Source organism: Puma concolor, chromosome E2, assembly GCF_028749965.1.
Source record: "Puma concolor isolate L17-30 chromosome E2, mPumCon1.1.hap2, whole genome shotgun sequence".
In the NCBI taxonomy this organism is placed as follows: Eukaryota; Metazoa; Chordata; class Mammalia; order Carnivora; family Felidae; genus Puma; species Puma concolor.
Window position 1 is genome coordinate 59433165 of NC_141681.1, and position 109540 is coordinate 59542704.

A 109540-nucleotide genomic window follows, 5' to 3' on the forward strand; every position below is an offset into this window, starting at 1 on the left:
CAACATCGCAAGTTTAACTTTTCTCTTTTCCACTGTAATTATACAGTGAGTATTGTATAATAGTCACCAGCCTTGAAAACCCATCAGGTGTTGACACATTTTGCTTAATCTATCTGTTGGCTTAAGAGAATACTTTCTTCTGTATTTAACCAGTTGACTTTATTCTTCTGCCTGGTCCTCATTTTTTCTGTGTAATCACTGGCAACTTTAGAGTGGCATCTACTTGAATCAACTAGCAGAGGAATTGAGATCACAGGTTCTGGGATAAGACTGCTTTGAGTAGAATATTGGTTTCAACACTTCACAGCTGGGTGAGAACTGGCCATCACTCAACCTCTGTAAATTTCCATTCTCCACGTTTTAAAGGATCATTTTACACAATGACCTCGTCCAACTCTTTCAAAGGGACTAAATTATGTGTTGAACACCTGACCTGACTAGCATATAAATGGCACTTTGGTGGGGCACATTGCCACCATCTCTTTAAAAAAAAAAAAAGACACATGAAATCTGCTGGTAAATATAACCTGAAGTCAAATTTGAGGAGATCGTAGGGCCAAGAAGGACTCTACAAACTAAGGTGGGAGGAGGGGGGAGGGAATCAAGGTGTTGAGGATCTTGAGTGAGCAGTGGCTCTCTGCCTTCAGAGGGAGGAAGGTAGATGGGGAGGCAGGATCACAGCTGCCTATTAATATGAGAAGAAACACTAGAAAAAAATGTCCTTTTTCTTAAGCTGGCATAAAACTTTAGGCACTCATAAATACCTTAAAATGTTATGTAGCTTTTCCCTTCCATTTAGGTCTTTGGTCTGTTCTGAGTTAGTTTTTGTACATAATGTGTGACTATTTGTGGGAATCTTCCAAACAGGCAAATCCTTGGGGACAGGGAGCAGACTGGTGGTCACCAGAGGGCTGCAGGGAGGGGCGTTTGGGGAGTGGGGTTTCCTTTTAGGGAGATGAAGATGTCTGGAACTAATCCGAGCTGGTGGTTGCACACTTGAATGTATCAGATGCCACTGAACTGTTCCCTGAAAATGGTTCATGGCTAATTTTATGTTACATTAATTTTACCTTAAGAAAAATGAAATATATATATATATATATATGCATGCTTACATGAGGAAAAAAAATGTTGGTCGACAGGATTTGTTTGAAACCCAATACAAACAGAACTACTAGGCATATGTTGGAGCAGGTTTGGTGCATGTGGAAGCTGGGACGCGTCTCCTGGCTTTGCGGTTTGGGGATGCTTCAGATGACCTTATCCCTCACACCACAGTCTGGAGCAAATACAGCTGCCACAGGCTAACTCCCAGAGGGCCCAGCTTCCCTCTTTCAGGTCGACTGCGGCTTCCTGACCACATGTACCTTCTCCACATGCCTGGCAGGGTCGGGGGACAAAGGTCAAAGGATACTCAGCTGTTTCTGCCACCTTTATATCAAGAGAAAAATAACATTCTCAGAAGCCCAACCAAAAATGCTTAAGCTGACTTCGTGGGCCAGCAATGTCCCATGACCACCCTTGGCTGAAACGTGGTTTTATGAATGGAGTTGGTGACAAATTAAGAAGCAGGTAGAGTGGGCGTGCACCTCAGGAACACAGTGGAGGGGCTGTTCTTGACCCTAACCCTAGACCCAGCCCCTTCCTCACTGGGAAGGGAATGTGGAAATCCAAGCAGCTGGAAGTGGAAGGAACCCTGTTTAGATGGGTGGCCCTATCCTGGGTATTTGTTGGGTCCTCATTTTCTCTTCATTTCCCTCCCTTACTGCCCAGAAACCACTGATTTCTCTCAAAAGATGTAATTCAGTTCTCCACAACTACACCCAAGTCAAACAACCATCCCATCAGGGTGATTGACACCTGGGCTTCAGAGCTATTTATAGTATCTAGTTCAGAGTCCATGTGGTCATGTGACCTTGAATGGTCTATCTTACCTCTCTGGTGCCTCAGTATCAATACGTGAAATAGGGAGAATATAACACTTGGTGATATCGTAAGGATTAAATGAGCTAAGTCTAAAGGGCAGATTGCAGTGCCAGCCACCTTGCAGGGACTACCAACGTGGGACCTGACCCCTCCACCCTCAGGATGAATTCAGAATCCTAAGCCAGGCACTGACAAAGATGGTCTTCTTGACTGAACTGGAGTCAGCATCCTAGGTGCTCTTTTCCATTGGACCTTGTCCTAGGGCTCTCTCCTTTGTCCACTTAGTCCAACTTGAGCCAGAATCCTGCTGGGTCAGCTTAGCAAAAATTCCCCCACCCTTGCTATCTGATCAAATTCCTCCTCAACCAGGTGACATCTGCTCACCCTGGTCTGCCCTCAGCAGGAATCTTGGTGAATGGATCTAACAAGAATGCCCGTAGCCTTGATGTTTCCTCTCCGTGACTGTCCATCCACCGACCCCCACCTCCTTGGATCCACCCACTTGTCCTTGCTGTGTTTGGAGCTGAGCTCCATCTCTGTCCTCTGCCTCCAAACCCCGGCTGTAGCTGCCTCTCTCCAGTAAACCCTTTCTTACCATCTTCAAGCATCATGAATACATTTCCCTTACCAGCTCTTTGGTACGGCTCTCTATCCTACCCATGCAACAAGACAAAGTGCTTCTGAGTATAGGACAGATGGTGTGGCATCCCTGCTGGACTGTACCTGGAATCAAATTATAAAAATCCCAATTTACCATGCCACTGCCTTCATGATCAGAGATCTGACCCTAGGGTATGAGTTTCATCCTGTGCTCATCTGCTGTAGCAATTGTGTACCTGTATTGTTTGCCTCCAACCTGCTGAGCTCCACTCAGCCTTGAGCTTTCATACACCTTGTTCACTCTGCTTAGAATTTATCCCCCACAAAATTCCCACATCTGGCAGCTCCTTGTCTGCATCTTAGCAGTTGACCTATTCCTCTGAGAAAATGTCCATGCTCACGTCTTGCAAAATTCCCTTCATTCTATTTCTCTATATCACCCTATCTTCATATTTTGATGTCACTTGTTTCTGTTTATGTGTGAAATGTCTGCTTCTCCCATACCATGTATGTGTACCCAAAACTGAACATAAACCCCAAGTGGGCAGGTTTCTTACCCACCTTTATAGTGGTCCCTTCAGTTCTAAAATTGTTCCCAGCACCCAGCGGTAGCTTCTACTTGAATAAACAAAGGCCCAAAGCCAGTTAATATGGTGGGTGACGGCATAGTTGTTTTACAACTGGAAATTCGGGCGTCAGGGACTTTGACTACAGAATGGTCTCGACTTTGAAAGCATCTTAACAGAGGCTCACCAGGCAGTTGAGTGGTACCCCTTCTCAATATACTGTTGCTTAAAAAGAGTGATCTCCTGACTTCAAGAGACATGTATTTGAAATTCTATTCATTGAACAGTTTGCGTGTTTGAGCCAAGGGTCCTAGAGAGCTAAAGTCGGTAGTGCTCATTAGCTCATTTGTCCACCAAATTTAATGAAAGTAACAGGTGATCTGCTAAGTCCAGAAGACCCATCAGCATGGACTTCCTACCTACCCTCAGGGATTTGCACACTCTCAAAAGGGTCTCAGGTTCTAAAAACGTGAACCACTGTATCCAGCCAAAAACTAAGGGAGTTTCGTGTGAATTTGGCCTTTTGGGGAGTTTGTTCTTTTTTTTGTTTTTTTAAAATTTTTTTTAACATTTACTTATTTTTGAGACAGAGAGAGACAGAGCATGAATGGGGGAGGGTCAGAGAGAGAGGGAGACACAGAATCTGAAACAGCCCCCGGGCTCTGAGCTGTCAGCACAGAGCCCGACGCGGGGCTCGAACTCACAGACTGTGAGATCATGACCCGAGCTGAAGTCGGACGCTCAACCGACTGAGCCACCCAGGCGCCCCCGGGGAGTTTGTTCTTAAAGCAGCAGTTGGGCAGTGAGAATTGCCCAGTCCCAACACAGAGGCAACTGGCGTTTGAGAGAGGAGTGCCAATTTGCTCTCTTTCATTTCCACCCTTGATTCTTCTTTAATGCCCAAAGCTCAAATCTCTCACGTAGGAAAAGATGGTACCTGCTGCGCAGCCGGGTTTCAACCTGCAGCCCCTTCTGGAACAGCTCAGCCAGGATGAGCTGAACGAGTTCAAGTCTCTGTTGAGGCCCCTTTCCCTGCAAGATGAGTTACAGCACATCCCTCCGACAGAGGTAGAGGAAGCCGATGGGAAGCAGCTGGCAGAAATTCTCACCAACCGCTGCCCCAGCCATTGGGTAGAGATGGTGACCATCCAAGTCTTTGACAAGATGAACCAAACAGATCTGTCTGAGAAAGCAAAGGATGAGCTCAGGGGTAAGTAGAAATGAGTCCACACTGTGTCATAGGAGGAAAGAATAGTAGCCTCTAAGGTTTCAGATGCACAAGAGTAACACTGAGCTTTGGAGAGGCTACCTGCCCTGAACCCAAATGCTAGACCTTCATTAAGTCTGGCGGTATCTTTCAGCTCTTTTCCAAGTCTTTTCCAGCTCTTTCCACTCTGCCCAAGTATTGTATACCTCCCCTGGCCTCCTCCCTCCGCATCCGCTCTGTCCAAAGCTGTTCCTTAGAGAATATATTCATGATCCCATTCTTCCATACCTCCTCCAAGATGTTAAATTATTGTACACACTCTGTTTCACTTTCAGGTCCCACTTATGGTGTTTGCTTCCATACACTCTGATCCACACTCAATATGCAAACCCCTACCTTCCCCTTGACTAGCAGCACTAACAACGTGTGGGGCTGGGAACCTCCTCTGAGGTATTTGGCAACACCCCTGGGGCCCCAGTGCTGGCATCCCAACACCTCTACCCGTTAGATGCCAGCAGCATACTCCCCTCATGTGTGACAACCAAAAAGGTCTCTAGACACTGGCAAATGTCCCCTGAGTGGAGAACTGTGTTTTAGGTTAGTGGCTGTCAACTTTCACTGTTAGGGGCAATGTCCTCAGGAGCTTTAAATACGCTAATGTCCAGAACCTACCACCGGAGATCATTATTTAGCTAAGTGATCTGTGTCTCCCCCCAGGTGTCAGGTTCTTAACCGCTTCCCAGGTGACACCTGTGTGCACCCAAGGTTTTATAATATCATCCAGGGCTCTGACACCTAACAGAGCGGCCACATGTGGTTAGTACACACTTCAGGTGTGGCTGGTTCAATTCAGGTGTGCTGCAAGGATAAAATACACACGGGCTTTTAACTGCACAGTTTTACGTACTATCTCATGAACAACTCTTATACCGACTACACATCTAAGTGTTAGTATTTTACATAGAGCTACATTAAAAAAGCATGAAAATCAGCTGTACCTCTTCACAGCTTTCATCATGTGGTTCCTAGAAAGATACGAAATCACATACTTTTGTGACAGGTGTTACATTTGTCTTGGAGACCACTGTGCTCTAGAGGACATTTTCTCTCTTGCTCTTCAGCAAGGGTATTCAAAATCGTTTTCCTATCCTACGATTTTATTTTTCTTACAAAAAAAAAGGCCAATTTTATTCCATCCAGGGATCCATTTTTAGCTTTAATGTTCCCTATCTTCAAATAGATAGGCGAGGGTTTTCATCCCTAGCTGGCCTCTGAAGGTGACGAATTTAGAAATAACTGGAAGAAACTACTCAGAGTTGGATACCTATAAGGGTTTGGCTCTGAAAAGTGCAGTTTCTCCCTCCTTTCCTAGAAGTAGCTTTGAAGTCTTTTCTGGGAAATAAGCCTCCATCATTAAGTAAGTTACCTCATTTACAGTCTTGTGTGTGTGTGTGTGTGAGAGAGAGAGAGAGAGAGATTTTGGAATTCAGGAGCTTGTCTTAAATAGACAAAATGTGGTGCTGAGCACTAAGGATGCAAAGAAAGCCAAGCCCTCATTTCTGCTGCCATCCAGGTGGGTGAAGAGTTAAGACGTAGGGAAAGGAGCTCAAAAAAGCAGGATTTACAGTAGAAATGAGTAAATACAGATGCTGGAAAGAGTGAGCTTTCCCTTGGAATCTGGACTGTCCAGATTTTAGACGGACCTACAGCAAGGGTTGGCCAACCTTGGCTCACAAACCAAATCTGGCCCACCATGTGCTTTTGTGCATCTTATATGCTAGGAACAAATTGTATGGGGGGGGGGGGGAGGGCTCAAAGACTATTTTCCAGCCTATGAAAACCGTGTGAAATTCAAACATCAGTATTCATAAACCAAGTGTGCTTTGCACACGGCGTACTCATTTGCTCATACGTTATCTGTGATGGCTTTTGCCTCACAAGGGGAAAGGTAGAGAGAGGTGGCCTGAAAAGCAGGAAATATTTACTGTCTGGTCCTTTGCAGTAGCAAAAAAAAAAAACAAACAAAAAAAAAAAAAACTGCTAACCCTGGCCAAAAGGATTTTTGAGTTTGTGATTTTCAACATTCTCTTCTCTTGACATCATCAATCACCAGTACCTTTAACAGCATGACCTGGGCTCAAGCCAACAGTAAACCAGAGGCTGGTTTGAAAAGCAAAGGTACAACTATGGATACTCCAGCCAGTTGCCTCCTGGGTATTTCTGCAAGACCCTCCTAGACTCCCCTCTTCATTTATCCAGTGTTGAGTTGGAAGTATTTCCTCTCCCTTCGTGACTCCCCCCTGTTCCTATAGCCCCTCCCAGGACAGCGAAGCTTTAACCACCTTATTAGAAACCCGGGAATTAACGCATGGAAGGTTTCTGATGCCCTCAGGAGGAAGTAATGGTGTATACGTGCCCATTTCTCTCACTGTGTGAACTTGACTGGTGACACCTAGGACAAATCCACCATGATGACTGCTCTGTGACCTGCAGTCTTCTTGAGCCCAGCCGCCCTCCCACCCCCATGTCCACTGTCTTTCCTTTTGTTTAACCACACCCTTAAGTACACCCTCAGTGCATAATGTCCTTGATCTGCTCTGGAGATAGGACTGTGGAACACATCTATTCTCCTTCTCGACACATGTACTCCCAGCCTCTAGAGCTATAAAAGCAGGGTTCCAAAGATCTTCTTGTCTTGTGGATGCTCTCGACATGCTTCTTAATAAGCCATTTCTTGTCAACTGGACTTGTCAGCCTTTTTCTTCAGTCTTAGGGCTCCTTCTGCCTTTGGAGATTATTCTGCATTCACCTCCCTGACACGGAACACACATTGTGTGTTCTGAACCACGGAGGAACCCACTTGCCACAGAGGCATGTAAGCCTGACATCATGGCTTGGCACACTTTGATTTTATCTCCAGTATCACGTTAACATCCTGTTCACGTAATCCGGGCTTAACTATCGACACCCAGTTGTCAAACATGACCCTTCTTAAAGTCCCAGTCTCTTCCTTGGGCAGAAGTTGCAATGCTACGTAGTGACAAGCCTACAAATGCCCCCCCTTTTTGCTCAGGGATCACCAGGACTCCGGAACCAAAATGTGCAAACCTGGAAGAGACACAACGGTGTTCAGGAGAAGAGGAGCCAGGTTGGTCATAGAACGCTCAGTGTTGGAGCAAGCTGAGTGACCTCTCCTCTCCCTCCCCCCACCCACCCTTACTGGACTCTCCATCTCTCTCCAACCTCATTTCCCTCCACTATTTATAATCCCGAAATGTCTCTCAGAAAATACCTTCTTCCCTTCCTTAAGAACAAAGCGGGGAAATGAACATTGGAAAGAATTGGAATTTCTTTAGTTCACAGAAAAGGAGTGTATTGTATAGAGTTTCTCCATCATTTTTTTCAGTTTCAGATGCTCAGACTTTAGTAATATCGAACTCCCAGATGAGAAAATTAAGACCTGCCAGAGGTAGGTGTCTTGCCTCAACCAGTGCTGTGGTCAGTTTAACATCAGTCAATTTCTTAAGTTGGCCTGATGGTATTTTTTTAAATGGCCTTAGTGAAGTACAATTTAGGTATCATAAATGTTATGTATCCTAAATTTTAATGTACTACTGATGATTTTGTGTAAATGTAGACTTTCGCAACCATGGCCGCTCTCCAATTTTACAACATTTACATCACCCCATAAAGTCCCCTCATGTCCACATGTAGTCACTCTCTGGTCTCTGTCGCCCAGTTCCAAGCAACTGTTACTTTCTGTGTCTCTAGCATTGCCTCTTCTGGACATATGTGGTCTTTGTGTCTCTTTGTCACTTAGCATAATCTTTTTGAGGTTCGTCCATATTGTTGGATATATCGTGAACTCATCCATATTTATTACAGAATAATATTCCATTGTATGGATGAGTCACACTCACATTGCCCATTCATGGATGGATGGATGCTTGAATTTTTTCCACTTTTTTAAAATATATTTTAAAAAACTTTTAATGTTTATTTATTTCTGAGAGAGACAGAGTGTGAACAGAGGAGGGGCAGAGAGAGAGGGAGACAGAATCCAAAGCAGACTCCAGGCTCTGAGCTGTCAGCACTCATGTCCGAACTCATGGGCCCCGAGATCATGACTTGAACTGAAGTCAATCGATCAACCGACTGAGCCACCCAGGCGCCCTGAATTTTTTCTACTTGACCGCCTTGCATGATGCTGCCAAGAACCTTCATGTGCTGGTCTTGATGTACACGGATTTTACTCTTAGCTCGGGCAGATACTTAGGAATTCTCTGGCATTCCACACAGGCATAACGCTACTGGTTTACCCAGATACTTGAGCAGCTATAATGGGTTGGGCTGTATGGTGAAGGTCTCTCCCCTGATATCCTGGTGCGTGTTCTAGTCCGGTGGGGAGAGATAAGGAGTTTCCATAGATCACACTGAGTTTTGAATGAGCAAATAGAACAAACATTTCTTGTTCTGGGTGTCTCATCCGGGAGTTTGATGTTACTAAAGAGGGCTGTCACTTGGTTTAATTTTTTTTTAATACAAGTTATTGTCAAATTGGTTTCCATACAACACCCAGTGTTCATGCCAACAAGTACCCTCCTCAGTGCCCGGCACCCACCTTCCCCTCTCCCCCACCCCCCATCAACCCTCAGTCCGCTCTCCGTATCCAAGAGTCTCTTATGGTTTAGAATGTCATTTGCTCTAGTCATCTCTTTAAGCCCAGCTGTCATGCCTCCCAGCACATATGAACAAAGAACTTAGAATCTGAACTCCTTGCAACCTCGTATCTCTGGGGAAAAAAAAAAAAAAAAAAAAAAAAGCAGTTCACCTGTATTTACATCAAGCTCCATTTACTTTGTATTTTGCAGTGCTTGCACAAATGCAGGGAGAAGATGTCACAGACCCAGAAGAAGCGAAGGAAGATTCGAAAGGAGAGGAGCCAGGTCTGTATCCTGTCTTCCTGGATGAGCCTGGTGCTATTCGTAAACTTCTCTAGTTTTCCTTTCCTACTTAACACACAGTATTTTTTCCCCCTAATGAATAACCAGCTATGTCCTTCCTATCCCCTACCTCCTATCACCGAAGGTAAACAGGATGAATATAGAAGTATATTGGAAGAGGAGGTCTGGCAAAGCAGGAAGAAGAACTTTTGGCCAGAGGCCAGTGAAAACATCCACATGGTCACTCAGAGATATGAGACACTGGTCCCATCCTGTAATGCTAAAATGCTTGCAGGGCCATTCGCACAGACGGTGGTGCTGCACGGTGCTGCGGGCGTCGGGAAGACCACGCTGGCCAAGAAGTGCATGCTGGACTGGACGCAGGCCGGCCAGGCCCGCGCCCGCCCCGCCGCCCTCTACCTCAGCTGCAAGGCGCTCAGCCGCAGGGGGCCGTGCACCCTGGCGGAGCTGCTGGCCGACAGCGCCCCGGGCCCGCGCCGGGCCCTTCCGCGGCTGCTCGCGCGGGCGCGGACGCTCCTGCTGGTCGTCGACGCTTTCGAGGAGCTGCGCGTGCCCGCCGCGGCGCTGGCGCGCGACCTGGGCGGCGACTGGACCGCGCGGCGGCCGGCGCCCGTGCTCCTGGGGGGCCTGCTCAAGAGGAAGCTGCTCCCCGCGGCCACGCTCCTGGTGACCACGCGGCCCGAGGCCCTGGGGGAGCTGCGGCTGGTGGTGGAGCAGCCGCTCCTGGTGGAGGTCGAGGGGCTGTCGGAGCCGGAGCGCAGGGCGTATCTGCGGCGACAGCTGGGAGGCGAGGCTCAGGCGCGGCGCGCTTGGCAGCTGATGAGAAGCAACGCGGCGCTGCTCCGCCTGGGCTCGGCGCCCGCCGTGTGCTGGATGCTGGGCGCCTGCCTGCGGCTGCCCGCGGACGAGGGCGACCACCCGGGCCGCACGTGCCGCACCGCCACGTCGCTGCTGCTGCGCTTCCTGTGCAGCCGGTTCGCGCCCGCGCCGGGCAGCTGCCCGCGCCCGCGCCCCCGGGCCCCGCTGCGCGCCCTGTGCCTCCTGGCGGCCGAGGGCGTGTGGACGCAGACCTCGCTGTTTGAGCCCCGGGACCTGCGCGGACTGGGCGTGCGCGAGGCCGACCTGCGCCCCTTCGTGGACCGGAGCCTCCTGCAGCAGAGCGGCGAGTGCGCGGGCTGCTACCGCTTCCTGCACCTGAGCCTGCAGCACCTCCTGGCGGCCGCGCTCTACGTCCTGGGCGGCGGCGAGGGCGGCCCCGGCTGGGGCGCTCGCGGGGTGCGGAGGCTGCTCTCCCAGGAGGAAGGGCGCCGGAACCCCCACCTGGCCCACGTGGGGCGCTTCTTGTTCGGCCTCGCCAACGAAGACCGGGTCAGGGAGCTGGGGGCCACCTTCGGCTGCCCGGTGTCCACGGAGCTCAAGCACGAGCTGCTGGCGTGCACCGTGAGGTCCCCCGAGAACGGCCCCTTCTCCTCGGTGACGGACACGAGGGAGACTTTGTGCCGTCTCTACGAATCGCAGGACGAACCGCTGGTGAAGGAAGCCGTGGCCTCGGTCACGGAAGTGTCCCTGCACTTGAAAGACCCCACGGACCTCGCGCACGCGTCCTTCTGCCTCAAGCATTGCGAACGGCTGCAGAAACTGCGTCTGCAGGTGGAAAAGGGCGTGTTCCTGGACGACGACACCGCGTCGGGGTCCGAGGCCCAGGCTGCCGGGTAAGGAGCCTCACGGTTCACTTTGTGAATTGCCCCCGCCCTCAGCCTCCCACCCTGCGGCACCCGGAACGGGGCCGACTTCCGCTCCGTGTGGCTGAGGGTCAGAACGGGCTTCTGGCCACAATTTTTCCTGCCGGCTTGCCACTCAAGGTGGGAAGTGCTATATTCATACTAGGAATGGGGTCATGGGAACCAGATAGTGTTTTGAGACCTGTCTGTTTCCCTTAGTTGAGCAGTTTTTGCAAACGGCCCAGCCTGTCTCAGTTCACATGTTGGCTGTATAGGTTTCCCATTTCTGGGCAATTGTCCCATTTGGCATGATGGGTAGAAAAGCATTAAAGATGTGAAGTCAGAGGTTGAATCAACTAGGGGTGGGAAGGCTCCATGCCACCATGATGGAAGGGGAGTCCTTCCACAGGCGCCTTGCCCAACAGGACAGAGACCGTGAGGGTGGCCCCAGACGGTTGGCGTTGTTATTCTTGATGTAGGCTCCAGTAACATCCACGGAGCTCCTACAGAGTTTGCAAATGCTGCTGCTCACCCGGTGCCCATGGGTGCCGTGTAATCTTCCGGGTCGAGATGAAGATACTGGTTTTCAGAAAAGGGTGCTTGAGTGGGATTAGACTCAAGTCCGTTGGCTCGTGAAGTCCTACAGTCACAATCCATGATCACTGCTCATGGTCCTGTGTAGGGCCCCCCAACATACTAATGTTTATCTTATCCACTCACCTCTTCCTAACCCCTAAGTTGTCCTCCAAAATCAGTATCTGAAACCCTCATGCACATTCATGGGGCCAGAATAAAATGCCCTCATTGATTTCCTGGGGGAGGTGTCTATTTTCCACATGAAACTTGAGTCACTGCCAAGGGAGCGTTAGGCGCACAACAGGTTGGCGTGAACATCTCCCCACCTCCCAGATCACCAGCAGTCCACAGACCGTATCCCTTCATCCGTATTCTGATTTTGTTTCTTCTCTCATCCAAGTGTTTAGACAGGCCCGCATGCTGGTTTATCTAAGTCCTTCCTCTGCAGGAGAGTCCTCCAAGAAATGCTTTGGATGAAAACAAAATTGCATGAATAACCTCCTGTCTCTATCCCATCCAAGATCCCAAGTCAAAATGGTCTCTATTTTCCTGTTTGCTTGTTTGTTTGTTTGTTTGTTTTAGAGTATCAGAGCTTTTATTTTATTTTATTTTAATACAATTTATTGTCAAGTTAGCTAACAATGTATACAATGTGCTCTTGGCCTTGGGAGTACATTCCCATGATTCCTCACTATATACAACACCCAGTGCTCATCCCAACAAGTACCCTCCTCAATGTCGGTCGCCCACTTTCCCCTCTCCCCCTCCCCCCATCAACCCTCAGTTTGTTCTCTGTATTTAAGAGTCTCTTATGGTTTGCCTCCCTCTCTGTTTGAAACTATTTTTTTCCCTTCCCTCTCCCTATGGTCTTCTGTTAAATTTCTCGAGACCCATATGTGAGTGAAAACATACGATATCTGTCTTTCTCTGACAGACTTATTTCACTCAGCATAATACCCTCCAGCTCCATGCATGTTGCTGCAAATGGCATGATTTCATTCTTTCTCTTTGCCAAGTAGTATTCCATTGTATATATAAGCCGCATCTTCTTTATCCATTCATCCGTTGATGGACATTTAGGCTCTTTCCATAATTTGGCTGTTGTTGAAAGTGCTGCTATAAACATTGGGTTGCAAGTGCCCCTACGCATCAGCACTCCTGTATCCTTTGGATAAATTCCTAGTAGTGCTACTCCTGGGTCGTAAGGTAGTTCTACTTTTAATTTTTTTGAGGAACCTCCACCTTTTTGTTTCTTTTTAACCTTGGTTTGGCTAAAACCAGCAATGGCACCAGTGTTAAGTGGCATTTCATTAACCACAGTCCGGCTGCTTGGTTCTCAGAGCTCCCATCGGGGAAAAGGCAGCACGGATGTCTTTAGGTTTAATTATGACCGTTCTGGTCTGTAATGCAAACGCCTACTTTTCATGAAAGTTCCTTTCACATGCTGTTTGCTACTTTCCCTTCTGTGCTCCCCCATCACAGCAACCCCATAGCATTGCATTGCTGGTTTGCAACTCTCAGAATGGTTAAGTCACAAGACGCCTTCTAATCAAATCACTTTCTCTACTTAGTGGCTTATCTTTTTCCCCCCCAAATCTTTGCTTTATTCTTTTTTTTGTTTTATTTTTTAAAATTTACATCCAAATTAATTAGCATATAGTGCAACAATGATTTTAAGAGTAGATTCCTTAATGCCCCTTACCCATTTAGCCCATCCCCCCTCCCACAACCCCTCCAGCAACCCTCAGTTTGTTCTCCATATTTATGAGTCTCTTCTGTTTTGTCCCCCTCCCTGTTTTTATATTATTTTTGTTTCCCTTCCCTTATGTTCATCTGTTTTGTCTCTTTGATGAGTGAATGCATAAAGAAAATGTGGTATATATATACAATGGAGTATTACTCGGCAATCAAAAAGAATGAAATCTTGCCATTTGCAACTACATGGATGGAACTGGAGGGTATTATACTAAGTGAAATTAGTCAGAGGAAGACAAAAATCATATGACTTCACTCATAGTGGCTTGATTATCTTATCTTGATAAGACAGTTGCTGACATTAACCCTACACAGCCCCAGATTCCCCCTCACTCCCCAGAGCACATAGACCATGCTCTTTGAAAAGTCACAGATTCAGGGCACCCAAGTGGCTCAGTCAGTTGAGCGTCCAAGTTCGGCTCAAGTCATGATCTCACAGCTTGTGAGTTCAAGCCCCAAATCAGGCTCTGTGCTGACAGCTCAGAGCCTGGAGCCTGCTTCAGATTCTGTGTCTCCCTCTCTCTCTGTCCCGCACCGGCTCACATGGTCTCTCCCTTTCTGTGTCTCTCTCTGTCTGTCTGTCTCTCTCAAAAATAAGTAAACATTAAAAATATTTTTAAAGAAAAGTCACGAATCTAGGTTGATAATGGCTCATCTTCATGGTGCCTCAAGTTTTACGATAGGTTATTTATTTATTTATTTATTTATTTATTTATTTTAATGTTTAGAGAGAGAACAAGCGAGCACGAGCAGGGGAGGGGCAGAGAGAGAGGGGGACAGAGGCTCCAAAGCAGGCTCCACACTGACAGCACAGAGCCCGATGTGGGGCTCGAACCCACAAACCATGAGATCATGACCTGAGCCAAAGTTGGACGCTTAACCAACTGACCCACTCAGGCACCCCTAGGTCATTTATTTTAAATGTGTCTGTATTCAGGGCAAGTACCACTAAAAAAACCAAAGGTATAACCTTGTCTTAAAACAGCCAGGGCCCTAGAGCTGACCGAATCTAACTTCTGTCTGGTTTCTTTTCCCTTCCCCTATTTCAAACCACAAACTGTCTCCTGTGTGTAGGGCTTGCTCTTCAGTCAAGTCTACTAACAAAGCTTCCGTCTTTGGAAACTATTTCTTCTCTGGGCTCTTTTGAACCTTAGGAAGATATTGACATTGACCCAAATAAAATTAGGACTCCATTAGTGCCTCTGGGAGAGCATCCCCAAAACACAGTCTTGTATAACCTTGTCCTTCTGCAGGAGGAAGGAAAATTGTCCTTCAGAAGAGAGGATGACTGGGGCACCTGGGTGGCTCAAGTGGTTAAGTGTCTGGCTTCAGCTCAGGTCATGATCTCGAGGTTTGTGAGTTCGAGCCCCGTGTCGGGTTTTGTGCTGACAGCTCAGAGCCTGGAGCCTGTTTCCGATTCCTGTCTCTCTCTCTCTCTCTCTCTCTCTCTCTCTCTCTCTCTCTCTCTCTCTGTCCCTTTCCTGTTCATAATCTGTCTCTCTCTCAAAAATAAATGAACATTAAAAATTTTTTAAAAAAGAGAGGGTGACTGAGTGACCACCCTCAAAAGGCTTAGGGACGGGGTGGAAATAATAAGTTAATTATTCAGATACATTTTAATGCTCTGAAAACCAACTGCCTTGATCGGAAATCAGTGGAACTCAGTTGCGAGCTGATAGGTAGAAGATGGTAAGAGGTGAGCACAGGTGCTGGGATCTTATTCTTTGACTTTGAGTCCTGTCTCTGTTAGTGTGTGATGATGTGGGGCAAGTTAGACACTTTCTGTGCCTCCGTGCTATTATTTCCAAGTAGCCACAGTACCCACTGGAGAGTAGTAGGTTTTAAATGTCTACTTCTTTTTTTTTAATTTTTTTTACATCTATTTATTTTTGATAGAGACAGAGCACAAGTGGGGGAGGGGCAGAGAGAGAAGGAGACACAGAATGGGAAGCAGGCTCTGAGCTGTCAGCACAGAGCCTGATGCGGGGCTCGAACTCACCAACCGTGAGATCATGACCTCAGCCGACGTCGGACGCTTAACCGACTGAGCCACCCAGGTGCCCCTTAAATGCCTACTTCTTTTTTTTTTTTTTAGTTTTTTTTTAAATGCCTACTTCTAAGGGCACTGGGGTGGCTCAGTTGGTTGAGCATCCCACTCTTGATTTAGGCTCAGGTCATGAACTCTCGGTTCATGAGTTCAAGCCCCACGTCAGGCTCTGTGCCGACAGCGTGGAGCCCGCTTGGGATTTGCTTTCTCTCCCTCTCTCTCTACCCCTCCTCTGCTCTCTCTCTCTCTCTCTCTCTGACTAAATAAACTTTAAAAAAAAAAAAAAGCCCAATTCTGAAATTGTTGAAAGTACCAGCTGCTTCTTTCAGTGACATGTTACCTTTATTCCTTGGGCACTTACACCTTTGTTTTTCTCCAGGAAAACCTTCAGATATTAGACTATCCCTTAGGTCCCATAGGATTTCTCCATCGGTAACTAAAATGTTTTCATTTTCTGACACGTCTTGGTTTAGAGTGTTTGCACCATTTTCCTGAGAATCAGTCCCCCCCCCCCCACCGACTGCGAACGTCCCACACATGAATAGAAAATTAAAGCAGGGGTGCCTGGGTGGCTCAGTCGGTTAAGCGTCTGACTTCGGCTCAGGTCATGATCTCATGGTTCATGAGTTCGAGCCCCACGTCAGGCTCTGTGTTGGCAGCTCAGAGCCTGGAGCCTGCTTCAGATTCTGTCTCTTTCTCTCTCTCTGCCCCTCCCCTGCTCATGCTTTCTCTGTCTCAAAAACAAAATAAACATTAAAATTTTTTTTTAAAAAATAAAATTAAAGCAATGTTGAAAAAGATAGAGAAATCGGGTCACGTACACAAACCCTACCCCCAGAACAAAATGAACATTCTCTGATACGTCTGTGTATATGGATATGTAATTACTTAAAGATTGTATTTTCTCTAAACTCAAAATGGATAAAGGACCTGAATGTGAGACAGGAAACCATCAAAACCCTAGAGGAAAAAGCAGGAAAAGACCTCTCTGACCTCAGCCATAGCAATCTCTTACTCAACACATCCCCAAAGGCAAGGGAATTAAAAATAAAAATGAACTACTGGGACCTTATGAAAATAAAAAGCTTCTGCACAGCAAAGGAAACAACCAACAAAACTAAAAGGCAACCAACGGAATGGGAAAAGATATTTGCAAATGACATATCGGACAAAGGGCTAGTATCCAAAATCTATAAAGAGCTCACCAAACTCCACACCCGAAAAACAAATAACCCAGTGAAGAAATGGGCAGAAAACATGAATAGACACTTCTCTAAAAAAGACATCCGGATGGCCAACAGGCACATGAAAAGATGCTCAACGTCACTCCTTATCAGGGAAATACAAATCAAAACTACACTCAGATATCACCTCATGCCAGTCAGAGTGGCCAAAATGAACAAATCAGGAGACTATAGATGCTGGAGAGGATGTGGAGAAACGGGAACCCTCTTGCACTGTTGGTGGGAATGCAAACTGGTGCAGCCACTCTGGAAAACAGTGTGGAGGTTCCTCAGAAAATTAAAAATAGACCTACCCTATGACCCAGCAATAGCACTGCTAGGAATTTACCCAAGGGATACAGGAGTACTGATGCATAGGGGCACTTGTACCCCAATGTTTGTTTATAGCAGCACTCTCAACAATAGCCAAATTATGGAAAGAGCCTAAATGTCCATCAACTGATGAATGGATAAAGAAATTGTGGTTTATATACACAATGGAGTACTACATGGCAATGGGAAAGAACGAAATAGGGCCCTTTGTAGCAACGTGGATGGAACTGGAGAGTGTTATGCTAAGTGAAATAAGCCATACAGAGAAAGACAGATACCATATGGTTTCACTCTTATGTGGATCCTGAGAAACTTAACAGGAACCCATGGGGGAGGGGAAGGAAAAAAAAAAAAAAGAGGTTAGAGTGGGAGAGAGCCAAAGCATAAGAGACTGTTAAAAACTGAGAACAAACAGGGTTGATGGGGGGTGGGAGAGAGGGGAGGGTGGGTGATGGGTATTGAGGAGGGCACCTTTGGGGATGAGCACTGGGTGTTGTATGGAAACCAATTTGACAAATTTCATATATTGAAAAAATTGCATTTTCTCAAGTTTTTATGGACTTTTTTTTTTTTTTTTGAGAGCGAGAGAGCACGTGTGCATAGGTGACAGCACACGTGGGCAGGGGCAGAGGGAGAGAGAATCCCAAGCAGGTTCCACGCCCAGCACAGAGCCCAACACAGGATTCAGTCTCAGGACCTTGAGATCATGACCTGAGCTGAAATCAAGAGTCGGACACTTAACCAACTGATCCACCCAGGCACCCTGGATACCCTTTTAGGTCACAAATAGAGTTGTAAATCAGACTGAGAATATCATGTGTATGGATCCACCATCAGACATTCAAATATCCTCTATTTACATGTATATCACTCTCTATTTTTTTTTAATTTTTATTTTAATGTTTATTTACTTTTGAGAGAGACAGAGCATGAGCAGGGGAGGAACAGAGAGAGAGGGAGACAGAATCCGAAGTAGGCTCCAGGCTCTGAGCTGTCAGCACAGAGCCCAATGTGGGGCTAGAACTCACCGACAGATCCTGACCCGAGCTGAAGTTGGATGCTTAATCGACTGAGCCACCCAGGAGCCCCTCACTCTCAATCTTTATCAATGATCCGCTTAGAATTTTGGATTATTCCAACCTTATTAGACTGTTGTGATCTATCTTTCTCTGTTGACACGATTGGTTGTTGGATAGTGATGCTAACTGATGGAATCATCTCACTTTTAGAATTACACTTATTTATTAGCGGTGTAGGCCCAGAGCAACCCTAAATGTCTTCACAATGATGGCGAACTGTTAGTTTTCTCTCCAGCAACATTCGGTAAATTCACTCTTTGCCTCTTCCCAATAGGTCCCAGAATGATGAACATGTACTTCCTTTCTGGATGGACCTTTGTTCCGTATTCGACTCCAACAAGGATCTGGTATTTCTAGACATCAGTCAGACCTTCCTGAGTACCTCATCAGTGAAGATTCTTTGTGAAAAACTCTCCTCTGCTACCCATAATCTTCAGAAAGTGGCGTAAGTGGAAGCTAACCCCTGGATTAAGACCCCCATGGCACAGCCAAGCTTCTTACATTTTTAATATTGGAGTAATATTTGAATTTCTTTTTTTAATCTTTTTAAAAAAAATTTTTAATGTTTTTTTTATTTATTCTTGAGAGAGGGAGACAGAGCATGAGTGTGGGAGGGGCAGAGCAAGAGGGAGACACAGAATCCGAAGCAGGCTCCAGGCTCTGAGCCATCAGTACAGAGCCCGATGCAGGGCTCGAACCCTCGAACCATGAGATCATGACCTGAGCCGAAGTCAGACACTTAACTGACTGAGCCACCCAGGTGCCCCTGAATTTCTTTCCCAGAGTCCCAAGTAGGTACTCAACACGAGGAATTCTACTGAATCATATGAAGTAATTTTTTCCAGTTTTTTTATTGTGATATAACATAAAACTCACCATTATTTTTAAGTGTAAAGTTATGCATTTTTAAGTGTATTTGGCAACCACCACCACCACCATCACCACCATCCATCTCCAGAACTCCCTTCACATTGTAAAACTGAAACTTTGACCCCATTAAACAATAATTCCCCGGGATCCCTTCTCCCCAGTTCCTGGCAACCACTGTTCTGCTTTTTTTTTTAATCAAGTAGTTTTAATACAAAGTGAAATATGGTTTGAATGTCCACAAAACCCCACAAGGAACATCCAGATCCTGGGGGAGGTTTTAATCCCATTAAGACGACCACAGGGCTACACATAGAGCAGGATTTCTCAACCTCTACTGACACTTTGGGCTGGAGGGGGGCTGTCCTGTGCATCGTAGGATTTTTAGCAGCAGCCCCGGCCTCTGCCTCCCAGATGCCAGTGGCACCCACACACCCCCCGTTGTGACAACCTAAAACTTGTCCACACATTTCTAGGTGTTCCCATAGAGTGTACAGAATCACCCCTGACGGGGAACCCTGTTAGAGATGATGCTGAGACTGGTCTGCGAGCTGGGCTGCGTAAAGTTAAAATTCGCTTGGGCTGGGTGTATGTCGATCTGGATACGATCCAAAAATCTGTGTAGTTGAACGAAGTTGGAAAGAAAGGGTGGGGCTCATCACAGAACTTAAACACTTGTACTTGGAACAGAGTGTGCGCCTATCCACCTGAGGCAGCACTTCCGAGTCTCCCTGGACATGAGGCTCGTCTCGACCTGTGCAGCTTGTGTGCAGGGAGCGTCCTGCAAGCTCCCACGTGGGCGGGCTGCATGGGGTGGTTAGGGAAGGAGAGCAAACCTGACTGAGTCGGCAAAGGGGCTTTGGTACCAGTGAGACCTTCTCCAGCTACGGGTGTCTTCGTTCATAGGTTTCTTTCTCCACCTAGAGAAAAGTTCTTGCTCACTTCCATGGGATCCTGATTCTGAATGCACCATATTTAGCAGGACGTAGTGCTCCTGAAATGTGCCCGTTGGTAACACTTCAGGGAAAGGGACTGCTCCCCTTCCTTATCTTTTTCAACAAGCCGTAGAAGAAGAGCTGTTGTCTGAAATGTCTGTTGGTGACCAGCTTCCCTTCTGTAAAAGTTTGAGAGGAGTGAAATAGTGGAGGCTTCTGATAGCTTCTCAAATTAGATGTTAGGCAAGCGGCACAAAGCTCCAGTTTCTGCAAAATGAGTGAGTGAGTTCTGGAGACCTAACCTTACACTATTGTGACAGCAGTTACTAGTGCATCGGATACACGAAATGTGCTTGATCTCAAGAGTTCTCACCACAAAAAAATAAAATAAAATAAAATAAAATAAAAATGGAAATGGTGGTTATGTGAGGTGATAGGTACGTTAAGTAGCTTGATTGAGCTTGATGGTGGTGGTGATTTCACAAGGCACGTGTCTACCAAAACATGAACTCGTACACCCTCGTGTATACAGTTTGACAATAAATACCTCAACGAAGGCAAAAAACGGGAACAGTAATTTCTAGTGTTTAAACCTGTTGCCACCCTTTGTTTCTGTGTATGCAGAAACTCAAGATTTCACCTCTGTTCTCATTGCCCTAGCCTCAAAAATGTTTCCCCAGCGGATGCTTACCGGGATTTCTGCATTGTCTTTGCTGGTCACGAGACACTAACCCATCTGACCCTTCAAGGAAATGACCAGGATGATATGCTTCCCTTATTGTGTGAGATCTTGAGACACCCCAAATGTAATCTGCAATGCCTCAGGTATATCTCACCGTCACTGAAAAGCCCAGCATGTAACAGAGCTGTCTCAAGCTTCTATATCAGTTCTGTATAAATTAGGGGTGGGGGGCAATCCCTTATTTCTGCTTAGAAATAGTACTACACAGGGCACATGTCCCAGGACAGAAAATGGGGTGGGAGTTTAGTTTCCACTTGTATTGATCATTGAACAGCCTGGGTAACTGTCCATAAGATCCCCAAGTCCAAAGAAACACTCAGAAACTTGATATCCTCCTCTATCAAAGAGAATTTGTTTATGGTTTATGTTTCTCTTCTGTCGTGATTCAGAATGCCAGATTTTGTCCAGATTCCTCTGTCCAGGCAAGGATGCTTTGGGAACATCAGATTTCCCCTTTCTTGGGTTGAGAGATCTCCCGTTTGGGGATGTTCTCCACGTGATTGCCCTGGCGATGATTTTCGTCACTCATCGTTGGTTTCCATTGATCCCCACTTGACCACGTTTGAGCAGCAATAGCAAGACGTTTAAGGTGATCTGTTGGTCTCAAATTATGGTTTTGCCTCTACCGGTGTGACCTTGGGCTGTTGAAGTGGGTCTTATCCCCATCGGTAGGATGGAGTACTGCACATCTCACGAGGATTTGAGGAATGAACGAAACCACGTCCAAGCGCACAAGTATTCATCGTTGCGTTATTGGTAGTAGCCATTGTCGCTGTTCACCATCCCTACGACCTTCCTTTCTTTTTCCTGTGAGGATTCACCAGGAAAAGGAATTGTGCCACTTGAAGATTTTGGTCATTAACTTGTTTCTCAAGGAATAAACGAATACCACAATGGAAGAAGGAGACTCCTATCAATTTAGCTTCTTTTATTGGAAGCCATTAAACGTTCTCTTTTGTGTTCCAATGCCCTGGTTAACTTTGATTCCTCTGTTATGGAGGAATCTTTATAGACATTCTCTATAGAGAGTCTATGAGAATACACACTCTAAGAGAAAAAGTGTTTTTGTTGGATTTTAGTAAGTTTTAGCTATATGATATACAGTCCACTTAGCACTTCCTGTGAATTATCAACCTTAATCAACACTCAGCATGAGGGTAGGACTTATTTTCAACTTAAAGATGGAAATGAGGTTTGATGAAGTTCAGTAACTTGGCCACCGTTTCATATACTGTAAATGGCAGAACTGGGATTTTTTGTTTTGTAAGAAACCCCACTCCAAAGGCCACAATACACATAATGCCCCAGTGAAGTTCCATTCGTCCATGGTAAGAATCTCTCTCTTCAGGAATAGGGTATGGGCGATTTGTTGCCTAATGTGTTTGATTGATTGGATTTCCAAATAAATAGTTTTCAACTTGTGGTCTCCAGACCAGCAGCAGCTTCATCGCCTAGGAACTTGTTAAAATCCAGATTCTTGGATCTCACCCAGATCTTCTGAAGCAACTTCTGGATATGTGGCCCAGGAATCTTCCAGGTGGTTCAGGACCCCCTAAAACAGAGATCAGTGGATTCCACATCCAGAGCGTCTGAGGACTTGCATTTCTAACTGCTTACCAGGTGGTGATGATGCGGCTGGCCCGGGGACCACACTTAGAGGCTGCTTCACACAATGAAGTCCAGGACGTGACATGATGGAGTGGATTGAGGGGCACAACTGGAGACCGTTATCCAGGGTTTGGTTCTCAAGAACGACTTGTTCCCCTTTCTCCTGCAGGTTGGTATCTTGTTCTGCCTCTGCTCAGCAATGGGCCCATCTGTCCTCCTCCCTCGAGATCAACCAGTCCCTCACATGCCTGAACCTGACAGCAAATGAGCTTACAGATGAGAGCGCCAGGTTGCTGTGCAAGACTCTGAGACACCCCAAGTGCTTCCTGCAGAGGCTGTCGTAAGTGCCGCCTCCGTTCCCGTGGAGCATCTCCACACTGGGTCTGGGGCCACAATGGGGAACAGCATTGGTAACACCTGGATTTGCTGGGCGACCCATATGGGACTTCCCCCTGATGTGGATACCTGGTTTCCGCTTCTGGTCCCAGGCGGGTGGCTCGTGCATTTTCTTCTCTCACTCCTGGTCCTTCATGGCTATGAGGATTATCCGCAGGATGAGAGAGGAAGTGGATTCCCAACAAGAGCTGTATACAGCTGGGACCTCGAGCCTTTGGGGATGGCCAAGAAAATCGGGCTTCGGAAATGTCTTCGCCGTCTTACTGCTTGTATGGTGCTTCGGCAGGTTGGAAAACTGTCACCTCACGGAAGCCTGTTGCAAGGAGCTGTCCTCTGCTTTGATCGTCAACCAGAGTCTGACACACCTGTGCTTGGCAAAGAACGCTCTCGGAAATGGAGGGGTGAAACTTCTGTGCGAGGGCTTGAGTTACCCGGACTGTCAACTACAGATGCTGGTGTAAGTCTATACTGCGTGTATGTGCATTCGTGTATCCTGGATTCAAGTAACACAGATGCGAGCATTCACTAATTCCTCTGATAACCCCAAGTATGGTGCTGACGGTTAGATCTGATGAGACCCAGTGGTAAAAAAAAAATACAAGAGGGGCGCCTGGGTGGCTCAGTCGGTTAAGCGTCCGACTTCGGCTCAGGTCATGACCTCACGGTTCATGAATTTGAGCCCCGCATCGGGCTCTGTGCTGACATCTCAGAGCCTGGAGCCTGTTTCCGATTCTGTGTCTCCCTCTCTCTCTGCCCCTCCCCCGTTCATGCTCTGTCTCTCTCTGTCTCAAAAATAAATAAACGTTAAAAAATAAATAAATAAATAAACATTTTTTTATAAAAAGAAAAAAATACAAGATATAGTGTCAATAATCTGTAGGGATTTGGGGGATGTCACTGGTTTCGAGGTTTGTTTGAGGTTTTCTTTAAACTTTAAAAAAAATTTTTAATGTTTATTCATTTTTTTTTTCAATGTTTATTAATTTTTGGGACAGAGAGACAGAGCATGAACGGGGGAGGGGCAGAGAGAGAGGGAGACACAGAATCGGAAACAGGCTCCAGGCTCTGAGCCATCAGCCCAGAGCCCGATGCGGGGCTCGAACTCACAGACCGCGAGATCATGACCTGGCTGAAGTCGGACGCTTAACCGACTGCGCCACCCAGGCGCCCCAATGTTTATTCATTTTTGAGAGACAGAGCACACATGGGGGAGAGGCAAAGAGAAAGAGGGAGACACAGAATTCGAAGCAGGCTCCATAATCTGAGCTGTCAGCACAGAGCCTGACGCAGGGCTCGAACCCATAAACCGTGAGGTCATGACCTGAATCAAAGTTGGATGCTGGGGCACCTGGGTGGCTCAGTCGGTTTAGCATCTGACTCTGGCTCAGGTCATGATCTCGCGGTCTGTGAGTTCGAGCCCCGCGTCAGGCTCTGTGCTGACAGCTCAGAGCCTGGAGCCTGTTTCAAATTCTGTGTGTCTCCCTCTCTCTCTGACCCTCCCCCATTCATGCTGTCTCTCCCTGTCTCAAAAATAAATAAACGTTAAAAAAAAAATTAAAAAAAAAAAAAAAGTTGGGTGCTTAACCAAATGAGCCACCCAAGTGCCTGTGTTTGGGTTTTTTAAATGAATGTTTTTGATAACATGTGTAACATAAGTTCTATCTGCAACTGGGTGTAGGTGGAGTTATTTGACTCTTAGAAAATATAGGTCAAATCTTCTTTCTGGACCTCACCTGTTTCTGTTTTGTGAGCCATGCCCCCACTTTACTAAGTTGTCAGAGCTTCATTTCATGTGTCTGTCTTGCTGGGGTCTTCCTCTGTTACTCCATAGTCCTGGGAGTTTCCATCAGTTCACAAATCTCCAAGCCTAAGAGGTGTATGTTGGTTCCTCTCAAAGGCTGTCTATGACTGCACATCCCTGGATGTATCACATGACTGTTTCCTAATTGTTTCTGTCATGAATTGTCACAAACGAAGAGGCTTAAAAGAACACAAACTCGTTGTCTTAAAGTTCTAGAGGCCAGAGGTCCAAAATGAGTTTCACTGAGCTAAAATCAAGGTGTCTGCAAGGTGGTGTCCCTTCTGAGGTCTCCAGGGAAGGATCCATTTCCTGGCCTCTTCCAGCTTCTAAAGGCACCTGCATGTTCCTAAAGGCCGCTTCCTTCATGTTCAAAGCCAGCAGCATAGCGTCTTCAAATGTCCTTTTGTCCCTCTTACCCCATCTCCCCCTCCTGGCTGTCACTCTCATGCTCCTTCTTTTATAAGGATCCTTGTGATTACATTGGCCCACCTGGGTAATCTCCCCATCTCCACATCCTTAGCTCAACGGCACCCGCAGAGTCTCCTTTACATGTTATGTGACGTATTCACAGGGACCAGGGATTAGGATGTAGACACCTTTGCATGTGTTGGAGTGGGGGGAGGGTGGGGGGGGCAGCCTATGTAATCACTTTTGTAGTAATTGTGACTCCCTCCGTGATGTCATTTCCACGTCTCGTTGTCTGCTAGCTTGTGTACAAGCTATGGCTTGAGGTCGGCAGTCCTGGCTTTGGTGCATCTCGCCAGGGAGGACTCACAGAGTTCATTTTCCCCGTGTGATTGATTTCTAGGCTTTGGTACTGCAGCATAGGCAGCAATGGCTGTCATCATCTGTCAACACTTCTCCAGCAAAATTCAAGCCTTACGCACTTGGATCTGGGGCTGAATCACATAGGAATTACTGGACTGAAGTTTCTGTGTGAGGCTTTGAAGAAGCCAATGTGTAACCTCAAATGTCTATGGTAAGTTATGTTTTTTTGAATTTTAATCTGTATCTGAAATAAAATAGTGTACTAATCCCCCCCCCCACCAGCTCTAGTGTAAGAGATTGGAACAAATCTAATTATTAAAAAAAAAAAAAAGTAAGATAGCAGTTTTCACAACTTTTGTTTTTATTTATTTATTTATTTTTAAAAAATTTTTTTAACGTTTATTTATTTTTGAGACAGAGAGAGACAGAGCATGAACAGGGGAGGAGCAGAGAGAGAGGGAGACACAGAATATGAAACAGGCCCCAGGCTCTGAGCTGTCAGCACAGAGCCCGACGCAGGGCTTGAACTCACAGACCGTGAGATCATGACCTGAGCCGAAGTCGGACGCTTAACCGACCGAGCCACCCAGGCGCCCCACAACTTTTGTTTTTAAATCCCCAAATTTGTAGGCATCCACAAAAGACTCCAAATAGCCAAATCAGTTCTCACAAAGAACAACAAAGCTGGAGACATCACATTTCCTGGTTTCAAACTATATTACAAAACTGTGGTATCAAAACAGTATGGTATTGGCATAAAAACAGATACATAGACCAAAAGGACAGAATAGACGACCCAGAAATACCCCTCCCATATATACAGTCAACTGATCTTTGCCAAGGGCACGGGTACTCAATGGGGAAGGCATGATTTCATCAGTAAAGAGGGTTGAAAAAAAACCCCTGGATATCCACATGCAAAAGAATGAAATTGAACCCATACACGATACACAAAAATTAAATCAAAATGGGGCGCCTGGGAGGCTCAGTCAGTTAAGCATCATGATCTCACCATTCGTGGGTTCAAGCCCCTCATCGGGCTGACAGTTGGGAGCCTGGAGCCCACTTCAGATTCTGTGTCACCCTCTCTCTGCCCTTCCCCCAGTCGCACTCTGACTCTCTCTCAAAAATAAATAAATAAATTTTTTAATGTTTGTTTATTTTTGAGAGAGAGAGAGGAACCGAGAGAGGGGCAGAGAGAGAGGGAGACACAGAATCCAAAACAGGATGCAGCTGTCAGCCCAGAGCCCAACATGGAGCTCGAGCTTACTAACCATGAGATCATGACCTGAACCAAAGTCAGACGCTTAACTGACTAAGCCACCGAGGTGCCCCCCAAAATTTTTAAATTAAAAAAATATAAACTCAAAATGGATTAAAGACTTAGGACACAAAACTGTAAAATTCCTAGGAGAAAACATAGGGCAAAAGCTCTTTGACATTGGTCTTGGCAATGATTTTGTATATATGATGCCAAAAAGTACCAGCAGCAAAAGCAAAAATAAACAAGTGGGGCTTCATCAAACTAAAAATCTTGTGTCTACCAAAGGAAACAGTCAACAAAATGAACGACAACCTACAGAAAAATATTTACAAACCACATATCTGATAAGGGATTAATATCCAAGAGAGATAAGGAACTTCTACAACTCAACTTTTTTTAATGGGACCTAAATAGACTTTTTCCAAATCAGACAGACAAATGGCCAACAGGTAGGTGAGAGACTGTTCAACAGCACTAATCATCAGGGAAATGGAAATCAAATCCACATGAGATATCACTTCATACCTTTCAGGATGGTTGTCATCGAAAAGAACACAGGTAACAAATATTGGCGAGGATGTGGAGAAAAGGGAATGTTTTTGCACCGTTGGTAGGAATGTACCGCCGTATGGAAAACAGTAAGAAGAGTCCTCAAAAAGCTAAAAATTGATGTATCATGTGGAATCCCACTTCGGGATATATATCCAAAGGAAATGGAAACGAGGTCTTGAAAAGGTATCTGCACCTCCATGTTTGTGGAAGCATTATTCACAATAGTCAAGATGGGAAACAACGTAAGTGTCCATCAACAGAGGATTGGATAAAGAAGAAGTGAGATATGTATACACAATGGAATATTAGCCATGATAAAGGAGGAAATCCTGCCATTTGAGATAACACGGATGAAGCTCGAGGCTAGTAGGCTAAGTAAAATAAGACAAAGACATCACTTATATGTGGAATCTAAAAGAGCTGAGCTCATAGAAGCAAAAAGTAGAGTGATAGTTACCAGGGGCTGAGGGGTGGGGGAAATGGGGAGGTGCTGAGGGAAGCATACAGACTTCCAGCCAGAAGATGAAGAAGTTCCGGGGCACCTGGTGGCACAGTCAGTTAAGCATCTGACTGGATCTCTGTTCAGGTCATGATCTCACGGTTGGGAAGTTCAAGCCCCTCATCAGGCTCTACACTGATGGTGCAGAGCCTGCTTGGGATTCTCTCTCCCTCTCTCTCTCTGCCCCTCCCCCTGCTTTTGTTCATTCTCTCTCTCCCTCTCTCAAAATAAATAAATTTAGAAAAACGAGTAAGTTCCAGACATCTAACGTATAGCATCGAGATTATAGCTAATAATACTGTGTAATATACTTGAAATTTGCTAACATAGATTTTTTTCTAATTCCAGTATAGTTAATATATAGTGTAATATTAGTTTCAGGTGCAATATAGTGATGCCATAATTCCATATAACATCTGGTGTTCATCACACAAGCGCCCTCCATTCCATCCCTTATTTATTCTGTACCCCCACCCACCTCCTCTCTGGTGACCATCAGTGTGTTCTCTATAGTTAACAGGCATTTAAAAGAACAGATCTTAGGGAGCACCTGGGTGGCTCATTTCGTTGAGTGTCCAACTCTTGATTTCAGCTCAGGTCATGATCCCAGGATCGTAGGATTGAGCCAATCAGCCTAACACTGAGCATGGAGCCTACGTAAGATATTCTCTCTCCCCCCGCCTTTCTATCTTTTCTCTTTCTCTCTCTCTCTCTCTCTCTTTCTCTCTCTCCCCCACTCTTTCCCTCTTTCTCTCTCTCTCCCCCTGCCCCTCCCCTGCTTGTGTGCTCTCTCTCTCTCTCTCCAAAATAAAAATAAAATTTTTAAAAAGAATAGATCTTAAATGTTCTCCCCCAAAAAAGAAATGAAGATAGTGTGTCAGGATGGGGGTATCAGCTAACACTACAGTGCTAATCATGTTGTAATATATTAACGTGCCAAATCAGCACATTGCACACCTTAAACTTACACGATGTTTTGTGTCAATTATATGTCAACAAGGATTAAAGAAAATCTCCAGAAACTTCTACATTTCAACAATAAGAAATAAGATCTACTCTCAGCAAATCTAGTGTTCTAAAAAAAAAAAAAGCAACTATGTGAGAGCTGACAGATGTAGTAATTAACTCGACTGTTGATCATTTCACAGTGTATATTAAATCATCACATCGTATACCTTAAATACATACAACTTTTATTCGTCAATTATTCGTCAGTAAATCTGGGGAAGAAAAGTCACTAGTGTGGTTAAAGGAATACTCTCTAGTCTAAGCCATCCAAAGGACACCAGTGAAGCATTTTGAGGATGCAATGCCTAAGGCATGGAGAGGCAGTCACCGGTGCCCCAGCTCCCAGCCTCCAGAGAGGTAGGGATTTGACATGTTGCCTCCACCGGCAGATAAATGACCTCAATTCAGTTCTGTCTCACAATTCCACATGAGTTAGGTACCTTCACTCAGATGCACTGGGGTCTGGAACCCTACCTGTGAAGGACCCCCAAATGGTAACCAGTTTTCTGACCTCTACAGCACAAGACGATAAGTCATGGTGTTCAGCCTCTACTGAGTAGTAGAAATGCTTGCAGGTTAGAGAATGCCAACACCCACCCAGGCTGTGCCTCAGCCCACTCCAGTCGGGATCTCCTCAAGTAAAACCCAGACAACGGTATTGTTAAAGCTCTCAGCATGACTGCAGTTTGCACTGGTAAGGATACCAACTGAACAAATCCTAGAGATCGCAGGTGGAAAACCACTGGTTGTTATGATTCATGGCACGTGCCTGTTTGCAGGAAGGTGACGATGTTAACGGTGATGGGGAGGGGGCTCTTCTAACCATGTGCTCTGGCATAGGGAAGTATCTAGTCAGCCATAACTTCCTGATGGTATAATCTCGGTTGTACATTTTAGGAAATGGAGTAAGTCATGTCCATCAGGAAAGTTGGTTATGATAATGAAATACATATGCATTTACTGTGCCAGGAAGTATGCTAAATGTTTGATATTACTCATAGCCTCTCCCAAATCCTGGGGTAAATTTAAATATGTGACCTTAACTCATACGTGTGTGTTCATGTATGCACAAACACATTGAATCTTTGTATAATATTATTTGCTTGGAATGAGATCCTTCATACATCATCCTTTATTCCTTTTTTTCTTTCAAATATCAAATCCAAGCCTTTTTTATTATTTAAGTTCAAGTTAGTTAACACACAGTGTTAGTGTTAGTCTTGGCTTCAGGAGTAGAACCCAATGATTCATCACTTACATATAACACCCGGTGCCCTTCCCAAAAAGTGCCCTCCTTAATGCCCATCGCCTGTTTACCCCATCCCCCACCTACCTCCCCACCAGCAACCCTCAGTTTATTCCTAAGTGTCTCTTAGGGTTTGCCTCTCTCTGTTTTTGTCTTACTTTCCCTTCCCTTCTCCTATGTTCATCTGTTGTGTTTCTCAAATTCCACATATGAGTGAAAACATATGATATCTGTCTTCCTCTGACTTACCTCACTTAGCATAATACCCTCCAGTTCCATCCACATTGTTGCAAATGGCAAGATTTTATTCTTTTTGATTGCCAAGTAATACTCCATTTATGTATATACCACATTGTCTTTATCCATTCATCCATCGATGGACATTTGGGCTCTTTCCATACTTTGACTATTGTTGATAATGCTGCTATAAACATTGGGGTGCATGTGTCCTTTCAAATCAGCATTTTTGTATCATTTGGAAAAATTCCTAATAGTGCAATTGGGTCACAGGGTAGTTCTATTTTTAATTTTTGGAGGAACCTCCATACTGTTTTCCAGAGTGACGGCACCAGTTTGCATTCCCACAAACAGTTCAAGAGGGTTCCCCTTTCTCCACATCCTCACCAACATCTATTGTTTCCTGAGTTGTTAATTTTAACCACTCTGACAGGTGTGAGGTGGTATCTCATTGTGGTTTCGATTTGTATTTCCCTGGTGATGAATAATGTTGAGCATCTTCTCATGTGTCTGTTGGCCATCTGGATGTCTTCTTTGGAAAAGTGTCCCATGTCTTCTGCCTATTTCTTCACTGGATTATTTGTTTTTTGGGTGTTGAGTTTGGTAAGTTCCTTACAGATTTTGGATACTAACCCTTTATCAGATAGGTCATTTGAGAATTTCTTCTCCCATTCTGTCGGTTGCCCTTTAGTTTTGTTGATTGTTTCCTTTGCTGTGCAGAAGCTTTTTATCTTGATGAGGTCCCAGTAGTTCATTTTTGCTTTTATTTCCCTTGCCTCCAGAGACATGTCAAATCCAAGCCTTTTTAAAATCTTGCTACCTGGGGTCCCTGAGTGGCTCAGTCATTAAGCATCTGATCTTGATTTCGGCTCAGGTCACGATCTTGCAGTTCAGGAGATCAAGCCCTGGATTGGGCTCTGTGCTGGCAGTACAGAGCCTGCTTGGGATTCTCTCTCTATCCACCCCAACCCCTCTCCTCTCCTCTTCTCTCTCTGTCCTCTCCTCTCCTCTCCTCTTCTTTCTCTCCCTCTCTCTCTCTCTCTCTCTCTCTCTCAAAATAAGTAAACATTGTTTTAATCCTGGTACCCTCTTCCAGATATCTAGAATCTGTTCTCATACCCCACACACATACTTATAACATGTGGGTTGTTGTCTAGCCTTCAACCTAGTCTGTATTCTGCCCTCTCAGTGCCGCTAGTTTTTCAGCCAAACACTAAGAATAACTTGTAAGATGTAACGCCCATCATGCTTCTTCTCAAAAGCCCCGGTGGTTCCCCATCTCATTCCAAGTAAAATCTGAAGTTTACAATGGCCTAAGGGCCCTATGTGAGATGGCTCCCTGTTACCTGTGGCTTCGTCTCTTACAACCCTGCCTGATTCACTCTCTTGATTTGCTATTGACTCTGGCTGCCTTGGTATTGTTTTACATGATAATGATACATGACCTCATAGCCTTTGCACAAGCTATTTCTCTGCTTGGGGAGCCCCCACTCCAGATCTCTCTAACGTTTGTTCTCTTCAGCCATTGTAGTGAGTGCCCTCCCCAGCTTCTCCCTTTACCCTTTGCCCTTCATAACCCTTATCAGATATGGCACACTACATACATCTGTTTCCTATTAGTATGAGCTCAGAGGGAAGAGATTTCTGTAGTTTCCTATTGGATCCCCAACACTCAAGAGTGTGCCTGGCACGTAGGATGGTTTCCGTAAACACTGCTTGAATGAATGAACTAATTTTTGTGTCTCCCCTGCAGGTTGTGGGGATGTGCCATCACCCCTTTCAGCTGTGAGATTCTCGCATCTGCCCTTGGCAACAACCGGAGCCTGATCAGTCTGGACCTAGGCCAGAATTCCTTGGGATATAGCGGAGTGAAGATGCTGTGTAATACCTTGAAACTTCAGAATTCCTCCCTCCGGACACTCAGGTATGATCCTTCTGCTCCTTAGGGTGTTTCCTCCGGGATAGCCGGTGTGCAGGGGGATGCGCAAACCACAGGGACGTGTGAGTCGCTAACGTTCAGCTTTTATCCAGTGATGTTTAGTCGCCAGATAATTCTCCCGTCGGCCCCTTCTGTTGCTTTGGAGAGTAAGATGAGTCAAAGGTGAGACTCAAACTCAGTCTGACGCCGGGAAGCTGGCTCTGGGGGCTCCTCTAAGTGAGGGACAGTCATGGTGGCCGTCTGTTGTTGAGTGAGGAAGATCAGACTCTCGTGTGGTTTCTTGAGTTTGTGTTGGTTACAGAGGTCTGGCAGTGGGTCCGCCTTAGGAGCACGTTCTCTGCTGTGAGTCCGCCATTGAATGAAATGAGTCTCTGTCTTCTGTTGGTCATCGAAGCAAGCTGTCCCTGAGTTGTGCTGTTCACTTGCTCCCATGGCAACAAAGAACCCTACAACTCTTTATTCTTAGGTGCGTGGGAACTTTAATATTTTCTTTTAGTTTATTTTTGAGAGAGAGAGAGAGACAGAGTGCAAGCAGGGGAGGGGCAGAGAGAGAGAAGGAGACACAGGTTCCAAAGCAGGCTCCAGGCTCTGAGCTGTCAGCACAGAGCCCGACATGGGGCTGGAATCCACGAACTGTGAGATCATGACCTGAGCCCAAGTCAGACACTCAACTGACAGAGCCACTCAGGAGCCCCCAGACGTGCGGAACTTTAAATTCTCAGATGCAACATAGACAGCTGATGGCTCGAAATGATAATTATGTAGGAGAAACTGATGAAATATTTACTTAATGTGACTCTCAGGTCGCTTGCTAGTCGAAAGAAGCAATGTGTAGAGTCTGAAGTTTGTTTCTGTTTTTAGCCCCTTTCTGGTGAGCTAGCTCCCATTTTATGTATCAGTGAGTTCTAATCGAGGTGTAAAGCCCCCCCCCCACAAAGACATTGAGCTGTTTCTTGAGACCACCCAGTCAGACGTGCTCTCCTGAGTCTGTGAATCTCAAGGGGAGCAATTCAAGATGGGGGCTTCTTGTTCAGTGACAGACCCTAGACAGGCACAGAGACCCCAGGTTCAGAACTTGGCTTTTGGTTCTTTGACTTTATCAGCTACCTCGTATCCTTCTGAGATGCTCTTTTAACTTAACTGGAATCCTTTTCTTTGGCTTAGAGACAAAGAGGCCCTGTCTTCACACCTCATTCTTAGAGCAACACCTTTATATATGCCGCTGTGGCTCACGCCCTGTTTCTGATTCCTTCAACACTTTTGACCAGACACAGGTCGACTGTGGGAACTTTTTCTGTCCTTCAACTGCAGACCATGACCAACCTCCTACACTCACGAATAGACACAACTACATTTGACCTTGGAGGGTCATGTTGAAAATATTTTTTTAATTTATTTTTTTTAATTTACGTCGAAGTTAGTTACCATATAGTGCAACAATGATTTCAGGAGTAAATTCCTTAATGCCCCTTACTTATTTAGCCCACCCCTGCTTCTGAAATCCTTCCAGTAACCCTTTGTTTGTTCTCCGTTTTTAAGAGTCTCTTATGTTTTGTCCCCCTCCCTGTTTTTATATTATTTTTGCTTCCCTTCCCCTATGTTCATCTGTTTTGTATCTTAAAATTCTCATATGAGTGAAATCATATGATATTTGTCTTTCTCTGACTGACTAATTTCACTTGGCATGATACCCTCTGGTTCCATCCACATAGTTGCAATTGGCACGATTTCATTCTTTTTGATTACTAATACTCCGTTGTGTGTGTGTATGTATATATGTATGTATATATGTGTATATATGTATATATATGTATACATATATATATGTGTGTATGTGTGTATATGTATACCCACACACACACACACATACATACACCACATCTTTTTTATCCATTCACCATTGATGGACATTTTGGCCCTTGCTTTAGCCAAAGTTATATTGATTGTGATTTTGATATACAAAAACATTGTGAAATCATCACCATCATCAAGCTGATTAACACATCCATCACCTCATAGAGTTTTACCTTTGTGTGTGTGTGTGTGTGTGTGTGTGTGTGTGTGTGTGTGTGTGTGGTGAGAACACCTAAGATCTATTATCATAGCAAATTTCAGGTACCCAATACAGTATTACTGTCACCAAGCTGTACATTAGATCTCCAGAACATAAAACTCAAGCCTTGTTGTGTGATTGTGTTGTGACCCTTAAACAGCAAAACAAAAAAATTGGTTAATAAGCCAACAAAACCAAGCGTTTCTGCCTGGCTCAGTCAGTAGAGCATATGACTCTTGATCTTGGGACATGAGCTCAAGCCCCACATTGGGTATAGAGATTACTTAAAATACATATATGTTTCTTTTTGGCATTGTAGTCCTGTATACACACACACACACACACACACACACACTAAGAAAACCAGGACTACAATGCCAACAAGAAACATGGCAGCTAATATCTTCAGTCTCTTACTTTTATACATATTTTTGCTTTAATTATTCCCTTTCCCCCACCCCATTCCCCATGCCCGTGAATGAATCTGGTTACCGAAAGGTGAATCCTACAAATGAGGCTGCTATTATCACAGGTCAAATAAAGGTGGTGATCAGCTAATGTCATGTCAAAGGAGACGCAAGTCTGGTCTGACTGACTTGGTTCAAGTGTGTATGTCTCGTCCTGGGTCCACCAAATAGAAGTTGCCAACATGAGCTGTGGAGTAGGTAGGTGTTGGAATTGATGGAAATGTCTGTGATTTAGTTCTGTCTCTCCAAGAATAATATGAGAATCGTCTGAGATCATGCAGGCATCTTAAAGCCATTACGGTGTTAACCTGGAATTATCTCTTGTTCCCTATCAAATCAATATGGATCCCTACTTTGCGGCACAGAATAATCAATAAAGACTGCCTCTCTTCTAAAGCATGACACTTGCAGGCTCTTGGGCATTTGGAATTAGCCTCCTTGAAACAACAAGAAACCTTCTTTTTCACTCCTGCTGCACCTCCAGGTTGAGGATAGATGAATCTGATCCTCGAATCCAGAAGCTGCTGAAAGAAGTCCAAGAAAGTGACCCACAACTGACCATTGAGAGTGATAAGCAAGATCCAAACAATAACCGACCTTCTTCACATGACTTCATTTTCTGAATCCCCTGGAGTTCTTGGTTCTCCAGTAAAGTCTGAGGTTGTCAAGGTGATGGGGGAACTTCCTCTGAGCCCTCTCAGTGATGTTAGGTATGGGGCCAGATGTTCTTTTAGCCTTGGGGGGGTGCCTTTGGCTTCCATAAAGCACACACAAGTGACTTACCCCTGTTACGGGTGGAATGTCTATATCTCGAGTCTATCAAGAGAAATAAAGGTGAAAGCATTCATGAAGGAGGTTATGTTTATTAATGGATTCTGACCAAACTTAGACACAAGATACTTAATTTGGGGAGAACCTAACCCAGCAGGGAAAGGGGACAGACATGTTTGTGATCCCATCAGTCCGTTCACTTTGCCAGTCACTGCCTGGCTCTGGCATTTCTTGACCTGCATGGATAGCTGTCTATAGGTCTTCCTCATCAAGAGTATTTCTACAAATCCTACGATATTTTGTAGCATTCTTAAGCACTTCAATGAAGCACATATATGATCACATCATTGCTGTTATTAACTTTTTAATAATTCCCCCCTTACAGAAAACGTAAGTTCATGGTGTGCGTAGCCTTTCCCCATCTAGCCCTCCTTATTTCATTGTGACCTACGGAATCCCAAAATTCCTTAAGGCAATTAATTGTTAAGAATCACTTTTTTATTAAGCGCTAATTTGTCAATTACTCTTTCAGTCATCCTACTTTCCTGTTTCATCCCCGGGGTTCATCGGTTCATCATTCTCACCAAATACAGCACGTTCCCAGATGTCCCCTTCAAACCGCCCTTGAACGTGCTTGTGTATCATCTCTCTGATGTCACTGCATACAGTGTGGGTTCCTGGACTTTCCCACAGGTTTCCTTCCTTCTGTTTCTGTCTCGAGGCCTCTTGTTCAGCTGGATGTAGGTTTTTCCTAGAGCATCTTTATTCTCAGGGTCTGAGGTTTCGTGAGTGCCTTTAGTAGGAGCAGATGGGGTTGTGAAAAGAAGAAATAGAGGGGCGCCTGTACGGCTCAGTCAGTGAAGTGTCTGACTTCAGCTCAGGTCATGATCTTACGGTTCAGGAGTTTGAGCCCCGCATCAGGCTCTGCACTGATAGCTCAGAGCCTGGAGCCTGCTTCCAATTCTGTGTCTCCCTTTCTCTCTGCCTTTCCCCTGCTCGTACTCTCCCTCAAAAATAAACATTTTTTCTAAAATGCTTTAAAAAAAGAAGAAGAAATAGAGGCATACTATTCTTTAAAAGCTAGGAAGGAACCTCAGTGTCTGCTAGCCAAGAGTTTCTCAAGATCTGCGCTATTGACACTTGGGACCAGATAATCCTTTGTTATCTTAAGTGTATCTCTCACCAAGAGTATGTTCTGTTAAGAGAGAGAAAGAGAAGCATCTCTACTCTCTACCCGCTAAATAACCAGCATTTCCCCTTGCCTCCAAATATCTTCAGATGCTGTGCAAGATGTCCCAAGGTTGACATCCACTGTAATCTAGCCAACCCCCCTTTAAGGGAAAAGAAACTGAGTAGCCTGTGTACATTAATTTAGGGACAGATGCTCTGCCCATTCCTCCTGTGAGTTAGAGATTCTGTGAGTGTGGTTGTTTTTTTTTTAATTACTTTTAGTATTTTTATTTATTTTAGAGAGAGTGTGTGTGTGTGCGCGTGCGCGTGCGAGAGAGAGAGAGAGAGAGAGAGTGGGAGAGGGGCAGAGAGCTGTCAGCACAGAGCCTGTTGTGGGGCTCAAACCCATGGGCTGTGAGATCATGACCTGAGCCGAAGTTGGACGCTTAACCAACTGAGCCACCCAGGCGCCCCATCTGTGGGTGTGGTTATTAACTATGGAGCAAGATAGGAGGAGGATGTGACCATAAATTGATGAATCCAGAGACCAGGTCCAAGGAAATGGCATTTGGGACCAAAGAGAAGGACATCTCAGGGTGGGAAGGCATGGGTATGGTGGGGCAAGACCTGAGTGCTCACACATGTGACCAGATGTTTCTGGTTAGGACAGAAGCTAGGCTGCTGGGCTCAGGAAATGAGTACTAGTCTGAATTAACCATCTGAGCTCTGGGTTTATATTCGTGGATATGCGGAGGAAGCACGGGGGCTAATGGGGAAGTGTGGGAGGGTTTTGTGCAGAGGATAGAACAAGGTCAGCTGTGAGTGTTGAGGACATTGGAGGTCAATCCAGAACATGTATCAGAAAAGGTTGGAGGAAAAGGTCAGTGTGGTGGTCCCGTTAGATCCACAATGTGCCAGATAGGAGCAAGGAGGTGGTAGCATCCTCTAGATACCTCTAATCCCTGGTGAAGGGAGTCCTCAGAAAGCCATAGGTACTGGCTCAACAGCTCTTTCATGGGGCACCAAGGAGGGGCCCCATGGCCCTCCTTCTCCACAGCCCCTACCCTCTTGATCTTACGTTCCACACACGGTCTCCACAATCCCCGTCTCACAGACAGAGCCAAGCCTTGGGGTCCTAGTTGTGGCACCCATGGGTATAGCCATCTGGTCGACCCTTGTCCTGCCAACTGTGTGGCTTCTGGGTTTGCGGAAGGGGTGGGAGTGGCCTGTGGACAGCTCTGACCAAGTGCAGCAGGGGTTTCTTTCGGCTGTGCCAGTCTTCTGCCAGAAACCCCACCAAGAGTATTAGGATCACAGCCCCGAGGCATATCCGGACCAGATTGCCCTTGGTGTAGTGCTGCCGGGCAAGACCTGGAGGAGAGAGGAGAGATTAGAGCAGGTGATAAAAGCCCCTCTTCAGGACCCGCTTCAAGGGACATCTTGCGTTCCTCGTAGCCATAACCCTCATCTAAGATCCTATTATTCTCTGCTACCTACAATGCCAGTCTCCTTACTGGAGGCCCCCTCCCCTCCTCACCAAGGCTGGATACTTATTCTCTAAACATCACTTCTTCCCATACTTGCCCTCCCCACACACAGTCGCTCTCTGGTTATTTGGCTAATTGCAGAAGAAAAGATTGTTACAAGGGGTAGATGGATGGAATTTATCCTTCTCTGATCCTCTAGAAAATCTCAACCTCCCCCCCCCCCCGATGTTAATGATCAATTCTGAGTTCCAAGTGCTGATATTTACCCTTAATATTTTACCCACCAGGACCCAAGATCATAGAGCCCTAGCTTTCATACAGGAAAAGCAGTCAGCTTTAGGGGAAGACACAGGAATGGGAATGGGGAGGGTCCAGGGAGGACCCGTTACTCACCAATTGGAGAGTCTGACCCCTTTGGAAAGATGGTGATATTCCTGGAAGGCTCTGGGAGTCAAAAAGGGTGGGGGGGGGAGTTTAAAGAGATGAGACCATCTCCTCTAGCCCTGTTCCTGCCCCTATCCTGAATATATGCACTTGGGAGGCAAAACCTCATGGCTATAAGAAAAGCATGAACTACAGAGTCAGGCTATCCAGATTTGAACCCCAGATCTGTCACGAATTAGATGTGGAGCCTCTCCCAAGTGACTCAACGTCTTGAGTCAGTTATCCCATCTGTCCAGTGAAAATAATTATAATGCATCACAGGTTAATGTGAAAATTAAGCCAATAACAATAATAACAGCATGAGGCACAGTGCTTGACATATCACAAGCACCCCATACATGCTAGCCCTCCTACTGTCACTCCACAAGTATCCCCAGAGACTTTCCAGGTGTTCAGCTGTACTCATCAGACAGGTGCATGTTTTAATATACTGTGAAAATCGGTGTGATGGGTAGTCCATAGGACAGAGGAAACTGCATAACCCAGTGTCAGAAAAGGTTTCCTGAGGGACTGAAGCCATGAGGAAATGGAAGGAAAGGCAGAGCTAGTGGCTTGGGTGCAGGGTCACGAAGAGATGTCGAGTACCCAGAAGAGCTTCATCTGACTCTGTATGGCTGAGGTTTGCATGAGGAATGAAGACTGAAGGAATCAACAGCGGCTGATCTAATGGCATTGGATTTAAAAGCATTGAACATTAAGCTGAGAAGCCTGAGCTATATCCTAAGGGTGATTAGGAATTCAGAAGGATTTTCTTTTAATTTTTTTTTTTTAATTCCAGTTTCATACGGTGCAATATATTGGTTTCAGGAGTAGAGTTTAGTTATTCATCACATACCTATAACAAGTTCTCATCATAACAAGTGTCCTCCTTAATGCCCATCCCCCATTTAGCCCATCCCCCCCCCCATCAACCCTCAGTTTGTTCCCTGTCATTAACAGTCTCTTATGGTTTGTTTCCCTCTCTCTTGTTTTCACTTCCATATGTCCATCTGTTTTTGTTTGTTAAATTACACACATGAGTAAAATCACGTATCTGTCTTCCTGTGACTTATTTCTCTTAGCATAATACACTCTAAATCCATCCACATCATTGCAAATGGCAAGATGTCGTTCTTTTTTATCTTTGAGTAATATTCCATTGTGTGTGTATACCACATCTTCTTTATCCATTCATCAGTTGATGGACACTTGGGCTCTTTCCATATTTTGGCTATTGTCGATAGTGCTGCTATAAACATTAAGGTGCATGTGCCCCCTTTGCATCAGCGCTCCTATATCCTTCGGATAAATACCTAGTAGTGCAATTTGTAAATCATAGGGTAGTTCTATTAACTTTTGGAGGAACCACCATAGTGTTTTCCAGAGTGGCTGCACCAGTTTGCATTCCCACCGACAGTGCAAGAGGGTTCCCCTTTCTCTGCATCCTTGCCAACATCTATTGTTTCCTGGGTTGTTAATTTTAGATGCTGTAGCATCTGACTTCAGCTCAGGTCATGATCTCACAGTTTGTGGCTTTGAGCCCCATGTTAGACTCTGTGCTGACAGCTCAGAGGCTGGAGCCTGTTTCAGATTCTGTGTCTCCCTCTCTCTCTGCCCCTCACCTGCTCATATATTTACAATTGTTAGACCTTGTTGGATAGACCCCTTAAATATGATGCAGTGCCTTTCGTCATCTCTTACTACAGTCTTTGGTTTAAAATCTAGTTCGTTGGGGGCAGCTGGGTGGCTCAGTCGGTTGAGCGTCCAATTTCAGCTCAGGTCATGATCTCACGGTCTGTGAGTTCGAGCCCCACGTCGGCCTCTGAGCTGACAGCTCAGAGCCTGGAGCTGCTTCGGATTCTGTGTCTCCCTCTTTCTCTGCCCCTCCCCCTCTCATGCTCTGTCTCTCTCTGTCTCAGAAATAAATAAACATTAAAAAAATTGTTTTAATCTAGTTTGTTGGATATAAGTATGGCTACTCAGCTTCCTTTTGATGACCATTAGCATGATAGGTGGTTCTCCATTCCCTCACTTTCAATATACAGGTGTCTTTAGCTCTAAAATGAGTCTCTTGTAAGCAGCATATAGATGGGTCTTGTATTCTTACCTATTCTGATACCCTATGTCTTTTGACTGGAGCATTTAGTCCATTGACGTTTAGAGTGAGTACTGAAAGATACGAATTTAGCACCGTTGTGTTATCTGTGGATTTCACGTTTGTGGTGATGTTCTCTGGCCTTTTGTAGTCTTTGTTACTTTTGGGTCCCCCCCCCCCGACTCAAAGAGTCCCTTTTAATATTTCTTGCAGGGCTGGTTTACTGGTCACAAACTCACTCCTTCAGTTTTTGTTTGTCTGGGAAGCACTTTCTCTCTCCTTGTATTCTGAATGACAGCCTTGCTGGATAGGGTATTCTTGGCTGCACATTTTCCACAAGCATTCATCACACGGAATATATGCTGCCACTCCTTTCTGGCCTGGCAGGTTTCTGTGAACAGATCTGCGAACCTGATGTCTTCCCTTGTAGGGTAGGGACTTTTTTCCCCTTGCTGCTTTTAGGATTCTTTCCTTTTCTGTGTATTTTGTGGATTTGACTATGATGTGTTGATGATGGCCAGCTTTTGTTGCATTCAGTGGGAGTTCTCTGTGCTTCTTGGATTTCAATGTCTGTGCCCTTCCCCAGATTAGGGAAGGTTTCAGCTATAATTTCCTCAAATAAACCTTCTGCCCGTTGTTCCTTCTCGTCATCTTCAGGAACCCAGAAGGCTATTTTGAAAAAGGATGGCGGAGAATCTCACCAGGGTGTTAGAAAGAACTTGGTGGCCTCAGGAGTCTACCAGAGAGCTAGAGTTGGGTAGAGCACAGATATCTAACCTGTCCTCAGGGGATCGGCCAAGGTTTTCTGTCTGTATGGAAATGGAGACTTTGTCCAGGAAAAGCGAGGGGAAAGAGAACTACAGCATGAGGGAAGCATGTTGTGTGGACTGCGTTAGTAAGAGGATGCACTGAGCAATAGGAAACAAGATTACACACATGGACCACAGCAAAGTCAGAAGAGCAGTGTGTAGGAATGAGTGATGGTCTTCCCATCATAACTTGGCTCCGCCATCTTTGAAACGGCCACATTATCCAGAATGCTCCTCTGTCCCGAAGCTCAGAGCCCACCTCTATCCCATCCTTGATCCTCAGACCGAGGATTTTCCTTGGACAAGTCGGGTGGTTTCCTGAAGCAGACTAAAAGCCTACGGCCCTAGATGATGAGAGAGAAACCAGTTCTCACACTCTTTTCTGCAGGGCCCTGAGTGCCTGGTTACTCACCAGTTGTGGAGCCTTTGTTGATAAATGAGATGTTCAGTTTCCTGGAGGCTTCTGGGAATTCTAAACAAGAGGGTAATAAGACAGTGGATCACGTCAGGTCTTCCCAGTGAGTCCCTACACTCCATACCCCTTCTGAGATATCTGGGCTTCCTGTAACCCCTTTCTCTGACACACTTTGTACAGACACTGAGGAGAAACAAACACAGAAGGGCTGTAAGAACATGTTGTTTTCTATCAGTGGCTTAGTAAGAAATGGATCCATTCATCCATCGATGGGCATTACATTATTTCCTCTTTTTTGGCTATTATGAGTAATGCTGCTATGAGCATTTATGTACGAGTTTTTGTGTGAATGAACATCTTTCATTTTTAAATTTTTGGGGGGGCTATATCCCAACAAGTGGAATAGCTGGGTCCTGTGATAGCTCTGTGATAAGGTCATTCTTCCTGAGGGAGCTGCTGGACCATTTTCCGTGGCAGCCGTGGCTCTTTTTATTCCCACCAGCAGTGTCTGAGAGTTCCAGTTTCTCCACATCCTCACCAACACTGTTGTGCATTATTATTATTATTATTATTATTATTATTGATTACCATTCTGGTGGGTATGATGAATTTCATGGTATGTGACTTACAACTCAACTAAAAACATAAGAAATGGATCAGTAGGTCTGTGCAAGCTCAGTGGCTGATACCAGTCTTCGAGCCTAAGAGGCTCCCCTCCCTCCTAAGGTCATTTTCTTTTTTTTTTCTTTTTTTTTTTTAATTTTTTTTTCAACGTTTATTTATTTTTGGGACAGAGAGAGACAGAGCATGAACGGGGGAAGGGCAGAGAGAGAGGGAGACACAAAATCGGAAACAGGCTCCAGGCTCCGAGCCATCAGCCCAGAGCCTGACGCGGGGCTCGAACTCACGGACCGCGAGATCGTGACCTGGCTGAAGTCGGACGCTTAACCGACTGCGCCACCCAGGCGCCCCTAAGGTCATTTTCTTAACCAGGGACATTCCTGATTCCGTGGGCACCAAAATATTTCCTAAAACCCCTCAACCTATAAATATATAGCTCCTGTTGAGGGTGGGGAAAGTCTCTGAGGTCCTTTATTATGGCAGAGTCAGCTCATCAAAGCCTAGCTTACGCTCGCCTATCTGTGGTATAAAAACAGCTTGGATATTAGGGGTCTCCGTTATTTCTCTTCCTGTGAGTTTCATTAATAAATTTTGGATCGTCGGGGCGCCTGGGTGGCTCAGTCAGTTAAGCGTCCGACTTCGGCTCAGGTCATGATCTCACAGTTCGTGAGTTCGAGCCCCACGTTGGGCTCTGTGCAGACAGCTCAGAGCCTGCTTGGGATTCTGTGTCTCCCCCTCTCTCTGCCCCTCCCCTGCTCATGCTCTGTGTCTCTCTCTGTCTCTCAATAATAAATAAACGTTAAAAATTTTTTAATTAAAAAAAATAAATTTTGGGTTGAATTTAGATTAAACAGGCGGTATGTGCATGTCATGGAATACTACTCAGCCATAAAAATGAACACACTGTTGATAATCATAATAACTTGGGTGGACCTCAGATCATCGTGCTGAGTGAGAAAAGGCAGCCTCAAAACATTCCATGGTATGTGGACCTTTCCATTTATGCAAAACATTCCCAAAATGACATTAAGTAGAAGAACAAGCTAGTACTTGCCAGGGGTAGGAGGGGAGAGGGTGCGTGTAACTACAAAGGGGTGTCCTCAGGGATATCTTTCCAGGATGGAATAGTTCTGTATCTTGAGTGCCGTGGTGGTTACACGGATCTACACATGTGATACATTGCTGTAGAACTGAATACAAATATTGCGTCAGGGTCAGGTTCCCAGTTTTTATGTCGAACTACAATTAGGCAAGATGTAACCACCGGGGAAAGGTAGGCAAAGGATACATGAAGTCTTTCTGTGTTGTCTTTGTAACTTCTTGTGGACCTACATCTCGAAAGTTTTAAAATTGCAATGAGAAATACACACACACACACACACACACACACACACACACACACACACACAGTGTGCCTCATTTGCATGACAGCCCCCATATTGTTCTCAACCTCACATGTCAGCACTTTCTTCTCCTCCTTGGCTCTTTTCAGCCAGCTTCTATTCCTTGGGATTTGGGTCTATCCCCAACACACAGGGAATGCTAGAGATGTCACAGCCTGATGTATAATTTCTTAAGTCACAGGCGGGTATCCTACACACTGGAATCCACTGAGATGCCTTTGAAGATGGGGGCACACTATGGCTCACACAAAATTTAATCCAATGGTTCTCAAAGTGACATCCCCAGATCAGCAGCATCAGTATCACCTGGAAAAGTGTCAGAAATGGACATAATTGGACCCCACCGCAGACCTTCTGAATCAGGAACTCATGGGGTCCAGAAACCTAGATCACCTCCAGGTGATTCTCAGGCCCCCTAATCTTTGAGAACCACTGGCCAATGGAATCAGAGACTCAAAAACTAGAGTCCAGGAAGGGTGCCTGGGTGGCTCAGTCAGTTAAGCGTCCGACTTCAGCTCAGGTCATGATCTGGCAGTTCATGAGTTCAAGCCCTGAGTCAGGCTCTGGGCTGACAGCTTGGAGCCTGGAGCCTGCTTCGGATTCTGTGTGTCCCTCTCTCTCTGCCCCTCCCCTGCTTGTGCTCTGTCTCTCTGTGTCTCAAAAATAAATAAAAAACATTTTTTAAAAATGCCTATCTAATATTGTTACATATATTATTATACTCGCCTTCTTTATAGGCAGAAATAAGCAATTTTTAAATATATCAAATGTGTAAAAGAGACAAGTGAAGGGGCGCCTGGGTGGCACAGTCGGTTAAGCGTCCGACTTCAGCCAGGTCACGATCTCACGGTCCGTGAGTTCGAGCCCCGCGTCGGGCTCTGGGCTGATGGCTCAGAGCCTGGAGCCTGTTTCCGATTCTGTGTCTCCCTCTCTCTGCCCCTCCCCCGTTCATGCTCTGTCTCTGTCTGTCCCATAAATAAATAAAAACGTTGAAAAAAAAATTAAAAAAAAAAAAGAGACAAGTGAATTAAATTAAGAAATACAGATAAAGGGGAGAAAGAAAAGACGGGGTCTGTGGGTCTATACCCCAGACACCAGGATGAATCCTCCAGAATTTACCTGTCACAGAGGAAGGTGGTTCTGTGGGTAACCAGCCGGGGGTCGCAGAAGTCCCTAGGAAATCAGAAAAAGAGAGACTTCTGTGCTGTGTCAGCTGTGGGTCCTGAGTAAATAATGAAGCATTTCTGTGACCCAGTTTCCTCACCTAGAAAAGGAATATGAGAAAGGTCACATCACTGGACTGTCACGGGTATTAAATAGCACACCTAGCACATTCGGGGGCTAATTAATAATGACAACCCCTGTAGCTGCCTTCCTTGCTCTTCGAACCCCTGTTCTGTCCCTTTTCCTGGATCTCTGTGATCTGCACCTTACTTCGTCCCTTGGAGTAAAACTGACTCTTGTGTCCTGGAAAAGCAGATAAAGAGGCAGAAGCTATGGATACATGTGGGGACGGGGGAGGCGATACATACAGGGAGAAAGGGTGATGGCTGTATAACAAGACACAGCCCCTTTCCACCCCAGGACATTTGCTCACACGACCCTATATGCCTGCAGCCCATCTCACTACTCCACCCACCTGGTTACCTCTTCCTCTGCCCTGAGATCCACATCAAACATTGATTATTCAGAGAAACCTTCCCAAACTGCTTCCTCTTTAGCTCCTAACAGCACCACATACATCTAATTCATAACGCACATCACAGTCACAACTATACATGTTGTGCTGGATGCATCTCGAAGAGTGTTGGCTCTAATTACTATATGTAAGTATTAGGTGTCTGTGTGTATATATGTGTGTGTGTGTGTGTGTGTGAGAGAGAGAGAGAGAGAGAAATACCATATAGAGTTTCAAGCAGTCCCCAGCAAAGCACCAGCCACAGCATAGGCACTTTTGAAATATATGCAATTAAAAAAGCAATAAGTGAACAGGGACCCAAAAAAGGAAAAAATCTATAGAGGCAGGAGGATTAGTGGTTTTCTGGGGCTGCATGAGCAGTGAGGAGTGTCTGCATATGGCCATGAGGGATGTTACAGGGTGGTGGAAATACTCTACAAGTGGATTGTGGTAGTGACCACACAACTCTGTAAATTTACTAAACACCACTGAATTGTACACTTAAAACAGGTGGATGTTTGCTAAGCGCCTGCTATGTTCTGGGAGCTATTGGTGGTGGTGGGGATACAGCAGAAAAGAAAACAGAAGTTAACGTCTGTCTTTCTGGAGCTCACATTCCAGGAGGCGGGGTCAGACAGATGATAAACACCATAAATCAGTATGATGTATGCACAGGTGTGGATGCCATGGAGAAAAACTAAGGCAGAGAAGGTAGCAGAGTGCATCAGAGAGGCAAGAATGGGACTTTTGACTGAAGGCCAGAAGGAGAAATGGAATGAGCCGTAAGAATATCTGGGCGGGGCGCCTGGGTGGCTCAGTCGGTTAAGCGTCCGACTTGGGCTCAGGTCACGATCTCACAGTTCGTGGGTTCCAGCCCCACGTCGGGCTCTGTGCTGACAGCTCGGAACCTGGAGCCTGCTTCGGATTCTGTGTCTCCCTCTCTCTCTGCCCCTCCCCCACTCAGGTTCTGTCTCTCTTTCTCTCTCTCTCTCAAAAATAAACAAACATTTAAAAATAAATAAAAATATGGGGCGCCTGGGTGGCGCAGTCGGTTAAGCATCCGACTTCAGCCAGGTCACGATCTCGCGGTCCGGGAGTTCGAGCCCCCGCGTCAGGCTCTGGGCTGATGGCTCGGAGCCTGGAGCCTGTTTCCGATTCTGTGTCTCCCTCTCTCTCTGCCCCTCCCCCATTCATGCTCTGTCTCTTTCTGTCCCAAAAATAAAATAAAAAACGTTGAAAAAAAAAATTTAAAAAAAAAAATAAAAATAAATAAAAATAAAAGAATATCTGGAGAAAGTGTCCCAGCAAGTGCAAAGTCCCTGAGGACATAACGAGCCTGCATATTCAAGGAAAAGCAAGATAGGATGTAGTCAATACTATCCTAACCACTTTATATGGTCACAGACAGTAACCAGACTTATCGTGGTGGCCATTGCATAATGCATACAAGTATCAAATTACTATGTTGTACACCTGAAACTAACACACTATCGTTATGTCAATTCTTCAATTTAAAAAGAGTGTTTGAAAAAAACCAAGATGCTGGCGTATCTAGAGCAGAGTAAATGAGGGAGGGGCAGTAGGTCAGGCAATCAGGCAAAGGAGGGGCTTGGAGAGGAGTGAGTGCCAGGGAGTCAAGCAAAGGGATGACCATCGTCTGATTTTGACAAGCTCTTCTGAAAGGATTCCTCTTGCTGTGGTTTGGCAAACGCTCAAAAGAGGGCAAAGGTATAAAGTCTTGCAAACCACAACCAGTAGGTAAACATACCTCCTGGAGATTAATGCACAGCCTACTGTCAGCAGCACCGCGTTACAGAAAAGTTGCCAAGAGGTTAGTTCTTTAATGGTCTCGCCACAAAGAAGCAAAGGCAATTACGTGAGGGCATGGAGAGGTTAGCTAATGCTCCGGCGGTAACCGTGTTGCAATATATAAATGTATCAAATCATCTTGCTCTGACATCTTATACAGTGTGACGCGTCCCTTATATCTCCATTTGTACGTTTGTTTAATTAAAAAAGTTAAAGGTGGGGCACCGGGGTGGCTCAATGGGTTGAGCGTCTGACTTCAGCTCAGGTCATGATCTCATGGTTCGTGGGTTCGAGCCCCATGTCAGGCTCTGTGCTGACAGCTCAGATCCTGGAGTCTGCTTCAGATTCCGTCTCTCTCTCTCTCTCTCTCTCTCAAAAATATCTCTCTCAAAAATAAACATTAAGGGGCGCCTGGGTGGCGCAGTCGGTTAAGCGTCCGACTTCAACCAGGTCACGATCTCACGGTCCGTGAGTTCGAGCCCCGCGTCGGGCTCTGGGCTGATGGCTCAGAGCCTGGAGCCTGTTTCCGATTCTGTGTCTCCCTCTCTCTCTGCCCCTCGCCCGTTCATGCTCTGTCTCTCTCTGTCCCAAAAATAAATAAACGTTGAAAAAAAAAATTTTAAAAAAAATAAAATAAAATAAACATTAAAAAAAAAAAAAAAGATGTGGTAGGAGGCATGTGGTGGGAAAGGACACCAATACTTAGAAGAAAATGCCCCTGAGTATTACAGCAAAAACGCAGAAGTGTCTTCCTTTGAATGTTCGTGTTATTTTAAGGGCAGTTACAGTCACTTAGCGTTAAATGTACCATCTTAAACGTTTAAGTGTGTAGTCAGTGGTATTACGTACATTCACGTTGTCGTGCGGGAAGTCTCAGAACTCTTTCATGTGTCCAAACCGAAACTCTGTGCCCATTGCACACTAACTCCCCTTGTCTCCTCACCTGACTTGCCAACCCCCTTTCCGTTCTCCGCCTCTATGATGCTATTGTTAGATGCCTGACGTGAGTGGAACCAGACAGTATATGTCCTGGTGCGACTGGCTTACTTGACATGGTGTGACAGCCTCCAGGCTCATCCATACTGGAGCACATGCCAGGATCGCCTTCCTTTTTAAGGCTGCGTGACAGCTCTTCCATTGTGTGTTATATACCCCATTTTCTTTATGAACTACGCTGTCCTCTTTGGAAAGCGGCACGCTTTAGCAATGAAAGACGGATACCTGCTACAATGCGCACGAAACTCACAAACATCAGGCTGAGTGAAGTAAGCCAGTCACAAAAGGCTGCGTGTTATAGGACTCCATATATGTGAAACTCCCCTCCCCCCCAAAAAAAAGGCAGATTCATAGAACTAGAACGTAGATTTGTGGTTGCATGGAAAACGACTGCAAACAGGCTCCGGAGACCCCTCAGAGGTGATGGAAATGGATTAACACTGGGTTGTGGTGATGGTTGGACAACTCCATGAACTTACTAAAAACTACGGACACTTAAAAAGGGTAACTTTAAAAAAAAAAAATTTAATGTTTATTTATTTTTGAGAGAGAGAAAGACGGAGCAGGAGCAGGGGAGGGGCAGAGAGAGAGGGAGACACAGAATCCAAAGCAGGCGGGGCGCCTGGGTGGCTCAGTCGGTTGGGCAGCCGACTTCGGCTCAAGTCACAATCTCACGGTCCGTGAGTTCGAGCCCTGTGTCAGGCTCTGTGCCGACAGCTCGGAGCCTGGAGCCTGTTTCCGATTCTGTGTCTCCCTCTCTCTCTGCCCCTCCCCTGTTCATGCTCTGTCTCTCTCTGTCTCAAAAATAAATAAACATTAAAAAAAATTATTAAAAAAAAAAAAAAAAAAAGAATCCAAAGCAGGCTCCAGGCTCCGAGCTGTCGGCACAGAGCCCGACGCGGGGCTCGAACTCATGAACCGTGAGATCGTGACCTGAGCCAAAATCAGACACTTAACGACTGAGCCACCCAGGCGTCCCAAAAGGGGTAACCTTTTAGGTCTAAAAGCCATACCTCAATAACACAGCTGTAAAAAAAAAAAAAAGAATTTGCCACAACATGGATGGAACTAGAGTGTATGATGCTAAGTGAAACAAGTCCATCAGAGCAAGACAAATACTCTGTGATTTCACTCATGTGTGGAATTTAAAAACAAAACAGATGAACGGATGGTAAAGGGGTGAGGGAAGAGAAGAGGGAATCAAACCACAAGAGACTCTTAACGATAGAAAACAAACAGGGTTGATGGAAGGAGGTTAGTGAGGGATGAGCTAGACGGCTAATGGGCATTAAGAAGGGCACTTGCTGGGATGCACACTGGGTGTTGTAAGTGATGAATCACTAAAGTCTGCTCCCAAAACCAATATTGCACTGTATGTTAACTAAAATTTAAACTAAAAAAAAAAAAAAAAAAAAAAAAAAGAATGGAAGGCAATTTGTAGTGAATAATGACCTCACTAGCTAGATTTCAATGAAAATAAGTCTGAGTACAAATACGTTTTCATGGGGCGCCTGGGTGGCGCAGTCGGTTAAGCGTCCGACTTCAGCCAGGTCACGATCTCGCGGTCCATGAGTTCGAGCCTCGCGTCGGGCTCTGGGCTGATGGCTCAGAGCCTGGAGCCTGTTTCCGATTCTGTGTCTCCCTCTCTCTCTGCCCCTCCCCCGTTCATGCTCTGTCTCTCTCTGTCCCCAAAATAAATAAAAAATGTTGAAAAAAAATTAAAAAAAAATACGTTTTCATTTTACCCTGTACTAACTTTATTCATCCACTGAGGACCAGAAGGAGAAGACTTTTCCCCTCGCTAATAGATAGAATCATTAGTCTTTTGTACATTGGGGCATTTTAAACAGTTCAGTTGCCGGGTGCCTGATTGGCTCAGTCAGAAGAGGACACAACTCTTGGTCTCCCAGTGGTGAGTTCAAGCCCCATGATGGGGCTTGAGATTATTAGAGATTTTTTTTTAATTTTTTTTTTCAACGTTTATTTATTTTTGGGACAGAGAGAGACATGCATGAACGGGGGAGGGGCAGAGAGAGAGGGAGACACAGAATCGGAAACAGGCTCCAGGCTCTGAGCCATCAGCCCAGAGCCCGACGCGGGGCTCGAACTCACGGACCACGAGATCGTGACCTGGCTGAAGTCGGACACTTAACCGACTGCGCCACCCAGGCGCCCCAGAGATTTTTTTTTTTTTTTAATAAATGGGTGTTAAGGAGGGCACTTTTTGGGATGTGCACTGGGTGTCATAAGTAAGAGATGAATCACTGAGTTTCCTCCTGAAGCCAAGACTACCTTGTATGTTAACTAACTTGAATTTAAATATAGGTGATAGATAGATAGATAGATAGATAGATAGATAAATAGATAGATGATAGATAGATAGATAAACCAACTTTAAATAATTCAGTTGCTTCAATACTTGGGAAGGCACATAACCATAAAACAGTGGTGAACATAGAATATCAACAATGGTTTTTACGTTTGCATCAGTTGATGCAAAGGGCTTAGCGGCAGGCTTTGTCGTAAAGATACCTTGCACTTCGACTATTACGAATAAGAAAGGCTGAAAGGAAGGTACCTGTGTGAAGGGAGTCAAAGTTTCCTTCCTGGAACACGGACATTTTTTAAGTCACTTCCCTGTGTTTTTTGCTGCTACGTGTGTGTGTGTGTGTGTGTGTGTGTGTGTTTTAAGTTTGTTTTGAAACCTAGATGAGACACAAGGCATTTTCTGTAGTATGAAGAATTATTTTTTCTAATGTATATACTCTGTAGTAGAGACAATAACAACCTCTCAAATATGCTCGTGTCCTAACCCCCAGAATCTGTGAATACAGCACCTCGCATGGTAAATGGGACTTTGCAGGTGCACTTAAGGATGTCGGGGTGCAGAGGTTATCCTGATTATCCAGGTGGACCCAGTGTAATCGCAGTGTCCTTAAAAGTGGAAGCAGAAGGGGGACAGGGGCAGACGAGTCTGAGACTGAAGGAGTCAGACTGAAGGAGTCAGAGACTGAAGATGCTGCACTGATAAAGCATGATAAAGGGAGGGACCACGGGAGCCAAGGGATGCAGGGGCCTCTAACAGCTGGAAGAGGCAGGGGAGAGATTCCTCCCTGGGGCCTCTGGAAGGAACACAGCCCAGCTGACGGCTTTGTTTTGTCCCAGTGAGACCCATTTGGGACCTGACCTCCAGAAGCGTAAGGGGATAATACATTTGTGGGGGGCACTTGGGTGGCCCCGTCGGCTGAGAGTCTGACTTTTGATTTCGGCTCAGGTCACAGTCTCACAGTTTGTGAGTTCAAGCTCCGCCTTAGGCTCTGTGCTGGCAGTGCGGAGCCTGCTCTGTATTCATTCTCTCTCTCTCTCTCTCTCTCTCTCTCTCTCTCTCTCTCTCTCTCTCTCTCCCTCCCCCCCCTCAATAAATAAATACACATTACAAATAAATTCATTTGGGCTATTTTAAGCCAGTGGATTAGTGGTGATTTGCTAAGGCAGCTCTAGGAAACGAATACACCCTCCAAAGCCTCAGACTTCTGCTGGTCTCCCACCTCCTGTGCACCTGCTGGTCCCTCCCCCTGGAACTTCCAGCAGTTTGCAAGGGCTGCGGAAGAAAGGCGGGGTCTGCACCTCCCTCACCTGTGACCACAAGCTCCAGGGGGTCGCTGGGGGCTGACCACAGGTATGGGTGTCGGCTGGAAAAGCTGTAGCATCGGTAGATCCCACTGTGGGCAGCAGTCACTGTGATGATGGGGAAATCGGCCCTGTACCACCTCTCGGGTCCCTTGTAGGGGCCAGTGTCCCCCTCCTTGTATAAAGCAAATTGGTCAAAACCGTATTGGCTGCGACACTGCAGAGTGACATCCCCTCCTGGGGATACGGCCGGGCCAGGCTGGGCTGAAAGCGAGGGCTTGGCGTAAACTCCTGGGGAAGAAAAAGAGAGCTCTGGTATTATTTTTTTTTTTTTTTATAAATTTTTTTTTCAACGTTTATTTATTTTTGGGACAGAGAGAGAGACAGAGCATGAACGGGGGAGGGGCAGAGAGAGAGGGAGACACAGAATGGGAAACAGGCTCCAGGCTCTGAGCCATCAGCCCAGAGCCCGACGCGGGGCTCGAACTCACGGACCGCGAGATCGCGAGATCCCGCGAGATCGTGAGATCCTGCGAGATCGTGACCTGGCTGAAGTCGGACGCTTAACCGACTGCGCCACCCAGGCGCCCCAGAGAGAGCTCTGGTATTAAAGACAGTGGCCAGCGTGTCAGGCCTGAGTGTGGGAAGGTCCCCCCACCTCCTGAGAACTAGGGATCTTGGCAGGTGTTTCCTTCCTAGAGAACGCACTCGCCCTGCTACCTGCTCACAAAAAGTTTAAGGGAGTGTGACCAGAGTCACATCACAGTGCCCGGGCTCAAATCCTGGTTCTGTCACCGAGGAGCTGGGGGGGGGGGGGGGGGGCGCCTGGAGATGAGTCTCCCCCTCTCTCTGTGCCTCAGTGTTCTTTAGTATAAAATGGGCATGACTGGATGAAGCATTATGTATCAAGCGTTTGGCAGGGTACCTACTGGATCGCCAGCTCCCCAACTATGATGGTGGTAACAAAATGACTGAAGCTCATCTCACTGCAAGCCAGTGTTACAGAACACAGTCTGTGTTGTAAACCTGTATCAAAATGGAATGGAATGGAATGATCCAGGGGTCATTCCAAGCTTATGACTCATATCGCCTCATTGAAGCCTCACAAAAGCATAGTGAATTCGTCGCTATGAATACCCCGGTTTTAAAAAGGGAACTTGGGACTACGACGCTAAATAGCTTGCCCAAAACCATAATATACTAAGTGGCAGAGGGGTGCCTGGGAGGCTCAGTTGGTTAAGCATCTGACTTCAGCTCAGGGCATGATTCTGCTGTTCATGAGTTCGAGCCCCGCGTCGGGCTCTGTGCTGACAGCTCAGAGCCTGGAGCCCGCTTCAGATTCTATGTCTCCCTCTGTCCGTCTGCCTCTCTCTCTCTCACTCTATCTCTCAAAAATAAATAAACATGAAAAAATTAAACTTGGGGGCAATTGTAAATAGGAAGGGATATACTTAATTTGAAGGTAGCATTTGAGTCAGCCCCAAAAGCAAAGCGGGTACCCTTGCATGGGGCATATGGACCACTGCACTGGCTCAGGGATTAGGCTATGCAAAGTTTAAAGGGGTGCCAAAAAAAACCCTCAGCAATGAAGGTAAATAATATTTCAATGCATTCGTCAAACCAAAATTAATGCAAATCATTCATAGTGAAAAAATATCAAGATTTTAAACAAAGATTCCAACTGTGCCTAGTGGAGCCTGAGGCAAAAGGTTCAAAACACTTTTGTGTATTTCTTTTTTTTAATTTTTTTTAACATTTATTTATTTTTGAGACCAAGAGAGACAGAGCACGAACGGGGGAGGGGCAGAGAGAGAGGGAGACACAGAATCGGAAGCAGGCTCCAGGCTCTGAGCCATCAGCCCAGAGCCCGACACGGGGCTCGAACTCACGGACTGTGAGATCGTGACCTGAGCTGAAGTCGGCCGCTTAACCGACTGAGCCACCCAGGCGCCCCACTTTTGTGTATTTCTATGGTTAATTTTTTCCACACTATTAACATAGTTGAAAAAAATACTGAAAAACCAAGTTATTAAAACTCATGAATTATTCTAAGTTTATTTCATTTGTACCACTCCCCTCCCCCCACCCCCCCACCCCCAAAAAAAGAATTTATTATCATCAGACTCTCCTGGCTTTCATGGAAGCAAACTCAGCAATGATATTTTCAAAATCTATTTGGAATAGAACCATTTAAAAAATACATTAGAAATAAAAGCCTAAGCTGCAAACACTTTATGCCATCAAAAAATAAAAATGCATTAGAGGGGTGCCTCGGTAGCGCAGTCGGTTAAGCATCTGACCTCAGCCGGGTCACGATCTCGCAGTCCGTGAGTTCGAGCCCCGCGTCAGGCTCTGGGCTGATGGCTCAGAGCCTGGAGCCTGCTTCCGATTCTGTGTCTCCCTCTCTCTTTGCCCCTCCCCCATTCATGCTCTGTCTCTCTCTGTCTCAAAAATAAATAAACGTTGAAAAAAAAATTTTTTTAATAAAAATAAAAATGCATTAGAATGTGGCTAGAGCCTACACCCGTTTCCTTTTGCATCAGGCTCAGATATGGCTTGAAAACACACTGCCAGGTTCTGCCTTGACTTAAAAGCATGATATGAGGGCACCTGGGTGGCTCAGTGGGTTAAGCCACCGACTTCGGCTCAGGTCATGATCCCCCAGTTCATAGGTACAAGCCCCAGGCCGGGCTCTGGGCTGACGGCTCAGAGCCTGGAGCCTGCTTCGGATTCTGTGTCTCCCTCTCTCTCTGCCCCTCCCCCGCTCATGCTCTGTCTCTCTCTGTCTCAAAAATAAATAAAGGTTAAAAAAAATTAAAAAAAAAATACATTAAAAAAAAAAGAAAGATATTACATAGACCTATTATGAGGATCACCGCGGGCGGTCGGCACCTCCCCTAAATGTCCTGGGCAAGGCTGGGGCCCTGCTCGCCCCATCCTAACTAATCCGGGGCCCCTGGGACTCGGGGTTCACTGTCATTACCATCCCCCTTTTGGCCTTCCTGGAGCCCCGAGGCCACAGGTGCAGCCACCCCCTCCCCCCCCCCACACACACACCCATCCAAGTACCGGTAGCCACCAGCTCCAGCCGGTCGCTGGGGGGAGACCAGCGGGTCCCGTTCTGGTAGGAGCAGCGGTAGCACCCGGCGAAACTTTGCTTCATGGCCGGGATGGAGAGGACGGCCTGATCCTCATACTTCCCAGACCTCAGCTTCTCCAGGCGGTACAGGTCCACACCCGGAGGCCCCTGGCATTGGATGGTCACCGGCTTCTCCAGCGGCACTAGGGAGCTAGGCAGGGCACGGAGGGAGGGCTTGGGCAGAGAGACTGGAAGGGAAGGGGAGCCTGGTGGAGGGCGCCTTCCAAACAGACCCCTCCTCCCCCCGGGGCCCTCACCCTGCCCGACCGCCCGCCCCTCCCCCGTGCAGGCTGAACCCAGAGGGATCCGGGACTCACCCTGCCGAGTTTGCACGACCTGCCCCAGACACAGCCCTGAGCAGAGAAGAAAAGGACCAAACGCTAGGACCTCGCAGAGCCCACACTCACACCTGCAGAGCAGGTGGTAAGACATTTGCATGCATTAATTTTCTTTTGTCCTCATTTTTTTTTTTTTTTTGAGGACACACACACACACACACACACACACACAATTTAAGGGCTGGAAGAAGCCGACCATAAAACGCTGCATATTGTAGGGTTCCGTTTACCTGAAGCGTGCTGAATAAGTAAATCTGCCCAGACAGAGAAAGTAGATGCGTGGTTGCCAGGGGCTGGGGGTGGGGAGGGGGGAGGGGAATCAAAAGGAGATTATCACGGACACCCTTTCCTTTGAGAGTGGTAACAACGTCTGGCAACAAGATAGAGGTGGCGGTGGAGGTTGTATACATTGTGAATGTAGTAAATGTTATTAATGATACATTTTATGCTAAGTTTGTTATTTTACCACAATCCTTATATTTTCAGTGTTTTTATTATTTATTTTTGAGAGAGATAGAGTGTGAAGGAGAAGAGGGGCAGAGAGAGAGGGAGACACAGAATCCAAAGCAGGCTCCAGGCTCCGAGCTGTCAGCCCAGAGTCCGATGAGGGGCTCGAACTCACGAGCTGGGAGATCATGACCTGAGCCAAAGTCGGACGCTCAACCGACTGAGCCACCCAGGCTCTCCAACCACAATTTTTAAAAAGCCAACCAGAGATTCCTTGCCCTGCTCCTAATGCACACACTTTTGACAACCATAAAGAGAATTACCTTCTCTCTGAAAAGGGCGCTGTGTGCAGGGTATATAACATTGTATAAATTGAAGGGGTGTGTGTGTGTGTGTGTGTGTGTGTGTGTTGATTTGATACATTTATATATCACAAAATGATTATGTCCACATTGTTAGCTAACACCTCCATCATGTCACATAATTACCATTTCTCTTTTTTTGTGGTGAGAAACCTTAGGATTTTCTGCAACACAGCATCATTGGCTTTATCACCATGCTGTGCATTAGATACAGATGGGGTCTGTTGCATTATATCTTGTCAAGAGATCTGGAGGTGTGTTAATCATGGATTCCCCACTGTTTTAACCCATATCCCGGGGGGGGGGGGGGGCACCTGGGTGGCTCAGTCAGTTGAGTGCCCGACTGTTGATTTCAGCTCAATCATGATCTCATGGTTCGTGAGTTTGAGCCCCGCGTCAGGCTCTGTACTGACAGGGCAGAGCCTGCTTGGGATTTTCTCTCTCCATCTCTCTCTGCCCCTCTCCTGTTCATGCTGTGTGTCTCTCTCTCAAGATAAATAAGTAAACTTTTAAGTATAATTGCATTATTGTGAGTGTACAAATATTATTCATGCCTGAGGATTGTAGTATTGGCCTTGTATATTTTTCCTAGAGCCACTATTTGCCTGGCTTATGTCCATCCTCGTAGTTTCCCTTGACCCTAATGTCTGATTCTTTTTTTTTTTTAATTTTTTTTAATGTTTATTTATTTTTGAGACAGAGAGAGACAGAGCATGAACAGGGGAGGGTCAGAGAGAGGGAGACACAGAATCGGAAACAGGCTCCAGGCTCTGAGCTGTCAGCACAGAGCCCGACGGGCTCGAACCCACGGACCACGAGATCATGACCTGAGCTGAAGTCGGCCGCTTAACCGACTGAGCCACCCAGGCGCCCCCCTAATGTCTGATTCTTTACACGGTTCCCAGTAGTCTCCCATGTAATTTTATACACCTGTCAACCTGCATAATCTACGAATTCCGCTTCCTCCCTCAGAGGCGCCTTTCCCCCAAGCTAAGACTTTAGCTTTTTTCTCTCAAGCTAAGACTCTTTTTTTTTTTCCTTTAATCTTTTGGCTGAGTTGGTAGCATTTCCTGTTTTAGTCTCACCAGTATTGCCAAATTTATCAAATAAAAACATGGGACTCTCGCTTAAATGTGAATTTCAGAAAAACCGTGAATATTTTTTTTTATAGTGTGACCCATGAGATGCATAGGATATACGTAGGCTTAAAAAAATTATTTGTTGTTCCTCTGAAATTAAATTTCCCTGAGATTTGCCGTGTTTTGTCTGGTAAACCCTTATCCTTGCGCGCGCGCACACACGCGCACACACATGCACACACATGCACACACTAGAAGGGGGAGTAGTTATCGTTTTGATTATAAACATAAGGAAGCTGGACAGAGAGGGGACGCAGTGTCTCTCAGCTCACACAGACGGGAAATGGCTGAACCTGGATGATCCCTGACTCCAGGGCTCAGCGGATGACTGCTTATCTCCAGCCCCCCTCTGAGCCCCAGGTTCTGCTCCCTATTCCTATGCTGTACCCACATCTTTGTCCACTGCTCAAGACACAAGCCCCTCTCAGCCTCTCCATGGGTTTCCCTGCAACCTTCTAACGTGACCGGAGGTGTTCCAGGTGCCCTTCTGAGCGCTTCCTGTATGCACTCTGAATCACGGCAATCCTACCGGTTAGGGACCGCTGTTAGCCCCACTTTATAGATCAGCCTATAGAGACAGTCTCCTGTCCACTGTCCTGGACTGTAGATTCTAACACCAGCAGCATATTTTAGTGGTAAAGAATGTGAACACAGCACCAGATTCTTTAGTTTGTTCAAGTTCTAGATATGCGACCTTAAGCAAGTTCCTTAATCCCTCTGGGCCTCAGTGTTCTCCTCCATAAAATGGAGGTAATAATAGCCCCTACCTAGTCAGACTGCTGTGGGGAAGAGGTGAGTTAAATGCCTGTTTAAAAAAGCAAAACAGGGGCGCCTGGGTGGCGCAGTCGGTTAAGCGTCCGACTTCAGCCAGGTCACGATCTCGCGGTCCGCGAGTTCGAGCCCCGCGTCAGGCTCTGGGCTGATGGCTCAGAGCCTGGAGCCTGTTTCCGATTCTGTGTCTCCCTCTCTCTCTGCCCCTCCCCCGTTCATGCTCTGTCTCTCTCTGTCCCCAAAATAAATAAAAAACGTTGAAAAAAAATTTAAAAAAGCAAAACAAAACAAAACACGGGGGCACCTGGGTGGCTCAGTCGGTTGGGTGCCCAACTTCAGCTCAGGTCATGATCTCACACTCCGTGAGTTCGAGCCCCGCGTCGGGCTCTGTGCTGACACCTCGGAGCCTGGAGCCTGCTTTGGATTCTGTCTCTCACTGTCTCTCTCTGACCCTCCCCTGCTCATGCTCTGTCTCTCTCTGTGTCAAAAATAAATAAACTTTTAAACATTGAAAAAATTATAATAAATAAATAAATACAGCTGGTTCATGTAGGACAGCAGTGAAAGGCCAGTCTGCATTGGCTTTGAATGATCCTAAGGATTTTATGCTTTTAAGCAAGCACTACAGAGCTCCTGAAATAGAAGAATCTACCCGCACTGCACATTGAGATCTGCCTGCCATGGTGTCTGATAAGAATTGGAGTCGGTGGGGCGCCTGGGGGGCCCAGTCGGTTGAGCGTCCGACTTCGGCTCAGGTCATGATCTCGCGGTCTGTGAGTTCAAGCCCCACATCGGGCTCTGTGCTGATGGCTCAGAGCCTGGAGCCTCTTCAGATTCTGTGTCTTTCTCTCTCTCTCTCTCTCTGCCCTTCCCCCGCTCACACTCTCTGTTTCTCAAAAATAAATAAAAATTTTTAAAAAAGACTTGGAGACACCGGTGGATGAGGAAAACAGAATCTTAATCCATAGTCCACCTGAGATGTGCTAAGCTTCTGTAGTAAGCTTATAGCAGCGGCCGCGGTGAGAGGATAAGTGAGGTTACATCGGGATAGGGCAAAGGTAGCTGTTCTCTGTTAAGCAAAATTACTGAGCTATAACATATACCAGAGTAAAGATGAGATAGGTGAACATTAATAAAATTGTTAAGCTAACTGATTAAAAAAAAATTAGTCGAGGGGCACCTGGGTAGCTCATTTGTTTAAGCTTCTGACTTCGGCTCAGGTCATGATCTCGTGGTTCTTGGATTCCGTGCTTGCTTGCCCTCTCTCTCTCTGTCTCTCTCTCTCTCTCTCTCTCCCCCCTCCCAGCTTGTGCTTTCTCTCTCTCTCTCAAAAATAAATAAACACACATTAAAAAAAGAAAAAAAAACATGGAATAACACCCAGCCCATAGTAAGTGTTACATGAGGGTGTGTTAACGAATGACTGACAGGCGGTTTGTGCTCATGGCGTTTTCTTATCCCCAGGACACAGCTGTTCCTTCCTGCTTGACCCCTTGGAGCCTCTGTCCTTTTAGCAAGAACGTTCTTCTGGAGAAATAGGAACTCATTCATCTTATAACTGGAAGTTCGTTCTCTGTCCATCTACCTGCTTGTTTCCCCCCCACCCAACCCCCGGCAACCACTGGTCTACTCTCTCTGCCTTAGTGAGCTAGACTTTCCGGGGTGCCACATATCTGTGAGATCATGCAGTGTTTTCTTTCTGCGCCTGGCTTATTTCGCTTAGCGTCGTGGCCTCAAGGTCCGTCTGCATTGTTGCGAATGGCAGGATTATTTCCTCCAGTGCTGCAGGGTTTGCTGACAGAATCTAGTCCTGATGTCACCAAGTCCATATTTAAAAAATTAATTAATTAATTAATTAATTAATTAATTAATTTTTAAAACATGGTACATAGAGACAAAGTTAGAACCCCAAGCAGAAGACCTGTACCGTTCCCAACCGAGCCATGAAGAGAATATAACAGAGTAACAGACAAACACCACCTCCCTGGGGCCCTGTTTTCCCACCCAACAAAGGAAGGCGCCCTCATAGGTCCCCTGAATTGCCCTGAAATTCATTTCCGATCCAATTTTTCAAAACATTCTGAGTCTCATAGCCCACTGCCTGTCCCGCGGCATTTCCCAGAACAGCCCTCAGGACTCACCGAGACCGAGAAGGGCAGACAGGGACGGGGCCATGGTCCTTCAGCCCGTCCAGAGCTCTGTAGCCCAGGAGGGACGCTGCAGGGAGTGGGAGCAGAGACACAGGATGTGGTGAGGATCCAGAACCCTCTCTTCCCTTCCCCCAGCAGCCTGGCCTTTCCTAATTGCGGCTCATCAAGCTGGAGCCGTCCCCTCCGTAGCGTGACTTGCTCACAAGCTCGCAGAAGCTCGTTTATCTTCTCCCACCAGCCCATGGTTGTACTGTGTCTGCCTCCTGAGGCACTGAGGTGGAATGCTAGCTGAAGGATCTCCTTCACGGGATGGTTTCATGGAGCTTTCCGTTGGACATTTGAGATTATACCCGGCGGTAAGAAGTTTTCACGAAGGAATAGCAGCATGTTTAACATGCCCCTAAGCCGCGATGAGGCAAAGAGCTTGGCATTTTCGCGTAACCAGGACGTGAACAGTGTGGCTGGAATCGAGAGTGCAAAATGCTGAGGCTGATGAGTTTATCATAGAGGTTATACAGGGTGTCCCAACTTCGGTGCTATTGACATTTGGACCAGGTGATTGTCGATGTAGGGACGGGCTGTCCTGTGCTTCTGGGAGGTTCAGCAGTATCCCTGGCCTCCATCCACTAGATATCACCAGCACAACACCCTCTCCAGTTGTGACAACCTGCAAATATCTAGACATTGCCACCTGTCCCTTGGAGGACAAATTCACGTCCGGTCGAGAACCACTGGGTTAGATCATTCAGGGACTCCAAAGGCAAGATAAACTTAGGTGCACAGGGCACCCGGGTGGCTCAGTCGGTTGAGCATCCAACTTTGGCTCAGGTCATGATCTCATGGTTCATGGGTTCAAGCCCCGCGTTGAGCTCTGCACTGACAGCCTGGATCCTGGAGGCTGCTTCAGATTCTGTGCTTCCTCTCTCTCTGCCCCTCCCCCACTTGTACTCTCTCTCTCTCTCTCTCTCTCTGTCTCTCTCTTAAAAATAAACAAACATTAAAAAATAAATAAATAAGGGCACCAGGGTGGCTCAATTGGTTAAGTGTCCGACCTCAGCTCAGGTCATGATTTCACAGCTCGTGGGGTCAAGCCCCATGTCAGGCTCTGTGCTGACGGCTTCGGATTCTGTGTCTCCCTGTCTCACTCTGCCCTTCCCCACTCATGCTCTGTCTCTTTCTCAAGAATAAACAAAAAAAATTTTTTTATTTAAAAAAAAAATTTTAATGTTTATTTTTGAGACAGAGAGAGACAGCATGAACGGGGGAGGGGCAGAGAGAGAGGGAGACACAGAATCTGAAGCCGCTCCAGGCTCTGAGCTGTCAGCACGGAGCCCAACGCAGGGCTCAAACTCACAGACTGTGAGATCATGACTTGTGGTAAAGTTGGGTGCTTAACCAACTGAGCCACTAGGTGCCCCGATAAACAAACATCTTTTAAAAAAAGAAACTTGGGTGCCCAAATATTTCTTTGTAATCTGACTCACTTTTCAGACACCACCCCCTTTGACCCTCACACAAGACGGAGAAGCAGATACAGCTTTAGTCCTACTCAAATGGGGAAACTTGAGCTTAGAAGAAAACGTATTTTTCTACTTGAAGCGTGGATGCCGGGAGCTGAGTAATCGATCCATCACCTCTGGCTTAGCACATGCACACGTGCATCCAGGTAATCGACGTCTTCTGTGATTTTTCTCTGCCCTGTGGTTCTCATTTCGTTTCTCCAGCTTCAAGGAGCAGCTCTGAAATCACAGTCCATGTGAATTTGTTCATGTTTGCAGAACTTTATTTTGCGTCTTGCAAATGTTAATGCTGTGGAAGTCATTCATCTTTCCACTGCACACTCCAGGTTTATGGACCACTCATATGTCTACAGCACAGTTACTTGCTTCAACACAGTAATCCCCACAGTGTCCTAATAAGGGACAGACACATTGTATCCAAATATCTCTGCTGTGAACAATGCTGAACTAAATATCATTCTGCAGATGCCCCTATGGACACATGTGAGAATATCTTTAAATTATGTTTACATTTCCAACAGGAAATTGCCCAATCTTTTACTCACGGCCAAATGGCACTTCAGACTCACTGTACCAGTTCCTTCTCCCAGCAATATAAGAAGGTGCCCACACGCCCAAAACCTGAAGTGGCCCAGCCTTCTCATCTTTGCCAGTTTCTTTTCTCTAATGCCTAAAGAGGTTAAGCATCTCATCACCTGCTCACCTGAGCTTGGAGTTTCCCTTCTGTAAATTAAAAGTCCAGCTTAAATTAAATTAAATTCCAGCTTAAAGAAGAACGTTTAAATGTATGCACCATCATACAGCTGGTGTTTGCCAAAGGAGAGTCTGAACCCAGGTGAGCTCATCTATTCCAGAGTCTAAACTCTCACCTGATAGCCCATCCCACCAAGTGTCAACCGTCCCTCCCTCCCCAGCATCATCCACATTGTTTCCTCCCCTCGGTTATTTCCATCAACGAACACACATGCTCGTACACTACTTCTCATACCCCTCACTCCAAACCATCTCTCCAGTTCTCACTACACCTGCTGTTAGCTTTCTACTTTACTTCCTTTTGTCAAAAGTTACTGAAAAAGTTATTGTTCATACCAGCTTCCAGGGCCTCTCCTTCTCATTCATATCTTTTTAAAAACTATGTCCTAATGGGGCGCCTGGGTAGCGCAGTCGGTTAAGCGTCCGACTTCAACCAGGTCACGATCTCACGGTCCGTGAGTTCGAGCCCCGCGTCGGGCTCTGGGCTGATGGCTCAGAGCCTGGAGCCTGTTTCCGATTCTGTGTCTCCCTCTCTGTCTGCCCCTCGCCCGTTCATGCTCTGTCTCTCTCTGTCCCAAAAATAAATAAACGTTGAAAAAAAAATTTTTTAAACTATGTCCTATTTATTTTAATTGCATAACTGAAAAAGAGAAATTCATCAAAACCAGGTGGAAACCATAAATCCCCCCTCCAAATGCCCTCTACACCATTCCCTTCCCCAGGAGGAACCCACCCATCCTGTGGCCAAATTGGTTGCAACTTGGTTCCCTCACAAAGAAGCTTCCTTATTCAGTTTCAGTACTTTGAAGGTTTCAACTCTCAGCGACACCTAGAACATTGTACCAAAATGCCATTAGGAATGTCCTCTGTGCCCAAACTGACTCTTATTTCTTGACTTCTCCTTGTATTTTATACCAATGAGCGCTCTTTAAACATTCCTAGACATTGTGTCTGCTCAGTGACCCAAAGCATCCTTACACCTGTTCCAGTGGGTCACCCCCTTTGCTTTCCAAAGGTCAGATCATGGGCTTGCCTCACTCAATAAATCATGAGTCCTTGAGACTAAAAACTATATCTTCATAATATGTATATCCCCATCACAGATCCAAGGAAAGAGTTGACTTTTGTAAACATATCTTGAATAGGCAACTGAATGGGTAAATATACAAGGGACCAGGAATCTGTTGAGAGATATTTGATGGGGCCCAGAATTTCTTGATAGTTGACAAGTTGACTCCAGTCTTAAGTCCTTGGGGAGCTCCAAGGTGATGGCTGATGTTGAGGAACATGAGTAGGACACCCCATGGAGCTGACCTTCTTTAAGGAGCACTGGAACACTGGAGTCTACACAGCCAGTCCTGGCTCTAAACTCAGGACAAGTTGAGGGTGGCGTACACACAGGGCTGGCCAGAGGAATCCTCACGGGTGTGGGAGAGTAGCGTGTCCATGTTCCCCCTAAGGGTTTCCTGGTGTAGCTGAGCATAGGTCACCTCCTGAGAGTCTTCCTCTATGGGGACCTGTCAGCATGGAGGTACAAAGTGAAAAGAGAGCACCTGTGGAAGGTTACTGGGGCCGGAGAGTAGGTAGGTAAGGAGAGACTCACCTGCATAGCCATCTGTCTGTCCTTTTCAGGCTGGATGTCCTCTAAGACATCATCTGCAAGGAAAGATGTGGGGGTAAGCCTCCAGAAAGAGCCTTAAAACTACCCAGTCCTATGTGTGTGTGTGTGTGTGTGTGTGTGTGTGTGTGTGTGTGTGTGTGTGTATTTATTTATTTCAGAGATGGTTGACTGAAACAGGGAAGGGCAGTGATGTCGTGTCCAGTAAGGTGATGCCCCCACCTTGTCTGCTTCTTCCAAGTTGCCTTCTGTCTTCCCCAAACACATCCTTTCCCCACCCCAGTTGTCCCTCCTTCTCACTCCCTCTTACTTTGGTTTTCTTCCTGGAAATCCATGACTGGGAAGGAGCTGAGAAAGAAAAGATATAAGTATTAAGACAAGTCTGAGAAATAAGGCGGAAGGTTTTCTACTGGGGGAGTCCAAATTTTCCTACCTCTTATACTTCACCTGGTTCTCGGTCTCACAATCAATGTTCCCTAAGGAGAGTCAGTAATCAGAGTCTTGGTAGGGGATCCACCAAGCCCTCTCAGGTTAACCCTCCCACCATCAGGACATACCGTGTTTGACCCGATGCCAACATTGGTAAAAGAGAAAGAGAAGGAAGAGAAGAAGTAAGACAACGATGGCCAAGATCCCAGTCACAATGGGAAGGTGTCCATTTCCAGGAGCAGGTGGATCTAGGAATTAGGAAACAGTAAAGGTCTGTTTTTGAGCTCTTGCTGGATTAATTTATCCATTTAATAAACATTTAACGTTTGCCTTCCCTACATGAGGCAAGTTATTGGATGTTTGGGAAACCATAGTAAACACGCCCAACAATAGAATCTATGGTCTAGAAGTATTTTTACACATAGAGATAAATTATAGGGCAAAACCATTTATGCCGAATTATATTTTTAAATAAAAGGGTTTCTTTGGGGATAAGCCCTGAAAGATAAGAAACACCTAGATCTCTGAAGTGCAGGGAGAATTGCCTCTAGACAGAGGGAACAGTGTAACATAACTCAACTCAGAGGTGAGAAAGAGCCCACACACAGAAGGACGGGAAGAGTGGCTCAGAAGAGTCTGGGTTTAGGTCTAAATGTAATAGTGAAACACAAAGGGATTGACAAGCATAGAGCTATGTATTTTTTAAATACTGCATTTTCTGTGTGACACATGGATTTAAGGAGCCAGGTGGAAAGATAAGGCATCAGGGAATGTGCTGCAGGGTGTGGCTGTGTTTTAACAATGGGGTGGTGGGAGAAAGAAGGAAATGGACTTGAGGAGTTTTCGAGGATAGAAACTCTGTACTTTCCGATTATGTTCTTCTTTCCAGCTTATCTTATGCAGGCAACGTGGGAGAGATTCCCCACCCCAGACATCACAAGGGACATCCTTGAGCAGAGCGCAGAGGGCTAACAGTCCAGCCTCTTTCCTCACCTGTAACCAAAAGCTTAACAGGGTTGCTAGGCAGTGACCAGCTGTGAGGGTAGATTTTAGAAGAACCATAGCATCTATAGATACCCCCATGGGCAAGGGTCACAGGAGAGATCAGGAAGGTGTTATGGTCCTGACGTAAAAAATCCTGAGGAGAGACATTCCTTCCATCTTTAGTCAAATTAAAGATTTCATAGTACGGAGATGTTTCACAAAGGAGTGTCACGTTCTCTCCTGAGGTCACATTGGGGTCTGGAAGAGCAGTCAGGGAGGGTGTGTCCTTGTATACACCTGGAAGAGAAGAGAGCCTCTTAACATTATCAGGGAACCACACACAACACCACCATTCTCTTGTTGGACCTAAAAGAAAGAAGGGAGAAGGTAGGTTGAAATTCAACAATTGTTCCTCTACAGGGATTATGAGGACAAGACAAACACTTTTCCATTTTCCCACAACCAGAGACCAGGCAGTGGCCATATATATGGAGGGGGAGCTTAGTATCTGTCCCCATGACGACAGTCCCCTGGGGACTCCAGCCACCTTCCTGAAGAGATATGGGACCACAGTCAGAACACAGAGATTTAGACCCAGATGGATAAGGTGGGAGGGCAGAGACAGAGGGCAGGGGTCCTATGATAGGGACACGTCGGGTCTAGGGTGGTGGGCAGCAGAGATAGGAGCTAAGGATGTGCCCTTGGGGGTGTCTCTTACCTGTCACCACCAGATCCAATGGGTCACTGCGTCCTGACCAGACTCCTTGCTTCCAGTATATACAGTAGTAAATTCCTGCATTGATGTATGTCACAGACTGGATGAAAAACGTGGAAACTCCCTGGGATCCATCTGAGGTTCTGTCGTACCGTGAGATCAAAGTTCCTATTCTAAGTAGCTGCCATCTGACTACTCCTGGAGGTCCCCTGCAGTGGATGGTCACAGAACTGCCCTGGGGAATCACAGCCCCGGGCAGTGCCCAGATGGAGGGCTGGGGTAATAATCCTGGAAGACAAATGGGACACGAACCCCAAACATGCTGATGTCAGGAAACACCTTTTCTCCATCCCCAGGAGGCAAGAGACAAGTTCTATCAACTCCAGTTTGACCTCAGTCTGTACTTTCTAATTGATTTAAGTTCTTCTTTCTGGCTTATCTCTTAACTGAGGCAAAAGGTCTGGTGGGCAAAGCATCCCATGAAGGAAACAAAAACTATCTCCTCAAGCAATAAAGACCCTGTATGACTGACCCCAAGGCAGTGATCAACCTGGCCTTTACTGCCCAGCTGCATGGCCCCACCAACCTCTGCCCCCACTTTCCTTATATAAACCTGGAAGTTTCTCAGTGCCCTGCAGACAGTCTGTGACATGTTAGTCTACTGTCTTCTCAGGGTTGGCCTCCCTGAGATAAATCCCTGTCCACCACTGCTTATGTCTCTGCCTTTGGAGTCTGTCAGTGGTGAGTGGCTGAACCTGGTCTTTAGGGACCCCCGGAGCCAATATTTGAAAGCCTTGCCTGCTGAAGGTGATTTGTCTCCCAGGACCCCACACTCTTGATTTCTGTCCTACACACACTTCTCAGTCTGGTTTGCTGTTTCTCATCATCTCCAAGCCACTAAACTTTGGGATGCCTCTGGGCTTGGTCCTTCAATCTGTTTTTCCTTTCTGTATGTACTCACTCCTGGGTTGTCCCAACATGGCTTTCTGTCATCGGTCTATACATAGACATCTATATATCCATAGATACTCGTGTACTATTCCTGTGTGTCTCACACACACAATATAACCACTCACCAGAACTCTAGACTGATTTATCCAACTGTGAACTTCTCATGTACACTGGGAATTTTCAACTAGTTGTATCCAAATTAGAGTTCCTGATATATCCCCCAAAGATCCAATCCAACTTAGTCTTCCCCATCAATTTAAGAATAACTGGCATTCCTTGGCATCATTGCTGACTAGTTTCTCGCCACTGCTGGTGTCCTATTTAGAAATGAACGCTGTGGGTCTATGTTCTTACCACCTGCTGTTACCACCCCTGGGGTTGAGAAACCATTATCTCTCATCAGATCACTGCATTTACTTTGCCCCCTTCTTCTACAAAACTCCCCAACTGCCCCCCATGCCCTCGTGCAAACACCAAAGACTGTGATCCTGTTTAATAAGTCCCATTAACTCAGTTCTCCACTCACAGCCCCAATAGCCCCATCTCGTTCTGAGTAACCTCTTGCCCTGCTCTACCAAGCTCTTGGCTCCCTGATCTCACCCCCCGACACACACACACACACACACACACACACACACACACACACACACAATATTCTCACTTGCTGCCCATCCTCCAGACCCACTGGCCTGCATCTAGATGACCAGCCTAGTTAGTTCCACATCAGCACAACCACATCAGCATTTGTTTCCTGCATGTAAGGGTGTTCTCCCTGATAGCTTCTGCCTCCCTTCCCCGCTCCAGACTTTACTGTAGTGTCCACATGGGAATGCCTTCCTCCAATGCACCTCTCCCCAAACACACACTTTCTGGGCCCCCCTTCATTCTTCATGTTTCTCTTTAGCATTAAACACCTCACATGTTATAGATCTTAGTTATCTATTTTATTAACATTATTTCCCTTCAATTGGAGGGCAAAGACATTTTTGGGCATTCAAAGCCCTTTCCTCTGACACAAAGTACAATGTGGAGGTCACACCAAAGGCTCAGTATATCCGCAATATGAAGGAATTAACTTACCTCTTGGAGGAGTTCTAAGATTAAAATAAGATAATGTATGCAAAAGCTGAGAACAACATTCAGCAGGGGCAAAACCCCAATAAATTTTATGTGGCCATTGTTAATTTTACACAATGGTACCTCATCTGAGGCTGTTTTCTGAACTTGGCATGCCTTGTATCTTAACTGGTGCCACGCTCTGTCATTATTTCATGTTACAAAGGAGGAGGAACTCAGGGCTCAAGTACAGGAAATTACTTGCAAAAAGTCACAGGACTACCGAACGTTGCGGTCTTCGTTCTGCTTCAGGTCTGTCTTCTGAGCAAGGGTGCCATCCTTGTGAGCTGACCCCTCCTTAGGGAAGGGACCTGGAAGCAGCTGAGGGGTTGCCCAATGGAAAAGGACACCCAACACACCCAGTAGGCGACAGCCTCCGATCCACTGGGGACATGAGGCAAGCTCCCCAGCTCTCTGCGTCTGCCTTCTAAGTGCCAGCCTTGGCTGTGTTTCCTCTCAGGGTTATTAAAGGACCTGGATGTCCCCTTCTTGACTCACCCGTGCTGATAGGGAAGAGTCAGGCATCCGGAAGCTTTCTGGAGAAGGAAAAAGACTTTCCACCAAAAATGGGTGTGATGATGCGAATTTAAAAATTAGAACTGAAGAGGGTTAGTGAGGGGATGACACAGGTTGAAAGTTGAGACTCAACCAAAGCTGCCTAAGCTCAGCCCATGTCAGAACTGCTTAGGAGGAAACACTCACCATTTTTTGCCCAAATCCTTTGTTCCAGACAAAACACTGAAACAAAGAGAGACCTGGTGAGAGAGGTCTACCCTAGAAACCAATGATCCCCAAACACCTGATACTGGACACCAGACCTGCGTTCAATAGGAGAATGGTGACCCTACAGGTGATCTCTCTATAACCAACTGGCCCAGGACCTCCCAGAGAAGAATCCCATGGAAGGGACCTCCGTGTCTCCATTCTCTTCCCCTGCCACCTCCCGCACAGCCCCCTTTGCAACACTCACCAAGTCCCAGCAGAAAAGTGAACCCCAGGGACATAGCACTGGACCCACAGTGTTCTCAGCAGGACACACCCACGGGTGGAGCAGCCTGGGGCTTTGAGCCTTCACACAGCATGATGTGCACCTGCTAAACACAAAGAGCAACTCTGCTTTTGCAAGACATGGCTCTGCCTTTTGACCCTCCACCGGAACACTGGACTCAGGCAGGAGCTGCTCTGTGGGTTTCCTGCTGTAATCTCACAACCGCAAAGACATTGGAGATGTGCGTAATGCTCCTAACAGTGACCCGTATTTCGGCTACAGGACGTTGAAGAAGGTTTAACAAAAAAACAGAAGTGAGATGCAGTGAAAGAAGACTGAATCTAATATGTAGAAATCAGTGAAACTGTTATGGTTGGAGCCACAGACCTACATCAGTCTTGAAAATTTGGTGGAGGGTAATGTCGAGCCAGGGAGCATGTCTGGGAGACTTGTGGACGTGGCTTCTCTGTAGTGATCGTGTGTGTGAAAAGTCATGGAGTCAACTAAGTCATGGAGAAAATCTTTCCTGAATTACTGCACCTAAGAATGATGTCCTGACCAAAAAATCTCTGAGGGGGCAATCATCCCAGTTCACTTGAAAGGACTATTTTAATTTGCTTGGAATGGTCAATGACCTTCTTCTAATCTGAGAAATATGTAAATTCTTAGGCATTTGATATATATATATTATACAGCCTTTTTTATATATTTTATATATTTTATATATTATATATTTTTATATATTTTTTAATATTTATTTATTTTAAGAGAGAGAGAGCACAAGCAGGGGAGGGGAAGAAAGAGGGGGAGACACAGAATCCGAAGCAGGCTCCAGGCTCTGAGCTGCCAGCACAGAGCCAGATGCGGGGCTTGAACTCACGAACCGTGAGATCATGACCTGAGCTTAGTCATGATCAGACGCTTAACTGACTGGGCCACCCAGGCGTCCTGGCCTTTTTTTATATAAAAGGGAAAGTATATGTCTTTACTTCTCTTAAGATGTTTTTAATAGCAAGATGATTTCGTATAATAATCTGGTTTGGGCCACCTGGATGGCTCAGTTGGTTGAGCTTCTGACTCTTGATTTCAGCTCAGGTCATGATCCCAGGATTGTGGGATTGAGTCCCACATCAGGCTCTGTGCTAGGCATGGAACCTGCTTGGAACTCTCTCTCTCCCTCTCCCTCTCCCTCTTTCTCCCTCTCCCTCTGCCTCTCTCCCCTGCTCGCACACACTGTCTCTCTACAGTTTATTTTTGTGTCTGTAATTCAAAATGTGTGAATGATTGGGGCACCTGGGTGGCTCAGTTGGTTAAGCCTCTGATTTCTGCTCAGGTCATGATCTCACGGTTCTTGGGTTCAAGCCCCATGTCGGGCTCTGTGCTGACAGCTCAGAGCCTGGAGCCTGCTTCCGATTCTGTGTCTCCCTCCTCTCTGCCCCTCCCCTGCTCACGCTCTGTCTCTCTCTCTCTCAAAAATAAATAAACATTTAATTAAATAAAACTTAAGTTAAATTGAAATAAAATTAATTTAAATAAAACTTAAAAAAAAGTTTAAGATTCCTACTACAACCTCATGAAGTGCATGATCACAACTAGTCTTGCCTTTCAACAAAGCAATAGAGGTTAAAATTTACAAAACAACTCTTTCAGGCATTGGGTAACATGCAATGTTGGATGATGATGCCCAAAAGACGGAAACAAACAAGATTGGCCATATAATTGCTCACGTTCTTTGCTTATACTTGATCTTAGCCAAAAGCCAGAGAAGTGATGTCGTTCTGTGCTTATAAGTGTAGGGTACAGTGATATCCCTGAGTCATAAAGCTGCTGCCACAATGGAGTAGGATCAAGTGGACTGAGGGAAGCATGACCCAGCCCCGGGAGGCAGAGCACATGTGAAGGTCAATGTGGATATTATGGACGGTGGTGAGATGGTAGCCTTTATTCTGGGGACGTTACCGTGGCATGTGGCATTATTGAAGAAAATGCCCAGGCAGTGTGATGAATCAAGACTGCAAAGGGGAGGGCCAATGACCTTGTATCATTTCCTTTGCCCTTGTGGATAAGATATCCAGAAATCACTAGTAAATCAACTATTGTTAGAGAAACACAGGCTGGATCTAACATTTGGTGTCATCATCTGACAAGGAGAGGTAGGGCTGAAGGAAGGGGTGTGGTACCTACCCCAGGTTGATGGGGATAAGAGGAGTGTGGTCATGAAAAGGAGGGATGCCAGGGGATGTTGAGGGATCGGGAGCTGAGGAGGGACAACAGGCCTATGGAGAAACATCCGCAAAGAAAAAGGATTCAGGAATGACACTGAGGCAGAAGTCAGATGTCACATCGAGCCGTAGAAAGAGAAAGAAAGAGAATATGATCTGGGATTTGGGAAGTCTCTCCTTCTGGCACAATTGCTGGGACTCTACACCATTCCGTGGCATGCAGAGTTCATGGAGCCCAAGTCCTTTGAGAATCTCTAGATTCCCTCATTCTGATGAGGTGCTATGAAGAGTTACTGCTCAGCCTGGGGGCTCCCTAACTGCGCCTTGCAGACCTTCTCTGCTCTTCCGGGCTCCCAGCAGTAGAAGCCCCATAACTAAGAGGAGCAGGCCACCAAGGCTAAACTGGATGATGTTCTGTGTTGTGTAATCTGGGATGTTCTCTTTTCCGTAATCTTGGGGTAACGATTCTGTGGGAAAAAGAAAGAATTTAATATGGGACCAACAGCATATCCCCTCAACCCCAACAATACAAAGATCACACATAAACGACACATCATCCAAATTCAGATAGGCTCAGTCAGACCCCTCTTATGACCTGAAAGTCTCTTTTTTTCACTCTGATCAAATGTGAGGCTGCAGGTGGTTCCCTGAACAAGAGTGTCTGGGTTAAGGCATAAATAGTAAAACTCAAACCACAATCTGTCTTCTCCCCAAGTCAAGAGTGCTGACGTGGGGTGGTGGTCACACAGAGGATGTAAAACGTAATGCGGCATTTGTTCAGGATCCTAACAAAGACATGGCACCTGCCTGCTGACCCTGACCTCAGTGCCATGATGAGGGGCATGGCCAAGAGAGGGGGAGGCAAAGGGAAAGGTGGGGTCATCAGAGCCTGAGACGTTCTCCACTTCCCTGCTATGAGCTCAACTTCTGGTCACATGACCCTGGGAAGCCCACGAAAGCCTCAGAATGGTAGAGACGTACAAAGAGTTGCTAAACATTACTATCCATAAATGTCTAGTATCACAGGGCTATGAGCAGCTGTCTGTGTTCTCTCAGAAGTGGTAGGAACATGTGGCTCAAGGTCACATGGTTGAGGAGACACTCAACCAGGGACAGCATAGAAGGGGAGCCTGGCCACCTAACTGGTAGAGAGAAATTCATCAAACTTCAGCTCCAACCACAATAATGCCACATTCAATCTGAGACCAGAGACACCCCTCCCACCCCCCGGCCCAGTGGAAAGGGGAGAGGTGATTACAGTGTCCCAGGGAGGAAGGATATTGAGGCTAACGTGGCATAGGCTGGAATTGTTCTGCATGTCCCAGTCCCGCAGGGTACAAGGGTTTGGAAACTGAAGGTCCACCTTCCAACCCCATTCGTTAAAGATTTGTTTCTACCTCTACTCTCAGTATACTTTCCATATAGCCAGAGGTGGCTTGAAAATGCGATGAGATTCTACTCTCCATTGGGCATCAGGGAAAGAACTTGAAAGCTGGAGACTTTGGGGTTCCATTCTGAGAGGTGGAAAGGGGAGAAAGACTGGCAAAAAGAACATTCTAGACTAAGGGCAAAAGCAGAGGGAGTATAGCTGGAAAGAAGCGGGTGAAGTGGAAATTGAAGCAGGGGTCAGAACAAACTGGAACTGGAGTCTGTAGAAATAGCTGAATTGTTCACTCAAAGTGCCAAAAAAATAAGGTTTTGAAGCGCTTGCATAGGCTCATGGTGCAATGGAATGGGTTTTGAAAGGATGGCTTCAAGTGCGGTGAGGAGGGATCACGGCATCGGGCAGTGGTGGAAGATGAAGACACGTAGGGGGGATGTAACTGGAACCCAGTGATATATGAAGGTACCTGAGAACACCTGAGGGTGTGGAGAAAAATCTGCAAACTCATCATCACTTTCCAAAGTAGAAACAACAGAAAGTGTTCACCCATTAGGTGTGGATTTTATGGGAAAGAAAGGGGAATCAAGATTGGCACAAAAATATTCCATTGGAAAGAAAGGGAAGACGGGGATGTCACTGCTGGAGAAGTGGTCTGAGGGCAGGGTTTTTAGTCACAGGTTGTGCTGATCAAGAGCGCTTTGTAGAAATGGAATTTTTGATATCGTTTGGTGCGATTCAACCAACATGGAAGACTGCTGACGTAAGACGCACCATTGTTTTACAAGGAGGTGAAAAGAACGGAGTCAGCCAGTCAGACTATAGTCACGTCCTAACTTTAGAGGCGACAGATGTGGAAGACGTGCATTTCAGGATATAAATGTGAAACTATATGCTCCCTATATTACGTATATTATATATGCTAAATACAAAATATAATATATAACTGTATATTACTATATATTACTATATAACATATAATATATTACTATATAACATATAATGTATATGCTAAATACAAAATATGATAATATATAATGTTGTGAGTTATATATTTTTTTTTAATTTTTTTTCAACGTTTATTTATTTTTGGGGGGACAGAGAGAGACAGAGCATGAACGGGGGAGGGGCAGAGAGAGAGGGAGACACAGAATCGGAAACAGGCTCCAGGCTCTGAGCCATCAGCCCAGAGCCCGATGCGGGGCTCGAACTCACGGACCGCGAGATCGTGACCTGGCTGAAGTCGGACGCTTAACCGACTGCGCCACCCAGGCGCCCCCATGAGTTATATTTTTATATATACTTTGTGTTGGACATAATCTAGTACGTGTGTGTGTGTGTGTGTGTGTGTGTGTATAAATAAAGTCACATGCTATTCAGGAGGGGCTTTCTGGGCTTCATAAATATAATGAACATTCATCAGCAGATGCTGGAAGTCTTGCACATTTAACTTTCCGTATTCCCGGCGTCCTTGCCAGTCTTCTTGAGTGTATTCACCAATTTGAGTCGGTGCCCTGCTGTGTCCCCTCCTCATCCCAGCCTCAGCCTGCTGCCTCCTCTCATATCCCCCCCCCCCGACTCTGATCACCTTGATTTCTTATATATAGTTCCATTTGCTTACCAACGTGCAACATACCTGTTCATCTTCCAAGATTCCACTCCAATGGAATACTTGGCTTAGCGCACTGAGCCCCTCACAGAAAAATGGGCTCGGCACCCCTGCCTGTTCACGTGAAGTCTTGAACATAACCCATCACATAGACACTGCTTTCTTGCTTTCTGTGGTCCTCCCCTACTGGACTCAGTTTACTAGAGGTCATTTTCACAACCCAGCATCATCAGCTTGCAGTCGGACAGACAGAAAGCTTGACACAAAGAGTCTTGACATTATGACCTCCCCTGACTTCTGTGTCATGACCTCTGGAGGTACCAACATCTGGGAAGGGTCTGAGGAGGGTTATGAAAAGCGTCCAATCTCTTTGTGCTCAGTGTTCCCGGGATATCCCCTAGCACCTATAGCGACTTTGCATGAATTGAGAAAAGGCACATGTGCCCTGAGACCGCTTTCTCAACTCAACATGACCCAGAGATTCCCACAGTGACCCTGATGTGGATGGAGCTGCATTCCATGTGGCCCCACACGCTCTGCAACACCAGAAACACCTCACACAGCTGGCCTTGGAGCTCCCTCCCCAGTCACCTCGTGGGACATCCCAGCACACAGACATGGAAGTGACCGGTCTAGGACATTCCTCACCTGTGACTAAAAGCTCAAGGGGATCGCTGGGCAGTGACCACCGGGACTGATTGTTGCTAAAAGAACCATAGCACCTGTAGGTCCCCTGATGGGCTGAGGTCACAGGGGAGATGAGGAATGTGTTGTGATCTTGATATAAATAGTCCTGGGGACAGACAGCGGTTCCATTCTTGCAGAGAAAGATGTCATAGTTATGTACATGACAAAGAAGGGTCACGGTCTCTCCGGAGGTCACATTGGCGCCTGGATGAGCAGTCAGGGAGGGTGCTTTCGTGTACACTCCTGGAACATAGTAGAGCTAGTTATTAGAGGGAAGCCATACCCAAAGCCATCATTCTCTTGGTCTGACCTGAGAGAAGGAAGGACAAAGTCAAGGGGAAATTCACCCCTTGCCAGGACAAAACACCCGCTTTTCTTACTTTCCCATGACCCAAGACCAGAGAGTGGTCATATAGGGAAAGATGAGTGTCTGTCACCATGATGTGCGGTCCCTTGGGGGCTCCAGCCGTCTCCCTGAAGGGATTTGGGATCATATCAGAACACAGACCGGAACCAGATGTATAAAGTGGGAGGGCAGGGGTCTGTGATAGGGGCAAAGCTGGTCCGGTGTCGTGGGCAGCCCAGACCAAGGCTGGGGGACAGTGTCCTTTGGGGTGTCCCTTACCTGTCACCACAAGGTCCAGTGTGTCTCTGACTTCTGACCAGACTGCTTGCTTCCTGTGCATACAGCAGTATACCCCTGCATTGACGTAGGTCACATTCTGGATTAGGAACTCAACCACCTGCAGAGCACTCTGTGGTACTCTGTCACACCACAGAGCAGAGGGTCTTTGTCTCTGCAGATGGGAGATAACTGCACCTGCAGAATATGCTCACGGAACTGCCCCAGGGGATCACAGCACTGGGCACTGCCCAGATGTCAGGCTGGGAAGTGGTCACTGCAGGAGAAACAGTCTGAGATGAGAAGAAACCCAGCATCCCGCTTCCTTAAGAGGCCCTGGAGCAAAACACCATGTGGGTGTGGGTTAGAGTCCAGCACATGAGTCCCAGATGTGCCCCCACCTCAACCCCGCATCTCTAGATGAAAAGAGAGGTTCAGTCTCTTCATCTGTAAGAAGGAGCTCATTTCTATACTTACATAAAATCATTAACATTTCACAACGGACATCAGCCTGCTTAAAAATGACCTCCACAGGACGCCTGGGTGGCTTAGTCAGTTAAGGGTCCGACTCTTGACTTCAGCTCAGGTCATGATCTCACGGTTCATGAGTTTGAGCCTCACATCGGGCTCTGCGCTGACAGCACAAAGCCGGACTGGGATTCTCCATCTCTCCCTCTGTCTCTCTGCCTCTCGCCAGCTTGCACTGGTGCTCTCTCTCTCTCTCTCTCTCAACATAAATAAAAACTTTTAAGAAATGACCTTCGCTTGACTTCTAGCCACTCACGGTCTTGGTTTTCCTATGGTTTCCTTGAATATTCCTTCAACCTCAAACTCCTAAAATTATGCATGGAAACCTCTGGGCTCAGTGCTCCAACCTAGGTCTCATTTCTCTATATACTCGCCCTGTGTAGTCACCGTGAATAAAACGCACACACATACACATGCCCCTCACTTAAAGTCTAGACTAGTTCACCCAGCTGTGAGCTGCCCACCTGGGCGAGTCATCTCCTGTGGGACAGTCCCCTCCTTAGGGCCAAAATAGAGCTCCTGAAATATTCCGGAATACCTAATCCAATCTCATTCTCCACCAACAATTTAAGAGCAACTTATTCCTTAGTGTTATTACTGAGTGGTTTCCTCTCCACCACCCACATTCAACCTGAAAATCAACCCTGAGGGTCTCTTCCTCATCACTTTCACTGCTATCCTTGTTCCCCTTACTGCCCTTTAGTAATATTTCTCCTTAGCATTTTTTTAATTGTTAATATTTATTTATTTTTGAGAGAGAGACAGAGTGTGAGCAGGGGAGGGGCAGAGAGAGAGGGAGACACAGAATCCGAAGCAGGCTCCGGGCTCAGAGCTGTCAGCACAGAGCCCGACATGGGGGGCTCAAACTCACAAACTGTGAGATCATGACCTGAGCCAAAGTCAGATGCTTAACCAACTGAGCCACCCAGGCGCCCCTCTCTTGAGCATTAAAAACCTTCTAACAGGGGCGCCTGGGTGGCGCAGTCGGTTAAGCGTCCAGCTTCAGCCAGGTCACGATCTCGCGGTCCGTGAGTTCGAGCCCCGCGTCAGGCTCTGGGCTGATGGCTCAGAGCCTGGAGCCTGTTTCCGATTCTATGTCTCCCTCTCTCTGCCCCTCCCCTGTTCATGCTCTGTCTCTCTCTGTCCCAAAAAATAAATAAACGTTGAAAAAAAAAATTAAAAAAAAAAAAACCTTCTAACATAGCACATATTCCAAGTTCTCTGTTATGTTAATTTTATCTTTCCTCCCATTAAAGGGCAGGGATCTCTTTGCCTGTCATGTCCCCATGTAAGGGGGTTATTCAAAGCCATGTCCCCAGTAAGGGGAACAATGCTGACGTTACAGCAGGAATTCAATATATCCAGAATATGAAGGCATCAGTTTAGCTCATCGAGAAGCAGTACGCATAAAAGGAGACTATATGTGCAATTGGCCAAGACTAGTCCTTGGCACATGAGAAAACCTCAATAAATGTTATCCAGCAACTGATAACTTTATATGATATCAAATCTGAGCAAAGTGATGTTCCCTGAGCTTTACAGGTGTGCGGTGTCTTCATGGATGCAACAGCCTATTGCTATCCCCATTTTGGAAAGAAGGAACTTGGCATTCAGGGGTAGGAAACTGCTTGCACAAGTTCTCAGACTCGGCACATGTTGAGGTCTGGATTTTCTCTACTGTCTCTTTGCTGAGCAAGAGTGCTTTCTCCCGTGAGCTGGCCTCTCGGTAAATCAGGAAGCTGGAAGCAGCCAAGGCAATGCCAAATGGAAAGTGCCCGGCACAGGCAGAGAGAATTGATCCCTTATCTACGAGGAGACATGGGCCTGTGCTCTGTGTCTGTTCTCTGTGTCTGTTTTCAGTATCACTCTCAGCTATGTTTCCCTTCAATATTATTCTCAGTGACCCTGGCAGATTCTTTCCTTTTTTTTAATTTTTTTTTTTTTTTTTCTGAGAGAGAAAGAGAGAAGGTGCACATGAGCAGAGGAGAGGGGCAGAGATAGAGGGGGAGAAAGAATCCCGAGCAGGTTCCACACTCAGCATGGATTCCAGTGCAGGCCTCCGTCTCACGAGCCGTAAGATCATGAGCAGAGCAGGTATCGAGGGTCGGTTCTATACACACAATGGAATATATTCAGCCTTGAAAAGGAAGGGCCTTCTGGCATGTGCTACAACACAGATGAACCCTGAGGACATTATCCCATGAAATAAGCCAGACACAAAAAGACACACACTGTCTAACTGCACTTGTATGAGGTATATAGAGAAGTCAAATTCATAGAATCAGAAAATAGAGTGGTGGTTGCTGGAAGCTGGGAGAGAAGAATTGGGGAGTTGCTGGTTAACAGGTATAGAGTGTCTGTTTTGCAAGATGAAAAGTTCTGGAGGTTGATTGCACAACAATGTGAATGTACTTATCACTACTGAAACATGCTTAACATCAGCTAAGGTGGTAAACTTATGTTAACTGTATTTTACCACAATTTTATTTATTTTCTAACATTTATTTATTTTTTGAGAGACAGAGTGGGACAGAGTGCGAGCAGGGGAGGGACACAGAGAGAAGGAGACACAGAATCCGAAGCAGGCTCCAGGCTCTGAGCTGTCAGCACAGAGCCCGACGCGGGGCTCAAACCAACCAACTGTGGTGAGATCATGACCTGAGCCAGTCGGACGCTCAACAGACTGAGCCATCCAGGCACCCCAATTTTACCACAATTTTTAAACATAAATAAACAAAATGAAGACTGTGGGTGAGGGATGGTGTGGGTCAAGGGTTGGAACTAGTTCAAGGCTCCTGAGACTTATCCCACAGTGCACTCAGTCAGACTCAATGTGACTAGGTGGAAAAGGGAAGAAACACTCACCATTTTGTGCCCAAATCCTTTGGTCCAGACAACACACTGAAATAGAGAATATGCCTGGTAAGCGATGTCTACCCTATAACTCAGTGATTTCCAAACACCTGAGATCAGGGCATTGCCTGGATGCAAGTTGAGTAAAAGTGACCAGATGGGTGATTCCTCAGTAGTTAAATGACCCTAGGACCTCACAGAGGAAGAGTCCCATGAGAGGAACCCAAGACATGAACCTGAGTATATTCTCTTCCCCTTCTAACCTCACCAACTCCCCCTGCCGTACTCACCAAGTACAAGAAGGAAAATGATCCCCAGGGGCATGGTAGTGTCTCAGTCCACACCTCCCGGATGTGTCACGGCAAACTGGGCAGACAGTCGTCACAAGAAGACAGACCCACTCATGACACTCATGAGTGCTCTGGAGCTCAGAAGCCCTTGTCACAGGGCAACAGCATCAGCTACTACACAGGAAGGGAAACCACCGGTTCTGCAAAGTCAGGCTCTGTCCGCTCTCCTCCGCCATAACTGGGTCCAGGCCACGTGTCAGTCTGTGGATTTCCTACGGGAAACTTCAATTCAGACAGTGACTCAGGAGATGGGGTTAGTAGTAGCCATGATGGTCTGCGTGTGTACCACAGGAGAGTTGAGGGAGGCTTTGACAGAAAGAAAGAAAGAAAAAAAATGAATCAAATATGTATAATCCACTGAGACAGTCAACAACCTGGGTGGTGCTGCAGGTGACGATGACACTTGAAGGGCATCCGGCTGGTTCAGTCGGTGGAATGTGCAATCCTTGATCTCGGGGTTGTGGGTTCGAGCCCCGTGTTGGGTGCAGAGATTATTTAAAAACGAAATCAAAAAAAAAAAAAAGAAAGAAAGAAAGATCACACTTGATGGTTCAGTAGACCCAGGGAAGATACCTGGAAGAACGATTCTTTTTTTTTTAATGTGGAATTTATTGTCAAATTGGTTTCCATACAACACCCAGTGCTCATCCCAACAGGTGCCCTCCTCAATGCCCATCACCCACCCTCCCCTCCCTCCCACCCCCATCAACCCTCAGTTTGTTCTCAGTTTTTAAGAGTCTCTTATGGTTTGGCTCCCTCCCTAACTTTTTTCCTTCCCCTTCCCCATGGTCTTCTGTTAAGTCTCTGAGGATCCACATAAGAGTGAAAACATATGGTATCTGTCTTTCTCTGCCTGACTTATTTCACTTAGCATAATACCCTCCAGTTCCATCCATGTTGCTACAAAAGGCCAGATTTCATTCTTTCTCCTGCCAAGTAGGATTCCATTGTATATATAAACCACAGTTTCTTTTATCCATTCATCAGTTGATGGACATTTAGGCTCTTTCCATCATTTGGCTATTGTTGAGAGTGCTGCTATAAACATTGGGGTAGAAGTGCCCCTCTGCATCAGCACTCCTGTATCCCCTGGGTAAATTCCTAGCAGTGCTACTGCTGCGTCATATGGTAGGTCTATTTTTAATTTTTTGAGGAACCTCCACACTGTTTTCCAGAGTGGCTGCACCAATTTGCATTCCCACCAACAGTGCAAGAGGGTTCCCGTTTCTCCACATCCTCTCCAGCATCTATAGTCTCCTGTTTTGTTCATTTTAGCCACTCTGACTGGTGTGAGGTGATATCTGAGTGTGGTTTTGATTTGTATTTCCCTGATGAGGAGCGACGTTGAGCATCTTTTCATGTGCCTGTTGGCCATCCGGGTGTCTTCTTTAGAGAAGTAAGAACAATTCTTTTGTAAAATACGTACGCTCTATAATAATAGCAGACATGGAAAGACTCAACATAAATGGAGAAAGAAAATTTTCCCAGAATTATTGAATTCCAAAACTTATGTCCTGATTTAAAAAAAAAAAAATCTGAAAAACAATACCCATCCCTTGGTCCAGTTATCTCAATTTAGGTGAATTGACAGTTTTAATTTTCTTGGGATGGCTAGGAAAGTAGGGATCCTTTATCACTCTCTAATATCCATTTCTAGTATCGTGCGGTTTTCTTTGTGTTTGTCTTGAATGAGGTTTACAGAGTTTCTTGCCTCCCTGGGCACATATGTTTCATAAATTTCACAAAGCTCCCGTCACGATTTCTGCAATTCTGGAGCTCTTTTCTGCATGGCTCCCTGTAGTCGTCTATCCTACTCTGAATTTGTAGAGGGCATGAACCCAGCTTCCTGAATTCCCACATCTACGTCTTGTTGAAATTGTTGTGTTCTGCTTGGGTTTGTACTCCCTGGGTAGATGTCCAGAGGATACTTCTAGGCACAATGCGTCAGCAATCATGTGGCTAGACTTGTTTGTTTCAGTCTTTTGGATACCACAGTCCTGTATCGTGTGTTAGTATTAGTCCTGTACAGCAATATCTCAGAGTTATTTTGTGTATTTATTCACCTTCCCTATTTTTTTTTTTTTTGATGAACAGGCAAGATAGGTGATGGCTACTTCATCAAGAAGTAGAAGTCCTAAAAATATTTTAATAGTCAATCTTTAAGCATGATTTCAGTTCCAAGGCAGATTTCTTCCTTTCTTATTGGGTCCTCGTAGCGTAAATCTGAAGGTTATGTTATTATCCATCTTTTAGAAATGAGGAAATGGATGCACACTATTGAAAGATGTACTTTCGTGGAGCACCTGGCTGGCTCAGTTGGTACAGCATGTGGCTCTTGATCTTGGGGTTGTGAGTTCAAGCCCCATGTTGGGTATTAGAGCTTACTTTTTTTAAAAAAATGTAATTTGGGGGGCGCCTGGGTGGCTCAGTCAGTTAAGGATCAGCACAGAGCCCGACGTGAGGTTTGACCTCATGAACTGTAAGATCATGACCTGAGCCGAAGAGCCACCCGGGGAACCCCTGTATCTGTATATTGAAGAGATATCATCAGGGAGATTCTGCTCTTCAGAGGTCCCTAATGGTGTAAGGGATGGGGACAATTAATGGAAAGACTGCCCCTAAACATGGTCACAGCTTTGTGCCCTCCCTCCACATTAGGGATGGGAGGTGAAGGTCAGTATGGAGGCAAAAAAAATGAGGATAGTTTGTATATGAAAGAGAAACAGAGAGAAACAGAGAGAAAAAGAGCAAAGAGAGGGGAGATTGAAATTTCCTACACCTGATACAGTAAAATTGTGAAGGGGGAATACAAAACCCTTATGTTCCCTCAAGGGAACTAAGCCAAGTACTGGCTCCATAATGTTGGCGAAATATAATTTTTTTTGAGAGAGAGAGAGGGCCCAAGTGAGCAAGGGGTAGAGAGAGAAGGAGAATCCCAGAAAGGCCACCAGAAAGAGAGAGAATTCCAGGAGGGCCAGAGGGAGAGGGAGGGAAAGAGAGAGTGCACGTGCGCGAGTGAGCGGGGCAGGGGTAGAGAGAGAGGGAGAGAGAGAGAGAGAGAGAGAGAATCCTGAGCAAGCTCCACACTGTCAGCACAGAGCCCGACTCAGGGCTCGAACCCGCAGAAACCAAGAGTCAGATGCTGAACCGACTGAGCCACCCAGGTGCCCCCAAACATACAAGTTTTCTAAAGAAATGCTCTAAGAAACAGGACAGACATTTCCCCCCGTATTTTCAGCAGGGAGACTTAAGCTCTTGATTGTAATCAGTTATAATTGCCTTCACGAGGTCAGATATTCCAGGCATCCCGTGGTTATGCTCCCAATTTGGTGCTAGACCAGCAGCCTCCGCGCCTCCCCTGGAAGCTCCCTGCTGGCTCCGAAGTTCGGCCTGGAGAGGTTAATGTCTACTGCTCCAGTCCCAGCATGCACTTCCCCCTGGAGGGATTAATGGCTACTGCTCCGGTCCCACCACGCAATCTCCAGACCTTCACCCCTCTGCCGCTGGTAAGCACCATGCTCTTTTCTATCTCTGTGAATCCGGCTTCTTTAGAAACGCATGTACGTGAAACCACGCGGCGTTTGTCTTTGTGACTGGCTTCTTAGCATAGTGTTTTCAAGGTTCATCCGTGTTATAGCAGGTGTTAGTGCTGCCTTCCTTTTTGAGGCTGAATACCATTCCAGTGGACAGAGCAACTACGTTCCCTTTATCCCTTCATCTCTTGATGGACGCCGGATTGCTTCCACCCTTGGGCTGTTGTAAACCTGTGAAACAGGTGATGCAACAGTGGGGCAGTTCTTAGGTGCATATCAACTGAGTTTTGGGGTTCTTGTTTCCTGGCTTATTTTGGTGGCTGTGTCTGATACATGTCTGCGCCTGTGTGTTTCTGTAAACAGGGCTGGCTCTCTGGGATGATTTGCACGGCTCCTGTTAAGCGTATGCCTAGCTAATGCTCTTGGTTGCTTCTGGAAAGATTTTTAGTACAAGCGCGCCCTCCGCTGTCAGTGTAGTAACGTGCAGCTTTTTACTAGCTGGCTCGCGCTGGGAGGCGGAGAATGGGGAGAAAGGTGATGTCCTTGATTTGTTTTTCCCCTTTCTTCTTGAAAAGCCTGAGATCCCCCTTTCTCCTTTTCCCCTTCGACATGCTATGTCCAAAAGCTGCCTCTCTCTGCTTTTACCGCTCACAGACTGCAGTTGGTGCCCTGAGGTCAGTGCCCTGACCTGTCTGAATGCTTTTTTACTATTTGCACAACCTTCTCTTTCTAGCGGTGGTTTTCGCCCAATTTTGGGCCTGCCAATAAGCACCTGCCTCTGTCTTTTGCACGGTTTTCCTCATTGTCTTTGGGCATCTTCGTGATACAGCCAGGTGATGAGATTATGTGCAGGTATTTTTTTTTTTTTTTTTTTTTTTTAAGAATGTGATAGGGGTGCCTGGGTGGCTCAGTCGGTTAAGCGACCGGTTTCGGCTCAGGTCATGATCTCACAGTCCGTGAGTTCGAGCCCCATGTCGGGCTGTGTGCTGATAGCTCAGAGCCTGGAGCCTGCTTCGGATTCTGTGTCTCCCTCTCTCTCTGACCCTCCCTCGTTCATGCTCTGTCTCTCTCTGTCTCAAAAATAAATAAACATTAAAAAAAAATTTTTTTTAAAAAAGAATGTGATAGATCTTTGTGTAGTGATAAAGATCTTCAAGGTCTATTTCTTGCTAAATGAAAGGAGAAAATGCAAAAAGTACATGACAGGATCCCGCCATGGGTATGCATTATTTTCCTTCTATTTATTGAACTTAATTTTATTCTAGTAATACATTCACATTGTTCAAATATAGAAAGTATGAAACCAGAGAGCGTGAGAGCTTGCTCACTGGAAATCGGTGAGGTTTTCCCTCTTGCTTTTACTTGGCATTGTTTTAAAGTGTAGGCATTCTCTTCTGTTCTCATGCTAAGATGTGGTTTGGGGCTGTTTTGTCATTCTGCATTGTTTTCATTTTTTCCACTTATTTTGAAACAAACTCACGGAAGAGGGGTGTTTTTTTTTAAGTTAATTTATTTTTTTTTTAATTTTTCAAAAATATTTATTTTTGAGAGGGAGACAGAACACAAGCAGGGGAGGGACAGAGAGAGACGGAGACACAGAATCCGAAGCCGGCTCCAGGCTCCGAGCTGTCAGCACAGAGCCCGACACGGGGCTCGAACCCACGAACCGTGAGATTATGACCTGAGCCAAAGTCAGACACAACTGACTGGGCCACCCAGGCGCCCCTACATAAGAGTTTATAAATACAATACAAAGAAAAAATTTGTTTGCTGAACCATCTGAGACTATGTTACAGACCCGATTCAACTCCCCCAAATACTGACTGTATTTCCTGCAAACAAGGACATTCTCCTAGTTGACCACCTTCCAGTCCTCAAAACGGGGGTATTAATACTGACCTGCACTGTCTTTGGCCGTCATCGGGGAGACCCATCCATACTTATGCAATTGCCATAGTCTCCAGCTACCCAGAAAGCCTAAAATACTAGATAAAAGTCTTCATCGCAGGTGACTGACCCTGATGTCCACGGACTCTCCCCAACTTCTTACGTGTACGATCCATCCGTCGTGAGCTGGGATCTGCCACCATCCAGGAAGCCAAGTCTTGAACGAGCATCCTCTCGGGAGACACCTGCGTAAGAAGGAACTGTGCCCGCCGATCGACAGGTGCTGGTGTCTCCTTCCCAGGGCATCTCAGGGGAATTTGGGGCTCCAGATTTTCAGGTTTGTCCCCACAAATGACTGAATCCCAGATCCCACAGGGTCCCAAGGCTGCATATTTCACCTCCTTTGAAGCCCTGCACCGTCAGGCTGAGACCCTGGCCTGATTTCAGCGGGGTCGCCCCCTTCCAACTGCTCTAGAGAGGACTCTGGATTTCGTGGCACGTCTTCAACGGGAAATTGCCGCTCCGGGCCGGTCACTCTGTTCCTACGGTTCACGTCGCCATCAGGACAGACCGCCCCTTGCCATGTGCGTGGTTTCCATGAGGATCCGTCAAGTTCTAAAACCACCGAGTCCCCCGGCGCCTGCCTTTCACCCACACGCCCTCCCAATAGCACAGGTGACAGCAAGTGGCTGTGATGTGCCAAGGCTGGTGCTCAGATCCACGGTCATGGTCATCTGCCGGCGGCTCCTCCCGTTCACAGCCCAGAAAGGGGTCCGCACGGGTCTGCACGAGGGGTTCTCGACTGAAGGTGACTTCCCGCCAGGGGACATCTGGCTGTTTGGGTGGTCACACCGGCAGGGGCGGCAGGGTACCACAGGCATCCTGGTGGGTAGAGACCAGGGATGCTGCTCAACATCCCACAGCGCCAGAACCCAGGCGCCCCCTGCCCCACAGCCAAGAATTATCCAGCCCCAAATGTTAACAGCGCTGGTGTCGGGAAGCCTGCTTTTCGTCCATTACTTTCTTGGCATTCCCTGGGGGAAGGAGGGGTTTTAAGGGTTTTGAGATGAGCACATAAGCAGAGATGAACCCATTAGACAAAGAGAAGCTCTCCATTCTGTGCCACCAAACAGAACACGAGAAAGAAGTGGTCTAAATGGGCATCTCGTGACCCCAAAGACACTGAACTAGTGTCCTCTGGCTGTCGTTATAAATTAATCTCAACTTGGTGGCTTAAAATAACATCCAGAAGTCCAAAATGAAGGTGTCAGGAGGGCCGCGCAACCTTCAGAGCCTCGAGGGGCGTCTGTCCTGTGTCTCCTGTGGCAGCTTCTGGGGTCCCCCCACTCCCTGGTTTGAGGCTGATGGTTCCACTCACGGCCCTGTCTGCTCACGGCCTCCTCCTCTCTGCTCTGTGTCCCCTCCCCTTCCATCTCTTGTAAGGACACCTGTCACTGGATTTAGGGCTCCCCGCCCCCCAGATAATCTAGAACGATCTCGGGATCCTTCACTTCATTTTGTCGGCAACGTAACTTTTTCCAAATCAGCTCAGATTTGGACAGATCGTTCAGGGGTTCACGCTTTGACGGGCTAGAGGCCCAGCCTCGGGATGAGGTTGACTCTGTCGAATGGTCAGATACGCAGAAGGAAGCTTGGCTGCATCACTGAGCCCAAGCCTGCCTTACTTCTGGACTTGTGCTGCTATGAAATAGTGTCCCTTCTTGCTTGTGACTGGGGTGAGTATCAGCCCAGCTCACATGCTGCATGTGTGCTCTCATAGCAGGCATGGGTGGCCCACAGAGCCTGGCCCAATCCCCAAAGCCCGAACAGCAGTCTGAAGGGTTTGACACGGTCGTGGGTTTCTTTAACACAACAAACAAAACAGGGGCGCCTGGGTGGCTCAGTCGGTTAAGTGGCCGACTTCAGCTCAGGTCATGATCTCGTGGTCTGTGAGTTCAAGCCCCGCGTCAGGCTCTGTGCTGACAGCTCAGAGCCTGGAGCCTGTTTCAGATTCTGTCTCCCTCTCTCTGACCCTCCCCCATTCATGCTCTGTCTCTCTGTCTCAAAAATAAATAAACGTTAAAAAAAAAAAAAACAAAAAAAACCATCCCCAAAGCATTACCCTCATGATTCGTTCTTCAGTCTGCTTATTACGTTGCCACCATCCTCTCTGTGGACTTGTGTGGGTTTGAAGTTTTTCTAGGCCAGTTTTGATCATCCTTCATCTATCTGGGGGCTATGTTTAGAGTTATGAATCACCTCAAGGCTTTCAGTAAAGTAGCGGGGGTTACGTTATTTGAGTCAACGCCTGCGGTCCTTTGTGGCTTCTCAGTTCCGGAAAGGAAGCGGATGTTGCTTGTGAGGGTTCGTGGCTACAATCAACCCTGGGCCGAGTTGGACTTGTCTCCATAAGAGCTAGGTTCTTGTGGGAGCGGCCACCCCAGTGGGCTGGCCTTCACGCTCCATTTAGGCCTGTGGCCCCCTGCCACGAATGTGGGCTTCTGCATCAGACTGGATTCCAACTCTTGTTGCTAAGACACTCCAGGGTTCGTTGGCTGGTTGGTCGGTTGGTTTTAAGTAAACTCTACGCCCAAAGTGGAGCTCAAATTCACAACCCCAAGATCAGGAGCCTCACACTCTTCCAACCGAGCCAGGTGGGTGCCTCCCGGGGTTGTTGGGGTTTTGTTTTTTGTTTTGTTTTTAAAGAGGCAGTAGTGGGGAGTTAGTGGTAACGTGTGGTCATTTCGCTTGATTTCCTTGCAACACTGATGATGCCAATTTTGCTTTAATAGAAACAGGAAGACTTGATGGGAAGTGTCAGGGAAGGTCATGGTCCTGGGAAAAGCCGAGGAAGCGGGTTTTGGAGAGGATGGGGCGCCAGGGAGAACGGTGGCTGCCCCAAATCCCGAGAACCTGTTACTTTACGTGGCAAAGGGGCATCGAGGGGGCAGATGGAATTGTTGCTCTTGAGCTGTTGTGAAGGAGAGAGGTGGTCCCGGATCACTGGGCAGGCCGAATAGCCTCACCAAGTTCCCTAAAAGCGGGGGAGAGGGAGAGCCAGAAAGATGGCCATGTGAGGACTTGGCCTGTCATTGCTGGCCCTGAAGGCGGAGGAAGGGCCACGAGGCGAGGAATGTGGGGGCCCCTAGAAGCGGGAAAAGGCAGGAAGCAGATCCTCCCCGTGAGCCTCCGGAAGGAATGCAGCCCTGGTGACGTTTTGACCTTAGCCCAGAGACCCGTTCTGGACTTCTGATCTCCAGAACTCTGGAGCGTGAACCACCCAGTCTGGGCTCGTTTGTCAGAGCAGCCGTACGAAGCTGGTACAGACAGGAGCCAGGGTGCAGGGGCCAGGAGCCGACAGACCTCTTTGGGACAAACCTTATTGGTCTTGGTGTCCGCCCCATCGAGATCCAGATTCAGGGAGAGGGTCCGGTTGGTCTTGCTCGAATCGCCTCCACGTGCCTGCTGCCCAGATACACAGAGATAAGGCACCCCGATTGAGAAACCCACCCAAACTGGGCAGCAGGGAGCCAGGAAGTCTGTGCAGGAGCTTCCGCTGGCCGAGCGGGTGGAGGCGCAGGCAGTGACGTCCCCAGAGATAGCACGGCTCCGTGCCCCTTGCCCTGCGGGGCTCTGCCCCCCCGGAGGCCGCCTCACCCCCGATCTACTCACAGAGAAGTCACAGACAAACCCAAACTGAAGCACCTTCTGTAACATACCTGGCCAGGACTCTTCAGAAGCGTCCCACTCAAGAGAGAGAGAGACGGTTCAGTTTAAAGCGGATTAAGGAGACAGGACAAGTGATGTAACGTGTGATTCTGGATTGGCTACTGGATCAGAAAAGAATTTCGGTGGTTTTCTTTTGCACTGTAAAGGACATTACCAATGATAAAACTTCAACGTCTGTAGATTAGATAGGAGACCCTAGCATCGTCAGTATTATTTTCTGGGTTTTGGTCATTGCACTGTGGTTATGTTAGCGAATACGGTCACCTCCGGGCAAATCCTACACATATATTTGGAGAGCCGGAGGTTTTGAGGTTACGCTCAGACTGCCGGACTACCAGAAGCACTTGCCCTGAGACACACCAGAAGGGACTCTTAAATACCGAGAACAAACAGGGTTGCTGGAGGGGTGTTGGGGAAGGGGGGGATGAGCTGAATGTGCAAGGGGACATTGAGACCACTGGTTGGGATGAGCACTGGGTGATATATGTAAGTGATGAATCACTAAATTCTATTCCTGAAAATCATTACACTGTATGTCAACTAACTTGGATGTTAAATTTTTTTTAATGTTTATTTATTTTTGAGAGAGAGAGACAGACAGAGTGTGAGCGGGGGAGGGGTAGAGAGAGGGGGAGGCACAGAATCCAAAGCAGGTTCCAGGCTCTGAGCTGTCAGCACAGAACCAGACGTGGGGCTTGAATTCACGAACTGTGAGATCATGACCTGAGCCACCCAGGGGCCCAGGATGTAAGTTTCTTAAAAATAAAAAAAAAGAAGTATTTTCCCTGATCCCACAGGGAGAAATACACAGATTATATGAGGATACACGCACACATATGTATGTATGTGGGGGGTGTATCCCTGTGGTGGACAGGCTCTTAGGGTAACCGCCCCCCCCCCCAACATGATTCCCACCTCCTGGTGTTCACACCTGCTCCTGGATTGCTGCACTGAGGCCTCAGTTCCTCTCTGGCCATCCCGGCCACTGGGATGTCTGCACAGGACAGCTCACAGCTCCTCCCGGCGAGGCAGGGCGAGGGCCAGCACGACAGATGCCGATCAGTAGCCTGACCACAGAACCGGCTGTTCCGTCAGCTTGGCTGCATTCGTTTTGCTGGAAGTGAGTAGCTAGGTCCAGCCCTCTCTCAGAGGGTAAGAAAGACATGAACAGGGGGAGGTGGGGATCGTTGGGGTCCGTGCTGGAAGGTGCCAACCAGAGTCCGTTCATCCCAAACATACCCTTCGGCTGTTGTGGTCTGATGTGGTAACAGAAAGAAAACTAACTGTACTTCTAAGGCTTTGGGCCGTCTTTAATGCCTTTCCACTTCCTCCCTCGGCATCGTTGGCATCTGGGGCACGATCATTCGCTGTTCTGTGGACGTGGAACGGCATCCCTGGGCTCCCCACGTACCTCAAATGTCACATTTTTTTAATGTTAAGGTATTCGTATCTTGATGACCGAGCTTTTTGGTGCCAGCAAGGAACACACAGCTGCCACTCACCGCGCAGGGCGATAACTCACCCACCACCATACCATCCTAGGAGGTAGTCAAGTTATTCTGCACATTCTACAGTGGGAGAAACCGAGGCTCGGAGAGGTGACTGCGGGTGTGCACGGTCCGCAGGGAACCATGAACTTGATCCTGTCCGGCTGACAGCTTTCCCAGGGGTGTACAGTTCAGCACCGTGGCCGTCATTGGCTCTCCTGCCGCGGCCACAGCAGAGGGAGCGGACTCCTCCCTCAGCAGTTCCCAGTGACAGGCACAAGGCAGGCGTCTGATGGCCCCGTGCCCCTGCCAGCCGATGGGCCAGGTGCGCACCTGCAGCCGGGTCCACTGTGCCTGAGAGGAGGCAAGAGCCACGAGGGATCCCTACCAGATGGTGTGGACGTAGCGGCCATTGGTCCTTGAGCAATACTGCCATCTAGGGGGCGCTGCGCGCACGAAAGCCTTGGTCTTGAGGCTCACACGGCCAACACTGCCACCTGGAGGGTGACGTAGGCGTGGCAGCCAGAATTCCTTGGCAAACACTGCCACCTAGAGGGTGCTGCCTTGGTCTGGCTGCTGCATCCAGGTGATTCAGCCTCCCGCGTGCTTTTGACACCTGCTCCCAAAGTTTATTCTGGGAGGGGCTGTCCCCTCACTGAGGAGAGGAACCACTGGACAGCTCCAAGCCCACCAGGCGGGCACTTTCAGCCCAAAGCCTCTGGGCTACCTCCTCATCCTCAGCTTCAGGGGCTGGAGGCTTCTCTTTGAATCCATCAAAGTACTTTCCAGAAACGCCCTCCAGTTCCTCTGCCACGGCCAGGTACGTGCTGGGCTGGGCTGCCAGCTGGGGGCTCTTGACCAGCAGCCAGAAGATGGGCCCTGCAAGGAGCCCACGGGGCATTCAGTCCACACACGTTCTGGGAGGAGGACACAAACAGCCCAACGCCTCCACCACGATGCCCCGGGCCCACAGAGGCCAGAAGTCGGACCGCAGGCCCACACGGCCCACCTCCAGGCCTTTGCCTCCGAGGTTCCCTCCACCAGGGGTTCCCTTCCCCGGCACTGCCCAGCCACCTTTGGGCCAGAGACCAGCCCCAAAGCTGCCTCCCCAGCAAGCCTCTCCAGCTTTCCCCAAGAACACGGGAGCTCTCCCTCCTCTCCTTGAGCTCTGAGTCCTTACCCTACCTCCTCTTGCTTAAAATAACTTTTATTTATGAAATGTCTCCAGCGCCAGCCTCAACTTAGAATCTTTGATATCCGGCACCCACCCACGAAATGTTTTTCAGGCCTAGTTCTAAAGTTCTAATTATTCAGCCTAAAGCTGGGTCAGACCCTCTGCCGGTTCTTTTAAGGGCCATCTCATCCTCACGACGGTGAGGAGCGTGCTGTTATGGCCCTCGCTTTGTCGTTAAGGAAACAGGCTCCGGGAGGGGAGGATGCCTCCCTGGGTGGCAAAGCCCATTTGGGGTGAAGCTGGAGCCACCCCAGGCACAACCAGGAGTCCGCTCCATGGTCTCCTTCTCTGAGACTCGGTTTTCTCATCGAGCAGGATCTGGCCTGTTTCCTGGGGCTATTTCCAAGGATGGCAGGCTGGATCCACATGTACCAGTAACTCGTTCTCAGTACCCCGGAAGATACGAGGGAGGGGGCAGAGCCAAGCCCCGGAGAGAGTCTCTGAGCATGAGATACTCTCTGAAGGAGTAAAGAGCTCGCCCTTCACCAAGGTGGGTGGGCACCGTGCAATTAGTTGAAGGTGCAAACGGAACAAAAAGCTGGAAGAAGAGCCCATTCTGCCCTCTCTCTGCTTGAGCTGGGACGTCCGTGTCCTGCCCTCAGACACCAGGGCCCCTGGCCTTCGGGCTGGGACTGACACCAGGGCTCCCCTGGTTGACAGGCCTCTGGGTTTGGACCGGGATACACCACCACCTCTCCTGGGCCTCCAGCAGACAGAGGGCAGATCACGGGGACTTCTCCGCCTCCGGAAATGCACGAGCCGATCCCTCACGACAGGTCTCTCCGAGCATCTGCATATATACTATTCTGTGTCTCTGCAGGGTCTGACTGATACGCTGAAGGGAGCTGGGCCCCAGGCGGGGCGGGCAGGGGTTCGCCTAAGGGCCCGCAGGCCAGGAGGGGGCTTACCGAGCGTGAAGCTGGAGAAGGCAGAGCTGTGCATGCCCGTGTGTCTGCCCAGCTCCGTCCTGGCCACGCCGGGGTGCAGAGCGTTGACAGTCACACCCGTGCCTGACGGGAGAGGGAAGGAGAGGGACGAGGGGGTGAGCAGACACCAGGTTCACGCCCCACCTGGAAGGCTGATGCCGCCCGCCCTCGGCTCCAGGGCCATCCCATTCCGCGTCCTCCCCTTGAATCCACATCACCCCCCCTTGCTCAGAAACTTCCACAGCGAGTGGTTTCATCTTGCAAAGCAGCTCTGTCACGTAACTGCCTAGAGCAGGGCCTCCCGAACCTGAACGTACGTGAAAATCCCCCGGAGGGCCTGAGAGCTCCCAGCTGCCGGGCTCCAACCCCCCACCCCCTGAGAAATCTGAGGCGGTGGCTCGGGGTGGGGCCTGAGAGGCTAGTTACAGCCAGCTCCTGGCTGAATGGACGTGGCTGGTCCACGGATGCTCTCTGAGAAGCAAGGGCACAGGGCGGACCTTCCGACTTCGGCCCCCTGGACGCTGAGGTCAGATCGTTCTTCATCCTGTCCGCGGCAGGAGGCTGGGCGGCTGCATGCCAGCAGCAATGCTCCCCCCACCTCCACCGCCCCAACGGTCTTCAGATACTGCCGAATGTCTCCAGGGGTGCCGACTCACCCACGGTTGAGGACCGCTAGCCCAGAGCACCAAAGGCTTAGGTGCCGGTGCAGGATGAGCCGGGGAGAATGCCACGATGGATCAGTGACGTCTGCTTCGCGCACCAGTGAACACGGTGCCGTGCGTGTCCCGCGTCCACCTACTCTGTTCTGGGACCCGTGCTTGACCTCCCATGGGCCCAGCGTCACAGGAGGACTGTTCCAGGCGCAGAGCTAGAGGAAGAGAGAGGCCAGCGAGGCTCGCCACACACGTACCCTGCAGCCGCCGGCTCAGCTCCTTGGTAAACAGGACGACGGCCAGCTTGCTCTGGCAATAAGCCGCTTTAGTGTCGTACGTCCTCTTCTCCCAGTTCAAGTCATCAAAGTCCATGTGACCTGCGATGTGGGCCAAGGACGAGAGGTTGACGATCCGCGAAGGGGCCGAGGCTTTCAGCGTGTCCAGCAGCAAGTTCGTCAAGAGAAAATGACCTGGATGCAGGACAACAAAAAGGCAATTTTCCCTGAATTCTTACCTGGCACATAGGACCGCACTGAAAACATGACCTTGTGTGACCCTCCCAGGAACCCGTGGCTCTGGACAGGCGCCAGATCCATCCCCCAGGGGACCTCTGGCAACACCTAGAGGTTGCGGTCGTCACAACTGCAGAGAGAAAAGGGAGGTGCTCTGGCCATCGGGTGGGTGGAGGCCACCAGGCACGCTCCTAAATAAACGTCCTATATCGAGCAGGGCGGCCCCGCAGGAAAGAAAGATCCAGCCCAACATCAAGCTCTGCACGAATCCAATGAGGTCGGTTGGGGGACGGACCGCCTTCCGTCTCCCCAAATCCTTCCTCCATTTCTCCTTCAGCGATAGAACTGTCAGGGCTGCCCGGTGAAGCACTACATTTCCCAGACTTCCTTGCACCGGCATCGGTCATGTGACTGGGCCCCAGCCAATAGGACACTGAGTGATAGTCACGTGAGTTATGACCCTCCAAGACCTCGGCATGTGGTCTTATTTGGAGAGAGGGGTCTTCGCAGAGGCAATCAAGTGAAAATGAGGTCATGAGGGTGGGCCCTAATCCAGTGACTGGCACCTGCCCAGTACCTAGTTCCTCCTCGCCCTTGCTAAGGGAACCCCTGTTGCATTCAGGGTGACAACAGGTGGACAGAGTAACTGAAGGACAGACAGACTGGAGGACAGACAAGGGGTCAAAAGGCCGAGGCGGATGACGGATCTGAAGGACCGGCGGAGCACCCGGCTGTCAGCAGGCAACTCCCTGAGCTGCCGGTGACCCCACAAGCGGCCGCCCAGCCGCCCTTGAGAGTGAGGAGGACCCACAGAGGATCCCATGCACATCCCAGGCCGACGTTGACCCCACACAGCCCGCAGCCCGAGGCCTCACCCAGGTGGTTAACGCCAAACTGCATCTCGAAGCCGTCCTCGGTGGTCCAGTGGGGGCACCGCATCACAGCCGCGTTGTTGATCAGGATGTGCACGCGCTCTTTCTCTGGAGGACAGGGGTGAGGGCAAACGTGTCAGTCCCACGCCTGCGTGAAGCACGAGCGCAGCTGGGGGGACAGCACCCCCTGCCCTGGGCTGACCATTGTCCCCCAGACATTCACGCCCAGCCGGAGTCTGGGAACACAGCCTGATTTTGCACAGAGTCTTTGCAAAAGTTATCCAGTTAAGATAAGGTCATCGTGGGGCCCTAAACCAACAGGACTCAGACAGCAACCCGCGGGGGGAATGTGCTGTGGGGACGGAGGCAGAGACTGAGCGATGCGCCTGCGAGGACCGAGGGCCACCTCCAGAAGCTGGAAGACGCAGGAGGGACTGTCCTGTCTCGGGAACAGTGCCGCCCTGCTGACACCTCGATCCTGGACTTCTGGCCTCCACAACTGTGAAGAGACTGAGATCTCAAACCAGTTTGCTATATTCTGAAAACAGACACGCCCCACCTGCAGCTCAGAGACGTTTTCTGAAAAGGGAAGAGGCCACATCTGCAGGGGCCTCGGGGCCTGAAACTGGGGGGTTACGCGTGGGAACTCCAGCTCAGCAGGCAGCCGATTCCCAGCCCTGCCTCTCCACAGGCACAAGCGGCCGTCCCTCCCTGGGCCTGTTTCCTTGTCTGTAAAATGGGACGAATAACAGCACCCTCCACCCTGTATCAGTCAGCTAGGGCCGCGTAACAACGGGCCACGGAAACATACTGCGTCCCAGCTCTGGAGGCGGGGAGTCCAGGATCAGCGGGTCTCAGGATTGTCTCCTTTTGAGGACTGTGAGGGACAATCTGTTCCTGGCTCTCTCCCCGGCCCGTAAGCAACTGTCCGCCTTGTGTCTCTTCCCTCAGCATCTGTCTGTTGTCCTCACCTCCCTCTCTACAAGGACTCCAGTCATACCAGAGTAGGGTCTACCCTGCTGCCCTCACTTTCACTTGGATACCTCCGTACAGACCCTGTCTCCAAATAAGGTCACGTTCTGAGGTCCTGGGGGCTGTGATCCCAACACATCTTCTTTTGAGGGGACACAGTGGAACCCACAACACTCTCAAAGTGGTTTTTAGGTTCAGTAGAGACAACAGACTAGTTATCCAGCACCTTGTAAACAGAGCCTCTATTTCGTTCTTTATCTGATGGTGGATGGGGTAGCACGGAACTACCTGGAACCATCAGACGAGGGTTCAAATCCCCTGGCTCTACCCTGGCCAAGGCACACAGCTTTGCTCTGATTCATTTCCCCCTCTAAAAAGGGAAAACACTAGAACCTGCTGGGTAGAACAGGGGAGAAAAAGCACCACATGTATGACATGCTCCGATTATATCAAAAAGGCCCAGGGCAGGTATATATATCTGCTTGCTTTAGAAACGCACTAACAGGGGCGCCTGGGTGGCTCAGTGGGTCGAGCGTCCGACTTCGGCTCAGATCATGATCTCATGGTTTGTGGGTTCGAGCCCCACATCCGGCTCTGTGCTGACAGCTTGGAGCCTGGGGCCTGCCTTAGATTCTGTGTCTCCCTCTCTCAAAAATAAACATTAAAAATTAAAAAAAAAAAAAAAAAAAGAAATGCACAGTCTCCAGAAGGACACCCAAGAAGGGGTGCACTGAATACATCTGAGGAAGAAGGTGTCTGGGAGCTAGCGGCAGGGAGATGGTTGGCTGTATCCCCGTTTGTACTTTCTGAACGTTTCCTCTCGTAAATGTCATTCCTGTTCCCAAACATAAGGACGTAAACCAGTTCTGAGGACATCGGGTGGGAAGCAAGACGAGAGAGTCACGAGTGTGATGCAGTGCAGAAAAATGCCGGCCTAGTCCCCGGATCTGCAGAAAGAAACACCCAGCAAAGAGAGCGTGAGGGCCGGGTACCCTGTGCTGTGCCCACCGTCGCGGCCGTGGCCCCACACAGGACCCCGCGCAGAGCCTGGATCCGACTCCTGGCTGCGTCCCGGGCGTCACCCGCCACCCCCGAGAGCCAGGGAGCCTCAGAAACCCGTGGAGAGTCGGCACCATTGCCCTTCACCAGGCTAACTCGTCCCTCATCCCCCCGCACTTCCAACCTCATCCGGGCCTCTGCGTCTGGGGGATCTAATGCCGAAGGAGTTCGTTTTCAGACAGGGCAAGCTTCTCCTGTAAAGGACCAGACTGAACACTTGTGGCTCTGCAGGCCATACCGTCTGTCTCTACTGAACTCCGCCGTCGCGGGACTAACGCGGCCACAGATGATACGTAAACTAACGGGCACAACTGTGTGCCAATAAAACTTTATTTACAGACACTGATATCTGACCTCCATACAATGTCCGCATATCCAGAAAGATCACTCTTTTGAGTTCTTCCAACCATTTACGTAAACGGTTGACACGTAAAATACGTTAACGTGACCAGAAGAGATAAAAAGCGTATCATCTTCTCCCGCAGACGTCTGCCCCTGTCCGAAAACACGGGCCATGGTCTACCAACACCCCACGGTAGCCCTAGGACTTGGCTGATTTAAACTCACTCCTCAAAGCCTGGCCACCCCACCGCGCCCCTCAAGGCCGGCGTCCTCCCTCCTACCTTCGGTGATCTTCGCCGCGAACTCTCGGATGGACTTGAGGGAGGCCAAGTCCAGGTGCCGGGCGCTGACGTGGTGATTAAGGGTCTCCCTGCGAATGTCCCTTGCTGCCGCTTCACACTTCTCCATGTCCCGACAGGCCAGAATGATGTTGCCTCCTGGAAGCCCAGGACAGAATCAAGAATATATTTTTTTAATCTTTTTTTTTTTTATGTTTATTTATTTTTGAAAGAGAGAGAGCATGAGTGGGGGAGGGGCAGAGAGAGGGAGACACAGAATCCTAAGCAGGCTGCGGGCTCCGAGCTGTCAGCACAGGGCCCAACGCGGGGATTGAACTCACGAACCTCAAGATCATGACCTGAGCCGAAGTCGGACGCTCAACCGACTGAGCCACCCAGGCACCCGAGATAAAGAATATTTTTTAAATCCTCCCCTCGGGGGACGCCTCAGTGGCTCGGTCGGTTAAGTGTCCAACTCTCAATTTCACCTCAGATGATGATCTCACGTCACGGTTCATGGGTTTGAGCCCCCACATCGGACCCTATGCTGACACTTCAGAGCCTGCTCAGGATTCTCTCTCTCCCCATCTCTCTCTGCCCCTCCCCTGCGTGCACACATACTCCCTCTCAAAATAAATAAAGATTAAAAAAAGAAAGGATAAGTGGGTAACCTGTGTGTTGTGTGGATTAAATCTCAATACGGCCATAAAAAAAAAAAATTAGAAAAATGACAAGAACCAGGGATTGAAGAAGGACAAGCAGCCATGGTGCGGACCGCGTGGATGTGTGTGGCTTACCTGCCCACCACCGGGCCCCACTGTCCCTCACACGCTCCACAAGGGAACTCACGGGACACGGATCCGTTCATCCTCTGCTGCCTCGGGACCTCAGGACCACGGTGGGTGTGTCCACCCTCTCCTGGGGGGAGCACGTGCCCCCTCCTTGGGGAAACCCCAGGGCCGGGGGGACTGCCCATCACGGCCCCCACCGCTCTCACCTCAGGGGTGGACAGGGGTAGACCCCACTCCGGCCTGGCCCGCCAGGACCCATTCCCGAGCCACCCCAACCCGTCAAGCCCACAGAAAGTTTGCGATCTCCAGCAGCCCTCAAGCCTGCCCCGCCACAGCCTTCCCGCCCCCACCAGTGATGGCTCTGCTCCTCCAGCAGCTCAGACGCAAATCCTCGACTCCTCCTTTTCCGGTGCCTGACCTGACAGGATGTCCACTGACTGTAACTTGGGAGGAGACCTTCACGTGCTGAGCGGGGCAGTCCTCCCGCCCGGAAGTCCGCCAGGACCCCAGTCCGACCAGGAGAAAAACACTGACCGGACCCAGATCGAGGGGCCTTCTACAAAACGCCCGACCAGTAAGCCTGGAAGAGCCTGAAGCCAGATCCTCACCCCCAGCCTCTGACCCAGGCCCCAAGCCAGCCATCAGGACGGAGTCGACTACCGTAAGGGAGCGCAAGGCCGGCACCAAGAGAAAAGCCAACACCAGAAACTGCTGGGTGTCCACAGCCTCCTCGGAGACCCAGAGTCTCCCTCACCGCGTTCAGAGAGGAGAACCTTTCCGGCCTAAGCCGACGTGACTTTGGACCTGGACAACCAGAAGGCCTTAGCGTCCCCCAGGAACGCAAACCCTCCAGCACCAGACCTCACACCCCAAGCCTCGGGCAGAGAAGGCAGGTGCCCGCTGGGGCCTCACCTCTTTTGGCCAGCTCCAAGGCGGTCTGCTTCCCGATGCCCGTGTTGGCGCCGGTCACAATGACGGTCTTCCCGAGAATGGTGGCCTTGCTGGGACAGGACCCTCCGGCAACATAGTCTCTGAAAGCGAGAAGCCACGTGGTCAGTTCTGTCCATCTGCACCCTTTGCTGCAGGTGCCGACATGAGCTTGTGTTCCCCAAACCGAAAGACGGAAAGGACATCTGGTGACTGCATGGGGGCCACTGTGATGTCACAGGTAAAGAGAGGGCTCAGCAGGGCCAGGTGTGGGGGAGCCTCTACGACAATCAGTACTTCCTGAAGACCCGCTGTGTTCGTTTCCTGTGGCCGCTGGAACCAGTCACCACAAGCTCGGGGGGGTTTAAACTCTGCTGGCGTGATCTAGGGCTCTGCAGGCAGGCGTCCGAAACGGGTCTCACTGGGATAAGGGCAGGGTGTTGGCAGAGCTGTGTTCCTTCCAGAGGCTCTAGGGGAGAGGCCGGTCCATGCCTCTTCCAGCTTCTAGAGGTGCCCACTGGCTCCTGGCCCCTCCGGCTCCTGGCCCCTCCTGTCCCCAAAGTCAGCCGTACAGCGTCTTCACGTCCCTGACTCGGAAGGACCATTGTGATTGCGGTGGACCCACCCGGACAACCCCCCCATCTCAAGGTCCTTGACTCAATGGCATCTGCAGAGTCCCCTTTGACAGGTAAAGGACCATATTCCCAGGCTCTGAGCATTAGGACGTGCCCATCTTTGGGGGGCAGGGGGACCCTTATTCTTTACCCATGTCCCACAGAAGCCAAATACTGGAAACAACTGAATGTCACCAGTGGGGGACTGGCCAAACAATGCCATCTCCATATGAGAGAAGGGAGCTGTACAAGACGGAAACCACCAGCCACCTGGGGCTAAGTTTTTATTTAAATTAAAAATAAGGGCACCTCTGGGGCACCCGGGTGGCTCAATGGGTTGAGCGTCCGTCTGACTTTGGCTCAGGTCATGATCTCATGGTTCGTGGGTTCGAGCCCCACGTCGGGCTCTGTGCTGACAGCTCAGAGCCTGGAGCCTGCTTCGGATTCTGTGTCTCCCTCTCTCTCTGCCCCTCCCCTGCTCGCGCCCTGTCTCTCAAAAATAAAGATTAAAGAAACTTAAAAAAAAAAAAAAAATAGGGGCACCAGGCTGGCTCAGTTGGAAAAGCAAGCGACTCTTGATCTTGGGGTCGTGAATTTAAGCCTCACGTTGGGTGTAGCAATTACTTAAACAAATAAACTTTTTAAAAATAATGAAGAATAGGGGCGCCCGGGTGGCTCAGTTGGTTGCGTGTCCGACTTCGGCTCAGGTCATGATCTCACAGTTCGTGAGTTCGAGCCCCGCGTCGGGCTGTCTACTGACAGCCCGGAGCCTGGAACCTGCTTCAGATTCTTTGTCTCCCTCTCTCTATGCCCCATCCCCACTCATGCTCTGTCTCTCTCCATCTTACAGATAAAACATTTAAAATATTTTTAAATAAATAAATAACAAGATACAGGCCAAGTACATGAAAAAGGCTTTATCAGATCAGGAGTAACAACTTCAAAATGAAGCTGCATCATAGCCCCAGCAAATAAACCCAAAGGTAATTATTCAAAGGGATTTACAGTCTATGCTTCATTCCCTTAAAAAAAAAAAAAAAAAAAAAAACATTTCAATATTCCAATCACTTTCAGGCCTCCCAGCCAATCTCTTGTATTGTGTAACTGTAATAAAATGATATATTGCTGGGGCGCCTGGGTGGCTCAATCAGTTGAGCGTCCGACTCGATTTTGGCTCTGGTCCTGATCTCACGGTCTTGAGATCAAGCCCCTCCACTGGCTCTGTGCTGAGGTGGAGCCTGCTTAGGGTTCTCTCTCCTTCCCGCTGCCCCTCCCCTACTCCTGCACCTCTCCCTCTCAAAAATAAACAAACCGTTTTGTTTTTTTTTTAATTACATACTGCTGGGCACCTAGGTGGCTCGATCATTAAGCATCTGACTTCAGCTCAGATCATGATCTCATAGTTTGTGAGTTTGAGTCCCGCCCGCATGGCATGGGCTCCAGGCCCTCTTGGGATGAACACGAGCCCCACTTTGGGTGAGCCCTGCTTCTCTCTCCTCTCTCTCTCTGCCCCTTGCTCACTTCGACCCCCTCTCTCTCCCTCTCTCTGAAAAAAAGAAATTATATATTACTATTTCTTTTTAATTGCGGTAAGAACACTTAACGTGATTTCCACCCTCTTAACAAGTTCTTGAGTGTACAATATAACACCATATTGTTAATTACAGGCAAGATGCAACTATACTTTAAGTGCTATCTATCATAACGAACAGCACAAATATAAAACACTTCCATCAGCGCCGAAAGCTCTCCGAAGCAGTGCTGCTATGGAATACTGGGTTGGCTGGGTTTTCTGTGGGGGTTTTTAGGGAGTTCGCCCAGGAGAGACAAGTATATATAATCCATGCGGTTCAATCTGGTCATGCACTGTGTTGGGCAATTCAGTTTGCGTCCCCGATTTCGGATAAGAGAGCTTAAGGTGGCACACAGTTTCCTTGCACCGGGGCCAGCACATGACTACGGAGACCGTTCAATAAGTGTCCGCAGGACGGATTCAATAATCGATGACAAGTACGGAAGCAATTAGACCAGCAGGTTCACAAGGGCCCGGATCCGCCCCCTTCCTCGGAGTGACCTTGGGCCGTGACCTGCCCTCGGGGGCCTACCTAGGTTTGCCCCCCAACACTGTCTGGGGGCGGGCTGGTCGGGTGAGCTGGAGGAGTTCTAGGCCGTCAGCCACCAAGCAACCTCTCCCCAGCCTTCCCCCCTCGCGGCTGCCGGCGGCCCACCAGCAGAGCGCACTCACCGGAGCAGCACGGCGCCACCCGCCACCGTGCCCAGCACGGAGAGCGGCAGGAGGTAGCGGTTCATGCCGGGTAGGAGCGGGGGTCGGACGCGGAGCCCCCCTCCCTCCCCCAGACCCGCCGCTGGGTCGCCCCTGGGACGGCTCAGCCGGCGACCCACGTGGGGAAGGCCAGGCCGTCTGGGACTCAGGCTTCCGGGAAGAGGCGGGGCGTCTCGGGAGTGGGGCTTCCGGGGGCGGGGCTTCCAAGGCGGGACCTATGAGAATGGGCCCTGGCGCCGCTGCGGCTGGGAATGGTAGTTTCCGGGGCAGTGGGCGTGGCCGTGGCCTAGGGGCGGGGCATGGGGGGCTGGGCCAGTGCGCGGGTTCAATGAAGTCATATTCGCTCAGCTACCAGGCGCGGCGGGGTTCTACTGTAACACGAGGGTTACGATCCTGCTGCTGCGGTTTCTGCCACCGCTTCCAGGCTGCCCTCCTCTGTGTGTCTTTCGGATATGTCAGCCTGTTTCCCACCTAAAATGCGTGTTCACCAGTAGTACCTTCCTCATAGACATTATGAGAGAATTTGAGAACTTCAGTGCTTAGAAACTATGATTTAGTACCTTGGGGTTCCCAAACCCCTGGGGTCCTTGAGGAAAGAGTAGATCAAGGCGTGGACTCCTGGTCTGACCGAGGAGGGGGTAGGGACTGGATTCCCAGTTCTGAAGGAGAAGCGTCCGGGGATCAGAATTCCCCGAGTCTGAGGGAGGAGGTGGTGGGGGTCTGGACCCCTGGGTCTGAGGGAGGAAGAGGCTGGGAGCAGGATTTCTGGGTCTGAAGGAGGAGGGGCTGGGGGCCTGGACTCCTGGGTCTGAGGGAGGAGGGCCGGGGCCTGGACTCCTGGTTTGAGGGAGGTGGGGATGAGGGTAAGAACTCTTGGGTCTGAGGGAGGAGGGTCTAGGGATCTAGACTGCTGGGTCTGAGGGAAGAGGGGCTGGAGGCTTGGACCCCTGGATCTGAGGGAGGAGGGTCTAGGGGTCTAGACTGCTGGGTCTGAGGGAGGAGGAGATGGAGGCCAGGACTCCTGGATGAATTATTGTAAATTTATACAATGGGTCATTATTGCATAAAAAGAATGAACCCCTGGCAGTTGCCGCAACACCGATGAAGGACAAAAGCATCATTCTGAATATAAGAAGCCAGACACCAGATTGCATGCCGTGTGACCGCAGTTAGAGGCATTCCAGGGAAGGCAAGACTATAGGGGAAGACAGGATCTGCGGGGCCAGGGGTGGAGGAAGTGATCACCAGAAAGGGAACTTCTTCCGGTTTTGGAAATAGTCTCTGTGGCAACCCTACTGGCGGTTATACGCATGACTACATACATTTGTGAAATGTTACCAGCACGTTCACTTAAAAATAGTGAATTTTATTGCATGTAAATCGTCCCACAATAAAGCTGACTGAAAGAAAAACTGAAATTTTTTTTACAATCTGGTTTTGGAAATTACTTGACCGCAAGTAACTCATTTGATTTATGATTCGATCGCATTTGTCTGCAATCAACAGACATGCTTGAGAATTCTTAGGAGGTGAGAAAAATCTGCCTGATAAATTGTTTCCAAATGTCCCAAGAGATTTTTGAATATTGGATTGGACGACAAATCTGATGTAACGTTTTGTAGGTATAGAATGAAATGTATTCACTTTGGGTCTGTAGCTTTTGTAGTTTGGAGCTAATGATTTTTCCCCCTTGGGGTGATGTTGCTCATTTCTGTAGTGTCCTGAAAACTGTGAGTTCCATGTGCCCTCTTGGACACAGGGCACCCAAAGGGAACACAACAGCCCTGAGTCCAGGATCTGTGATTGGAGACTCAGCCTAGGAATGTGGAAAAAGTTCCCAAAGGAGGGGAAACCCAAATAGGGTTTTGAAGGATGCATAGGAGTTTGGCAAGTGAAACAAGTGAAGAGGGGCAACCAGACAGGTGTAACAGTGTATATAAAGTCTAAGAGTCATGAGGCAAGTTGTTTGGAGAGAGATGCACGTTTGGGACGACAGGAGGTTGGCTTGAAGGGAGAGGGAGCTGGCAAGAGATGTGGCTAAAGGGAAATTTTAAAAGAAAAAGTAAACAATAATACCAGCAACTATTTATTGAGTACCTACTATGTGTATTTAATCTACACAACCCACCAACGAATAGGTTTGTAGGGCAAGAATAGGGATGTGGCAAAGGTGGCTGAGTCTGGTGAAAAGCCTCTCCCCTTTCTGAGACTGTGGGAACTTGGGGCTCCTGGGGCCATGGAGGGAACAAGGCATGGGAAAGGGGAAGGTCCCATTGAGGCTGTGCTAAGGAACCCCAGACCCTGACCTACACAGATCTTGCGTCAAATTCCTGCTCTCCTTCTTAGATGTGTGCCTGGAGCAGTGACTTTCCTTCTCCCAATTTCTGGCTCCTCTTACCCACCACATGGCAAAGCGTTCACATCCTTCATATATAAAGAGCTTTTATGAATCTGCAACAAGGAAAGGGGAGCATAGGCAAAGGGTATGATGGGCAGTTTGCAAAGAAGTAAAGTCAACACACACGCGAAACTACTTGGCCTTCCTAGGGAGCAAACAAATGCTCATTAGGATAATTACAAAATGATATTTTCCACCTATCAGATTGGCAAGATTGAGACAATGCTCATGTCCAGTGTTGGCAGGGATGTGGTTAAACACATAGTCACACCCACTGATGGAAGTTTCAATTAGGACGACCTGCCCGAAAGCCGTTCAGCGATACATGGCACAAATGTTTGTGCATATCTCTGAGCCGGTCATTCCTCCCGTAGGAATTTGTGCTAAGACAGAATTAGTCATTTGGAAAGAAAGATCCACAGGAAAATGTTCCTCACAGCCCTGTCTCTGTGTAGTAACAAAATGCCAAAGGCAAGTAAAAGCAACCTCAATGCCTGTCAGTGGTAGAGGGGTCCTGCTCTCTACTAGTCCTTCTTCTGTATTCCTTTCCGCAATTATTTAATGAGCACCTACTGTGTCCCAGACATTGAACTACACCCTGGGGAAGCCAGCAACAAAACAGACAAGGTCTCTGCCCTCACAGACCTCCTGACGCTGACAGTGAAATGAATTCATCTGCATGTGGCTCCGGACAGACTCTGCCTTCAGCTTTAATGTTTAAGAACACCCATGACTTCCTGGGGGCGCCTGGGTGGCTCAGTCGGTCAAGCCTCCGACTTCGGCTCAGGTCATGATCTCGTTGTGGAGCATGAGTTCGAGTCCTGCATCAGGCTCTGTGCTGACAGCTCAGAGCCTGGAGCCTGTCGGATTCTGTGTCTCCCTCTCTCTCTCTGCCCCTCCCTGTTCACTGTCTGTCTCTCTCTGTCTCTCTCAGAAATAAACATTAAAAAAAGAAGAAGAAGAAACCCATGACTTACTTACTTAACCACCAGTATGGGGAGCTGAGAGGGCAGGCTGATTATCTCTCTCTGTTTTTAAGTTTATATACCAATGTACATATTTTTAGAGTTAAAAAAAAAGTATAATATTCTGCGTAGGATCTTTGCCAGGCAAAGTGATGGTTGATTTCACTGTTTTTCACCTTCTGTTTATCTGTCTTTTCTCATTGTTCCTGGATAATGGTTTCCTCCTTGTGAAAGCATCCCATGAGGAGTAATGGGAGGGCAGTGGCTAAGAGCATGGGCACAGCAATCCACGTGGCCAGTGATGGATGAGTAGATGAACAAAATCTGGTATACACATGCAGTATTATCCGGCCATGAAGACACTATGCTACGTGCAGTAAGCCAGTCACAAAAACCCAAATGCCATATGATTCCACTTATGTCAGGTCCCTAGAGGAGACAAAATCATAGAGGCAGAAAGTAGGACAGTGGATGCGGGAGGCTGGGAGGTAGAGGGGAATGGGGAGTCTGTGTATAGTGGGTGCAGAATTTCGGTTTTGCAAGATGAGAAGAGTTCTGGAGACGGATGGCGGGATGGTTGCACAGCAGCATGAATGTACTTAATGCCCCTGAACTATGCACTTAAAAATGGTTAAGATAGGGGCGCCTGGGTGGCTCAGTCGGTTAAGTGTCCGACTTCAGCCAGGTCACGATCTCGCGGTCCGTGAGTTCGAGCCCCGCGTCGGGCTCTGGGCTGATGGCTCAGAGCCTGGAGCCTGCTTCCGATTCTGTGTCTCCCTCTCTCTCTGCCCCTCCCCCGTTCATGCTCTGTCTCTCTCTGTCTCAAAAATAAATAAAACGTTAAAAAAAATTTAAAAAAAAATGGTTAAGATAGTAAATTTTATGTCCTGTGCATTTTTCCATAATTAAAATAAAAAAAAAAAAAAGAGGAGGTCCCAAGAGGAGGACAGAGAAGATGAGCACTGTGTGTTCAGATGCTGGTGCTCTCAAATTTCTTTGGTTTTTGTTGTTGTTGTTGTTGTTGTTGTTGTTGTTGTTGTTTGGTTTTTTGGTTTTGGTTTTTGAGAGGGGGGAGGGGCAGAGACGAGACAGGGGGAAAGAGAGAGAATCCCACCAAGCAGGCTCATGTTGTCAGCACAGAGCTCGATGCAGGGTTTGAACTCGTGCACTGTGAGCTCATGACCTGAGCCAAAGTTGGATGCTTAACCAACTGAGCCACCCAGGCGTCCCTGGTTCTCTCAGCTCTGAATACAGCATTTCCTGTCTGAGCCTTTTACTCCTCTTATGTAAACTGGGCTCCTAATAGCATCTACCTCAAGGGTAGGGTTTTCTGCAAAGGACAAATAATAATAATTTCATCCTCATGGGCCGTATGGTCCCTATTGCAACTATTCTGCCATTATAGCAGGAAAGCCACCATAGACAAGGTGCACACAAATGAGCATAGCTGTGTTCTAATAAAACTTTATTTACAGAAACAAGCAGTGGGCCATGGTTTCCCAGCTCATTAGAGTCTGGAAGGATGACTGACATCAAGTAAATCACAAGGACCTAACACACAGTAAGTGCCAGAACATTGCTGCTTGCTAATGTTGTTATTACACAGAAAATAATACATGCAAATTCCTTCCCCTGAGGACCTCCCACCTGGTTCCCAGACACACCCACGGTGTTTAGAAACTCTCTTTGGGGGATCGTTGTTGAGGTTTGTAAATTCTTGATAAGCATTGGGTGCTGTCCCAGGTGCTGAGAGACTCCTCCCACAAAGCCCTTTGCTTTCCCTATGGGGGCGGGGTGGCCCAAATTCATTCTCTCTCTCAATCTCTGTCTCCTGTTTTTAGGAAATACATGTAAAGTTTTTAGGGGTATAAGGACATCAGGGCTGCAGATCATTTTTAAATAGTTCAGAAAAAGTGTGGGAGAGAAAGAGAAGGAGAGAGAGAGACAGGAGAAGGATAAAGCAAAAATGTTTATGTTCACTGTTAATGTCTGGGGAGTAGCTGCTAACAGGTACAGGGTTTTATCTGGGGGCAATACAATGTTTTTTTTTTTTCAGTTTTTATTTATTTTTAAGAGAGAGAGAGACCACAAGCAGGAGAGGGGCAGAGAGAGAGGGAGAGAGAGAATCCCAGGCAGACTTTGCACTGTTAGCACAGCACCCAACATGGGGCTTGATCTCACGAACCACAGAGATTGACCCGAGCCAAAAGCAAGAGTTGCACTTTAACCGACTGAGCCACCCAGATGCCCCAAGGAGCAATAAAATATTTTGGAGCTAGATGGAGGTGATGGTGGCCCCACACTGAGAAAGCACTAAATGCTACTGGGTTGTTCACTTTAAGATGGTTAATTTTATGTCAATTTTAAAAAAAAAGAAACTTGGTCAAAACACTTGTATAGCACCCTCAGTCTCTCTGGTCCTTACAGTGACCCTGGGAACCCACGATCTACCCTCATCATCCCTCTGTCTTCACGTTCCACCCCTCTGCCCTCACCCGCTGCGCCCCAGATATGCTGACCTTGCTGATGCACACCAGACAAGCCCCTGCCTCAGGACCTTTGCACTGGCTGTTGCCCCTGCCTGGAAACCCTTCCCCTGGTATCTCCACACCTCACTCCCTCCCTTGAGTGAGAACCTCAGCGAGGCCTTCCCCAACCACACTATGACTTTTCAGTAGTATCCCCAGAGCACCTCCTGGGCCCTCCCCGGCCCCCTCCCCTGCCTTATTTTCCTTCACGGTACTATCACCACTGACATTCTAAACAGGTGACTTTTTATTTTGTTTTCCACCAGAATATAAACTCCACAAGGCAGGTTTGGGGCTGTTGAGTTCCCTGGTCCCTAGAATGGCTCCTGGTGTAGATGCTTGATAAACATTTGTTGGATGAATGAATGAATGTCTCTGATACACGAGCGGTCACTGGGGGCTCCGAGCGAGGTGGGGGGGGGGGGCGGCACTGAGGCTGTTGGTTGCTTTGGATGTCAGAACAGGCACTGGAATGTAGAGCCAGCTGCCGAGCTGTTCCTGGTTCCCGCATGTCACCTGGGTCATTCAGCTATAGGTTCATCGCTCTTCTCTTTCGTGGAGGCTGAGCCTTGAGCCCTGTTCTAAGCATTTTACTTGTCCTCAAACCTCACTCCCCACTGGCCTTTACAGCAGGCACTAGGACTCAACGCTTGTTTTTCAGGAGGAAACCCAAATAGACTGCGAATCACCTGCCCCACCCCGGGATCTAAACTCAAATCGTCTGAGTCCCTTCCTGGTCGCTGCCCACCCCCACCCCCAGGCCAAGCCCCCTCCCGCCAGCCTGGGAGCCAAGCTCCCCCCCCCCCCACCGTTTCAGGAGACTGACCCGCCCTCCATCCTTCCCAAAGAATAAACAGCCCCACCACCAGCCTCCCTCCCCGACCCTCCTCCTCTGCGGGGCCCAGGCGGGTTCTCAGACCCACCCTCTGTGCCACACCAGGGTGGACCCATCTCAGGGGATGTGCAGGGAAAAACCTAGCCCCTCCTCTGCACGCTTAGGGCAGCCCCGAGTTGGTGTCACCTCCCCAACCAGACCCAGGCTTGGGGCAACCCCATCCGTAGTGGAGTCTGGCCACCCTCTCGTTTGCTGCTGTCACAGTCGTCACCATGACCAGGACTCCACTGTCACACGCTCTGGCCAGACGCACCCCCTACAGACCTGACCCGCCAGCCTCCCCAGGGTATTCCCTCTGCACATTCCTGACTCATTCTCGAAATTCAGGTCAAAGCCCAGCTGCCTCTTCCTCCAGGAGGCCATCCCTGACTACCCCCCCACCCATAGAGTGACCACACCTGCCTGCCCGAAGTCACTCCATCTCGTCACCTTTGTTTTCTTTCCTCCACGGCACTTCCCACGATCTGAGAGTCTGTTCACGTGTGTGCCTCCCTGTTTATCTCCTGTCTCCTGCCACGCCCACTGACACAAGGGCAGGGGCTTTGTCTGGCCAGCACTCAGAACTCTCTTGGCACAAAGTAGGTCCTTAAGTATTTGCTACTCCGTGACTCTGGCACATTGCGTCTACCAGTGTCAACACTGAGAATGTCATCCCTTGCCGCACTGTCCTAGGAAAACTCCTATTCATCCTTCAGAACCCCGTGCAGCCATCAGTTAACCAGGAAAGGCTTCTTTCACTGGCTCACACATCCACTATGAGGCTGAAATGAGGGCCCCCTCAGGGGACACGCAGAGCCCTGTGCCACCTTCACTAGTGCACGTGACAGCACAGTCTCATCCCCCAATTAGACTCTCTTCTTCAGGGCAGAGAGAGGGGCACAGATTGGGTCTCAGGAACCATTCACCGAACGAATAAGTCAATTAACACATATGTAAATAAATACAGCTCCCACCTTATTTATATCTGCCAAAAACCTGCTGTCACCTCACATTTCCTGTGACTTTGTCCCCCCAAGAACGCTCTGTCCTAGGAATTCACCCGCAAACCCTACAGTTGGGGCGTGGAGGTGGGCACGTGTGTAAGGAGGGGAGGTTGAGGAGAGAGATGGGGTGCTTTTAGATATGACGCTGGGGGAGCTTAGCTGATCAAGCCCCAGTGGGGAATTCTGTGTGGTGCCTGGGCCCCCCCGCCCCCACAACCCAGAGAATCAATCCAGTGCCCGGTGACGGAGCTACCCCGGTTTGGGGACACCAGCAAACTCTGACCCACATAGTCTTTGCAGCTCACTTCACAAA

At 47.9% G+C, this 109540-nt stretch overlaps 4 protein-coding genes across 4 annotated transcripts; 1 reads left to right on the forward strand and 3 right to left on the reverse strand.

The window, feature by feature from the left end:
• The first annotated feature begins 4022 nt into the window (after positions 1-4022).
• On the forward strand, positions 4023-35233 carry NLRP2 (NLR family pyrin domain containing 2). The gene is made up of 12 exons (XM_086690684.1): positions 4023-4302; positions 5672-5716; positions 7373-7447; positions 9171-9245; positions 9388-10975; positions 18272-18442; positions 20460-20624; positions 22319-22489; positions 22832-23002; positions 25155-25325; positions 31674-31844; positions 34864-35233. Exons 1-12 carry the CDS (start codon positions 4023-4025, stop codon positions 35000-35002), a joined length of 3222 nt encoding a protein of 1073 aa, XP_086546810.1. The 3' UTR covers positions 35003-35233.
• Positions 35234-37321: 2088 nt separating this feature from the next.
• Positions 37322-60159, reverse strand: GP6 (glycoprotein VI platelet). Its single transcript, XM_086690683.1, has 8 exons — positions 60024-60159; positions 55143-55178; positions 54756-55013; positions 51693-51977; positions 44693-44746; positions 41547-41606; positions 38201-38251; positions 37322-37691 (listed from the first exon to the last, which is right to left on the reverse strand). The coding sequence occupies exons 1-8, from the start codon at positions 60055-60057 to the stop codon at positions 37456-37458; spliced, it is 1014 nt and encodes a 337-aa protein (XP_086546809.1). The 5' UTR covers positions 60058-60159; the 3' UTR covers positions 37322-37455.
• Positions 60160-63422: 3263 nt separating this feature from the next.
• On the reverse strand, positions 63423-69293 carry LOC112851117 (leukocyte immunoglobulin-like receptor subfamily B member 4). The gene is made up of 9 exons (XM_025914657.2): positions 69089-69293; positions 68821-68856; positions 66055-66339; positions 65346-65633; positions 64481-64600; positions 64357-64399; positions 64234-64271; positions 63909-63961; positions 63423-63822 (listed from the first exon to the last, which is right to left on the reverse strand). Exons 1-9 carry the CDS (start codon positions 69120-69122, stop codon positions 63676-63678), a joined length of 1044 nt encoding a protein of 347 aa, XP_025770442.2. The 5' UTR covers positions 69123-69293; the 3' UTR covers positions 63423-63675.
• A 19973-nt stretch (positions 69294-89266) lies between these two features.
• Positions 89267-101618, reverse strand: RDH13 (retinol dehydrogenase 13). The gene is given in 8 exon segments (XM_086690685.1): positions 89267-90656; positions 90659-90873; positions 92137-92238; positions 93065-93277; positions 94195-94299; positions 96846-97001; positions 98546-98664; positions 101420-101618. Coding segments are annotated over 8 exon segments (1008 nt in total). The 5' UTR covers positions 101485-101618; the 3' UTR covers positions 89267-90623.
• Positions 101619-109540: the final 7922 nt, after the last annotated feature.

Excerpts from the sequence above, each read along its gene's own strand:
- NLRP2 (XM_086690684.1), top strand. The coding sequence starts at position 4,023 with ATGGTACCTGCTGCGCAGCCGGGTTTCAACCTGCAGCCCCTTCTGGAA. Across the intron at positions 23,003-25,154 it reads TGTCAACTACAGATGCTGGT|GCTTTGGTACTGCAGCATAG; the intron begins GTAAGTCTATAC and ends ATTGATTTCTAG. Across the intron at positions 31,845-34,863 it reads TCCTCCCTCCGGACACTCAG|GTTGAGGATAGATGAATCTG; the intron begins GTATGATCCTTC and ends CTGCACCTCCAG.
- GP6 (XM_086690683.1), bottom strand. The coding sequence starts at position 60,057 with ATGGCCCCGTCCCTGTCTGCCCTTCTCGGTCTCG. Across the intron at positions 55,179-60,023 it reads GTCTGCCCTTCTCGGTCTCG|GGCTGTGTCTGGGGCAGGTC; the intron begins GTGAGTCCTGAG and ends TTCTCTGCTCAG. Across the intron at positions 51,978-54,755 it reads GCTGGAGCTGGTGGCTACCG|GAGTTTACGCCAAGCCCTCG; the intron begins GTACTTGGATGG and ends TTTCTTCCCCAG.
- LOC112851117 (XM_025914657.2), bottom strand. The coding sequence starts at position 69,122 with ATGTCCCTGGGGTTCACTTTTCTGCTGGGACTTG. Across the intron at positions 68,857-69,088 it reads CACTTTTCTGCTGGGACTTG|TGTTTTGTCTGGAACAAAGG; the intron begins GTGAGTGTTGCA and ends TCTTTGTTTCAG. Across the intron at positions 64,400-64,480 it reads TTGGCATCGGGTCAAACACG|GGAACATTGATTGTGAGACC; the intron begins GTATGTCCTGAT and ends GACTCTCCTTAG.